Genomic DNA, 144,179 nt, shown 5'->3' on the forward strand with positions numbered 1-144,179 from the left:
CCAGATCATTGCTTAAAGCTAGTGACTAGTATTGGGCTAAGACCAGTTCATTGCAGGACTGTATGAGAAACATGTCTATGAGAGAACAATTATCAGTTCACAATTACTTAAGCTTTGGGTAACCGATAGTTCTTAAGCTATGAAACAAGGGCCTACGTTGATTTTTTAAGAGTGCTAACTTTTATCAGACTGTCTTGTATGAATGTCTGTTATGTCAGCACAATTACTTTTTATCATCTAAAAGGGTTAATCCTCTGTGCTTTAGTCCTTGTTTCCAAGGGATGGGAGACTAAATTATTTCACCTGGGAGGAGAAGCTTGCTTTTGCTAGCTATTATGAGCTCGTTCTAGTCAGACTTAAAAGCACTGATGTTGGATATATCTTTAGTTAAGTGAAAACTACATATTGGAAATTCTGCTTTTCTAAAAATACTGTCTTACACATTTTTCACTCCTCATCCCACCTCTCCTCAGTTACAGGTTTTATGTTGCTCTAAAGGCATACGTTGAGGGTTTGTCTGTACTGCAGCATTTAGTGAAGATGCTACTTACAGTGCTTGGAGAGCTTCTCCCATTGGCATAGGTCCACCAAAGTGGCAGTAGCTACCTTCGGATCACTGTCTACAGCTGAGGGGGTTTGATCAGTATAACTGTTGCTCAGGCATGTGGACTTACTACACCACTCAGTCACATATTTATACTGCCTTAAGTTTTTAATGTAGACCACAGCTTAATCATCTGCACTTAGCTCAAATTGGCATCTCTTCTTGGGTGCTTTGCCTCCAGCAGTCAAAGACCTGATGGGAATGAGTCAGAGGCAGCATTTATATTTGCAGTGTTGGTATGCCATGGCCAACAGCAGGGCTTGGCTCATTGGTGTTCTACTAAACTTCTGCCCTTACCAGTCAAAGCATTACAATGGGGAGTGCCACTACTGACCCAATTTAAGCTTCAGGCATAAGAAGTGTGCCCAACAATACCTTCTAATGCTGTGCTTCTAAAAGTAAGAATTTTATTGGTTTTAGGGTAGTTGTTAACAATAAACACATTGTAGTTCACCTGTTGAATATCCTTTATATTTCTACTCTTAACAACAAACAAAACACACAACTAAAATAAACCCTCAGTTTTGTTTAAAAAAAAAAGTTTATTTAGCAGACTTTAGGGATTATATCATTAAGTGTATACAGCATTAATATAGTATATACATTACAGCGTGTACAGCATTCCAGGCTTGATGCAGTGTTTATCTGATAACATACAGAAGTAGGGGGAAAACACAGTATTAGAGTGAGCTTCTTGCATACCAGTGGCAGCATGTTTGTTTTTTTGAGCTTAAAGTGTGCTTGCCACTGCCCCATGATTACAGATGGAATTATGGAGGCAAGTACATGGTGCCTTGCAGCCTATCTTTATCAGTAGACTGTGGAGGTTGCAGCTCACTGTGATTCAGCTGTTTACTAGAAAGCAGTTCACCTCCAAGCTTTTTCCTCCTAAATTTAAAAAAAAAAATTCTTCATCTTTAGCTCTTATTTGCCTCAGTAGTGCTCTTCCTTCCCCCTACCCAGTTTTGGTGAATATTTTAACATACACAGTTCACTCTTAGCTATAGAGTAAAATGATATAGCATGGAATTTAATGGCAAGGATTCCACAAAGTGCAGCCACCATGTGGCTAAGCTGTTTCCATTTAAAACTGTGTTTGTCAAAGGCCATGTCTAAGGTCTGTGTGTGTTTATTTTGAGAATGCAAACGCCTAACTCCCCCTGCCGCTATGTAGGGATTTTACCTATGGCACTGCTGAATAACTGCAGCACATAGCAACTTGGGCAGAGACCAGGGGTTTTAGGGGAGGTATTTTTATAGCAGAACAGGTCACTTGTGAATCCTTCATCAATACTACTAAGGCATGTGGCAAGGGCCAACAAACACACAAGGGCTCTTTCAGGTATCACATAGTGGTGGGGGAGCGGTCTGTGTCTGCAAAGTCTTTTACACACATGCATGCACATGTTAGGAAGGTGGGCATAAGAAACAGGCACTATAGCACAGGAAAGGGGGGGGCACCTTGGGGAGGCAGGGGCCATATGAGGAAAGATGGGTGCTTTAAAAGAGTACATTTGTTACATTACCTTCCGTAATTGTTTTTGAAAAGTCTCAAAAGTTCCCATAGAAGCTCTGCTTTTCTTAGTGCAACTCACCCACTGAGCTAAAAAATATTTACAGGGTTTTACTCTATGGCTTCTTAATAGTTTTATACAAAGCATCAGAAAGTGACAAAGCAAAATTCTTCATAAATTGTTCTCTGATGATAAAGTCTGGCACTTTATTGAGTTGGCCAATACAGATCTGCCACTTTGTATTTCTTATGATCATGCTTTTGTATGTATCAGGACAGATCAGAAAAAGTTGGCAATTTCACTTCAGGGCTTGGTCTCTGCAGCAATGACAACCTTAACTCCCACTGAGCCCAGCCAAGTACATGAGTTTCCATGAGCCCCAGCTGTAAAAACAAACTCAGCCCCATGCAGTTGCCAGTAAGAGGAGGTGCTTTTTTTTTTTTTTGGTAGTTTCAGATTACATTCTCTTGTTTTCACTTTGTTTTATGGAAGTGCAGTTCTTTGGTAACTACTAAGGAAATGAGCAAGCAGCAAAAAATAACAACAAAAAAACTGCAGGGAAGTACGTCCAACCACTGGAATAAAAGGCAATCCAGATTGGAGGAACAGATCCTTTCCTGCTGACAAATTTTATCATCGAGAATTCAAACGAGGAGCAACCTGAGGAGAAAGTGGAATGGAAACAAAGATACTGTAAACATTTTTAACAATTAGCCCATGAAGCTACCAAAGTCTGGACTGGAGTAGTAAAAGCAGCAGAGAGTCCTGTGGCACCTTATAGACTAACAGACGTATTGGAGCATGAGCTTTCGTGGGTGAATACCCAGTTCGTCGGATGCACCCACAAAAGCTCATGCTCCAATACGTTTGTTAGTCTATAAGGTGCCACAGGACTCTTTGCTGCTTTTACAGATCCAGACTAACATGGCTACCCCTCTGAGACTGGAGTAGTGTTACCCCATATGGGATGCAGAATAAATAAGAACTTGTCCTGATCTAACAAACTCAGACAGATTCTGTAAATCAGAAAGCAAACGCACCAATTTGCCCATGCAGGAAGTCAGGGTTTCTTAAATCTCATCCAGACTCCCAGAAGTTTACCCCAGCAGTCTGGAACTTCACTGGAGGAAGATATGCTTTGTTAAGCAGAGTCCACATAAAGTTGTTCTAATGGGCAAACACTAGTGGACAGTCCCATAGGGTTGAAAATCACAAAATATTTTGGGATATAATCATAATGTAGGCATAAGAGCAAATGGGGGCCTTGATGGGGCTATGGAAGATGTCCATAGCCCAGAAAAGGGATGCTGGTTAGAGTGTCCTGGCCAAATTCCAACAATTTTACTATGTAAAGTCTTCTGTTTTATGTGAATAAGTAACTCCCCTCTCACTTGCCCTCCTCAAACCCCAATCTGTAGGGCTGCTAGCTCAGATGGTTCCACCTTAGGGGTGGGGTGGAAAGTTATTTCCCTTCTGGGACTGACCTCTTGACCAGTCTGAAACTGGGATGGAGACTTTGGACCTTTTCCCTTTTAGATTCAGTGTGTTTGGACTTACCTCTGGCCTGCTGTGACATGATAGCACAGGGGAACAAATCTGGAGGAGTATGACAAGTGGTCCTGTTCAAGCAGCAATATGGCTATTTCAGTCCCAGAGGGGAACTGAGATTGGGGTAAAGGATTGTTTCTTACTTCTGCTCTAAAATCAACAGTGTCTAAGGTGGGTTTGGAACAGATAAGGTGGGAATACTGAACTGCACCACTATAGGCAGAGAAGCAGCCTAGCCAAGTCTGAACAATGTCTGGTAATTGCAGGGAAAGAGGTGTGCAGCCCTCCAACAGCTCAGAATGGGAGAGAGGTTGGAATGCAAATGCTTCCTGTATTGTGTAGGGAACTATAAAGACAATCATAATTTAAAACCCACTTTTCTAAACACGTTTAGATTAATTACTTTCCTTAAGCTGTGCAAACTCTTACACCCGAAGACACTTACCACAGCAAGGTGGCCATTTTTGGCTTTGGCTATGAGCAGTTCAGATCCTGAAGTAAAGTCAATTATTCCTTCTTTGCCTTGCCCAATTGTAAATTTTATGCTGAAAGAAACAAAGGAAGAGTCCTCACATGGTATCTTAGCTAAGTCCCAACTTGCTCATGAACAGTATAATTGTGCCTAATGCTACAGTACAATGCAAATACTTCACAAAAAACAGTTACCTGCCTCTCATAACTATTGATGTGTTGCTCATGTCCATTCCATGTCAGGTGTATATGCTCATCACATGCACTGGTGCCTGAAGTTTTCCCCCAGTGGTATCTGGAGTCGCGCATGTATGCGCTGGTATAAGACACCGCTGTGCCCCTCCCCTCAGTTCCTTGTTGCCAGAACTCCGACAGAGGGGAAGGAGAATACTCATGTCCATTCCATGACCCAACACATCTCAAAGAAAAATCAGGTACCTACCTTTCGTAACTGTTGTTCTTCGAGATGTGTTGCTTATGTCCATTGCAAGTAGGTGTGCGTGCACACAATCGGCAGAAAGCTTTTCCCTAGCAGTACTCGTCGGGTTGGCTGTGGAGCACCCAGGAGTGTATATAGGGCCCTGCCGACCCGCCGCCTCTTCAGTTCCTTCTTGCCGGATTACGCCGACAGAGGGGAAGCAGGTGGGTCTTGGAATGGACATGAGCAACACATCTTGAAGAACACCAGTTACAAAAGGCAGGTAACTGTTTTTTCTTCTTAGAGTGATTGCTCATGTCAATTCCAAGTAGGTGACTCCCAAGCAGTCCCCAGGAGGAGGGGGAGCACTGCTCTACCAAACGCAGCATCATCTCTAGCCTGCTGTCTGATGGCGTACTGCGACTAAAAGATGTCCTGACTGGGGACCTGCACTAGGAAGCAGGGCAGGAGTAACAGGAGGCACCCATCTCAATCCTCCTTCGGCCAGGGCCAGGGCTCAGCTAAGCAGCCTTTGAGCTCAAAGCCAAACTTTTGAAGGTGCGCCCGAGGATGGAGCAACCAGTTCAATACCAGGATCCTGCTCCTCCCTTTGTGAACCGTCTATCCCATTTCTACCATGCCTGGGCTCAAATAACCTCAGACCACTGGGTCCTGAGCACGGTAGAATTGGGATATTCTCTCCAATTCTGTTCCCTCCTTCCCTCCCACCCACCCTCCCCGTGTACAGGCCGAACCGGGACCATATAGATAGACTGGTCACGCTCTCTCCTCAGGTTCTCGAGTCCCTCCAGTGGTGGCTCGATCCACAAGCAGGCAGTGATCTAGGACAAAATTCTCTGAGATGACACCGGGAAACCCTTCATCCTGTCAGCCACCGCAATGAAAAGTTGAGTAGACCTGCAGAAGGACTTGGTTCATTCAAAGTAGGCCAGGGCACATCTGATGTTCAGAGTATGCAAACGCCTCTCCTCGTTGGAATTTTGTGGCTTTGGGAAGAACACTGGCAGGAAGATACCCTGACTGACATGGAACTGCGATACCCCCTTTGGCATGAAGGCTGGGTTGGGACACAGTTGGACTTTGTCCTTGTAGAACACCGTAGAAGGGGGTTCTGAGGTCATGGCCTTAATTTTGGAGATTCGTCTCGCCGAAGTGATGGCTACGTGGAAGGCGACCCTCCACGAAAGATGTAAGAGAGCAGGAGGCAAGGGGCTTGAAGAGAGGACCAGTGAGCTTGGTGAGGACCAGGCTGAGATCCCATTAGGGAACCCGATCACGGACCTGCAGAAAGAGTCTTTCAAGGCATTTAAAGAATCTGATTATCCTTGCATGTAAGAAGACTGATCTATCTTGGATGTGAGAGTGGAAAGCCGATATGGCTGCCAGGTATACCTTGCCTGATGAGTGCCAGACCTTGGTGCTTTAAATGGAGCAGGTATTCCAGAATGAATTGTAAAGAAGACTGAGCTGGAGAAAAGTTCCATTCAGATGCCCAGCAGGTGAACTGTTTCTACATATCCAGGTAAGTCACTCTGGTGGAGGGTTTTCTGTTTTGTAAAAGAAGCTGCTGGGCCTGCATGGAGCAGGCCTGTTCCTCGAGGCTTAGCCATGCAGCATCCATGCTGTCAGGTGCAGGGAGGCAAGGTTCGGGTTTAGTAATTGCCTGTGGTCCCACAAGAGCAGATCTGGGTGGTTGGCAAACGTCCAAGGGGCTACCACCGCTAAATCCATGAGCATGCCGAACCAATGCTGGCGAGACCATGCCAGGGCTATCATAATGACTCGTACTTTGTCTGTCGTGATCCTCAGGAGGACCTTGCTGGTAAGTGGGATTGGTGGGAAGGTATATATCAGGTCGCCTGCCCATGACAGAAGAAAGGCATTGGATAGTGAACCGCTGTCAAGATCTGGCAGGGAGCTAAACTGGTGGCATTTTCTGTTTTGCCTGGTAGTAAATAGGTCCATTTGAGGAGTTCCCCACCTCTGGAAGATGGTCCTGATGACCTCTGGGTGGAGGGACCACTTATGGTGAGAGAAGAAGGACCTGTTGAAGCAATCTGCTGTTCAGCTGCTGATCATGTGTGTTCCGGACCCCAGGGATGTGCAAGGCTTCCAGATGGATAGCGTGTTGGATACAGAAGTCTCACAGGCTAAGGGCTTCTGGGCAGAGGGCCAATGACCGCGCTCCCCCATGCTTGTTGACGTAGAACATTGAAGCTGTGTTGTCTGTCAATGCTTGCATTACCTTGCCCGAGCGCTAGGGAAGGAATATTTCACAAGCTAGACAGATGGCCCTGAGCTCTCTAACATTTATATTTAACAATAGCTCCTGTTGGGACCATAAGCCTCGAGTCCTGAGGGACCAAGATGGGCTCCCCACCCCAAGTCCGAGGCATCTGACACCAGGGACATCATAGGCCATGGGGTTACAAACGGAACTCCTCTGGTTACATTGTGCGGGTTCGATCACCATGCAATGGAGGTAAGTATTTTTTAGGGGGAAAAAAAGATTAGAAAAAATTTGCGGTGGAATTGTGAGGACCTTGTCCAAGTGATGCCTGACTGGGGAGTAGATGGATGTCAGCCACATCTGCAGTGGTCTGAGATGCAGTCTTGAATGCTGAATCACATAGGTGCATGCTGCCATGTGGCTTAGCAGGCTGAGGCATACCTGGGCTGTGGTGAGTGGATGGGTCGTGACTCGGGCAATCAGATCCGACATTGCTCAGAACCTGGCTTCCAGTAAGAAGGCTCTGGTGTGAGTAGAGTTGAGGACTTCTATAAACTCTATCCTTTTCACCCGCACCAATGTTGATTTTTGTTCATTTATCAACAGGCCCAGCACTTGGCAGGTAGCTTGGACTACGGACCTGTGCTCTTGAGTGACCCTTGATGAGCCAATTGTCAAGGTACGGGTAAATTTGAACACCGTGACGTCTGAGGTAGGCTGTGACCACTGCCATACATTTCGTAAACGCTCTTGGGGCTGTTGCTAGGTTGAATGGGAGCACTGCAAACTTGTAGTGCAGGGGTTCTCAAACTGGGGGTCGGGACCTCTCAGGGGGTCGCGAGGTTATTACATGGGGGGGGGAATCGCGAGTTGTCAACCTCCACCCCAAACCCTGCTTTGCCTCCAGCATTTATAATGGTGTTAAATATATAAAAAAGTGTTTTTAATTCATGGGGGGGGTCGCACTCAGAGACTTGTTATGTCAAAGGGGTCACCAGTACAAAAGTTTGAGAGCCACTGTGGTAGTGAGTCTGCCCGACTACGAATCGTAGGAGCCTTCTGTTCCTATGGAAAATAGAAAAGTTCACATCCTTTAAGTTGAGACGTACACATCTCCAGGATCCAGGGAGAGGATGATGGAGGCCAAAGAGACCATGCAGAACTTCAAGTTCTTGAGATATTTTTTGAGGCCTCGCAGGGCCAAGATTGGTCGTAGACCCCCTTTGGCCTTCGGTATCAGAAAGTAGCAGGAGTAAAACCCTTTCCCTCTCAGTTCTTTTGAAACTTCCTGTACGGCTCCCACCTACAGGAGGGTTTGCACCTCCTGGGCAAGAAATTGCTCGTAAGAAGGGTCCCTGAAGAGGGACGGGGAAGGGTCCCTAAAGAGGGAGGAAGGAGGGATGGAAAAAAATTGGAGGGTGTACCTCACTGCTATGGTGCTGAGCACGCATTGATCCACCGTTATAGTGGCCCAAGCAGGGAGGTAGGGCAAGAGACCGCTTGAAAATAAAAGGGTGCTTGGATCCTGGGTTGTAGACTGGGAGGTCACCCTTGGGTGCACACACAAAATATCTGCTTATTTCCAGGTGTATATTGGGTAGAGCCCGACTGGGTGAATGCGGCCAGTGCTTCTTTCAGTAGGGCTCTGACCTGGTCTGGCCTACAAACTCTGAAGCTGCCGGGTTTAAATCGCTTCCTTGCAGGCACATGAGTATAAAGGCCCAGGAAGCGTAATGTAGCCCTAGAGTCTTTCAGACCATGCAACCTGCTGTCTATCTGTTCAGAAAACAGGTTCAATCCATCAAAAGGGAAATCCTGAATGGACTGCTGGACCTCCGCGGAAAGGCCTGAGGACTGCAGCCACGATGCCCATCTTGTTAAAATGGCCAACACCATTGTTCTGGCTACGGAGTTGGCTGTGTCAGAGGCTTCCTGGAGGGAAGCCCTCACCTCAGTCTTGCCCTCTTCATGTATAGCCAAAAACTCCTGCGGCAATGAGTCCGCAAACTTGGCCATGGATTGCCACACATTGAAATCAAACCTCCTGAGCAGGACTTGGTGATTCGTGACACATAACTGGAGGCTGGCAGTTGAATAAACTTTTCTGCGGAAAAGATCGAACCTCTTTGTGTCCTTATTTTTGGGGGTCGAACTGGTTTGACCCTGCCTATCTTGCTCATTGGCAGCAGACAGAACCAAGGAACTTGGGGAGGGGTGGAAATAAAGATACTCAAAGCTCTTAGCAGGGACATAGTATTTTCTCTCTGCATGCTTTGCAACGGGACAGACCTTGACCAGTTTTACATCCTCGTAGACAGGCAGGGTGTCCCTCGATAGGGCCACTGCAGCCAAGATGTCAAACATGTCAGCTGGTTCTGACACTCCTCTGCTTCCAGTCCAAGTTTAGTGGCCACATGCTTAAGTAGTTCTTGGTGTGTCTTAAAATCAGCCTGTGGCACCACATGTGATTGGCCCGTCACTGCCTCATTGGATGAGGAAGATGAGGAGGCTAGAACCGGGGAAGGGACTGACTCCGCTTTCCTGGCTGGCACAGCCTCATCCAAAGCTGATGGAGGCTCCTGAGTATCCTGAAGCAATCCCTTGTCTGAGTCAGGAGGCGGGCGGGAGACTGTTGCCGACGGTTCTCCTGATGCCCCAGACACTGAGCATTGTACCTGGGAGTCTGCGATGGCGGGGGATCCCCCCTGGGTTCCAGAACTGCCAGGGTGTAGGCCACTCGCTCTGGGGCCATGTGCTTGTTGGCGGCCCCAGGGGAAAACCCGCTGGCATTGCAGAGTGCGCCTGGGTGCTGTGACTTCCTCAGAGCCCAAGGAGGCAGGGTCTTCCCTCGGTGAGCAGGTCGGTGCCGCTGCTGCTTCCGTTTCCCCAACATACAAGATGGTCCAGTGCTTCGCACTTGGGGAGCGGTATCGCAGCCCCATATCAGGGTGCCAAGTGTCTGGCGATGGTGCTCGGGGGAATCGGCAACAGTATTCTGGCAATCGATGCCTCAAGCTTGGGGACTAGTGCCAGGGCTCCGGTGACCAGAGTGGGACCGTGAGGACTGGCATTGTGGCTTCAGGGACTGGTGCCGGGTTTCTGGGGACTGATGGTGTGCCTCGGGAAGCTGGCACTGATTGTCTGGTGATCGTTGCCATGAGTCTGGGGACCAGTGCCGAGAGTCCAGAGATCGGTGCTGAGGACTTGGGTGAGTCTCTGAAAACCGGTAGCACAGCTCCAGAGACTGCTGGCGTGAGTGATGTTGAGCGTCGCGGTGCAGGGGAGCGATGCCATGCCTATGGGGATTGTTGCAGTGCCCCTAGTGCTGGCTTTCCTCTAGAGAGGACTGTCATCCCAAGGTGTTGGCAGCACCAGCACTCTCATCCTTATGTCCTACTCCTTCTTAGTGCATGGCTTGAATCCTTTTCAGATTCTACACTTGTCGTGCACGTTGGTCTCCCCCCGGCACTTCAAGCAGCTCTGGAGGGGATCTCCGATTGGCATGGGCTTCTCGCACCGCTCACACGGTTTGAAGTCCGGGGACATGGGGCATGCCCTGTCCCTAAGCTAAGTTCCTTGCCAAAGCAGGAGGATGTTCCAGCACTGTCACTGGCAGCAAGAAGGAATTGAAAGGGCGGGGAGGGGGGCAAGGGCGACTGGCGTTGTTCCTTATACTGGTGCACACGCGCACAACTCCAGAGGGCGCTGGAGCTGGCCCTATGGATTCCACTGGGGGGGAAATTTCCAGCACCGGTGCATGTGGCGAGCATACACACTTGCAATGGAATGGACCTGAGCAAGCACTGGAAGAACTGTGCTCCTTATTGTAACTGATTTTACTTAGAAGTATCTAGATAATTACAGGCTTCATGTTACCACAGTGACTCATCACTCTGTCAGTGACAGAAAAGTAATGATATCATAGCTACCATGGTAGTCAGTACAGCTACGGTCGCATCATGCAGCAGTGACAAGTGATCTGCTACTTCTGTGAGAAAGGAATTAGTAACATGCAGTTAGTTAAGGAGGTTCTGAAGTCAGTCATTTGTTTAAATTAACTGGAACACTCTTTTCACTTCCCAACAAGGCTTGAACAGAGTACCCTATTCAGAACAAAAAAGGAACTTCTTTCTTAACTCACCTGCCTTGACTGATGTTGACATTATTGATTTTGTCGGCACTCATGGCAGTTTTGGTTAGTGTCTCAATGACATGATCACTTTGTAGAATAACATCTCCCTGAAAAAAGCCATAAAAGATCTTTGTAATCATTAATTCTCAACAGATTTTATTTCAGTGTATAAGAGCCCAGAATTATCCCCAAGGGCCTGCAGGATAGTCTGTATTTGTATTTGTATGAGCTTCATTTGCTGGAGAAGTCCAGGACATGTATATCATAATATAAATCTCCTGATACGGACTTAAACACTTCTGATGCTGTTAGTAATAAGGCCAAGACATAGAACCAATCCAAACTGCTGCAACATCCATCAGGGAACCCATAGGCGCCGACTCCATGGCAGCCAAGCTCCCCCACCACCACCCCGCTCCTCCCCCGCCCAGCGCTTCCCGCCCCCTTTCCCCCCACCACCTAACAGGTGTTTGGCAGCGCTTAGGACTTTCCGGAAGGGAGGGGGCGGAGTGAGGACGTGACATGCTCAGGGAAGGAGGCAGGGGTAGGAATTTGGGATGGGGGTGGAATTGGGGCAGGGCAAGGGTGGTGCAGGGGTGGGGCCAGGGGTCAAGCACCCACGGGGCAGAGGGGAAGTCGGCACCTATGAGGGAACCCATCTCCCCAGTACAGGACAATGACAAAAAAACAACAACAACAACCAACCCAATTAGAAAGCGGTGACAAATCAAAAGTAAGTTAGATCTAGGTACCACCCTGCATTCCATCTATTTACATCTTCTCTCTAGCTCTTCTGAATATTCCCTCTCTCCTTCTCCCTGAAACTCAGGACCTGCAGCTGTTTCATACAGTTTGGGACATTCAGCACTTATGGATAGTGAGACAGTGAATGACAGAGACGAGGTTCTCCTACCTTCTGTTTGTTATCCTCACAGCTCACATGGAGCACAAACAAACTGTCACTCAAGCTGCTGACTGAGATTCCTGCAAAACAGAAATGCTGTTTGACTCCAATATATTTTGATGCCTAGACAGTCTGAATACTAGTGGTCCTTGTGAAGCCTGAACTGAGTACGAAGGACTCCATCCATTTTCCAAGCATTTTAGAAATTTTCCATGAGTGTGACAAATAAGTTATATGGTGCCCCAATTGGAAGAGAATGAAACAGCCGCTTATTGTTCTGTCCCTATCTCCCAATAATCACTCGGAAACCGAGGCTTGGCCCAAAATGTAAACTTACATTAAATATGAAAATATATTAATGGCATTGCTAAGTTTGAGAATATAAAACAAAAGTCAGGAAATGCTTAAGTTATCCCTGAGAATGAGGACTTCACTGAGGACATATGCCCCTGAGAATGTTACAAGAGAATAGACCTGCCATCCTCTCCTTAAAATTGAGATGGAGATGAAGGGGAGACGGAACCTAGTCTTCCCCCTGAACACACCCTAATGGGCCCACCCGGATAACTTGAAGTATGCAGAAATTCTATTGTACGTAGGTTTTTATACTGTTTTCATCACCATAGTATCTGAGCACCTGTGTGCGGTGTAGCATTTTTGTTTTGAAAGGATTTGGGTGTGTTTGGTTTTTAGTTAGAAGTGTATCAGATTAAAATCTAAAATGCAAACATTTTGCAGCCTGAGATTAGGACATTCAAATTAAAATAACCTAACTTTCACTGAAACATGCTCAGCCCTGCAATGATAGGGGCTTGTGGGACCCAAACCCCTGAATTAGTGTTGCCCTTGAAAACTTTTTTAAAATGTTGGCAACTACGTCTGCAATAGAAGACTCTGTTAGGTCAGGATTGGAGCAATGCAGTGGTGAATTACTGAACTGGGTGAGAAAGGAGGAAAGGGGACTTGCAATAATGCTGCAGCCTGCAGTGTCTGGGACTGTAGGAACTAAGGGGGTGGGGGTGGGAGTAAGTAGGTCTGAAGAGATTTCACAGACAAGGTAAAGCCAAGTAGTGACCACAGTACATCAGCCAAGGGCTGAACTGGGTACAATTATTTCTGAATAAGATTCCTTTGTTAGCATTTTTCTAGCTTATCCTAACCAATAAACTTTTACACAAATGCCAACAATAATCTTTAAATGCCTGAGGCCTGGAAAACTAAACAATGTCCCAAAAAGCTGAGGAACTAACAGTGCTCTGCCTGGTGTTTGGAGACTGTGAAACTCCCTTGTAGCAAGTGTATGTAGTTGATCAATCCCACAAATCACACTTGTACAAAGAATATTTACAATGCGCACTAATAGGGGCTCAATTTTGGGAAATCCCAATTTTAGGATATTAAAGTTAAAAAGCTACTCTATATCTTACACTCTGTCTTCTTATGTACAGATCACTCAACATCTGGAGTCTTCGCCCCCACCTATAATCATTAAGTGAGCAAAAATCATGTGTCCTGCAGTTGCCTTACCTGTCAGATTGGCATAATCAATTCGTTGTTTGATTTTGGCTTCTTCAACTATGAAGATGGCATTCTGAGTGAGAAGTAGCTGCCGCACTCTTGCCTTGTATCCTTTCCGGTCATACTTAACCACAGGAACTGCATACTGAAACAAGTGTTATGATTTCCAAAAGGAACTTCTTGCCCTCCAATGTAGAAAGCACTGACTAGTGGTCAGTTTACGGGAGTCAGAGAGACAATGGGGGGTGGGGTGGTGAGGTAATATCTTGTATTGGACCAACTGTTGGTGAGAGACAGAAATGCTTTTGAGCTCATACAGAGGTCGTCGTCTTCAGGTCTGGAATTTGATATCTTTCATTGTTATATATAATCCCAGGCCTGAAGACGAGCTCTAAACTCAAAAATGTGACTCTCACCAACCGAAGTTGGTCCAATAAAAGATATTACCTCACCCACCTTGCCTCTCTAATATCATGGGACCATCATGGCTATAACAACATTGCATACAGTTTATAGGGGTGGCAGACAAGCATTCTGGCTTATATTTTCAGGACTGCCTATGTGATTTAAACTGGTCCTAACCCATACCTCAATTTCTCCACCAACAAGAAGATAATACCACCCAGTTCACAGTGGTGTTGAAAGGCCAAATTTAACTCATGTCTATAATGCATTTTGGCCTACTCTAGCCCCTTTCACCTAGTGTATCATCTCCACCAGCAGGAAAACACCCTTTTCAATTCCAAATTCTACACCATAATCCAAATTTACACACACCTCAAAACTACAATTTTTGCAGTTGGAACATTAACACCTCAGCACAGAGTTATCATCACAGATACCCCCTAATCTAATGTAGAATTCTTAATACATCACATCAGGAAATCCAGACACTTGGTAAAGAGTTCACTTCTACTGAATCATTGCAGAAGCTTCACAGTAATCACAGGACACAAAGTCTCACCTTGATTGTTTCATTTTCTAAAACCTGAAGGACTTTAGGGTTTATCTCTTCGGTGCCTAAAAGAGAAACCAAAGAGAAGGTCAGGAGTAACACTATGGCAGGAAGAGAAATGACTAGAAAAGAGAGAGAGAAAAAGTACTAGTATTCCCTGTTCAGATTTCTGAGTGCTACTCACCAAGTCGAGTGTTGATGAAGAGTCTGGGAACACTCTGAGGATAATTGTCTTTTTTACCCTTAAACATCTCACTTGCAACCACTTTCTGATCTAACTGCAAGGGGGGGGGGAAAAAAAAAAACAGAAGTTTTCTGGATCTGTGTAACAGAGTAAAATTCTATTTAAATATAGACCAATAGCTATGTCCAGAAGCTCCGTAAAGGAGAGAGTCTTAGATTTTAATGCCAGAAGGGGCCATTATGATCGTGTAGTCTGACCTCCTGCATAATACAGGCCATAGAATTGCAACAAGTACTGCTTGTAGTAAGCCCATAACTTCTGGTGGTGATGCAGCATATCTTTTAAAAAGACATCCAAGCTTGATAGAAAGCCTTCAAGTGAAGGAGAATACTGTATCCCTAAGTAAATTGTTCCAACAGTTAATTAATCTTAATGTTAAAAATATGTGCCTTAGTGAGAAATTATTTGGCTTCAGTTTATAGCCATTGGATCTTTTATGCCTTTGTCTGTTAGATTACAAAAATCCTCTGGTATTGGCAATTTCCCCCCATGCAGGTACAGTACTTATAGATGCTGATCAGGTCACCTCTTAACCTGCTCTTTGTTAAGCTAAACACTTTGAGCTTCATTCTATCATTGCAAGGCACATTTTCCAGACTTGAAGTAATTTATGCTCTTTTTATGAAACCCTTCTATTTTGTCCTCATCCTTTTTGAAGCATGGACACCAGAACTGAGCAGAGTATTCCAGTAATGATCTCATTAATGTTGTATACAGTGATAACAAGAACTCCCTACTTCTGCTCAATATTCCCCTGCTTATATAGCTAAGGATAGCAATTCTTCTCTTATCCACCACACCACACTGTGAGCTCATGTTCAGTTGGTTATGCACCATGACACGCAAGTGTCTTTCAGAGGCACTGCTTTCCTGGACAGTCCCCAGTCATATAAACATGACCCACATTTTTAGTTCTTAGATGTATGACCTTGCAAATGAACAGCTTTTGCCACATAAGGACAAATAGAACATTACAAAGTGTATTATTTGTATAGCGCCCAACGGGTATGTGTACACTGCAATAAAAGATTGGCAGCACGGCCGTGGCTGGCCTGGGTTAGCTGACTTGGGCACGTGGGGCTCAGGCTGCAGAGCTAAAAGTTGCACCATAGCCATTTGGGCTGGGGTTGGCGCCTGGGCTCTGAAACCCTGTGAGTGGGAAGGGGCTCTGAGCTCAGGCCCAGGCCCAGGCCCGAGCCTGACCGGTGACTCTGCAATTTTTAGCCCTGCAGCCTGAAACTTGGAAGCCCAAATCAACTGACCCAGGCTCTGCGACTCAGTAATACATATTTTTAATGGCAGTGTATGTATACCTAAAGTACACTAAATACTCTACAGATGAAAAAGATGAAAGTGTCAGTCCTGAGGGATAGCCATTGCTAACTAGTTGGCAAAAAAGCAGCTTGCCAAGGCCCAAGTGGGAGATCTAGCATAGAACAAGGAACAAAAGAAACAGCCATGCAGAGACTTTTAAATGATGTGGCAATAAGCTAATGCAGGCAACAGCACTGTCAGTAACCTAATTTTCCTGATGCAGCATTTTTGCTGCAAATTATGTAGAGGGCTAACTGTTAAAAACGTTGTAGATAAGCCATGTTGCCCAACTCTCATAGTTCAAAAGCACATCTACAAGTCGAGCCCTACCACATTCACAGTCCATTTTGGTCAATTTCACGGTCATAAATTTAATGATTTCAGCTATTTAAATCTGAAATTTCACAGTGTTGTAATTGTAGGGGTCCTGACCCAAAAAGGAGTTGGGGGGGGTCACAAGGTTATTTGGGGGGGTTGTGGTACTGCTACCCTTATTTCTACATTGCTGTTGGTAGGGGACGCTGCCTTCAGAGCTGGGTAGCTGGAGAGCAGCTGCTGCTGTCCGGGAGCCCAGCTCCGAAGGCAGAGCCACTGCCAGCAGCAGCGCAGAAGGATGGCATGGTATGGTATTGCCACCCTTACTTCTGTGCTGCTGCTGGCAGAGGCGCTGCCTTCAGAGCTGGCACCTGGCCAACAGCCGCAACTTTTTGGCCGCCCAGCTCTGAAGGCAGTGCAAAAGTAAGGGTGGCAATTCTGCGACACCCCCCCCCCCCAAAATAACCTTATGACACCCCACCCCCCGCAACTCCCTTTTGGGTCAGGACCCCCAATTTGAGAAACACTGGTTTCCCCGTTGAAATCTGTATAGTATAGGGTAAAGGCACACGACCAGATTTCACGGTCCGTGACGTGTTTTCCACGGCCATGAATTTGGTAGGGTCCTATCTATAAGTCTCCGGCTGGTCTACACCCAGCCACTAGTTCGGCGGCTGGGGATCGAAGTTCTGGGTTCGACTTATCGCGTCTGGTCTGGACGCGATAAGTCGAACCAGGAAGTGCTCGCCGTCGACTGCGGTACTCCAGCTCAGCGAGAGGAGTACCGCGGAGTCGACGGGGGAGCCTGCCTGCTGCGTGTGGACCGCGTCTGAACCGCGGTAAGTTCGAACTAAGGTATGACGAATTCAGCTACGTTATTAACGTAGCTGAATTTGCGTACCTTAGTTCGACTTGGGGGGTTAGTGTAGACCAAGCCCAAGACAAAGATGCATTTTTTTTTTTTTTTTTTTTTTTTAAATAAAGCAAGCTACTGAGAACAGTATTTTGAAGATCTGGGTAATTGCCTGTGCAAACTGGCACAGCCATATCTACAATAACCAGCCATTCCCTGCACAATTTGTTATTCAGACGTTTTCAGAGATTTGTAGCCGGCATAAGGTATGTAACTAGAGCTATGTAAATATAAAACAACTGTATTTAAATTAAAATATAACAGATATTTAGGAGATATTCTAGCAATGTCTCGCATGTTTAATATATTTCTCATTGTCTGCTTTTGCAGAGCTATTGCATGTAGGAAATGGAATCTCATTGGTGGTTTATTCTTCTCAATGACTCAAATATATCCATATGAATTTACATAGATCTTTTCATGTAATCTGGAGTGCTGTTGGACTGGAATATTGCTCATTCACACAGCTGATTTGCATAGCTTTAGGAGTAATGTGGAAAGGGAAAATGACTAGTCTTGCTATTCTGCATCTCTTGTAGGATTATCACTCCTGGGGGGGGGGGGGTGAGAGAGAGAGAGAGTACAATGCTACCTATCTTACACACAGACACTTAGAAGAGCCATTCCTTTTCTTCTATCCCTACAGCTTCATCCATTTTCTCAAATCCATTCAAAATGCTTCTATCATCTTCCTACCTAATTGTTTTGATTATATTACACCCCACTCATCCTCTGGTCCCTTGTGCTTCCCTCCCCACGATGCTGGGGGACACTTGAGGATATTATGAATACAAATATTGTAAAATTGCAATGAGTTGTTCCAGATATGCCATGTAAAATATCTGCAAAAATGTTATAATTTGCCAGATATTATCATCTCATTTGTGTGTTTATATCACCTTTGTATTATGAGTTATAGATATATCTGTATTCCGAACCTGTGCTATGCTTCTGGGTGACACCTCCAGACAGTTTGGCATCTGCAGCACTGCCTAGCCTGCTTGATGGCCCATTAAGGACCATTAGCTATACAACTGACCCATTGAGAGAAGGCAGATACACATTATGACTCAGACGGACATGCCTATGGACAGAATTCGAATGTTTTGAAGCCATGTGCTGGGCAGCTTGTGTTTGAAACAAAGGAAGCACAGGCCGCATGGCAAAAGACTATAAAAGGTAGCTGCATCTTCTCCATTTTGTCTTCAATCCTGCTTACCTCACCTCTGGAGGAACTTTGCTACAAACTGACGCTCTGAACAAAGGACTGAATGACCCATCCAAGCTGTGGTTGTGATCCAGAGGGACTTTCAAGCCAGCAAACTCACCAATACTGCTAGGAACTTGATATATGGACTTTGAAGTCTTTATATTTATGTAACTGCTTTACCATTTCTCTTCTTGTTCTTTCCCTTTTCTTTATAATAAACCTTTAGTTTTGGACACTAAAGGACTGGCTGGCAGCGTGGTATTTTGGGTAAGATCCAAACCTATACTGACCTGGTAATGTGGCTGACCCTTTGGGGTCAGAAGAACGTTTTTGTATATGTGAGCAGAGTTTAAAATAACTTCTCACTGTACTGGACCTAGGTGCTGATTGGGAGACAGAACTGGAATGCAATAAAGGGGACTGTGTGATTTCTTTTTTGCTTCTTGATAACCAGTGTGGGGGATCAGAAGCATAGTTTGTGACTGGTTGGGGAGTTTAACTTCAGTGTTACCCACCAGTCTTGGGAGTATCTGCTCTCGCTTTGTAGCCTCCCCTGGCACCCCCGTTCACAGCCCCACACAGTTCCCTGAATGAGGAAAAAATGGAGTCCATTTTCACTGACAGTGCCCTCAGTGCAGATGAAACCAGGATTCCATGGCTGGCAGATGGGATAGGGGATGAACTTCTCTTCCCATAGTCTGCTTTGTCTGTTGGAGTCAGAATCTTCCTGGTAAGGGTTGGTTCCATCAGTAAGGGAAACTGCAGGTCTGGGAGGACCAAAATATCCTCTGGTGAGATATGTGTCTCTACCCTTCTTGAAGGACATGGAGTCTTGTCTCCCCGTATTTCTGGAACTGGTGTGGGAAGGGTTTTAGTGATCACTGGTTCCTTATGGGACTGAGGTGGTACCGATGATGCACTGGGCTTCCACCAAATAGTCGTTAACCAATACCAACAGTTCCAGTGCTTCGGATCCCCGTGTTTACTTGTGGTTGGTACCTGACCTGGTGCCATTGTTAATGCTGAGGCTGGTATCTAAACAGTCTTGGTTTTGAGCAACAGAGGGTCCTGTGGCACCTTTAAGACTAACAGGAGTATTGGGAGCATAAGCTTTCGTGGGTAAGAACCTCATTTCTTCAGATGCAAGAAGTGAGGTTCTTACCCACGAAAGCTTATGCTCCCAATACTCCTGTTAGTCTTAAAGGTGTCACAGGACCCTCTGTTGCTTTTTACAGATTCAGACTAACACGGCTACCCCTCTGAGTCTTGGTTTTATGAGCCTTCTGGCCAGGGCCATGATGTGTGCTCCTGGATGTCTGGCAGGGTCTCTCATTGCACACTCCATTATATGTTTCTTAAACCAGAGTTCCCACACTTGCCGAGTTTGGCTGGATAAGGAGTGGCAAATACTGCGCTTTGCAGAGATGTGGCATTCTCCTAGGCAGTAAAGACACTGCTGGTGCTTGTCATTGACCAAAGAGGAGTGAGGGCAGAAGAGACAGATTTTAAAGCCTTGTAACCTGGGCATAATCCAGATTCCATACTGAGGAGACAGGGGAGGCTCCCTGGGGTGCGGAAGGTATTAACTATCTACATTAAGTAAGCTAACACAAACACATTTTTAACACTATTTACAGACTGAAACCAAGGATCAGCTCTGGACACAAGGGTTCTGACTCAGATCCTGTGATGGTAAGAAGGAACTGGAGAGGCAGTTGGGTTGCATAACTCCTTGTTCCCTTGATGCAGAGCATGAAGAAAGCAATGGTGATGGTGTTGAGCAATGGATACTGATGGCAAGAATCCTATCTCAGATTTGTAGAGCACATGTATATCCCACAGTGGAATACACACAGGGACCAGCACTTGAAATGAAACTAAATGTTTGTGTAGACAAGTCCAAAGTCAGGAAATGCAAATGCTAAGGTGCTAACAGCAGTGGTAATTCAGTTATATTGCACATATTTAATATTTTATTAATATTTTCTATGCTTTATTTATTTGGGTTATATATGGCTGTTTTTTACCCTAGGACTCCCTTCCCTAATTGACCTGATTTACCATACCTCAAACTGCTCCTCAAAACAAACTTCTTCCATGAAAGCATAAACTTCCCAATGAAAGACTATATCAAAATACACACGCACCAGGGCAACCTTCATTCTGACATTTCCTAAATTTTGAGTGCTTCACTTTGCAACCGTAATGTTCTTTTAATGTAGTTTTTGGGAATTGATTTCCTAATTGTTTTTAAAAGCAAACTGAAAACCCCACCAGAAATTACAGCACATGGAACTGTATTAACCTCCAGCTTGATCAGCAGCAGGATTTGGGACCTTTAGATCCATAGCACATAACTCTACCACTTGAGCTGATAGACTAACTAGTAGCAGTAGTAGGCTGTTATCCTCCAGGTGGACTAGCCACTAAAAGATGATGAGACAGTTGTGAAACTGACTGTCAGTGGGCATCTGATGACAGCTTCTTCCTCCCAAGATGCCCTCTTTCCCTGCTGCTTCTAGCTACCCTCTTGGGACTCCTGCCCTCTCCTCCATCTGGTCTTATCTGCCTCCCCCTCCTCCGCACCCCATTCAACCATACTTAGGCACCTAAAACCCAGATTGGGCTCCAAAATACCAGGTGTAGGCACCTAAATCCCAGTTTTAGCTCCAATGCAAACCACAAAACTACCACCAAACCGTGTAGGTGCCTAAACTCACTCAGCACCTAAGTTTTCAGAGTAAAAGTTCCCTAGGTACCTATGTTTCTGCCTCTGGGATGCTCACTGCTGCCTCCCTCTAAGTGCCCAGACACCTAAGCCCCAGAGTGATTCAGAAACTGGGGGAAGATAAGCGTTTGGCTGCCTAAGTCACTTGTGAGGCCCGATCTGGTAGGTGTGCTCAGAGGCTGCCTACCAGATTGGGTCCCATTCAAAATCTGGCTGCCGGGGAAGGAGGTGATAGCGGAAGAGGCTGCAGCAGCACCTACCGGATAACATCTAGCCCAGTGGTTAGTAAATAGTCATTGGGACAAAGAAAGGGAGAATAGCTCTGTAGTCCAGTGGCTAGGGCACGCACTAGGGGTATGGGGGTAGGATCCCCAGGATCCCGTTCTGCTGCTCCAATCACTTGTTCATCATTTATTAACAGTGGAACAGCTTCAACAGAAGAGGTTGAAGGAGCCTCACATCAGAATATCCCATAGTTCTGTGGTTAGAGCACCCTCCTGAGAGCCTGGAGACCCTCGTTCAAATCCTTTCTTCCCCTCTGGCAGGAAGGGGGGACTTGAGCCTGGGTCTCCCATATCTCAAGCAAATCCGCTAGCCATTGGGCTAAAAGTTATAATGTGGGCACCACCACTCCTCCTGACTTCACCCTTTTGTGTGGAGCACGGCAGGTGCCTAACTCATTCCCACAAGACACTTTAGGTGCCTAAGCCACCTGACTCCAGGCAGCTTGTGGATCACTGATCACTAAGCAGAAATAGGTCCCTAACTCTGTGAGTGGGGCAAGGCTTAGGACTCCTCGCCCCCGCTCCCCAGTTTGTATTGCCCATTGGCTAGTTTATGTGGCTCCCTACCTAGTGTGGTAGATCGCATTCTAAGGTACCCATCTCTCCCCATTCATTATATAGGGAGCCTAGATTTCTAACTTGGCTTTGTGGATCACAGTGCTGTTCCTGTGATTTTTCTGGGCATCTAAGTGCCTATGTGGATCCCACCTCTTGTTCTTAGCAATATTGAGAGATCTGGTAAGTAATGTAAATGTCCTGTACCTGCTGTTTCCATTCTGGGCTGATTCTCTTGCAGTAGCTCCACACCATGTTATGCATACACAGCTGTCTCAAGAGCTGAGATACCTGAAGAAATAAGATGGTAAGTGAAGATGGCTTTAAGTTGAACAAAGGCAAAACAATTCTAACAGAATAGAAGGAGAGAACAGAGAAGAGATATGAATGCAGAAAATGCAAGGCTGAATTTGAACAATTCATCTTCAACACTGTATGTTATTGCAGAAATATTTTTAAAATTAAATAGCAACAAGTAATCTATTGCCCTGTGCTGAGACAGTTTGTCCTGCATTGTGCTCCAACCAGACTGTTTGGGCTTGGGGTTGGGAATTTTCCTCTTCACATCCTCCAGCCTATTTTGGAGGTACCTATGAGCCAAACAAGTCACACACAAGAATCTTAAGGGGCCAAGAAGATCCACTCCCAGGAACAAATTTTTGGAAAATGTCATAAAAATGGGGCCTTTAGATAAGATTTTTTTTGCAGCTCAGTGAACTTTCAGGTGGAGAAAACATGTATCCAGGGCACTGACTCTTCAAAACATAAAATAATATACTGGACAGGAAAACAAAGTTTATTTACTTTCTTTATGGGTAATCAAATACCATTCCACTGCTTTTCAGCCAAGTTTAACCATTCAGGCAAAAGCCATTTAACTCAGAACAAAATGGGTAAAATTGTCAAAAATGCCTACAGAAGTCCCTGAGGTGCTTTTGAAAATTTTATTCTGAGCTAAATGATATCTGTCCAACACTTAAAATACTAAGTCACTTAGGCATTTCTGAAAATCATACCCAATGTGTTAAAGTGAGTTCTACTTTGAAAAGTTGTTTTTAACAATGTCATAATTGGATTCCATTTTTAGTGTCACTTACTGACCTCAGTAATAATTATATGTAAAATAAATTAAATAATCAACAGTCATTTCATTTTTGTAATTTCACAAAGATGCTCAGTATACATGTTAACTTATGTTTTGGTTATTTTTTCTGCCAGTTCTGCTAATTCAGTTTAGAATGAGAGTCAAACATAGTTCTTTCTTTCTCACACAACACCGCTACTAATGAAGGTTCTACAGGTTTCACTGTTCTCAGTGACATGTGTGTGACCCAGGGCCTTCAATAACTGAAACTACAGTGCAGGACTCTGTCTACACAAAGTAGTCAACTCCTCCTCTTTTTCTTCTGCCTACCTCGCAGAGTGATGGAGGGGGAGTTGGCCATGATTTGTCCAAAACATTCTTTGGTAAATTGCGTTTGAGGTTCATCAAGAAGGAGTAGCGAATGTAATCTAGGAAGTATTCATTCTCTGAGCAGCGAGGGTAGTTCCGGTAAATAAAACCTTTAATAAACCTGAATGGGCAGAAGAAGGGAGATCAGTAACCATTATGGATGGGTTTGATACAGATGATTAGACTAAAGAATCTAAGTGTCTTCCACTCTAATCATCTATGGTTCTACAACAAACCTGTTTAACACCAAGACTTCCTATGCCCCCATTACTGAAGGCAATTGACTATAAACAAGAAACTTAGCATCTGCGGGGGAAAAAAACAAATTAATTGGAAACTGTCAGACAAACAGAAGACACACCTTGCAAAGGAATGGGAACTGGGCAGCGATCTGCGAAGAACTGAGAACATGTGCTCTATAAGCAACTCCCAGGGCAAATAAGGTTGAGAGCGGATAGTCCATAGGGATAGAGGATTCAACATATATAAAAAATGCAGGGGTAATGTTTCAGTTCCCCTGTTGCACTTGAGCCCAGTTTTAGAGGTTTGATTTAGAGATCTGTAATCAGTGCCGTCATATAGGAAAAGCAGTGCTTGTTTTCAGACACCATACTCAAATTTCACATCATAGTCTCAAGTGTATGACAATAACTACAGATTCACCAACTTCTCCATTCCACTGAGGAACCAGAATCTTTGTGTTATTGAAAACAGGCAAATTCCCACATTTATTGAGCTTTGTTCAACAAATGTGTTTTTTAAAAAAGTCACAGAAACGACACTGAAAAGACAGTTTATCCCCATCTGTTCATTGTTAGAAACTAGGTTTTGAGAATCTCCCCCTACATTACAATCTATGTGACAATTTTTTTTTTTTTTTTTTTTTAAACACACCGTCTAATTGTCTCCACTGCCCACTTTTTCTTGGTGGCTTTTCGGCGCCCCTGGGTTCCACGCCACCATGACTGGATAGTTATTGCTGAAGACAATAAAAACAAAAGGTATTACATTGGACAGAACTCCTTAATTCAATATAATCCAAAATATTCCCCTCTACTCTATGCTTTCTGACTTTTTATTCTTGCATCTCAAACTCAGATCAACTTCTGTTCCCCTTTCCACCCACCCCCTTGCTAGAAACAGAATACGGGCTTTGAACTATACAGGTAATTAGCCATAAGCTTATTCAGCTTCCCATGCCCTCACATACCTGAATGTTTCATGTGCAGGAATTTCTGTCGCCAATAGAAGCCTCTCCATGTGGCCTGGATTTTTGTGGCTGAAATTGAAAAAGAAAAGAGCTATCAATTAGAAATAGTGGCCAAGGTTGGGATTCTGACAGAGTATAGGTCAATTCAAAAAACAAGGCACACTGATAGTTGTCTGCTAAACCAGCTGGTTAAATGTGTATGACTTACCCAGACTCTGCTTCCGTATCTCCAAAGCATCTTCTGTTGCAAACAAAGTCTTGGGAAAACGAATAAAAATCTTTGTTCTGGAAATGGAAATGTACGATTATGTATAAGAGGCCAGAGGGACCTACTTCCTGCCTCACCATCCCCTTGGGGCTTCTGCTCTCTCCCCCACCCTCTAGACACAGGGGCCATATTTAAACACAGACTCCCTATGACTCACAACCCCAAATTAGGGAAGAAAGAAATAACTGACCGGCCCATCTTATACTCTTCCTGTTTGTAGCCTAGATGTTTCACAAGCACAGCCACTCCATCATGGGGCCTCCCTTCCCACGTGGGCCACGTTTCTGAACAGAGTGATTTGTACCTGGAAATAGACAAGTGAGAGACTTTATAATGAGAAGTAAAGTGGAGCACTTCTGCAGGGTACAAAGGGGGAGTCACAGTGCCTCTCCCTCAGACAGAGATTCATTCTGGTAACCAAGGCCTTTTAGTTAAACAGACTACATGTTGTTTGCTGTATAGAAACTTCCTGTTCTGAACACATCAGTGCAGAGATGGTGAGGGAGAACAGATTTGAGACAATTACTGTAAATCCTACCTCTGCAGGAATATTTCATATTTCCGGCGATAAGCAAAACCAGCTCTGCGCACTCTCAGGTTCTCCATCAGTCCTAAGTACTTCACTTGATGTCGGATTAGAACTTCATCAAACCGACCTAGAAATCACATAAATGGTGGGAAATTATCACATTACAGCTGTCCTTCAATCTGGAAAAGGAACTGTTCTGGAATCAGCTCTTCATAATCACTCTGCTAACTAACCAACTAGATAATAACTAACTTTGCCATCAGGAACTCAGCCAAGGTATCAACTAAGTGAACATTCCATTTGCCACGTGAAAGTCAGCCTTCCTCACTCATACAGTACTAAGAAGCTCTCCTTCATATATAACAGTCAAATCCAAGGCTGGCAAGCTCAATACCAGTTGTGTAGTTTCAGTCTTAAGAACTCCAGGGACCAGGAGGAGTCTTGAAGGCTGGTTATGTAGGATTGCCAGGTCTCCGGTTTTCAACCGGAATGCCTGGTCAAAAATGGGCCCTGGTGGCTCAGGACCAAGCCGTTAAAAGTCTGGTCGGTGGTGCAGCGGGTCTAAGGCAGGCTCCTTGCGGCTCCCAGAAGCAGCGGCATGTCCCGCCTCCGGCCCCTAGGCGTAGGGGCACCCAGGGGGCTCCACACGCTGCCCCCACCCCAAACACCGGTTCCGCAGCTCCAATTGGCCGGGAACTGCGGCCAATGGGAGCTGCAGGAGCGGCGCCTGCTGATGGGGCAGCACGCGGAGCCACCTGGCCACACCTCCACGTAGTAGCCGGAGGGGAGACATGCTGCTGCTTCTGGGAGCTGCCTGAGGTAAGTGCCTCCCAAAGCCTGCAATCCCTCCCATGCCTCAACCCTCTGCCCCAGCCCTGACCCCCCTCCTGCCCTCCGAACCCTTTGGTCCCAGCCCGGAGCACCCTTCTACACCCCAAACCCCTCATTCCCAGCCCCACCCCAGAGCCCTCACCCCCCCCCACCCCATCCCCTTGCCCCAGTGCCCTGATCCCCCTCCTGCACTCGGAACCCCTCAGCCCCAGCCTGGAGCCCCTTCCTGCACCCCAAATCCCTCATCGCCAGCCCCACACTCCCAGCTGGAGCCCTCACCCACCCCCCTCCCCACACCACAATGCCCTGCCCCAGCCCGGAGCCCCCTCCTGCACCCTGAACCCCTCATTTCTGGCCCCACCCTGGAACCTACACCTCAGAGCCCATACCCCCTCCTACACCCCAACCCCCTGCCTCAGCCCGGAGCCCCCTCCCATACTCTGAACCCTTCGGCCCCACCCCTCAGCACCCTCCCACACCCTGACTCCCTGAATCAGCCCAGTGAAAATGAGCGAGTGAGTGAGGGTGGGGAGAGTAAGCGACGGGGGGGGGGGAGGGATGGAGTGAGTGGTGGCGGGGCCTCATTGGAGGGGAGGAGCCTCATTGGAGGGGACTGGCAGGGGTCAGGGCAAGGGTGTTCGGTTTTGTGCGAGTAGAAAGTTGGTTATGTTGAGCCTTACTATGGGTTGTTCAGTAAAATTGTTGAAAGAAAGCACAAATCAGATTCAAAGAAATATAAACAGAGTTTGTTGGAGCTAAAAGAGCTGCTAAATAAGTGGTTTCAAGGCTTCTGGTGAGATTATAGATTTGTTACAGCAACACACCCAAACCTTTCTATGGGGACAAACATATTCACATATGAACCATTTGGAAATGTGACAATGGACAAGGCTTCGATTTCTTTGGACTTTTCTCAGGAGCACTGGGCAACTTACACAGCTCAGCATGACAGCAATCCTTTTAGTCTGACAAAGACTGGAGTAACATCATAATCACCACCACCACCACATTATCCAGCCAGGGGGGACTGATTTAAATCACCAATTTTAATCATTTAAACCAGCAAGCAGGTAACCATGATTTAAATCTTTGATTTTAATAATGTTTTGTATTTGTACTGTTTAGTTATTGATTCTCATTAGTTATAATAATATAAAATATAAATAAATAAAATGGAGATATACCTATCTCATAGAACTGGAAGGGACCCCAAAAGGTCATTGAGTCCAGCTCCCTGCCTTCACTAGCAGGACCAAGTACTGATTTTGCCCCAGATCCCTAAGTGGCCCCCTCAAGGATTGAACTCACAACCCTGGGTTTAGCAGGCCAATGCTCAAACCACTGAGCTATCCCTCCCCCCATTTTTTTATTTTCTATTTTTTTTAAGCAAAAACAAATTTTGCATTTTAATGGTAACCATTACAAAATGTTATTTTCAACTAACATTAATTTTGGTGCTTTTTTTTTGTGCTAGTCACGAGGATACAATATATCTATACACATTATTTAATCAGTTACATAGCTTAACTTTCATTTATTTACATTCTTAATTTTTACATTTTTTAAATTATGTTAGGAAATACATCATTTACAATTTTCTATTTATTAAATGATTAACGTTTTACCTGTGATTTGTGTCAAGATCAGTTTGGGTGGCAATTCAAATTCAATGGAAAAATGCACAAAAACCAGCATTTTAATTTTTTTAACAAAATAAAATTACCTTTGGATATATACAAAAAAAATTTTTTTGTATTTTTTGTATTTTTTTTAAGCAAAAACAAGTTTTGCATTTAAAATTAGGTGATTTATTAAACAAAGGAAGTATTATTTGTAGTGAGTGAAATGAACTGATTGTTTTTGGTCACCACGTTCTTCAAGATGTTAGAACTAGATGATCTCATTCTCTTCCACCTAGTTTTATTCATAGATTGGAAGAGGAAAACATGCTTTCCTGCTTTTTCTATTCCCAATTGGTTTCTTAATTTTTAATCAACTAGTCATTGAACTGAACTAGCTGAATAAACTGAATGAAGAAAATATTTTCTCTTCACCTTCAGAAGAGGCTACTGCTGTCCAAAGCTGCTTTAGCACTTCAACAAACTCTGGTTCCAGGGGCTTAGCCAGTGACTTCCTGTAGTTCAGTGGTTGAACCCTCTTTAAAACTTGGTAGCAATCATGTATTGCTTAATACTATTTTTTGTATTTAATTTAAATTATTTTAATTTATCAAATTATGCTTTGATATAGGTTGTCAGTTTTAAATTTTATTTTAAATAGATTTAATTAGTTTTAACAAATAAACCTGTATGATTTAAATAAAAAATAATCAATTTTTATCCACTCTATCACCAGCACTGGCATCCCCACCATCACCACCCCCACACATGGAGTTTTGGGGATTTATCATCACATCATTGGGCCTTCTATTTCCTAGATATTCTGACAAGACCACACAAGAAGGGGAAACTGGATAACATCACCATTTCTCTAGCTATAGCCTGAATAATTGTTGCAAAGAGTCACATCTCAGAACTTTGCTGTGACCAGTTCAATGAGCTAACAGCAATTCTTGCCTGCCAACAGTGCCTAATTGGGCCACGTGCCTATGATCTTCCTGTAACTGAACTGCAAGCACTAAGAATAGAAGTTGCATTTTCCTATCTGTTGCTATTCTTTTCTCTCTTCCCCTTTGTGTTTTTGACATGTTTGTCTTAAAAAGAAACAGCATCAATGACAAAATATCAGAGATACCACCTGAGATGGATTCTTTCCTCAACAAGGATCCCTGATGCCATTTAAGAGACGTTTAAGCAAGAAGCAACAGAGGGTCCTGCGGCACCTTTAAGACTAACAGAAGTATTGGGAGCATAAGCTTTCGTGGGTAAGAACCTCACTTCTTCAGATGCAAGTTTAAGCAAGAGTTTCCCTTAAAAGATGCTATGACAATGGGAGAGGGGAAAGAGGGAGAATAAGAAAGCTTGTTAAAATGAATAATTTAATTATGTTTCAATTTTTCAACTCTGACAAGTTTTAATGGTTTTCCCCTTGGCCATTATTTCTAATTGATAGCTCTTTTCTTTTCCAATTTCAGCCACAAAAATCCAGGCCACATGGAGAGCCTTCTATTGGTGACAGAAATTTTATTGAGAATTTCTTGCTTGGCAATGGAACACCAAGCAAAATAAAATCCCTGGCAATAAAACCCAAACTCAAATTACTATTAATATGATGAAAATAAACAGGCAGCAACAAACAGTAAAGCTTCAAAAACAGATTCATAGATTTTTACGGCTAGAAGGGGGACCGTTAGATCATCTTGTCTGACCTCCTGTATAACACAGGCCATAAAGCAACCTAATAACTATTTAGGATTCTTATGAGACAGGAACTAGGTAAAGAATCAGAATGGAGAGCTCGGAACGTTGATGATGGTCATTCTACATCCTGATAGCACTTCTCCAGTGACTGGGTCATGGCTACGATGAGGGCAAGAAAATAATTGATCATGAATACAGAATAGACACAAGCTTCTCTCTTTCACCAACAAAAGTTGGTCCAGTAAAATATATTATCTCACCCATCTTGACGCTCTACAAATCAATTATTTTATCTTAGTGGAATTTGGACAGCATGTTTACCTGATCTGTGCTCCCAAGTTATAACTCTTGGTGTGAATTTCCTACACATTCCTAAAGACTGGAAATTTCCTGAAGCAGCAGACAAGAGAGAGAGTGTCATTAAAACCTTACCAGCTTGTTTAGCATCATTAGGTTTAATGCAGCGAATGTATGATGGCTCCTTGGACATCAGAATTTCCATTAGTTTGGACAGACTGTTCTTAAACTGAGTTGCTGCCTAGAAGAAAGAAGAAAGACTCAGATATGAAGTGATTGATTATGACTAGTTTTTGTGACACTGCACCACACGCATAAGGCTAAGAACAAGCTTTTCAGTATCAAAGCTTTAAACATCATGGAAGACCTATTTTACACCACAATGTTAGAGAGAAGGGGACATTATCTTCAGTAATTGGAAATGACTATGCTTCAGTCCAACTCTTGTGTTCTTACCGTTTCAGGTCTCTTTTTATCCGTCAACTCAGTCCTCTCAAAACAATGATTTATGATGGGATTCTCCGAGTTGCACATGGTCTAGAAAGAAACAGCAGAGGACAAATGCATGAAAAATTTTAAAGGCAGACTGCACAAAGTACTAGAATGTGTATTTTTGGGAGTTGGCAGGGGAACAGATGAGACCCAGTTTGTCTTTTCTATCTCTGATTTCTATGATAAATACCAAAGATAAAGCAAACTCTGAGACCTCAGGTTTTTTTGCATAGTGTAGCCATGTAGACAATGCATCCTGAAGACTGAAAGGTCCAAGACAGAGATGATACCTTCACAGCCCTCTCCATTCTCAACTTGATCCTTTACAATGCTCCACAAAACAGGCAGTTCTCGATCGACACTCACCTCCTTCAGGTTCCGAAATAGAAGGTCATTATTTTTATCCAGAAAACCTAGAGAAAAACAAACAACTCAATCTGCTGTGGCTGTTTCATGGGAAGTCCTCCTCAATAAGGCAGGACCTTGAGCTGGAAAAGTAATTTGATTAATCAAATTACATATTTAGATATTGTATGAATGTATTAATCTGAACGGCAGGAGATAGGAGGAGAAAAAGGAAGTGTAACTGTCTGAAGTGGGAGAAAATGGGGACGGGAAGTGACCCTGGTGTCAGGCAATGGTGTAGTTATTGTGTAACATTTACCTGTGACACTGTAGGTGACCTCGCCAGCATAGTGCAAGAGACGGAACTCTTCTCGCCCTAGAGACTTCCGAGTCTTCTGGTCAGCCAGCTTATGTCTGGGGAGAAAGCAAAAAGGCTTAATGAGGAGAAGATACTAGCCTCAAATAGGATTCATTTACAAGTACTACTGATGCTAAGTACAGAACCATCACAGCTCTTGGCAGAGGGATGGGACCAGAGGAAAACAGGTAATCTGACACTGTGTTTCTCTCTAGGAACAGCAATACTAAGGTAAACGGGAGCCACAGACCAGCAACTATCACTCCAGTCCCAGAAAAATATTTGGACTTGTTCCAAAGGGATAAGTGATTAACTTTTTAGAAGAAAGCGGGTCAACTCTGTGTGCATGTGAAATCGCACTGGAGACAGCAGGCCAGAGACCTGAAGGTTTCTGGCAACAGAGATTAAGTTATCAGGGAACCCACTCTGGGAGGTTGTCACAAGGATGATGCCATTCAGACCTTGAATTGAGAATATGAAAAGGTTCAGGGATGACTGAAAAGACCTGGCTTATTGATGTTGCAGTTTTTAAAATTACCATTCTAAAAATTTTAAGCACGGGTTAGACAAACACTTGTCATGAATGCAGGGGACTGGACTAGATGACCTCTCAAGGTCCCTTCCACTCCTATGATTCTATGAAATGGAGATAAAGCAACCTGAAGGGCAAAATTAGGGACTGAAAACCCACAAAATTTGTGTGGAGGCCGTAGAGATACTTTATTAGAGTCAAAGAAGGGGCAATAATCCCAGAATGTCAACTAGAAAGCAGAAAGCCATGGTGAATGGTGCTATATATAAAAAAACCTAAGAAAGATTACAATAGCAGCAGCACTGTTTAAATCTCACTAAAAATCATACATTTCCAGTCCATGCTCTACTTATTCCTAATTTGGACTCTTGCAAGAGTTTTCTGGCTGATCTTCCTGAATTGTTTCTCTGGTTTGCAAACTATTTAACATTCAGCAGTTTGTCTGGATATTTATGCTCTCCTGACTCCTGTGTTAAGACTTTATTTAGTGATTGCATTGGCTATTTTTGAAATAGAGGATTAAGTTAAAAACTTCTTTAAAGTTCTTCAGATTTCTTGTTATCTGAGGAACCTAACAATTACCTTTAGTGTCTGATTTCTCTTGTACCTACTCTGTTTTTGTAGGCCTCTCTCCTGTATGAAATGTGTACTGATGATTGTCTTAGTTCTTTCTACATTTCTGTGTTATAAGTAATTTTATTTCTTGTATTTGTTTACTGTATTTATGCTGCTTGTTTTTATTGTTGTGTTATAAAGGGAAAGAACAAGTTGAAGACTATTTAGATAAGTTAGATCTATTCAAGTTGGCAGGGCCTGATGAAGTATGTAGGGTACTTAAGGAACTACCTGAATCAATCTCAGAACAGTTAGTGATTATCATCGAGAACTCATGAAGGATGGGTGAGGTCCCAGAGAAGTTCAGAAGTGCCTATCTTCAAAACAGAGAACAAAGAGGAACAGGGAATTATAGCCCAGTCAGCCTAACTTCAATTCCTGGAAAGATACTGGAACACATTATTAAACAATCAATTTATAAGCACTTAGAGGATAATAGGGTGATAAGTAATAGCCAACGTGGATTTCTCAAGGAGAAATCATGCTAATCAATCTAATTTTCTTCTTTGACAGGATTTCTGGCCTAGTGCATAGAGGAGAAGTTGTAGTTGTGACATATTTTGATTTTAGCAAGGCTTCTGACAGCTGCACATGACATTCTCATAAGCAAACTAGGGAAATAGGTTTAGATGAAATTACTATAAGGTGGTTGCACAACTGGTTGAAATACTGTTTTCAAAGAGTAGTTATCAATAGCTCTTTGTCAAACTCAGAGGATGTATGTAGTGAGGTCCCACAGGAGTCTGTCCTTGGTATGGAACTATTCAACATTTTCAATAATGATTCATTAATGATTTGGATATACAGTATGCTTATAAAATTTCTGGATGACCCCAAACTGGGAGTGGTTAGCTCTTTGGAGGACAGGATTAGAATTAAAAACTAATACAAAATGGGGAATAACTGGGCAGGTAGTGGTACTGATGAAAACAATGAAAAGGTTACTCACCTGGTGCAGCAACTGTGGTTCTTTGAGATGTGTGTCCCTATGGGTGATCCACTTCAGGTGTACATGTGCCTCTTGAGCCTTTGATTAGAGATTTTCCATTAGCAGTGTCCATTCGGCCTGCGCATGCGCTCTATATAATCTTATGCCATGCTGCAACAGTATATAGTGCTGCACGGGCGAAATGCCCTCAGTTCCTTCTCTATCTGAATGTCCAACAAAAACAGTCTAAAGCAGAGGGGATAGTGAAGCACCCGTCGGGGGACACATCTCAAAGAGCCACAGTTACTACACAAGGTGAGTAACCTTTTCTTCTTCTTGAGTAGCATCCCTATGGGTGCTCCACTTCAGGTGATTCCTGAACAGTATACTCACAAGGAGGGAGCTTCGGAATCAAGTCCAAGACTGAAGACAGTACAGCGGAATCAAGTGCTGCATCAGATCTGACAGCATGGACCAAGGCATAGTGTTTAGAAAGTACCCACTGAAGTCATATAGCAGCTCTGGATATCTCACACACTGGAATGTTTTTGAGTAACGCTGAAGAAGTTGCTTGTGATCTGGTAAAGAGTGCTATAATCCTCTGGGGAGGCAAACCACTGGCAGCACCACAGCAAGAAATAATACACTCAGAGATCCATCTCAACAGTCTCTGTGAAGAGATCATGGACCCCTTTGATCTATCTACAATGGAGACAGAATCTAGGTGATATCCAAAACTGTTTGGTCTTGTCCAGCTAAAAGGCCAGTGCCCATCGTACATCAACATATGAAGGGAAGTCTCCCACTGAGATTTATGTGGTTCAGGAAAAAATACCGGTAGATGAATAGACTAAGATGTAAATTTGACAGCAACCTAGATGAGAACTTTGGGTGCCGTCATAGGGAGACCTTGTCCTTGAAAAATATTGTGAGCGGGAGGTCTGCGATCAAGACTCCAATCCTGTGGGCTGGTGTGATACCTACTAGAAAGGATGTCTTAATAGAAAAGTGAGGCAAGGAGCAAGCTGCCACAGGTTCAAACGGAGGTCTGATAAGGTATCTAAGTACCAGATTGAGATCCCATGTCAGAGTAGGATCCTTAACCTGGGAATAAAGATTCCCCAGACCCTTAATAAACCTCAAGAACAGAGGGGGAGCAAAAATAGAAAACCCCTCTAGTGGGGAATGAAATGCTGGTATTGTAGTGAGATTAACAGAGATAATTGATAAAACCAAATTTTTAAATCCAAGATGGCTGAGAACAAAGAAGATTCAAGCACAAGGTAGTGATGGCGACACTAGTGGTTGAACATTTTCCATATCTGAAGGTAAGTAATATGAGTTGACTCCCTTCTACAGTTTAGTAATACTCGTTGTACTGCTGTTGAGCAGGTGGATTCTAATCCCATGAGCCATCTAGGAGCCATGCTTGGAGACAGAGGACCTCTAGGTTGGGGTGAAGAACGACTCACAACCTGGGAGAGAAGATGAAGAATGGTCAGAAGCTTGAGCACCAGTTGGACATAGAGGTGAAGCAGGTAAGGCTAACAACCTTGCCTTGGCCAGGTCAGTATTACATGGATAACCTTGGCCATGTCCTTGCCTGATCTTGTTCATCACTCTTAGAATTAGTGGTGTCGGAAGGAATGCATAGAACAGGCCCTTTGTCCAAGGAAGCAGAAAGGCGTCTTCCAAAGAGAGGTGACCAAGGTCTCGTCTTGTGCAGAATTAGGGGCACTTCCTGTTGCTGAATGTAGTGAATAGTTTCCGTGGAAGTCCCACATCTGGAATATCCCATGAAGGATTTGAGAGTCCAACTCCCATTCATAGTATGGTGAGAAGCACCTCCTGAGCACATTGGCTGTGACCTTCTGGACTACAGGAAGGTAAATGGCTGAGATCTAAATCTGATGGCCTACACGTGAGTTCCATAACTTTATAGCTTCAGCACACAGGGAAGCGGTCTTGCTCCTCTCTGTTTGATGATACAGAACATGGAAGCCGCATTGTCCATAATGATTCTGACTGATTTGATCTTGATGAGGGGTAGGAACTGAAAGCAGTCATTTCTGACTGCCCTGAGTTATAACAAGTTGATATGGAGGCTGGTTTCCTGAGGTGACCATACTGCCGAATTGTGAGTGTGCTGAGGTGTGCTCCTAACCCTAACAGTAATGTGCCCATTGTCGTAGTTAGAGCTGGGCAGAAGAAAGGGACGCCCATGCAGACATTAAATTGATCTTTCCACCAATACAAGGAGTTCCCGGTCAGTTGGGAAGTTTTCCCTAAGATTTAATCTAAATATGCTATGCTGTAGTTTGAACCCATTGCTTCTTGTCCTGCCCCGTGTAGCTCGAGAGAACAATTTTTCTCCATCCTTTTTTATGGCAGCCTTTCAAGTATTTGAAGACTGCTATCATGTCTCCCTCCTCCCCTCTTTTCCAAACTAAACATATGGCTTGTATTCAATCCCTTTGATCATCTTTATTGCTTGCCTCAGGATGTAGAGAAACTGGAAAGGATCCATTCTATACAGTGTGACAAAGTTCCTCCTCTATCTTGGTGGGTCCTGCGCTTATTGGTGGATTTTCTTGCCTCAGAGATTCACCATGTGGGTTGGGGAACAGCCCAGAGACCTTCCCCTCTGGAAGAACCCACAGTCCAGGTCAATTGGGAGGTTTGGGGGGAACCCGGGCCCGCCCTCTACTCCGGGTTCCAGCCCAGGGCCCTGTGGACTGCAGCTGTCTATAGTGCCTCCTGTAAGAGCTGCATGACAGCTACAACTCCCTGGGCTACTTCCCCATGGCCTCCTCCAAACACCTTCCTTATTCTCACCACAGGACCTTCCTCCCGGTGTCTGATAACGCTTGTGCTCCTCAGTCCTCCAGCAGCACACCCTCTCATTCTCAGCTCCTTGCGCCTCGTGCTCCCAGCTCCTCACACTCGCACCACAAACTGAAGTGAGCTCCTTTTTTAAAACCCAGGTGCCCTGATTAGCCTGCCTTAATTGATTCTAGCAGCTTCTTCTTAATTGGCTCCAGGTGTCCTAATTAGCCTGCCTGCCTTAATTGGGTCTAGCAGGTTCCTGATTACTCTAGTGCAGCCCCTGCTCTGGTCACTCAGGGAACAGAAAACTACTCATCCAGTGACCAGTATATTTGCCCTGTACCAGACTCCTGTACCCCACTGGTCTGGGTCTGTCACAACAGTGATGACCAAACTAGACACAGTACTCCAGCTGAGGGCTAACCAGCACTGAGTAGAGCGATACTATCACCTCCAGTGACTTGCATTTGCTTTTTTGTAACAGCATCACATTGTTGACTCATGTTGAGCTTGTGATCCACCACAACTCCCAGATCCTTCTTAGTAGTGCTGCTGCCGCCAAGCCAGTTATCCCCCATTCTGTATTTGTGCATTTGGTTTTTCCTTCCCTAAGTGTAGCACCTTACATTTGTCTTTGTTGAATTTCATTTTATCATCTGTAGCCCAGTTCTCCAAATTTATCAAGGTCCCTTTGATTTTTAGTTCTATCCTCCAAAGTGTTTGCAATCCTTTCACCCCCAAGCTTTTTGTCATCTGTCAATTTGATCAGTAGCATAATGATTCCTGCATCCAGGTCATTAATAAAGATGTTAAACAACACTGGACCCAGAACAGATCCCTGTGGAACCCCATTTGAGACGTCCTTCTAATCTGACATCATTAATAGTTATTCTTTGTGGTTGTTTAACCACTTATGTATCCACTTAATGGTAGTTCTACTGAAAAAACGGTTATTCACCTTCTCGTAACTGTTTTTCTTCGAGATGTATTGTTCATGTCCATTCCAATCAGGTGTTTACGTGCTGCGTGCACGACAGCCAGAAGATTTTTCCCCTAGCAGTATCTGTAGGATTGGCCTGGGCACCCAATATAGGGCCCTGCCGACATGACCCCCACTAAGTTCCTTCTTGCCAGCTACTCCAACAGAGGGGTAAGAGGGAGGGTATTGGAATGGACATGAATACCACATTTCAAAGAACAACAGTTACGAGAAGGTGAGTAACCATTTTTTCTTCTTCGAGTGCTTGTTCATGTCAATTCCAATCAGGTGACTCCCAAGCCTAAGTTCAGGAGGCGGGGTCGGAGCTGTACACTGATTGGAGCACCACTCTACCAAAGGCCACGTCATCTCGGGCCTGCTGGATGATTGCACAGTGTGCAATGAAAGTGTGTATGGAGGATCAGGTCACTGCTCTGCAAATGTCCTGATTAGGAATCTGCGCCAGGAACGCCATTGAAGAGGCCTGAGCCCTGGTGGAGTGTGCAGTGATCGGAGGAGTTTTTGGGAGAGGGCCCCGGTAGCCCTGCTGCTCATGCTGGCTAGCAGCATCCACTACCAGAGAGAGTCCAGCTGGGGGCGGGTGTACAAATGTTCATACCACGTGAGGGAACAAAGTATCTCCGCTTGTATCTCTTGGCGGTTGGCAACAGCGAGGACGGGGTCTGCCACGGTGTCTTTGTGGCATTAATTGTTTTGATCAGCAGCAGCGCGATTTGGGATGGCCCAGGAGGGAAGAGATTATCGACCATTGGATTGGCTTCCTCCACCACCTCCTCTATTTTGATATTTAGGTTCTGGGCCACCTGTCTCAGGAGCTGCTGAAGGACCCTAGTGTCCTCTAAGACCAGAGTGGTTGAGGTACCCGCCGACCTTAGGATGAGAAGGTATTCAGTACTGGGATCTGTTCACTGCCCTCGGCCCCACCTGGGGTCCTGTGGGGCAAGGGGCGCCGGCACTGCGGTTGGCGTCGAGGTCGGTGTTGCTGCCAGTGCCGAGATCGATGCTGGGTTCGGTGTCACGGTTGGTGCTGTGGTTGGCGCCTCACTCGGAGCCGGAATTGGTGCTGGTATCAGTGCCGCAAACGACTCTGGGATGGGGGCCACAGCTGACGCTGGGATCGGAGTCGCAGTCGACGCCGGGATCAGAGCCATGGTTGATGGCGGAATCGGTGCTGTGGTCAAGGTCGCGATCGGTGCTGGGAACGGTGCTGAGGACATTCAGCACCGGCAGCCAGTGCTGTTGTCGGTGTGCCCGAGACTGAGGCCACTGACGGCAATCTGGAACCCTGGCTTTGATGATAGGCCCAAGGTGTCCAGAGGGCCACTGAGGAGCCTGCCACTGGCCCTGCCAGGGCGCCAGGTAGGGATGTCAATCATGGCGGGAGCAGGATCTTCTGCTCCTATTAGAACATGAGGACTTCACCTCCAAGGTCTCCGATTGTGATGACCAGGGGAGGAGTGGAGCCTCAGTGCTGGGGATCGGTGCCAGCTGGGGACTGGAACAGCTCCCCTACAGAGACCCCAGTGCCAGCGGTCAATGCAACGGGGATGGCCTTATGGCAGACATCATCCCTGGCTTGCCTACAGAATGTACTGGGCCTGGGATTGGTGCCGGCGACCTCCCCCTCCTAGGATGTGAGGGCAGTGCCCTGAGTGCCAACAGGTCTGCTGCTGAATCGAACGTTTCCAGTGTGGAGGGCAGCTGTATGTCCTTGCGTTGGCGGCCTGGTGAGTGGCGCGGGTCCGGACTCGACTGCACCCCTCCTGGGGCAGGAGTCAACGGGAGCTGATTGAGCGCCCGATGGGGGTTTGCTGGTTAAATGGTCCTTAGACCTAGCTGGGGAGCGCCCTCTGCCTTTTTCTTCTGATGAGGCACTGGGGAGTGAGAGCGGTGCCTCACCAATGCCTGCCCGTGGGCGGAGCCGGGGGGTGCCGAGGGTCTCTGAGTCCTTCCTCGGCACCGATTCTCTCGTTGACGGTGCCAGCGCGCTGCACACCGAGAATGCAGCGCTCGAGGCTGGGTCAGGTGCGGCGTGCTCGGACTGGAGCCGAAGAGCTGCCTCCATAAGTAGGACTTGGAGGTGCTGCTCTCTGTCCTTAAGGGTCCTGGGGCGAAAACCCTTATAGATTTTGCAGCAGTCTCTGAGATGCCCCGCGCCCAGACACTTAAGGCATGACAAGTGCGGATTACTTCTTGGCATAAATCTGCCACAGTCCGATCACAGTTTAAAGCCCGGGGACTGAGGCATACCCCGGTGCCAGAGAAAAGCGTCGGGGAGAAAGAACCCCCCCAAAGGAAACTTGTAAGAAAACCTACACTAACTATAAAACTACTATGCTGCTAAATCTAACTATGTACATGAGGACAGAGATACTGCAAAGCACGCGCTTGTCGAAGCAAGAGCAGTAGGGAGTTCCAGCTAGCCGTCACAAGAAGGAACTGAGTGGGGGTCGGATCAGCAGGGCCCTATATTGGGCGCCATGAAGGTGTGACTCCAGGGGGCACCCAGGCCGACCCTCTGGATACTGCTAGGGGAAAAATCTTCCGGCTGACATGCACACAGCGCGCGTGCACCTGATTGGAATTCACATGAACAAGCACTCAAAGAAGAACCTGTATTTCTCCAGTTTACTTATAAGAATGTCATGTAGGACTGTGTCAAAAGCCTTGCTGAAGTTCACTTGTACTATGTCCACCGCATTCCCTCTATCCACCAAACCAATTACCTTGGCAAAGAATGAAATCAAGCTTGCTTGGCATGATTTGTTCTTAGCAAATTTATGCTGTCTGCTAGTGATCACCCCTTCATCCTCCATATATTTGCAAATTGAATGTTTTATATATTGCTCTAGTTAGCTTCCCAGGTATTGAGGGGAGGCTGACTGGTCTATAGTTCCCTGGCTCCTCCTTTCCCCCCTTTTTAAAGATGGGCACTACATTAGCTTTCTTCAGCCCTCCAGGACTTCTACTGTCATCCATGAGATTGTAAATATTATTGCCAGTGGCTCTGAGATTTCTTCAGCTAATTCCTTCAGCACCCTGGGATAAATAGCATCAGGCCTTGATGACTTGAATTCATTCAATTTAGACAGAAGATCTCTGATGTGTTTTTTTTACTTATCCTGATCTGTGTCCCTTCCCTTTTATTGTCTCTGATAACTTCGTTAGTCATCCGGTCACGTTATTTTTTGTGTGTGAAGACTGAAGCAAAGTAGGCACTGAGCAACTCAGCCTTATCATCTTTGGTTACCAGCTCACCTTCTCCATTAAGCAGCAGACCCACACCATCCCTGATCTTTCTTTTTTGTCTGATATTTGTAGAAGCCCTTCTTGTTATCTCTAACATTTCTTGCCAGTTGCAACTCATTCCTTGCCTTGGTTTTCCTGATTTTGTTCCCACACACTCATGCTCTTCTCATGTCCACTTCCTTAGTGACATTCCCCTCCTTCCATTTCCTATATGTATCCATTTGGGTTTTTAGATATCTAAAAGCTCTTATCTTTTCTCTGCATAGGAATTACTTGATGCTGAACTTCTAGAATTACATCTTTTAGGAACTGTCAACCCCCTTCAATTCCTTTTCTTCCTAATTGGTCTCTCTCTGGAGTCATGCCTACTATTTCTCAGAGTTGGTTGAAGTCTGCCTTTTTGAAGTCCAGTGTCCTTGTTTTGTTGTTCACATGTCCTCCTTTCCTTAGGATCTTGAATCCTATCAGATTATGGTCACTTCCTCCCAAGTTCCCAACCACCTTCGTGTTTGCAACTAATTCATCCCTGTTGGTCAAAACCAGATCCAAAATGGATGACCTCCTAGTTGTTTCCTCAACTTTCTGATATCCCCTACACATACTAAGAACTTACAGGATATATCCTGTAAGTATGGCCTACATTCTTTCTTCCCAGTTTTACACATTTACCCATATTAAAACACATATTGTTTGCTTGCACCCAGTTTACCAAGTGATCTAGATCATTCTGAATCAGTGACCTGCCCTCTTCTTTATTTACCACTCCCCCAATTTTTGTGTCATCTGCAAACTCAGTGATGATTTTATGTTTTCTTCCAAATAATTGATAAAGATATGAAATAATATTGGGCCAAGATTCGATCCCTGCAGGACACCACTAGAAACAGACATGCTTCATTACAATTCCCTGTTGACAGTTACATTTTGAGACTTATCAGCTAACCAGTTTTTAATTTATTTAATGTGTCCCATGATAATTTAATATCATTCTATTTTTTAATCAAAATGTCACACTGCACCAACTCAAAAGCTGTACAGAAGTCTAAGTATATTACATCAACACTATTACTTTTATCAATCAAACTTGTAATCTCATCAAGAACAGATATCAAGGTAGTTTGACAAGATCTATTTTCCATTAATCCATGTTGATTTGCATTAATTCATTACCTCTCTTTAGTTCATTATTAATTGAGCCCCTTGTCAATCACTCCATTATCTTGCCTGGGAGCGATGTCAGACCAACAGGACTATAATTACCCGGGTCACCCAGTTGATCCTTTTTAAAAATTGGACCAACATTAGCTATCTTCCAGTATTCTGGAACTTAACCAGACATACAGAAAACCAATATTAATCGTCCAGTGAACTCCTACGCTACCTCTTTTAAAACTCTTGATGCAAGTCATCTGGACCATCTGATTTTAAAACATCTGACTTTAATAGCTTCTGTTTAACATCCTCCCGAAATACTAGTGGAATGGAAAGATTTTTATCATCACCGTGTGACGAGATCGCATCAGTTGTTTTTTGCCCCAAATACAGAAAAGAAATATTTATTGAACATTTCTGCCTTTTCTGCATTATTGATAGTTCTACTACTTCCATCTAGTAAAGGACCAATATCATTGTCAGAATTTAAAAACACCTTCTTATTGTTCTTTATTATGCTGGCATGTGTTCTCCTTGTGTCCCTTGGCTTCCCTTATCAATAGTCTACAATTCTTAATTTCTGATTTATAGTCATTACTATCAACTGTGTGCGCATGCGCTTGTGTGTGCGCATTTACAGCTACCCTCACTTCCCCTCTAATCCAGGTTCTATTTTTAACCAGAATAGCCTTCTTCCTTGATCATGGGATTGTGGTTTTTGGGCATCTAGAAAGGTGTTCTTAAATTATTCTCAATTATCATTCATATTTTCCTGATTAAATTCTTCCTCCTAGTTGATTTGGTCCATAACTGTTTTCAGCTTTGTGAAATAGTCTAGATAATACTTAGTCCTGCCTCAGTGCAGGGGACTGGACTAGGTGACCTACTGAGTTGCCTTTCAGTCCTACATTTCTATTATTCTATTATCACCTTTGGCTGTATTAGTCTTCCAACAGATATCAAGGAAACTAAAATCCCCCATTAATACTAGCTCATGTGTGTTAGCTAATCTTGTTACCTATTTGAAGAATATCAGAGGGGTAGCCGTGTTAGTCTGTATCCACAAAAACAACGAGGAGTCCGGTGGCACCTTAAAGACTAACAGATTTATTTGGGCATAAGCTTCCATGGGTAAAAAACCCACTTCTTCAGATGCATGGAGTGAAAATTACAGATGCCGGCATAAATATACTGGTACAAGAAGAGAAGAGAATGTGCCAGTAAATTTATGCCTGCATTTGTCATTTTCACTCCATGCATCTGAAGAAGTGGTTTTTTTACCCACGAAAGCTTATGCCCAAAAAAATCTGTTAGTCTTTAAGGTGCCACCGGACTCCTCGTTATTTGAAGAATGTCTCATCCACTTCCTCTTCTTGATTTGGTGGTCTACAACAGACTTCCACCATAACATCACTACTATTCTTTTCTCTTTTTAGCCTCATTTTTGTTAGTTATACCCACTTATTCTGTTGTCTTAACTGAGGTTATGTCTACACTACCATGGTAAACTGACCTACACTACGCAACTCCAGCTACATGAATAACGTACCTGGAGTCGACATACCTTAGGTCAAGTTACCACAGGGTCTACACCGCAGGGGGTCAACGGCAGAAACTCTCCCGTTGACTTACCTTACTCTTCTTGTCGGGGGTAGAGCACAGGGGTCGACTGGAGAGCGATCTGCTGTTGATTTGGTGGGTCTTCACTAGACCCGCTAAATCGACCGCTGGTGGATCAATCTCAGAGAGTCAATCCCAGCTGTAGTGTAGACCTAGCCTTAGAATCTAAGCTCTTTGGGACAGCAAGTATCTTTTGCTTTTATGCACTTCCCAGCACAATGGGGCCCCACTATGACTGGGACCTCTGGGTGCTACTGTAATACAAATACAGTAATAGGTACAGCAGAGACTGGGTATATTTAAAACTCATTAGCTTTATTCTGTATTTTGTCCCTCCTCATAAAGACAAAACTAGCAACAGCTACTTGAACACTCACGTGAGAAAATGAGGATGATTCTTCACCGTTTCCTCCAGCTTCTCCAAAAATGTCATGTCTGTGGCATCCCCAGGTCTCAGACACTCCTCATCCTGTAAAGCGGGGAATCAACAAACACAGCAATACAACAAAATGCACATGTTCAACATTTCCTTCTACACATGTCAGCATGCAAGCCACATCCACCCTCATCTCACTAAAATGGTGCCCTCAATTTGGTTTCTCTAGCAGGTTTTTGTCTTGTACTAGAGAGGCTGCCTAATTCACTCACATAATAAAGAACTGCTGTGTTGGGTAAGAATGGTGTCCCTAGCCTCTGTTCGTCAGAGGATGGAGATGGATGGCAGGAGAGAGATCACTTGATCATTGCCTGTTAGGTTCACTCCCTCTGGGGCACCTGGCATTGGCCACTGTCGGTAGACAGATACTGGGCTAGATGGACCTTTGGTCTGACCCAGTACGGCCTTTCTTATGTTCTTATGTTCTTATGAGAATTTTTTTCTTCTTGGAGACTAGTTAGACTTTTAGATTCTTTCCGGCCAGCAGATGAAGACAAGTACACTTTGACTTTTGGTGAGAGGTCGTCTCCCTGTATACAAAGAACTTGCCTGCTCCCACAGTTCAGTTGAGTTTTCAAGAGCAGCACAATTAAAATGTGACCATAAAATGAAATCAGATCAAGCCCTGTAACTCTAATCTATGTACAGAATTGATTCTAAAAAAGAAAGGAATTTAGACTGGGTTAGGAGGTCTCAAAGAAAGAAACTGATCAGGTTTGCCCTTCAATTTTCTGTGCTAGTTAAGCAAGAATATATGACATTATTATTTAGAGCTAGTATTACAGCAGTGCCCGTAACTGTAACAAGTGCCCCATTTTGCTGAGTGTTGTAAAAATACACAAAAAGACATGCTTCCTGCTTCATTTGCTGACAACCTAAGAATACAAGTGACCTCCAAAGGGAGAAGAGGAAAACAATTAAATATATACAGTTTCTATACACATTTACATTTTGGGTGGTTTTATACATAAATAACGCAAGATCTACTTATCCTCAACTGCCACCTAACTTACCCATCACTAGTTGGCTGGTTACTTTGCATTCAGAACAGCAATACAGGAGGGGGTTAGCATCAAACAACAGCCTGCAAGATGCTCCTACTGAGCCCTGCTTAACTGGCATGACTACGCTATTTATAGTGTTTAGAGAATATATCTGCAGCAAAGCCTGGATAGTTGCTTCACAAGTTTGCAGTACAAGATGATGCCACTGAACTAGTAGAGCACACTAAGGCAGCTCAGAAGTTCTCTAGGATTGAAAATACTGGGTACAAGGATGCTACCTGAAGCAAGCTTGTTGTCTTGTTTGTTTCCTTTTTGGGGATGGAAAATACAGACCCAGTAAACACACATTTGCCCTGGGGTCTTCTAAAAAAATGGAGGGTCTTGTCCATTTTAGAATTAAGAAGTTCACCACCCTCAAAGGAAAGGTCCCCAATTGTTATTTGTTCCTCCCTGGGGATTCCCTAGGACTGGAGCCAGGGAGACCACCTCATTGTCACCAATATAGCCATAGTACCAACTGTGGTGTCAGACACATCCAGTGAAGCCTATAGGGAAGTGTGGGCTATCAAATGCCCCTCAGTCATGATGGCTCTCAGCTCCTCTCAATGGTCCTGTGGTAGCTTGTCCAGAAACCAAGACAGCTTATCCCAGCTCCAATGGAGAGGAGAGCATGATAATTAGCCACACACACATCTGGTGCCTGACTAATGAGTAAACCTTGCACGAGATAAGGTCTAGTTTCTTTGCGTCCGGCTCTAGGAGGTATTTGTTATTTTTGACCTTTCCTTGACAGCAGCTACTACAGGCAAATGTGGTACTGGGAGGGAATAAAAGTATTCAAATCCCTTGGAAGGGATATGGTACCTTCTTTCTGCTCACTTGGATGTGACCAGTATCAAGGCTGGTGTATGCCATAGGTCATCTGAGGGCTCCAATGGTCTTTCATTAATTGGCATGGGGAGCCTGTTGGGCAAGGAAGGGTGCAGATATCCAGGAGCTCGTGGGACTTCTGCTGCATTACTTCTAGTGGTATATCCACTATCTGTGCCATGTGTTTAATGAGCTCTTGGAATAATTTAAGACCATCCACTGAGGAAGACATAGAGGGGCTTACTGCCTCATCGGGGGAGGATGAGATCACAGCAGGAACAAGTTGTTCTTCCCCTTGTGGTTGTTGTTCCTCATCATTCTCCTCCTCCTCCTTTCTTTCCAGGATCTGAGGCTTCACTAGTTTGCCTGGCTGGGATGGTCCATATTGTGTCTTTGAAGAGGGGGGGGGGGGTCTAACCCTGCAAGGAGCAGATGATGCAGGCTTACACGAATACGGCTGTACACCCCAGTGTGTCCAGTAAGGACAGTGTTGATAGGGATAGAAGTACTGAGGTAGGAGACACGCAGGAGGGTACCAAGATAAATGTTTCCTATGAGTCCAGGTCTTCTCCTACTTTCCTTTGTAGAATCCTCCCTCGAGTGCCTTCCTGGTTCCCAGTATGGTACCCCAGGGGGAAGGCGAGTGGGTGGGAGATGTGTCTAGATGGGGATGAGGAGAAAGAGTACACTTCCTTCAAGCGAGGGACCATTCTATCCAGAGTGCCCTGCATATAAAGGGAGAAGTTGGTACTGGAGATACCTCCCTGACTTGCTGTACCAACAGTGCAGTAGTTGGTGGCTTAGATATCACCATCCTCAGCCTCTCTAGGAGACACAGCTGTAGTGTCAGGCCCAAAGTAACTGGTACTCTGTATGCTTTGGGTACCAAGACAGCAAGTATTGCTAAGTACTGAAGAACACGGTTCTGAGGTGACCAGTTCCCAAGGTTCTTGGTACTGAGAGAAAAAACAGTCTGCAGATATGGTGGGTGCAACTGGGGCTCTCTTAGTAATCTGTACTGGGGCACTTCAAGGGACCTTTTCAGACTTTTGGCCCTTAGGAGGTTGAGTCTGAGATGAGTCAGAAGTCTGATGATGCTTGTGTCTTGACTTGCCAGGCATCTGAGAAGGAGACCTTGGCTCATCCCTTCTCCCATCGTTCCTGCCCGTCAGAAGACTGATGCCAGAATGAAGATGGATGACTGGGGTCTCTCAATAGGTCTGACCCAAGAGCTCAGGATGGAATCTCAGCTCACCAGGCTACTAATGGAGAAGAACTGATCAGAGGACCATAGACAGTTTTTTAGCTATGTCTCAGTGTCTGAGAAGGCGTTTTGAACTCTTGAGGAGGAACAACTTCAGGTGGGCTTCTTTAGCATTCTGATTGTGCTTAGAGAAAGATCAACAGATGGAATATTGCTTGGGGATATGTCCCTCTCCTAGCAGAGCAGGCACTGGGAATGCCTGTTGTTATGCGGCACTGAAACTTAATGATGATTTAGCTTCTGCCATATTGCTAGCACCTTTTTTGGGGGGGAGGAGGGTGGGGGAGATGGGGGGGAATGGTATATGTCTACCTACACTGAAACTTATCTAAGAAAAATTATATATAAAATATTAGCCAACAGGCAATAACTATATGAACTAACTAACAACTAAAGTTGCTAACTAACACCAGCACAGTGCACAGGGAAGTGGACACTGCAGAGGTTCTGTCTCATTGCCACAAGCGGTAAAAAGGAACTGAGGAATAGTTGGGCCTGCTCTGCCCTTTATGCCTTTGGACTGGGGGGACAGTCCAGGACATCTAGGGTGCAGATACTGCCCGAGTGGATACTACTGACCAAATGCCACCAGCAGAAGGTTGATTTTCTTTTTTGGTGGTTCGGGTTCTGTAGTTTCCGCATTGGAGTATTGCTCTTTTAAGACTTCTGAAAGCATGCTCCACACCTCATCCCTCTCAGATTTTGGACGGCTCTTCAGATTCTTACACCTTGGGTCGAGTGTTGTAGCTATTTTTAGAAATCTCACATCACTACAATTTTCTCCCAAGGAGTTCAGTCCCAAATTTAATTAATGCATAATTTTTTTAACGAGTATCATCAGCATGAAAACATGTCCTCTGGAATGGTGGCCGAAGCATGAAGAGACATACGAATGTTTAGCATATCTGGCATGTAAATAACCTGCAACGCTGACTACAAAAGTGTCATGCAAATGCCTGTTCTTGCTTTCAGGTGACATTGTAAATAAGAAGCAGGCAGCAGTATCTCCTGTAAATGTAAACAAACTTGTTTGTCTTAGCGACTGGCTGAACAAGAAGTAGGACTGAGTGGACTTGTAGGCTCTAAAGTTTTACATTGTATTCAAAAACAAAACAGTATATAAAAAAAAAATCTACATTTGTAAGTTACACTTCCATGATAAAGAGATTGCACTACTGTACTTGTATGAGGTGAATTGAAAAATACCATTTCTTTTATCATTTTTACAGTGCAAATATTTGTAATACAAAAATATAAAGTGAGCACTGTACACTTTGTATTCTGTGTTGCAATAGAAATCAATATATTTGAAAATGTAGAAAAACATCCAAAAAAGAGTTCTCTTGACTATAGGCACTCTGCTCAGAATCCCCCTTCCCCCCAACAAACAGACTCTCTGCAGGATACTCTTAGACAGCCAGTTTAAAGGTGTGGGGGGGATGGGGAAGCGGAGCTTTGGTGCATTCAGACATTTGTTTTCTGTTGATGTTTTTTCCTTGGAAGGTTCTTGCTTCTTCTATACTCTCAGATGTGGTTAATGAGAAATTTGTGCATATGCATTGTATGGCATTATAGATATACAGGTCTCAGTATTACCCCAATCAAAATGTAAGTTAAAACAGTTTTGCTTAAAAAGCAGCTTCTATCTTATTAGAAAGATGGCTAGAAATGCCAGCAAATGCAAAAACATGCATGGAAGACGGTTAGCCTCTGGGTCTACCACACATGGTTCATACTTAACACTGGGCTCTACTCCCTTCTCTACCTCCCTCCGCAATCCTCACACTCCCCACTCCCACCAACAACCTGTACACCAGCCTCCACTTCCTTTTCACCTACGACTAGTCACTTCCCATTATGCTCCTAAATAGCTTCAATTAAAATATATATATAAATAAATACAGGTTTGTCAACTCACCAAAATAGAAATTATGCCTTTGAATTTCTCTTCCACCAGATCACAAATGATTTTGTTATTGAAATACTGGACAGGTTCCCACTGCCATTCACAAAAAGACACACACAATTAAAGATTGATTAAAGATCTTGATTCTGCACTGGAAGGAAATAGTCTGAGTGATCAGTGTATATCAGAGGATAGAAAATATTTAAAACAGTCTTCCTGAGGCCCACATGTCAAGTATGAAAGATATATTTCTTTCATAAATATATATTTATTTTTCTGATATCTGGGTTTTTTGTTTGTTTGTTTTGCCAGAGAGAGGGTGAACATCTTTGTCCTAGCACAGTCAAAAGGAAAGGGGAAACTTATGCAACCAAGCTCTCTATTCTGAAATATGGCTGGAGTGGACAGCGTCCCTCTCTAGGAGAAGTCTAACTCAAATACACTACGCAGTTGCAACTAGACATATAAAAGCTTATATTATGGAACTAAACTAATACAGAGCTGGGGTTCTTGCTCCTGCTGTGCATACACCACACAAAAAGACTGACTCTTCCTGAAATGAAATATTTCTCTTTGTTCCAGGTCATCACTGAGTCACGTCATCACAGTTTCTCATCTTTCATTCAGATTTGTGAAAGGTAGTCTCCCTAACTCAAAGAGCAGCCAATCTCTGTGGTTGCTGCTCTGAAAAAGGTCTCCAGATTCTGAATGCAGGATTCAAGAGAAAGAACCTCTTCAGAAACTGGGAACCAGGCCATTCACAAAATATATTTAGTTGGTGGTAGCAACAAAAAGGTGAGGGAGGAGCAGAGAAATTTCTAAAGGGCTGTCTTACAGCATCCTTATTCTCCTATCTATCTGGGTTCTTCTATAGCACCCATCAATGAAGCATCTGAGTGCCTTTTAGCCAGCACCAGGCACCCGCACAGAATCTCCAGACAGTAAGTAAGCAGAGAATCCACCACAGACACTTCTGCTATTTCTTAATTATATGACTGCATGGATCCCAACAGTAGCACATAAAGGATCAAACACAACTCAATCACCATTCTGCCCTTCCTACAAGTCTTGCTTGGAAGTATGAAGGGCAGGAGTTTGGGTTTTTCTGAAGCAAGGCTCCAGCAAGAAGAAAACAGAATAATTTTCCAAAAATAAATTGGTAGGATCTACATTTTCTGGCAGCAAAATGCCAAAGGGCCACAATGTCATGTGACATTCTTGACAGGACAAGAATTTATGGACTAATTCTGATGTTTGATAGCCTCAAAGTTACAAATATCATAGCTGTGAGCAAAACTGCAGGACTTTCAGTGCCAAACACACAGCTTCTAACCCAGCAAGCTAGAAGACAACTTTCCTTAGCTGAGAGCAGTATTAAGATTTTTATGCATTGTATAGACAAAGGACTACAGAACAAGATAATCACTAATGCTGGAACAGGTCTAGTTCTAATCTGAATGGGTTTTGTTTGAATAAATGCTATCACCTGTGAGCAGGTGATTGCATGTGCAAAAACAGAGCCCAGTTTGAAGCCCCTTTTGTATGAACCAGTTCTGGTGGATCACACACAGACAAATTAGGTAAAAATAAATATTTACTTCCAAATTCTTGGTTGACATACTGCAAGTTATTATCAGCTCCCTTTAATTAGCTGGCCTCTCCGAATAGGAGATGCTACAGAGGAAACAATACAAAATGAGGTCTTGGCTCTTACCGCTATGCCTTCTGACTCATACTCCTCTTGTTCTGATTTTAGTGTGAGTTCTATGAAAAGCTGCTGCAGTTTTTCATTACAATAATTAATACAAAACTGCTCAAAGCTGTAAACAATCAGAAAGAATTAGTCACTCCCACACTGTATTTCAATAAAACAAAGTCTGCACCATTTTGGTCAGGCACCATGCATAATCTGGGTACAAATCAAGAGAGATACAAGCAAGAGATCTAGAGACTCATATGAGCTCTACAGAGATGAACCAATGAATAGTCAGATTTGCCCCAGAAGAGAGAAAGAGCCATCAGAGGTAAGCAAGGAGGAATATGCGTACAGCAGATATAAATAAGGGCCTATCTACACTAAAAATCCAACAATGGATATCTGCCATAGTTAGGTTACAGGCTCCAATGTAATTCCATATTGTGATCTGCATGGGTGCTTTTTAAAGACACCATAATAGAGGCCCAACTTCAATGTATACCCCTGTCAAGGCTGTATCCCCACTTTGACCTTTAGGGTACAAGTGTGGGGGCCTGCATGAGGACTTCTAAGCTTAACTACCAGCTTAGTTCTGGTCCGCTACCACCATTCCCTACCCTGGGAAGCTTTTAGAAACCTCTCACCAATTCCCTGGTGAATACAGATCCAAACTCCTTGGATCTTAAAACAAGGAGAAATTGACCCTTCCCCCCTCCTTCCTTTCACCAACTCCTGGTGGATACAGATCCAAACCCCCTTGGATCTTAAAACAAGGAGAAATTGACCCTTCCCCCCTCCTTCCTTTCACCAACTCCTGGTGAATACAGATCCAAACCCCCTTGGATCTTAAAACAAGGAGAAATTGACCCTTCCCCCCTCCTTCCTTTCACCAACTCCTGGTGAATACAGATCCAAACCCCCTTGGATCTTAAAACAAGGAGAAATCAATCAGGTTCTTAAAAAGAAGGCTTTTAATTAAAGAAAAAGGTAAAAATCATCTCTGTAAAATCAGTATGGAAAATAACTTTACAGGGTAATCAAACTTAAAGAGCTCAGAGGACCCCCCTCTGTCTTAGGTTCAAAGTACAGCAAACAAAGATAAACACTCTGGTAAAAGGTACATTTACAAGTTGAGAAAACAAAGTAAAACTAAGACGCCTTGCCTGGCTTTTTTACTTACAAGTTTGAAATATGAGAGACTTGTTTAGAAAGATGGGGAGAACCTGGATTGATGTCTGGTCCCTCTCAGTCCCAAGAGCGAACAACCCCTTAAAACAAAGAGCACACACACAAGCCTTTCCCCCCCCCAAGATTTGAAAGTATCTTGTCCCCTTATTGGTCCTTTGGGTCAGGTGTCAGCCAGGTTACCCGAGCTTCTTAACCCTTTACAGGTAAAAGGATTTTGGAGTCTCTGGCCAGGAGGGATTTTAGTACTGTACACAGGAGAGCTGTTACCCTTCCCTTTATAGTTATGACAACCCCAAATTAAGAAACACAGTAAAAGAACTAAAAAAGAGCCACTGTGGCTTAACAACCATGTAAAAGAAGCAGTGAGAGATAAAAAGACTTCCTTTAAAAAGTGGAAGTCAAATCCTAGTGAGGCAAATAGAAAGGAGCATAAACGCTGCCAAATTAAGTGCAAGAATGTAATAAGAAAAGCCAAAGAGGAGTTTGAAGAACGGCTAGCCAAAAACTCCAAAGGTAATAACAAAATGTTTTTTAAGTACATCAGAAGCAGGAAGCCTGCTAAACAACCAGTGGGGCCCCTTGATGATCGAGATACAAAAGGAGCGCTTAAAGACGATAAAGTCATTGCGGAGAAACTAAATGGATTCTTTGCTTCAGTCTTCACGGCTGAGGATGTTAGGGAGATTCCCAAACCTGAGCTGGCTTTTGTAGGTGACAAATCTGAGGAACTGTCACGGATTGAAGTGTCACGAGAGGAGGTTTTGGAATTAATTGATAAACTTAACATTAACAAGTCACCGGGACCAGATGGCATTCACCCAAGAGTTCTGAAAGAACTCAAATGTGAAGTTGCGGAACTGTTAACTAAGGTTTGTAACCTGTCCTTTAAATCAGCTTCTGTACCCAATGACTGGAAGTTAGCTAATGTAACGCCAATATTTAAAAAGGGCTCTAGAGGTGATCCCGGCAATTACAGACCGGTAAGTCTAACGTCTGTACCGGGCAAATTAGTCGAAACAATAGTTAAGAATAAAATTGTCCGACACATAGAAAAACAAACTGTTGAGCAATAGTCAACATGGTTTCTGTAAAGGGAAATCGTGTCTTACTAATCTATTAGAATTCTTTGAAGGGGTCAACAAACATGTGGACAAGGGGGATCCAGTGGACATAGTGCACTTAGATTTCCAGAAAGCCTTTGACAAGGTCCCTCACCAAAGGCTCTTATGTAAATTAAGCTGCCATGGGATAAAAGGGAAGGTCCTTTCATGGATTGAGAACTGGTTAAAAGACAGGGAACAAAGGGTGGGAATCAATGGTAAATTCTCAGAATGGAGAGGGGTAACTAGTGGTGTTCCCCAAAGGTCAGTCCTAGGACCAATCCTATTAAACTTATTCATAAATGATCTGGAGAAAGGGGTAAAAAGTGAGGTGGCAAAGTTTGCAGATGATACTAAACTGCTCAAGATAGTTAAGACCAAAGCAGACTGTGACGAACTTCAAAAAGATCTCACAAAACTAAGTGTTTGGGCAACAAAATGGCAAATGAAATTTAATGTGGATAAATGTAAAGTAATGCACATTGGAAAAAATAACCCCAACTATGCATACAATATGATGGGGGCTAATTTAGCTACAACGAATCAGGAAAAAGATCTTGGAGTCATCGTGGATAGTTCTCTGAAGACGTCCACGCAGTGTGCAGAAGCGGTCAAAAAAGCAAACAGGATGTTAGGAATCATTAAAAAGGGGATAGAGAATAAGACTGAGAATATATTATTGCCCTTATATAAATCGATGGTACGCTCTCATCTCGAATACTGCGTACAGATGTGGTCTCCTCATCTCAAAAAAGATATACTGGCACTAGAAAAGGTTCAGAAAAGGGCAACTAAAATGATTAAGGGTTTGGAACGGGTCCCATATGAGGAGAGATTAAAGAGGCTAGGACTCTTCAGCTTGGAAAAGAGGAGACTAAGAGGGGATATGATAGAGGTATATAAAATCATGAGTGATGTGGAGAAAGTGGATAAGGAAAAGTTATATACTTATTCCCATAATACAAGAACTAGGGGTCATCAAATGAAATTAATAGGCAGCAGGTTTAAAACAAATAAAAGGAAGTTCTTCTTCACGCAGCGCACAGTCAACTTGTGGAACTCCTTACCTGAGGAGGTTGTGAAGGCTAGGACTATAACAGAGTTTAAAAGAGAACTGGATAAATTCATGGTGGTTAAGTCCACTAATGGCTATTAGCCAGGACGGGTAAGGAATGGTGTCCCTAGCCTCTGTCTGTCAGAGGGTGGAGATGGATGGCAGGAGAGAGATCACTTGATCATTACCTGTTAGGTTCACTCCCTCTGGGGCACCTGGCATTGGCCACTGTCGGTAGACAGGATACTGGGCTAGATGGACCTTTGGTCTGACCCGGTACGGCCTTTATGTTCTTATGTTATCTCTCATTCACACTACAACAAAAATGTGTTAGAAGGAGGACCCCATACCCATACCCATGCCACACAACTGCATGTAGGTGCGATTACAGCTGTCGTGTAGATAGGCTCCAAGATGGGCAAAAATCAGTTTCGCATCCTTGAAACATTAAGATGATAAATAGTAATGAATGCTGAGTCTAGCAGGGTCCCAACTAGGCACAGATGTCCCTATCTAGAAATGTTAAGACTAGGCCTCTCGCTCAGAAGGTGTTTGCCTACTACTATCAGGTAGTTTGTTGATTTCCTGAAGTTGAGACCTAATCTCATGTTACATAAACCTCTCCTATTAAAAAAGTGCCAGGCATGGTGAAGCCTATTATTCTAATGTTGAGGGAAGGAAACAAAACAACAGGATTAAATCACAGGAAACAAGGTTATTCAAAGCTCAAAGACATTGAGGTGAAACAAACCTATTGTGCTGGAAAACCTCAAATCCATAAATGTCAAGCAGCCCTAGAACTGTTGCACTCCTCCAGCCTGGGCATTCTGCCTCCTGTAACAAAGACACAGAATACTCTGTCACATTTGGTGTAGCTTTTATCATTAGGTTCAAAAGCAGTTGTGAACCTCCACTGCTATCTTCCCATATAATTCTACTGTCTGGTCCTCACTCCTCTCAGTGAGAGAGGAATGCAGTCAGAAAATCATTGTTCAGTATTGAGCTGAACCCCTTCCCTGCTTCCTAATTCAACGGTTTGAACTCACTCTTCCCACCCACTTAGTAGCACAGTCGTATAATATGATCACGGGAGTGCAAGTGAGAGATAAATTTACCTTGTAGGCAAGAGACTTGTTAATCTTATTCACTAGCCAGGAGAAGGTGCGCCCATATACTGCCTTGGCTAGAGCATCCCGTGCATAGGCTGCCTGCTCCAGATTCAGAGGACTGACCAACTGTATGTGGAAGGAGAAGAGACAAATTCAAAAAATCAGTCCACTGAGCGATGCAAATCTTCGGAACACAATACTAATAACTAGTTGCGCACACATCACAATCTCCCAGAGGTACTGATTACTAGTTAGTCACAAGTAGGTTACATGAGACCAAGAAATACAGAGACAGTTTCCTCTCAGACCTGTGAGAAATCTGTAACCAGAAGGTGAACTGTTTAACCTGATAACAAAGCAGACCATATTAGTTGGCTTCAGTTCTGGATGTCTCCCAGTTTGCCAGCTCATGTTCTCACCTCTTCCCCTTTTGCTATGATCGTCTTGTGGATCAGTGCTTCCCGGAGCACAGAGCCCTCAACCCCCAGGAGCTGCAAATCACCAAAAGGAAAACTCAATTAGAGAAAGTATTAATTTCACATCTGTTTTAGAGACATTAGAAACTTTAGGCCCCATAGCTAATCAAGTCCTGCTCTTCACTGATTAACACATCCTGTCTACTGCTGAGATTCACAGTGATTCACTCCTCATTCTAGTAGGCACATGCACTCAACAGTAAGATAGGGTGACTGGACATTACTGGTTTACCAGGACCATTCCAGCAGAGTGCACAGAAAAAAATCTGTTACCCACGCTTCGTAACTGTTCTTTGAGATGTGTTGCTCATGTCCATTCCATTCTAGGTGTGTGCGCACCCACGTGCACAGTCAGAGACTTTTGCCTTAGCAGTATCCATAGGGTCAGCTGTGACACCCACTAGAGTGCCATGCTCATACATAGGTATATCAGGCGCCGTCAGCCCTACGCCCTCTCAGTTCCTTGAACAATCTTGCCCTGCAATTGGGACCGAAAACCTTGGCAGGCCAGGCAAATCGCCCTGAGCTCCTTGGCTTTTATGTGAAGGGAGAAGTCAACCCCTGACAAACGGCCTTGAGTACTGAGATTCCCCCGGTGGGCTCCCCATCCGAGGTCCAAAGCATCGGTCACCAGAATCAGCAACACGGACGGGCCCGCAAAGGGAACTCCCTGCAAGACCAACACAGGGTCCAGCCACCATGCCAGAGATGCCCAAATGTGGTTCAGCACTTTGACTACCAAGTTTAGGTTGTGTCTGTTGGGGATGTACTCCGATGCCAACCACGCCTGCAACAGCCAGAGATGGAGTTGGGCACATCGGACCACGTAGGTGCAGGCCGCCATATGACCTAACAGCCGTAGACAGGTAAGGGCGGTAGTAAGGGATGATCCCTTACACAGGATATTACCACCGACATGGCTTGGAAGCGGGACTCCGGGAGGAATGCCCTTGCCCTTGTGGAGTGCAGAACTGCCTCGATGAACTCTATCCATTACACTAGTACGAGGGTTGACTTTTGCGTGTTGACTAACAGGCCCAGGTCACGGTATGTGGCTCGCACCAGATCGAGGCTGCTCTGCACTTGATCCTGCCATCTGCCCATGATGAGCCAGTCATCGAGATACGGGTATACCTGAACCCCCCAGTGTCTCAGGTAAGTGGCTACTGGGGCCATACACTTTGTAAAGACCCGTGGGGTCGAGGAGAGGCCAAAGGGGAGCGCCATAAATTGGAAATGGCACTGGTCCACCATAAAGCTTAGGAACCATCTGTGTTCCAGGAAGATCGAGACATGGAAATAAGCATCTTTCAAATCGAGAGTGACATACCAGTCGCCCGGATCTAGGGAGGGTATAATGGAGGCCACAGACACCATGTGAAACTTCAACTTTTAGAGGAATTTGTTGAGCCGTAGCAGGTCCAGAATGGGACATAGACCCCCTTTTGCCTTTGGTATCAGGAAATAATGGGAGTAGAACCCCTTTCCCCTTCATTTCCTGAGGGACCTCCTCCACTGCCCCCGGTTGCAGTAGGTTGTTTACCTCCTGAACAAGGAGTTGCTCGTGAGAAGGTTCTCTGAAGAGGGATAGGGAAGGGGTGGGAGGGAGGGAGGGGAGGCTGTAAACTGGAGGGTGTAGCCCGATAACACTATGTCCAACACCCAACGGTCTGAGGTGACCCTCGACCAAGCCAAACGGAAGGGGCAGAGGCAGTTTAGGAAAAGGGAAGGGCAGAGCCAATGAGTTGACTGGTGTGTTGCTACCGAGCACACCCTCAAAACAAGCGCTTTTGACCCCCCGCGGTGTTTCACCGGGCCAAGTTGCACAGGAGAGCGGGAGGAGGAAGGTCAGCGGCAGGTAAACCCTGTATCTTTCCTTCTTGCAGGCCCCTGCCAAGACAGCCACTGCCTTGGCAGCAGAGGAGGCTGGAACGGCGGCCTGGAGGCCTGAGGCGTATGCATCCCCAGTGAGTGGAGGGTAGCCTGAGTGTCTTTCAGGCCATGCAACCTCATGTCCATCTGGTCAGAGAATAGTCCGACACCGTCAAATGGGTGGTCCTGAATTGAAGCCTGCATCTCCTGGGACAGGCTGGCAGTCTGGAGCAAGGAGCTGCGCCTCATGACCACCACCGAGGCCACCACCCGAGCAGCTGAGTTGGTCGCATCCCAGGCCATCTAGAGGGAGCACCGGGCTGCCACAGTGTCTTCCCTACACCAGAGACCCGAACTCTTAGGCTGCCTCCTGGGACATGGAGTCCTTGAATTTTGAGGAGGGAGTTCCACAAGTTAAAATTGTAACACTCCAAGAGGGCCTGGTGGTTTGCCACCTGAAACTAGAGGCTGGCTGTGGAATAAATTTTGCGACCAAACAAGTCCAGTTTCTTTGCCTCTTTATTCTTGAGGGTAGAACTGGCCGGCCCCTGCTTATCCTTTTCATAGGCTGCCGACATGACCAATGACCCCCCAGGCAGGTGAGTGTACAGATATCCAAACCCCTTTGTGGGACAAAATATTTTTTCTCTGCCCTCTTGGAACTGGGTGGAAGGGAGGATGGGGTTTGCCAGAGGGTCTTGGCAATGTTCAGGACCCCCTCGTATACCGGAAATGCCACACGAGCAGGGGTGGACGTGGAAAGCACGTTAAACAATGTGTCCTCTTGCTCCACCATTTCCTCCACCTTGAGGCCCAAGTTTTCAGCCACCCTGCGGAGCAGCACCTGATGCTCCCTGAAGTAATCAGGTGGACTAGCCCAGGAGAGTCCCGCCACTGCCTTGTGTGGGGAGGAAGAGGACTACCAAGGGAAGTCCCGGGGTGTCATCACCCACCGGGGAGAGAGGTCTTGGGGTAGGCACTGGTTCTTCGCCCGCAGCGCCCCCCGGTGCATCCTGCACCGATCCCAGTGTTGTTGGTGCCACTGGTGCAGATCTGGGCTTGTCCAATGCGGCGATCAAGGAGCTTCTAGCGGCTTGCTCCAGCTGGCCAGGGAGCATCACCCACCGTGGACACCCTCGTTCCACCGGCATTGGCGTAATTGGTACCCCACAGGCGTTCCAATAAGGCCATTGCGTCAGCCACTGGCCTTGCTGCCAGGCTGGCATTGCCGCAGCTGATGCACCCTCCAGAGCCCAATTGCACTGCTATCTAGGCGAGGGGCTGAACTGCTTCTCTGAGCCAGAGAAGTCCTCGGTCTCTGGTGACCAGGTCGTTGAAGCCTGGGTATGGGGTCTAATTGTCTCTGCGGGGGACCGGTGCCGGGAGTAGGGAGAGCGGCGCCATGCTGTGGAGCGTCCCCAGGGTCTTGGTGACTATGACTGATGGCGTGATGACGACCGGTGCAGACTGTGGGATGATAGTCTGTCCCTGGGTGAACTCCAGCGTGAAGGTGGAGACTGGAAGTGCAGTTCAGACAACTCTTATCGGCGAGCCGGAGACCTGGGTCGACGCGGAGACCAAGGATGTGGCGAAATAGGGCTCTCCCTTGGTTCCGGAGACTGGTGGTGCTCGCTTGACTTGTGCAAGGCCTTTCCAGCGGGCTTGCCCTCGTGGGGAGCCTTAGTCAGATCCAACTCCAAATACGGGGCCAGTTGCAGCAGGAGTGCTTTATGCTCTTCTGGTGCCAGGAGCTGAGCGGGTGTTGACTGCACTGTCAGTCTGGGTCTCCTCCCCCTCCCCAGAGTTGGTAGTGGGTCCCTTTGGGGGGAGGAATTCTCCGGGGCTGAGCCCTCTTGCAGGTCCAGATTTGGCAGGCGGCCCAAGCCGGGTCCTTTGCCCAACAGTCCCTGATTAGGTTTGCTCAGTGCCATCTTCTTAACCTTCTTCTTCGACACTGGCGATGGGGGCAGGTACTGGGAGGAGCCTGGTGCCGGAGGTGCACTACACTCCGAAGCCAAAGTGCTGGGTGCTGCGTTGGGCTGTGCCGGCTCACAATCTGGATGAAGGGCGGTCTCCATCAGAAGGGCCCTTAATAGAATGTTGCGCTCTGTGTGTCCTGGGACGAAAGTTCTTACAGATGCGACACCTTTCTTTTATGTGGCATTCCCCCAGGCACTTTAAACAGCTACTGTGTGGGTTGCTAACAGGCGTAGGCCTGTTGCAGTCAGAACAGGGCTTAAAACCTGGAGACGGGGGCATGCCCCACCCGGGGCAAAGTCCCGTGCCCCCTCCATCCCCCCCCAACTGACTAACACTTATCAGGTACTTACTAACTAACTAACAACAAACGGAACTATTTACAGTTGGAATAGGAGGTTGAGAGAGAGAAGAAAAACTGCTGACCACTTGCGAAGCAAGTGAAAGAAGTGCTCCGACCGACCACTACGGGCGGTAAGAAGGAACTGAGAGGGAGTAGGGCTGGCAGCACCTGATATACCGACGCATGGGCGCAGCATTCCAGAGGGCACCACAGCCGACCCTACGGATACCGCTAAGGCAAAAGTCTCCGACAATTGTGCACGTGGGCACGCACACCTACAATGGAATCGACGTGAACAAGCACTCAAAGAAGAACTAATGTCACCATCCTTTTCTCTCGGTCCAGATAGTCAAAACACACACCCAGACTTCATTATCTCACTATAACCACCTCCTCTCTAGCTGTGAGATCATCTTCCTCACCTATTGCTATGGCCACATCACTCCCACACTCCGAATCTTTTCACTAGTTTCCCATCTTCACCATCAATACCTTCCACAACTTGCTCCTCCCTTCTTCTCCTCCTCTCATCTGTTACTGCATCACCCCTTAGTCTTTCTGCCTCCTCTGCTCTAGCAATGATATCAGCCTTATCTGCCTGTTTGTCAGTTTTTCACACAAACACCTCTGTGCCCTCTTCCTGGCCATCCCTTGCACATGGATCATCCTCTCTGACCTGATCAGTAAGGCCACTATCCTCTCCTCCAAATCCCTCCTCAAGACCCTCTCTGCTGAGATGCCTACAAGAAATAGTCTAATCAATGTGGACCAAGGAGCAAATGGGGAAAGTTGACAACTTATAAATGTTTTAATGCAAATACATATCAATATTGTTTGTCATTGACTGTATCCCTTTTTTCCCCACTCTCCACATGTCAGTTATCTTAAATTGTAAGCTCTTTGGGGAAGGAGGGTATTTGTATTGCACCCAGCACAGACACAACAATCCTAATCAGATCATCAGGACACTACACCAGCAGGGGCAGGCATGGGGAAGGGGGGGGAAGGGTAGAGTAAGAGAAAGCTGAGGGGGTGTTACAATACAGGGAGAAAGACTTATCACAGCAGCTAGGAGGTTGGGAGCAGGGTTAAGACTTATCACAGCAGCTAGGAGGTTGGGAGCAGGGTTAAGTAGCTCAAACACCCACCCACACTGCAAACAGGTGTCTCTGGGGCTGAAAGGGGGAAGAGAAAGAGAGAATGCTTCTCTCTCTCCCGGCAGCCAAAAGAGGGTTTCTGGAGAGAAGGTAGGCTCCAAATTTAATGAGAAGTCTACTATAGCCTAAGGTTGACATGAAAAATGAAGCCCTTGAGTGGGATCTAGGAACAGGATACTGTCAGGAACCCCAGAACTTGGGAGTGTATATTAGGTTCTCAACTGAGCAATGCTCCAAGACAGTAGAATATCTGTTTATGGCTATCAGGATTCTGGTAAAACTCCAAGGTCCTGCATATGGATGCATAGATAGGCATGGGGTGGGCAGCAGAAAAACAGTGGATAAGCTAGAAAAGAAAAGCAAGATATTTAGGCCAGGTCTACACTACAAAGTTTTGGCAGCATAGTTATGCTGGCAAATCCCCCCATGCAGACACAGTTTATACTGGCAAAAAGAGTCCTTATTTATATAGCTTATGTCATTCGGAGAGATATACCAGCAAAACAAATCCTTTTGCTGGTATATACTGAGCCCCCACTAAAAGGCATTACCAGTATAACTATACCAGCAACGGCTCTGTACTGTAGACTAGCCATTATAAAGGGGAGAAGAAGAGTCAGAAAATAAAGGGAGGAGGTAGAGAGCACAATAGGGGAGGGGAGAGGAGAGAAGGAAATATCTAACATAAGCAAGAAATATAGTGCAAGTAGGGCTGGTCAAATGGTACTTGAGGAATGTTCATGTAATGAATGGGAAAGCAGTCATGAAACCATTTATTCAGCAAGAACTATTTTGCTGTACTGCAGCAGCTCACAATAGGTCAAATACTACTCAGCAAATAATGTTAATCAACAAACAAGATAAAATATGATGAATAATATATTCAGAGAATATTTCTTTTGCATTTACTAACAAAATATATGACTATTAAGGATAATACACAAACATTACATAATTATGTTATTTCTATAATGGCAGAGAGGCATAGGCTTGGAGAAAGCGCATGCAAGGTATTTTTCACACAGGCTAATAGGAATTGGGTAAAATTTTAAACCTCCGACCTTAATTATTTCATACAGAAAAGTGACTTTCAATTGATTGCATCCCTTTAATAGTGTCAAGATCTAATAACTATTAAATCTTACCCTGGAGTAATACAACAGCAACAGAACCAAGTACATTAGTATATGGGAATGTCTCCAAGGGATTATACTCACCCTGGCCAGATATTTAATCTGGTTCTCTGTGGTCACCTGAGCATTGCCCTGTTCATCGGCAGCAAACTGCACATTCCCCAGGTGCAACACACTAGCTACAATGCTCAGCAAATCCTAGTACAAGAGAAAGAAGAAATAATGGTCAAGAAGATGGGAATCGATATGGATTAAAGCTTAGTTGGGATGGGGGGGGGGAGAGGGCAGTTTCTTTATATGTCCATCAGTAGGAGACATTTTTACATTTAGCTTTCTGAAGGGCACTCATTCAAAGGCTGCCTCCTGGCAGAAAGAACTAACTGAAGCAGGACAGTCCTCTAAGGGGAGATGACTCAGATGTACTTCAAGGCATTTCTTACCTCTACCTCATTGTCGTTGAAGTTAATGACTGACAGGGCCCTTCGCACAACCTTCCAGTCGTTTTTATCACTGATGGAACTGACCCTTGCACACTGACCCTAAAAACACAGATTTTGAGATATAGTAATCCTTACAGCCTGACGCATTGTACATACAGCCCCATAGTTCTATCATGTGTTAATTGTTACAGAAGGGGCCATCTCACCAGTATCTTTATAACTCTGTCAAGTGAGGGAAAGATACTGAGAAGTAAAACTAAGAATCACATCTATCCTATAATACAGGATAGTTAGTTTAATAATGATGATCATTACTTTCACCCAGAAAGTTTCTCTCTCTCCTTATAGATCAACACTCTGATCTCTCCTTCAACACCAACGAAGTCTATCAGGTAAGGAGAGTTTTTCCCTTTACTGAACATGCAAACCAAGAAATTAGCAAACTGCAAGACCCTGTTCACACCTTCACTAGATAATGGTACTGTTGGGGGTTCTTCTCAAGGCCCAGACGCCGCAGTAGGTCATCTTCCCCTCCCTCTAACAGCTGGTAGAAGATGTGAAAGTTCCTCTCTCCATGATTCTGATGGACAACCCGAGATTTCTCCAGTAGGTAGTTCAGGATGTGACCCCCCACAGGTGCCCCCTAAACCAAAGAAGATAAGCTGAAACATCCTGCTTCTTTGATGGCAGAATATCAAAGACAAAGAGAGTTTGGAATAATGGGTCACAAAAAGTAGAAGTAATCTTTGTCATGTAATAGCATAAACTATCTCAAACTAACAAATACTGAGTGAGAGTTTGAGCTCTTAGACTTCCACAGAGTAGATCAAACACAAAGTATTAGAGAATAAAACTCATAAAACCATTACACAGATCAATATTACAGCTCACCTTGAATGCTGTGTTCACTTCTGGTCACCCCATCACAAAAAACTTATACATGTCTCTTGACATGGATTCCATCCTTTCCTCTAATAATTTTGTTGCTCTTCTCTGGACCTTTTCCATTTCTGCTATATTAGAGACAAGGATGGAGTCCATGTGTGATGTTGTGTAGTCTATATGGTTTTATAAAAATATGATAATAAGTGAATATAATGTAACTGGGATATGCTTCATGCAAAAGGTCTCTTGTAAGGTATCATTACAAAGCTTATAATCTACTGAGTGTGATCACCCTATTTGTATAAATGTACCACTCCTGTATCTAAAACTAGAAATATAAAATATAACTCTGAGGGCCTATTGTAATTATGCAAAGTGTGGGCCATTAATGGTGGTTTGGAATCTTGATGACTCCAATTAACCAGGACCATTGTCTGCAGATGGCTGTGTTTTACCTGTGAGTCTTCCTGTATGTGTGTGTGCTGGAAGTGGGTAATGAAGTCTTGCAGTGACATGTGATCATGTCACCTGAACTGGAATCCATCTTTAACCTGATGCTTTTCCAGTGAGGGCGGGGTGGAAACCCAGAGGGACAAAGGGTTCCCGCCTTATGCAAAAGATATATAAAGGGGTGGAACAGAACAAAGGGGAGAGAGGAGCCATCATGAAGAATCCCCTAGCTACCACCTGAGCTGGAACAAGAGCTGTACCAGGGGAAAGAATTGTGCCCAGGCCTGGAAGGTGTCCAGTCTGAGGAAAAAACTTACTGAAGCATCTCTGAGGGTGAGATTATCTGTATTCAGTTTGATTAGACATAGATTTGCACATTTTATTTTATTTTGCTTGGTGACTTACTTTGTTCTGACTGTTACTACTTGGAACCACTTAAATCCTACTTTCTGTATTTCACTTTTTATTTATTAACTCACAGTATATATTAATACCTGGGGGAGCAAACAACTGTGCATCTCTCTCTATCAGTGTTATAGAGGGCGAACAATTTATGAGTTTACCCTTCATAAGCTTGATACAGGGTAAAACGGATTTATTTGGGTTTAGACCCCATTGGGAGTTGGGCATCTGAGTGCTAAAGACAGGCACACTTCTGTGAGCTGTTTTCAGGTAAACCTGCAGCTTTGGGGCAAGTAATTCAGACCCTGGGTCTGTGTTGGAGCAGAAGGGAGTGTCTGGCTCAGCAAGACAGGGTGCTGGAGTCCTGAGCTGGCAGGGAAACAGGGATAGAAGTAGTCTTGGCACATCAGGTGGCAGCTCCCAAGGGGGGTTCTGTGATCTAACCCTTCACACCATGGTCCAGAGATATTTAAAAGCTTAGGATGATTTCTGTCTATCTAGGTTTTACACTATGTTAATTCTCATGGCATTGTGGTATTTAGTTTAGAAAGGAAACAAACAAACTACACAAGATAAAGCTATATACATTAATTCTACACAGAAAACTAAGGTTGCCTCTACAATCTTAATTCTGTCCCTTTGTGCATAGTCATAGTCTTTAATTTCAGGATCACATGCTTCCCCTCTCCCCCCCTCCCCCGCAGGACCCCAGCATCCTCCATATTTTTTTTATATATCTGTATATATAAAAATGGAGGTGATTTAGTTAATGCGTGTTCTAACATGGGCTAAAATGGAGCAGAGATTCTTATTTTTCTCTAAAAGTAGGTGGCCAACTGATGTAAGATTTTTCACTGGATTAATTTTTATGCCATTTGAACTTTCTATGTAGTTTTGATTTGGTTTCTCTTAATATATATTTGTAGTAGGAAAACTTTGAATCTGGGCCCTGGCTGAAATCTTGCCTGGGCTGTCCTACTTTTCACTATTAACATATTTCCTACAAAACACTGATTAGCTATCCATAGCTTGGTAGAGAGGTGGCCCTGAAGAGAAAGTATGTAATGGGAAGGTTTTCTAAAATGTTTCGTTTAGGGTCCTTTTTAGCTCTTATTTGCATTATAACTGAAAGTTTGTGAGCTGTGCCCACAAGTATGATAAGTTGTTGATGGGACACACATAAAACCGATAGATAGCACACCAAACCTTCCACATAACGAGCTACACTTTTCTGTCAGAGTTTACCCTACAACAGAGAATGGTTCATGCACAGCTGCTGGTGCATAAAATGTTCTCCTGCCACACTTCTACCTTGTCTCTCTAATATCCCAGGATCACCACAACTACAATAACACTGCAAACACACTTCTACCTCCACAGGTCTTCCTCTCTCTCCTCTCCGCCAATAATACCCACCCCCAATTAAACTTTAAAAAACTCCGTGGCATTAATACATACACAAAAATTTGCTGGACGCTATGAGGGTTGCTGCACATACCACATACTTCAAACAAACCCATAAAGGCAAGGGAAGGAGAAGTTCACCCCCTAACAGTAAATACCCTCTACTACTCCACTCACAAGCACTTACCTTACCACTGCCACTACAACCATACACTGCAACCTTAACTCTTCCCCCTAGGGATACAAGCCTTTCATCACCTCCTTTAATAACCATTGTGCACACAATGCTTTATTAAACTACCCTCTCCTCAGCACAACCAACTACTGCACTACACATCCACAATCACTAGGGTTGGGAAAAATTAGCTGGTAAAATATTTGTGAACCAGGATGAAAACAGGGCAGTGTAATGGTCGTGGTGCATCGTCTGTGGTGCACAGTAGTTGTGGTAGTGGTAAGGTGAGTGCTGGTAGGTGGAAGAGCAGAGTCTCTGTACCTTTTGGTTTGACTTTTCACTTTCTTAACTTTTGTGTTTGTGTCAGGCATGCTGTGCCTGTAGCAATTCTAGCTGCTTCACAATGAAGTGTGTGTATCTATATATAGAGAGAGATACACAATTATAAATCTGAACTCTAGAAAATTCTTTGTACCCAAACTTTTCTGAAACAGTAGACTCCATTCACAAGAGGCTAGGATTTTTACTATACCTGAACTGTTGAGGCAGATCTCAATATCTATGTGCTTGGGCATCCAAGCAAGGCTACAATGAGGTATATAAAACAGATTTTCACCTTGTAATCAAACTGCACATCCATGTATTTCCCAAATCGGCTGGAGTTATCATTCCGAAGGGTTTTTGCATTTCCAAATGCCTAAATTAAAAAGATACCAGATAAAAAAGTAAACAAGCTTCAAAAACAAGGAAACCACAAAATAGGGCATTTTAAAATATTTTTCACAAACCTGCCAGTGGCTTATTTACTGGCTTACAGACACAGGTTTGTCTACCCCTGAGTGACATATGTTTTGCCAGCATAAGTGGTAGCGTGCACAGCGCTATGTCGGCGGGAGAGCTTCTCCCACCAACATGGCTATTGCTGCTCTTTGGGGGTGGTTTAATTATGTTGACAGGAGCGCTCTCTCCCATCGGCATAGAGCGGCTACATGAGAGATCTTACAGTGGTACAGCTACCGCACTGTAAGCTCTCTAGGGTAGATATAGCTTAAGAAGAAAGTAAGCAGCTACCTGAGTTCTGATTGTTTGAGCTGTACGCATACTGCAAATGTAAGGTTATTACCTTGCATGGGCCTGTTAAACCACTCCTCTCCTCCTTGTTAGGAAAATGTGCCACCCGAAGAGGTCTTGTTAAAGCTTCTTCCCTCATCACCAGTATGACGTCATAGGAACTCATTAGCCTGCACATAATAGTCACAGACCTCCCAGTCTTGCCCAAGCCTGCCAAACGTCTCCCTCCCACAGGCCCACACCCAGAACATTGTTTTGAAAGGATGGTGGAAACAGTAAAGGGAACTGTAAGGATTGTACAGAATTGGACACTAGAGGTCACTATAACACCAGAAAAATACAGCACCAAATACATATCTGTGGTAAATCAGGGGACTGAGTTGCCTACACAATGCCAAGTTTCATATCCTGGACTTCAAATTACCTCTAAGACCGGATTGGACTGTAGGAGGCGATCTTTCACTGTTTCAACTTGGTCACTGGCTGGACATGTCACTGCATAGTACTGCAGGATTTTCTTGGTGGCTTCAGTTTTTCCAGCTCCGCTCTCCCCAGATATCAGGATACACTGATCCTTCCTCTCAATGCGAAGGGAACGGTATGAGTTGTCAGCAATAGCATAACTAAGGAACAATGATAACTGGAAATTAAGTCTGCTTTCACAAACATGAAAGGCAGAGATTCCTCATTTAGGCTTTTAGAGTATCCATACTGTCACAATCACAACCAGCCCAATATTCTAACAGTGCAAAATCCTAGAAAAGAGGTTCTTCGAGAATAGTGTTTATATGGATTGAGAAACTCTGATCCAAAGCTTCTATTATTACTGCTCACACCAGTTTTCTGGAGTACCTTAATACACCAAGTCTTGTTTAAATCAAGCTGGATTATAGAATTTCAAACACATTCCTTGCAAAGAAAGGAGCATTAGCGAGCAACAATTTCTTCTTTTGCTACTTAAGATTTTGCTTCGTAAAAATGTAATTTATTATAGTTTATCAAATTCCTCTCCCTTCTCTATCCAAATTCCACTTCTGGGGCATTTCCCAAATCAAAACAGTTGAATAAATGTAAACTGTATTTTAGTTTTAGAGTTTGCCTCTGGACTGCATATTCTTATGTATGGGATTTATAACCCCCTTAAGTGCAAGGGAAAGGCCAACAGTACTGCATACCTTATATTTTGTGATGCATCTCATTTATTTAGGGATGACTGCTGTCCACATTATTATTCACAGTCTCTGTGAATCCATGGACACACTATAATAGGTAAAACAACTTCAGTTTCAAGTCTCCTTTTTTAAGTCTTTTGTTCCCCCCACTTGCATGGTGACTCATCCTTACTTTGGATGGGGAAATTCTAGCTAGGATGTCTCTGTGTTTTCCCATTAACTCTGATAGCCCATAATTTGTCTTTTCCTGGGTAGTACAATGGTAGGTGCTTGGAACTAGTCTTGTCTGGTTGGGGATGCAGTCCCTCCCTGCTTAGCTGACCACTGCCCTACTGTGAGGTAGAGGTAAAGCTTTACAAACCCAGTTCTCTATATACATTAGGGTTACCATACGTCCGGATTTCCCCGGACATGTCCGGCTTTTTGGTACTCAAATCCCCATCTGGGGGGGAATTGCCAAAAAGCCAAACATGTCCAGGGAAATAGGGAGGCAGCATAAGCCAGGGTCCACCCGGCCCCAGCACGATCCGCAGGGTCCGCAGCGCAGCCCAGCCTCCCAGCTACATTGTAGCGAGCTCGGGCGGGGGAAGGGGGTGGCGCAGCCGCAGAAGGCGGCGAAGGGGCTGCTGCTGCCCCCGGAGGCCGGGCGGACCGCGCGCCCCAGCCGAGCCCGCAGGACCACGGGGAGGCCGGGCCCAGCCAGCTTCTCGGGCTTCCCTCGCGGGCGGGGACTCCCCGGCCACTGGGGGACCCTTCCTGCGGGGCGGGGAGTGCGGCGTGTGCCGGGGCTGCAGGGACCCGCGCTGCCCCGGTCGCCGCTGAGTGTCTGAAGCCCCCGCCGGGCAGAGGCTGCTGGGTGAGCAGGGCAGGTGTGTGGGGGGGGGGAGGTGCAGAGGCTGCAGGGCGAGGAGGAGCAGGGCAGGCAGGGGCATAGAGGCTGCAGGGGTAGGGGGGCGCAGGGGCAGGGCAGACGGGGGGCACAGAGGCTGCAGGGGCGGGGGGGTGCAGGGGCTGCAGGGCTAGTGGGGAGCAGGGGCAAGAGGCTGCAGGGGCGGGGGGGTGCAGGGGCTGCAGGGCGAGTGGGGAGCAGGGGGCACAGAGGCTGCAGGGCGAGGAGGAGCAGGGCAGGCAGGGGCAGGGGCAGGGCAGGCAGGGGGGTGCAGAGGCTGCAGGGCAAGGAGGAGCAGGGCAGGCAGGGGCAGGGGCAGGGCAGGCGGGGGGCGCAGAGGCTGCAGGGGGTGCAGGGGCTGCAGGGCGAGTGGGGAGCAGGGGGCACAGAGGCTGCAGGGGCGGGGGGGTGCAGGGGCTGCAGGGCGAGGAGGAGCAGCGCAGGCAGGGGCATAGAGGCTGCAGGGGCAGGGGGGCGCAGGGGCAGGGCAGATGGGGGGAGCAGAGGCTGCAGGGGTGGGGGGGTGCAGGGGCTGCAGGGGCGGGGGGGAAGCAGGGGACACAGAGGCTGCAGGGGCAGGGGGGCGCAGGGGCTGCAGGGCGAGTGGGGAGCAGGGGACACAGAGGCTGCAGGGGCAGGGGGGCGCAGGGGCTGCAGGGCGAGGAGGAGCAGCGCAGGCAGGGGCATAGAGGCTGCAGGGGCAGGGGGGTGCAGGGGCAGGGCAGACGGGGGGCGCAGAGGCTGCAGGGGCGGGGGAGTGCAGGGGCTGCAGGGCAAGTGGGGAGCAGGGAAGCACTTAGCAACCCCCAACCAAGATCAGAGCGGGAGGGAGGAGGGGGAATGCGGGGTGCTCAGAGGAGGGGGCAGAGTTGGGGAAGGGACTTTGGGGAAGGGGTTGGAATGGGGGCGGAGAAGGGGTGGGGTTGGGGGCGGGGCCAGGGGTGGGGCCGGGGAAGGGGCGGAGTTGGGGCGGGGCCAGGGCCCCGTGGAGTGTCCTCTTTTTTAAATGTTTTAATATGGTAACCCTAATATACATAAATACATAAATTAATAAACACAGTTTGTATACCTATCTCATAATGATTAAGTTCAGAACATTACAATCTTTCATAGAAGACCTTACCCAACTTTTTTATACACAATAACATTGTACACAACCAGCTGATTAAATTGTTTACTCTTGGGAGATCAGACCCCCCATTCTCTCTTTGGGGTGCCTGGACCCTGATTGTCACAGAGACATGCAGCATTTCAAGTCCACTGAGATAAACCTTTTTTCTTTTCAATGACTAGGTACTACAGACTCCACAGATAATCTGACTCTCAAGTGTTCCCACTAGCTTTAAAGTATTTTGATATTTGGATAGCAAGGTAGAATTGTTTTCATTTTATAGAGCCCATTTTAAAAAAAGCCTCGGAAAAATGGTCTGAATTGCTGCTAACAGTAATCGATGAAACAGCACAGTCCAATGCTTAAAATGAGTCTGTTTCCCACAACATTTAAAAATATTCAAATTATTTTCTGTGCAACAATAATACCCCTAAGGGAGTTAGTCTGGAAATACCATCTCCTATATCAGAATAGTGTTGGCAGTCCCTGCACTTAGGATTTACTGAGCTGTACAGTTACAATTTCTCATCAACTGGAATGAGGGTGAGAACTTTTTTTATTCTTGGACTGTTTGAAAGAGTAATACTTTGCAGGGCACATCTTCCCTTGTACAATGTATAACTGAATAGAAGCAGAACTGGGTAATGCTCCAATAGTTAAAGGATTTGTTTAGTGCTCACAGAATCCTCAGTGTTGTACACTGCAAACAAATAAACAGCCCCGTTCCAAAAATGTGACATTCTAATTAACATATGTATAGACAGGATTCTGGATTTTTCCAAGCAACCATGTTTCTAGCACCACCTCATCATGCTTGTAACATACTCCCATCTCACTTGCACTGTTGAGTCACCTGCCAACAACAGGAAACAGCCCAAATAGTTCTCCCTGTCCCTTCAAAGGTCTTTGGAAGAAAGTCTTCAAGAGGTATCTCAGGATTGGGCCCCGGCTCAGCGAGCACTTTGGTCAGCTAGGCTCACTCAGCTGTGTCCTCTCTCTCTCTTTTCGTCTGACAGAAAAATTCAGTTACGTTCAAAAATAAAAGATTTTTGAAGCTTGAAAGTTATTTTAAATAGGAAATTGTGAATGTTCAACAGGCCATGTAAATAAATACATTCCTTGTTCCAACGGGCTCATGGTATCTTAGCAACAAGGGAAATACCAGATTAATATTGGTCAAGCAGTGACAGAGGAGGTAGGAAAAAACCCATCACACACACACACACACACACACTTTCCCCCAGTTTAGTCATAAGCTGAATAAGCTGCTTAGCAGCAAGGGAAACTTAGAACCAGATCATCTAGACACTGAATAACCCTGGAACAATGGTATCTAAATGGTATCTATTTTTCAGGTATCTAAAAGGGTGTCATAAGGAGGAGGGAGAAAACTTGTTCACCTTAGCCTCTAAGGATAGAACAAGAAGCAATGGGCTTAAACTGCAGCAAGGGAGGTCTAGGTTGGACATTAGGAAAAAGTTCCTAACTGTCAGGGTGGTTAAACACTGGAATAAATTGCCTAGGGAGGTTGTGGAATCTCCATCTCTGGAGATATTTAAGAGTAGGTTAGATAAATGTCTATCAGGGATGGTCTAGACAGTATTTGGTCCTGCCATGCGGGCAGGGGACTGGACTCGATGACCTCTCGAGGTCCCTTCCAGTCCTAGAATCTATGAATGAGGTCTGTGGTCCTGCCTAGGCTTGATCAGCAGCTCAGATTCCTCTGAGTCTCAAATCATTTGGCCAGGAAGGAACTAACTCCCTTTCCAAATAACTCTCTCAAAGGCAACTCGCTCTCTTTGGAAAGAGAAGCAGGAATAAAACAGCCAGACACCACCCTTTCTAAAGGTCTCTTTTGCCTCCACTCCAGTACTCTGTTTGAAAGATGGAAGGGGAAAAAAGTCTTGCTTTCTGTATACCAGTATTAAACAAGCCAGGTGGGAATAGCACAAACTGTATTGTTTACCCACAGGCCACTCACAGGTGAGGAGAGACTTCATAGAAACTGACGCCACGGTATCGCTCCATGTGTTGTTTGCTGTAGATTTCCAGATCCTTGTATGGATTTACTGATACCAGAACTGAGCCAATGTAAGTCTGAAAAGAGCCGAAAGGAAAAGCATTACATGAAGGCTAGCATCTGTTTCTACAAGAGCCTTCAGAATTACTCTGGAATCCCAGATATTGTTACAAGGCCAGCCTGCAACAAGGGCATTTGGAATGCTGCTAACCGCTTTGAAGAGAGTGACTTGGGAGTCTGAAGAAACAACCTCACAGCTAGTAAAAGTGGGAATACAGAACTTGTACTGGATGTGTCCCTTTTACCGAAAATGCTGCACTTACATCCTTTAGTGACTGCTTCAGTGCTTTTGGACATCACAGCAATGCAACTTCAGTACAGGGTTATTTTTGACCATTCATTCCAATATTTGGGATCAGAGCTAAGCCTGGGTTTGTTAAGACCACAACAGAATAGCTTTATAAAGTCGGAAGAATATAGTACGTGCTGGATTTTCAGTGGTGCCGGGCACTCAGAATTCCAGCTGAAGTTAACTGGAGCTGCAGATGCTCAGCAACCTGAAAATCAGGCCCTATATATGCCAACATGTCACTACACAGAATAGGTCTGAGAAACAGGATCATGGGCTATAAAAGGGGAGCTGGTGGACACCACCACATCCAGATCCCACACCTGCAGAACAAAATCACTATGTCCGGTTTTCAGAGCAAATATCCAAATTCTAGTCAAAGATCAGCACTCTGGCTGCTCTCTGCTACTCACATAGATCAGATTCTCCTTGAATCGTTTACGTAGGTTTTCAATAAAGGCTGCTTCGCTAGTAAAGTTCTCTAGCAGGACGAAATCCTGAACCCCCACACGGTCACGGGCTGTCAGAGCACTCTCCATTGTCAACCGGATACCGTCACTCCCTGCCGCCTGCAACCAAAACCAGTGAAATCAAAAGGCTGAGACTTTCACGACACACAGACCACTTTGCCCACAAAGCACAGACACAGGACCAGCATACAAACAAGAGAAAATAAAGCAAACCCCATTAATAAAGCAACCCCATTCACTTCACACTAGCAATGGCCAGTTTTCCAGAAGACAAGGCAGCTTTGGGAGAAAAAGTTATTGCTAAAATTCCAATCAGTAATAAAGCAGGATCAAACATCACAAGAACAGTGATTAATACTTTGTTCACTCTTGAAAATATTTATACTGGTTGATACACCACTTCCAGGAACTAGTAAACAGTGCTGAGATTAAGTATTCTTGTCAAAACGAATAATTTATCTTCCTAGAATAATTTTAGGCATAAAAGAATTAAACTGAATCCAGACTTCCCCAAGGGTCTTTCAGTAAGACTGAGTCTGAACTGCTTTCCTATTTCCATACCCTGTGGTAAAGGACCTGCCTTGAGGTAAACAGCCTTTCATGGAGCAGTAAATGCACAAAGTGCTAACAAGTTGGCAGCTCTAGTCCAGGCACCTTTTCCTGATTTCTGTCAACAGCACAACTGAAATTATAACAAAGATCTATAAACAATAATTAATATGAGAAAAGGGATTTCTTCTGCCTCTTTTCACATCATTAAGCTAGTAAGACAACTCCACTCCTTCAAACTCACTTACATACTACTTCTCTCTCCTCAACTGCACTTACCTCTTCTTAGAATCCTAGAATATCAAGGTTGGAAGGGACCCCATCCATACACCCCCGCTCCCTGTCCCCTGACCCCCGCTGCCCCATCCAACCACTCCTCTCATTCCTGACGGCCCCCGCGGGACCCCTGCCCCATCCAACCACCCCTTCTCCCTGTCCCCTGACTGCCCCCTGCCACCCCATCCAACCCCCCCTCCTTCCTGACTGCCCCCCGGGACCCCTGCCCCCATTCAACCCCTATTCCCCTCCCCGACCCCTATCCACACCCCTGCCCACTGACCACCACGCCGAACCCCCCTGCCCTCTATCCAACCCCCTCTCCCTGCTCCGTGCCCCCTTACTGCGCTGCCTGGAGCACCGGTGGCTGGCGGCGCTACAGCCGCGCCACCCAGCTGGAGCCGGGCCACGCCACCGCCGCCACCACGCAGCACAGAGCACCGGGTCAGGCCGGGCTCTGCAGCTGTGCTGCCTCAGGAGCTCGCAGCCCCAACCCCCAGAGCATTGCGCCGGCAGCGGAGCGAGCGAGCTGGGGAGGGGAGAAAGCAGGGGAGGGGCCGGGGGCGAGCCTCCCGGGCCAGGAGCTCAGGGGCCGGGCAGGAGGGTCCCGTGGGCCGGATGTGGCCCGCGGGCCGTAGTTTGCCCACCCCTGCTCTAGAGTAATATCTTGCCATTTTTAAACTGAAGTGTCACTACAGGGAGGTAGTGGGCATCACCTCCACAACTACCTCCCATTGCTTCACTTGCAGCCCCAGCAACAACTGTAGTGTGAGCAAAGCTCTGAGCACCCCTTGATCATTATTGAAGAATATAGAAAAGAAGAGCTGGAAGGGACTGCAAGAGGTCATCTCATCCAGCCCGCAAATACCCATACAGCTACATCTGCAGAGCCCCCTAGTGTAGATGCAGCACATACCAACAGGAGTTTTTCTGCTGACATAGTAATGTTATCTCCCCAATGATATTCACAGTGCCAACAGAGGAACTCTGTAGGCATAGATGCATCCACACTGCGGTTTTTGCCAGCACAGAAGTGTCAGATAAGGGGTGTGGTTTTTTTCAAACTCCTGACTGACAGCTGTGGCACCAAAAACTGTGTGACAGAGAGAAACTAGACAAATTCAAACAGTTAACTCCCTGCTCTCCATGTGTCAGTATATAATGCCTGCATCTGTAACTTTCACTCTATGCATCCGAAGAAGTGAGGTTTTTACCCACAAAAGCTTATGCCCAAATAAATCTGTTAGTCTTTAAGGTGCCACCAGACTCCTTGTTGTTTTTTTACAAAGTTAGTGGCTGGTCTGAAAAAAGTCACACCAGCTGGCTTCCACTCTGCTGATATACCCCAGAATGCATCAGTCACTAGTATCACAACTACCAGGAACTGCCCTGGAGCGGATTCCTAAGGGGGCCCAAGCAAGTCACAGCAGCCCCTTGGTCATTCTCTGCAATAATAATGCAACAAGCCAGGAATGCAGGGCTTTCCTGCTGAGCCAACCTTACCATCAGGTGCTAGAGCCCTGGACAAAGATGCAGAGCTACACTGCCAGATGGGTCCTATTACCTCCATCCCAAGATATAAGAGGGTCCGGAGTACATCTCTGGGACAGGGACTGATGTCCTGCAGGGGAAAACCCTAGCAGCAGCAAAACTCAGCAGAAAGTTTAGGTTAAGGTTTGTGTTATGTTATTTACGTTAACAAAGACAATCCCTCACGAAGAGATAAGTTTGGCCCAAATTCATTATGTGCGGCCTCAGTATGCAGCATCACACATACACTGCGGCCAACTCATGTGATTTTATTGAGTCTTATGATATTGAAGCTCCTGCTCTTTGAGACAAGTGATTCTGAGAGACTTTCAGCTTTCATTAAGAAAAATAAAAGTTTCTATCCTTCATGGCTGTGGAGAAAGACTCAGAAGCCAGAGGGCAAATTTTTTTTTGGGGGGGGGGGGGTTAATTCTTGTGATTTTTAAGTTGATTTCATGATTTTTGGGAGCTTAACTCTTGAGTTTTGAAAAGCTGGGGGTTGGCAATTCTGCAATCAACCTTCGAATCCATTCCTCCTGACCAATCCTCTATTGCAAAATGCCTGAGTCACATAAACCAATTCCTCCACTCACCCCAGCAAAGCACATTTAGCAGCTTCTTTCAAGCTGGTGGGGGGGGGAGGACAAAGGAATCAGCCACAGACTCCAGCTCCTATGAGCAGCTGTCAAAACAGGGACTGCTGCATTGGGGCAGAGGGAGGGGGTAAAATAGGCCCCAGCCAAGGCCACCCCTTCCCCATTATACCTCCACCCACCCATTCAGAGCTATGCAAGAGACACCCCCCCACAACTGTGGGTGCACTAGGACCCAGATAGTGCCTCCCCTACTTTCCTCCCCCTGGCTTGGGGGGGGGGGGGGGGGGGGAAGAGAGCCGAGGGAAGGAAGGGAATTGTTGGGAGAAGCCAGCCAGAGAAGCCAGCCAGTAAGAGCAGCTGCAGAACCAGCCAAAGCAGGGAGGTTCAGAGAAATTTCTGTAGTTTTGATTGGACCTTCTCTGACCTGTGCTGATTAGCTGTTTGCACCAACCCTCCTGCTCCTCTACAGTCTTTTCACCTCAACTTAACTTCACAGGATCTGCCCCCCTTCTTCTCCCCTATCCTGACCCCTCAGTGCCCTTTCAGTGTTCCCTCTTCCTTCACTTTTCTTTCAATTTACCTAATTCGCTTCTTACTAAACCCACCAAAACAAATTGTGGAATTAACACACTGTTTGCTAACATCACATTTTCCATGCTGCTTGTGTGTTCTACCCCCTTTTCCCTCCCTGAGTCCATCTGGTCTATTTCAACTGTAACCTCTTTGGGGAACAGGCAGTGGTCTAGTTGTGCAGTGCCCAGCACAATGGGGCCCATTTTTGGTTGGTCCTCGGACACTACCATAATAAACATGATTATAAAGAAGAAGAAGATAGGTATGTCCTTCATTTCTTTGGTACCTTGGAACTATACCATTTATCAACTGGATACAACATTCCTCAGCTAATGGAGCAAAAATCGGTCCATTTACACACAGTTTTTGCAATGACTTAACCAAACTGGTAGAAAAACTGATCTAGTTAAATCAGTGCAACTCCCTAGTGTGGATGAAGTTATAGTGGTATAGAAGTGTTTAACATGTACAGCTTGTTTTGGTAAATTTACTGAAAGAAACACATGCAATTTTATAACTCATCCTGTAGAAGTAGTTGGAAAACAAATCAGGACCAGCTTCGTTGAACTACAGCTCTCAGAAGTGGTCAATAGCTCTTTCATCAGCCACTCCCTCAGCCCAGGGCATACCATTTCTAACTGAATTTATCCGGTGATTAAGGAAGAAGCAATATGTCCTCCCTAAGAAACAGAACAATTTTCTTTAGCCCTATCCACTGAGACTAACATTTATGACTAAGTATCTTCCAGCTTCCCTCCAACACATTTCTTACTCAGCTCCCCAGGCTCTAGCTCAGCAGAGACAAAGCAGCCATGTTTGATTTTCAAAGACTTTTAAAAACTGAGTTTACAGTTTTAAGAATAATCAGGAATGATTAGATGCCTTATTTCTATGGCAAGGGTGTCAAACCCATCCTCCACAGGCCTGGTCTAGCACCGTAGATGTATTTACATGGCCTGCAGGACAATCAGGTTCTGCAGAACCTAAGTTTTAATTTCAAGTTTTGAGCCCTCCAGGTTGCAAAGATAACCTTCTAAATATAAATTTAGTGTAAACTAAGTGTACAGACAGCCTGAAACACTTTCTGAAGGGAGTGAACTCTTCTGTCCTACCATTAATTTTGACTTGCTACTTCCCAAGTCTAACTATGCTTTAAAAGGGTCACCATTAACTATTTCGCTGTTGACCATTTGCAGCAGATGGGATGCAGAAGGGGATGGGAAGTGAGACTTGCTGGGTGTGAAATTGTGCGTTGCTATAGAAAAGGTAATGCACAGGAAAGAATGGTCGGAAAGAGAGAGAGAGAGAAAGGAGGCTAGGGAAGGAAGAGAAAAAGGTCAGAAATAGCAGTGAACATCAAGGGGAGCACATTGTCCCACTGAGTGATAACAAGTGTGACAATAAGGAACTGAATAAAGAAAACAATTGAAAGGTTGGTTACTTTAATCTATCAGACAAAGGTACAATTACAGCCAATGGCTAGAAGCTGAAGCTACATAAATTCAGACTAGAAATAAGGTGCAAATTTTTAATTGTGAGAGTAATCAATCACCAGACCATCTTACCAAGGGTTGTGGTAGATTTAAATCAAAATGGCACGTTTTCCTGAAAGATAGGCTCTAGCTCAATCACAGCTATGGGACTTGAGGCTGGAATTAATACAGGGAAATCCTATGGCCTGTGTTATACAGAAGGTCACCTAGATGTCCTTTCTGGCCTTAACATCTATGTCCTTCCTCTATGGCATCATCTCACCTACTGACAAAGCAAAACAATGGAATTCAAAGCAAAGACTGATTCTAAACCTGAAGATAGAAAGTCCTGTTCTCTGGCTGCCTGCTTTCTTCTGAAAATCACTGTTTACCCCTTGTAACGTCCTATATATTAGAAAAATAATAATAATCGGGACACCGTGGAAATGGTATGTTAAAGCCACGTGTCAACATCAGGTGAAAAAACAGTCTGTATGGACATGTAGTTCAAGTGCCTTTCTATTGTAATTACAACTTTGGTGCCGAGTGTCCATCACGTGGTTCCCATCCACACTGGCTTCACTAACAGCATCCTTGCAAAATGGTGCAATCAGAAACTTTGTCAAGACTTGCTCTGAAGTGGTGCAATCACAAGTATACTGGATATCACTTGTTCAACAATGGGAGCATTTCTGGGAGTGGCCAGTACATATTTTACAGGCATTGCTAGTTTTTACCACCACCACCACAGGTAGCAACAATTCCCTAGTTCAAAGATCCCAAGCATCTAGAAAGCTCTGCTTCAGCACTTTCACTGCCCAAAGATTATACCTGAGCTGAAGTGACAACTGTTTCCACAAGCCTGGCTCCTGTAAGGATAGATATTGTGTTACAAGTATGGCAGTGACCATGCTAGTGAGATGTCTTACTGGAATGGGAGGGACTATGCTAATCGCGATTCTGGGCCTCTCAGTTTGCCCTGTGTGAACTAGAGGAGGGTTTCCCCAGAAATCCAAGCAGTCTCACTCTGATTTTAGTGCCTGTCCAACTAATAGAGCACTGTGTGCCTTCTTTCTCAAACTTGCCTCCTGAGTGCTTACTAGAGATTATAGGTGTTTGTTACCATCCATTTGTGGAGTTGCAGAGCTAACAGTTGTAGAATGGACTTTCTTGAACTGATGATTGCATATGATCATAGGGGAGCCATTCCCACGTTATTTTAACCCACTCTATGCTTCTAATCTCTTCTCCAGAACAGTCAGTACAACAGTGGCTCAGAGCCAGAAAAGCAAAGTAGTGTGGGACTGAGCCAGTGCAATTAGCAAAGCAGCCTACTTCCACAGGCCTTTTCTTCTCCATAATTACACTTTGGGAGACTCTGGGCTGGTGTCAATTGGTGTAGTTCCATGAAGCCCATAGAGCTATGGCTGCTTTACACCAGCTGCGACTAAATGATTGACTATAAAGGATCAGAATTTGCCTCCTTAGAGCTTAGTTCCTTTGAATACAATATAACTTGAACACACGGTACTGCCTGGCAAGGGCTGATAAAACATCCATTTAGGTTGGCTCACTAAATCCTTACATAGTGTTTTGGGGCGGAAGCATTTTATTTTTAACTAATTTTAAATGTTGAAGTGTGGTAGACTTCCCACAACCCAAATGAAAAACAGGGCCTTCTAAGCGCTGCATGACAAATTCACAGAGCATTTTTTCAGTGACCTTTTTTAAAAGTTAGTTTGAGCTTCCCTCCATTTGACATTTTTCCCTGTGAGGGAAGAGGATGAGATTCTCTTTTAAATTAGTACTGGGTAAATATAGGGATATGATGATCTGGTGAACATCCAGCCAACAACTGCCTGAGGGCAGGGCAGGGGCTGTATAATGCACTAATACCTTTTCTTTTGTACCAAAATTTCCAAACAATCCCATTTTGGAGTTTACTGGAAAGGGTAAATGAGCTAGCAATCATAATGAAGCATTTTCAGTGGCACCCCAGTGCCTTGGCCAACCCTCTCCCCTCTGAGTTTGTGAATCACTTGGGAACCCTCATAATAAATGGTTTTATATAATGTAGAAGAGACTTTAAAATCACCAGTCCCACTCAAAGCTCAACAGGATTTGTGCTCCTAAATCTCTTAGGCACTTCTGAAAATCTCCCCTGTAATATATTATTACCTCACACCCCTGGGCTGTCTTTTGCTTGTAGTTTTTAACTATCTTTAAAAATGTAGTGTGGATTAAAGTAGAGCTTCTCAACCTGCTGGGCACAACTGCCCAAGGAAGTCACAAGGCGAATGGAGGTTAGGGGTATTGCAGGTGGGCAGAAAAATGCTGGTCTTTAAGCTCTCCAGTCCCAGTACACCCTGGCTGCTTCTTTCAGTTGTCTCCTCCACTGCACCAAAAAAAAAATCACTCTTTCTTGCTGTTTGGGTGGGAGTCAGCTTCTGGAACTCCCTTTTCTGTCTCGGGCTTTTATGGCTAGTAGTACTGTAGTGCCAGCTGCCTGACAGCCAGGATCAGGGAGCGTGCGACGACCGGGGGAGGCATCAGCCCCGCCCAGAAGGGCTTCATGCCATCGGAGGGGTGCTACGAGCACAACTTCTTGCTCCAGACCGTCATCCAGACGACCAGGAGAACGCGGAAGCAGTGCGCGATAGCGTGGCTCGACCTGGCCAACGCCTTCGGGTCCATCCCCCACCACCACATCTTCGACACACTACAGGAGTTTGGGATGCCGGAGGCCTTTCTCCACCTGATCCGGGAACTATATGAGGGCTGCAGCACCACCATCCGCTCGGTAGAAGGGGAGACCGCCGAGATACCGATCCACAGCGGCGTGAAGCAGGGTTGCCCCCTCAGCCCGATCGTCTTCAACCTCGCCATGGAGCCGCTCCTGCGGGCGATCTCCGACGGCACCGACGGCTTCGACCTGCACGGCGAGAGGGTGAGCGTCTTGGCCTACGCGGATGACCTGGTCCTGATCGCGGATGACCCCGAGAGGCTCCAGGACATGCTCGACACCATTGGGAGAGCCGCGGACTGGACGGGACTCCGCTTCAAGGCCAAGAAGTGCGCGTCCCTCCATGTTGACGGGAGCAAGAGGGACCCGGTACTGATAACGGAGTTCCTCATCCAGGGCGAGTCCGTCGTTCCCCTGGCGGAGGGGCAGGCGTACCAGCACCTCGGCACGCCGACAGGCTTCCGCGTCCGGCAGACCCCCGAGGACACCATCCGGGAGATCCTGCAGGACGCCACCAAGATCGACACATCCCTGCTGGCGCCGTGGCAGAAGATCAATGCCCTCAACACCTTCCTGATCCCCCGCATCGCCTCCGTCCTGAGAGGATCCGCCGTGGCAAAGGTGCCCCTCAACAAGGCGGACAACACCATCCGGCGGCTGGTCAAGGAATGGCTGTCCCTGCCCCGGAGAGCCAGCAACGAGCTCATCTACATCAAGCACAGGCACGGTGGTGCCGGCGTCCCCCGTATGGGAGACCTATGTGACATCGCGGTCATCACGCACGCCTTCCGCCTCCTGACGTGCCCGGACACCAAGGTGAAGAACGTTGCAACGACCGCCCTGCACGCCGCCACCGAGAAACGAATCGGCAGACCTCCCTCCGACCGAGATGTGGCCACCTTCCTGAGCGGCTCCCTGGACGGCGACTTCGCCCGGGACAGGGGCGATCTCGCCTCACTGTGGTCCCGCGCCCGCAATGCCACACGCCGGCTGGGGAAGCGACTGGGCTGCCGCTGGGAATGGAACGAGGAACGTCAGGAGCTGGGAGTCCTGATACCGCGGATCGGAACGGAGGACAACACCATCGTCGCCCCCGGAGCCAGAGGCGTGCTGGAGAGATCCCTGAAGGCCGCCGTCCACGCGCTCTACGTGGACACCCTGAAGAAAAAACCGGACCAGGGTAAGGCCTTCGAAGTAACCAGCAAGTGGGACTCCAGCAACCACTTCCTCCCCACGGGCAGCTTCACCCGGTTCGCCGACTGGCGGTTCATACACCGCGCCCGGCTGAACTGCGTCCCCCTCAACGGTGCCATCCGCCACGGGAACCGGGACAAGCGCTGCAGGAAGTGCGGGTACGTCGCCGAAACCCTGCCCCACGTCCTATGCAGTTGCAAGCCCCACGCCAGAGCCTGGCAACTGCGACACAACGCCGTCCAGGACCGCCTGGTGAAGGCCATCGACCCGCGCCTGGGGGAAGTCACCGTTAACCGCACCGTCCCCGGCACCGACAGCCCGCTGCGCCCAGACATCGTCGTCACGGACGAGGTCGGTAAAAAGATCATCCTGGTCGACGTAACGATTCCGTTCGAGAACAGGACCCCAGCCTTCCGTGTAGCCCGAGCCCGCAAGCTTGAAAAATACGCCCCCCTGGCTGACGCCCTGCGGTCAAAGGGCTACGAGGTACACACAGACGCTCTGCTTGTCGGGGCCCTGGGTGCCTGGGACCCGTGCAACGAGCGAGTGCTGAAGACCTGTGGAGTGGGCCGTCACTACGCACGGCTCATGAGACGCCTAATGGTCTCAGACACTATCCGTTGGTCCCGGGACATCTACACGGAACACATCACCGGCCACCGCCAATACCAGGAGTGAGCCGATCAGACCTCGCCCACCTGCAAGGGAGAAGGGACTCACTAACCCTCCCCCCTGGGCCTGAGCCCCGAACCCACCCAACCTCACCGGCCGCCGCCAATTCCGAGAGCGAGCCGGGGAGACCTCACCCACCTACAAGGGGGAAGGGACCTTGCCCCCTGAGCCCCAACCCCACCGGCCAGTTCCAATGCCGAGAATGAGCCAGGGAGACTTCACCCACCCGCAAGGGGGAAGGGACCTTTAAACCCCCTCCTACGGGACCTTACCCCCGGAGCCCCGAACCCACCCAACCTCACCGGCCACCGCCAACTCAGTGAGTGAGCCGGGGAGACCTCGCCCACCCGCAAGGGGGAAGGGACCCATACCCCCCCCCCCCCGAGCCCTGGACCAGCCCAACCCCACCGGCCACCGCCGATAACGAGAGTGAGCCGATGGGACCTCGCCCACCCGCAAGGGGGAAGGGACCTATTAACCCCCCCCCCGCCCGCTGGGCCTTTTTCCCTGAACCCCGAACCTACCCAACCTAACTGAATCCCACCATGTGAGGGTCGCCCCATCACCATTACCCAGCCCACCTACTTGTACCCATGACTATTTGTACCCCCTATGTGGATGATTGACCCTCACCACTTACCAACTGTGTCTTGATCTCGCCCACCGCTTACCCCCCCATTGGAGACATCACAGTCTGTATGAATTATGTGTGCTGCCAACCCCGACATAACAACATCCCCCCCATACTCTGTATGTTCCCCCAATGATCGACAACTGACTCTTCAAATCTTTTGTACCGTTTATTTTTAAACATTCTCTAATAAAAATTTAAATCTGAGCACCTCACAATGGCTATGAATTTTATCCTCCCAATGCTTCTGTAAGGTGGGAGAGTGCTATTCCCATTTTTACAGATGAGGAACTGAGGCCAAGGATTGACTAAGTGATTTGTTCTCCTGCCACCTTCCAGCCTAGCCCACATCCCATCTCGTTCCCTGACTGTAGAGTGGAGCAGAGATCAGGAAGAGGATTCTGCAAATTTTCAAATTGCAAATTCTGCTGAAAAATACTACACTACTTGGGTCAGCACCAGGTTTACCATGGCGCGCCGGGCTCACAGTCAGAAGGGGCCCTGGCCAGCCCAATCCCCCGGCCGGCTGAGCTAGCCAGGAAAGCTGCCCCCACCCTGCCTCTTCCCCAAAGCCCCCACCACTGCTCCGCCTCTTCCCACCTCTGCTCCGCCCCAGCCCTGATCCCACTCCGCCCCTTCCCCCCAAACCTCCTCCCCTGAGCTACACGTCCCGGGGACTGCAGCAGGGGTCAGGCTTGCCCTGCACTCAGTGGAGCAACCCAGACCCAGCCCGCTCCGCTGGTGAGTGCGCGGGGGCAGTTCCCCCCGACCCAAAATCCGTGAGTCAGGGGAGCAGAGCGGAGTGGGCTGGGGCCAGGTCACTCCACTTCCCGCCGCCCCGTAAGTGCAGGGTCAGGCCCACCCTGCAATCACTGGGCAGCAGGAAGTGGAGGTGGTTTTCCCCTGCCCCCCAGGCCTGGGGAGGAGATGGAGCGGTGGGGAAGGGGCATGGGATGGGGAAGAGAAGGGGGCGAGGGGGAAAGTGGGGGCTGGGGGAAGAGGCAGTGGGGAAGGAAGGGGGTGGGATGAGGAGGAGATGGAGTAGTAGGGAAGGGGCATGGGATGGGGGAAGCGGGAGCCGAGCATGCGGCATCCCCTTGGCAGAAGCTGGGGCTCCCCTGTTAAGCAGACCCATCGAACCCTCACCCTGACAAGCCTGACCTCCCCTGCATCTGTACCACCCCGATGAGCCCCCCCAGACACCCTCCCCACTGAGCCCCAACCACCTGCACCTGGACCCCCACCCAAATGAACCCCACCTCCCCTGCACCTAGACCCCCCTGTTGAGCCCCAAACACCTTCACCTGGAACCCTGCAGAGTCCCATTGCCCCTGCACCTGGAACCCCCAATGAGCTTCTGTGCATCCAGATCCACCACTGAGCCACCTGCACCCAGATTGCCCCACAGAGAACTCTCCTACCCCCACCTGGATCCCCCCACACTAAGTCCCTCTGCACTGGGATCCTGCTGCCGGGCTGAGCCTGCTCACCCACACCTGGTGCGCCTGGCACATGGGGGCAGGGGCCCAGGGTGTTTCTGGGGCAGGCCTGGCCCTTGCAGTGTGTCAGGGTTGGGTGCAGCCTCATTGCCGAGTCCCTGTCCTGTGGTGGGGTGGGGGGAGGCTGCAGGGTATTCTCCCACCTCCATGTAACCAGTGGCCTGTGCTCCCCACTGCCATGTTGGAGCCTCCACATTTATTTATTGACAAATAAAATTTGCAGAATTTTAAAATACCGTGCACAGAATTTTTAATTTTTTGGTGCAGAATCCCCTCAGGAATATGGGGTGCTGTGCAGCTGTGATGGTGGGACTGTGAGGAAGGGGGTGGGCAGTGGGGAGGTCTATGGATGGGGGGCACTGGGTGAGCAGTGTGGTGTGCAGGGTGTTGTGCAGTTGTGGTGGGAGGCCAGCAGGGGAGATCTCTGGGAGGGGTGGGGACTGGGCAGAGAGATCTGTGGAGGTGGTCTCTGGGCGAGGGGGCACTGGGCATAAGGGTGGGGCACTGGGCATGGGGGCGGTGTGGTGTGGGCCCACCCTCAAGGGGAAGGGGTATGCTGGCAGCACAGGACTGGGCAGGCCAGTGTGCGTCTGGCAGCTGCAGGTTTGTAAACATTGCCCTCCTGCTGGGCTGCGCAGAGCGGGCCCCCCCCGCGCTGTGCCTCATTTCCCCCAGCCCGCCCTTCACTCTGGAGACTGACCATCCCGCCCCCCTGCACCTTGCCCCAGGGGGGCCCACAAATATGTTTGGCGCCAGGCCCACAAAAAATTAATCCAACCCTGACTTGGGTGACAGCTGCATTGTAATTGAGCACCCCAACATGATTATTTATAATGTAGGTAATGCGGCCTAATTGTGCTTGTTGTGTCTTTGTACCAAACTCCTGAATCCAAGGTACTAACATGGCTTCAACACTGCAAAAAGCAAAAGCCAGAGTGTTACTAATTAGATGGTCAGTGGCTGGTATGGGAGAGAGGGCTCACTGACAAGACAACATGTTAATGTCTTACGTAACAATACCCTGCTACTGAACATGTGAGTAGTAGCTGAACTGCCCTGAAGCTAACTGTGCATGAATAATTATTTTTAGGATAATAAATCTCATTCTATATATGTATTGTTTGACATTTAAGCAGAGAGAGAAAAAACTAAATGAATATTCAATTCTGCATTTGAATATCAGGGTCTGGAAGGGACATTTAGAACAATGCTACCCCTAACTCAAAGTGTAAGCCACTTTGAGCAAAGAGAAAAATCAGAATTTTAACAAAATCAGCAGAGAATCACCACTAGCACAGTACAACTGTATAACCTTTAACTCACAGAGACGTGAGTATGTCAGTGGCTGCCTCACTCAAGGATTGTTTATAAAATAATTTTCTCTTTTTGATTGCTTTATAGTAAATATTACAGGAAAGGTAACTCCTGGAGCTGGTGTTCTAGAGGTTATTGCTGCGAGTCTGGGGAACAGTGACTCACACTCAGAATATGGTCTTCTCTCCCTGATGTTGCCCTCCTGATTCACTCACCATTTCTTCAGAATTTACTTCCACACTATGCTATTGTTCTGAAAAATGTTTGAGGGGGAGAGGAATGCCACTCCTTTGACAGACGCCTTTAAGCAGTTTAATTTCAAGGGCCCTTCATATTTTGACTATTAAATAATAGAGGACATAAGCTGGAACCCTTTAGAAATACTAATGACGCAGTAGAGGGAAAAAGAACAGGAGTACTTGTGGCACCTTAGAGACTAACTTGTGGCACCTTAGTCTCTAAGGTGCCACAAGTACTCCTGTTCTTTTTGCGGATACAGACTAACACGGCTGCTACTCTGAAAGTAGAGGGAAAAAGAGCCTTACTGTTGTCCTAGTAAAGTTTGCTGTAACATCTCTCCTGGCAGCTTTTGCTTTTAAAACTGAAGATGTGGAACTCCTGTTATTCCAGCTATCTAAACTTCAGAGTCATTCAATCCCCTAAAATGCCAAGTAGAACAGGAAATGCTGGCAATTAAATCATGCTGTGTGTATTTTAAATATCTATTACATGTTTGTCACAGGGACTTGAAGCAGGGAGAAGAAGGGAGAATCAGAAGGGTAGAGAGAAAGGTATGTCATTGAATAATTCTGCTGGAGTTTGAACGTTGCAATTTATTACTACTCATATAGTACCAGAGATGTACTTGAAACTTCTTGTGTTTGACAACAAGGTTCCTGCCCCACGTAGTTCATAATCTAAAGAAGAGAGAACAAAAAAGCAAGGTAATGCTGATTTTACAAAGGAAGTGGATCATATAATTTGTTCCATGTTTTCTTTGTTGCTTTATTTTCTTTTTTTAAATGTCAGAGAGCAAGTGTAGATAAACCTGGAGCAAAGATTAACAATGGAAAGTAAAGCAGTTTTAAGAAAGAATTTTAAGGATGAGAATGAGGCTGTTTATTGCATAGAGGGGATACTCATATTTCAGTCAGCAAGCTAAACAGAAAATATCTGAGAGAAAAATGAAGTGGGCAAACCAGAAAGAGATCAGGGAAACGTACAGAGTCAACACAGTGGATTTCTATATTTAGGGAGCTGGCATTTTTGCTCTTTATCAGGTGGCACCAGCTGTGTAAATCAGTTAAAAAGATGCTGCTAGTTCCAGTATCCACGATGATTCCAGTCTCCATGAACTAAAACCTAGATGGCTCTACTGTAAGGTCGGGGCATCTCTGGGAACGGTTTTCCAACCAGTCAACAGTGGTTCACAGTCAAGCTAGAAAGGCATAATGAGTGGGATCGGTCCTGGGTCCGGTTCTGTTCAATATCTTTCTAAATGATTTAGATAATGGCAGAGAGTAGACTTATAAAGTTTGCGGACAATACCAAGGTGGGAGGAGTTGCATGTGCTTTGGAGGATAGGTTTAAAATTCAAAATGATCTGGATAAACTGAAGAAATGGTCTGAAGAAAATAGGATGAAATTCAATAAGGACAAATGCAAAATACTCCACTTAGGAAGGAACAATGAGTTGCACACATACGATATAGGAAATGACTGCCTGGGAAGGAGTACGTGGAAAGGGATCTAGGGGTTATTGTGGATCACAAGCTAAATGAGTCAACTGTGTAACTGTTGCAAAAAAAGAAAATGTCATTCTGGGATGCATTAGCAGGAGTGTTGTAAGCAAGACACAAGAATTCTTCCACTCTACTCCATATTGATTAGGCCTCAATTGGAGAGTTGTGTCCAGTTTTGGGCGCCACATTTCAGGAAAGCTGTGGACAAAGTCCAGAGGAGAACAAAACAAAATTATGAAAAGGTCTAGAACACATGACCTATGAGGAAAGATTGAAAAAAAACCTACTTCTATGATTTTATGGTGCTACACAAAGCTCAAGCCATGGGTCTGTGGGTCACATGGCAACTTCACAGAGTTCTTAAGACAAACATGAAAAAGCCAGAACATCCCCTTTCACAGCACTTTTATATGAGCTTTGTAGTAGCTTCCAGGTCAGGCAGAGAGGAAGGAATAAGAGAGGAAGACCCTGCTCTAGTGAAATTTTTACTGAGGATTATACACACTAACTTCATGGCGTCCATTTGCATCCCTTCCTACCCATATCAACTCGCCACCACCAAAGCATCCTGATCTAATGCTCTGCTGTACCTTTTGATTACTGGCCTCTAAGCATTGCTCTAGTCCCCTCTAGACATCAATGCCCTTTCAACCCAAACACTGTTGCATCACACTTCATTATAACTACTGCCCTATGCCCTTTCCCATATCGACATCACTAACCTCCTAGCTGGACACTGCCCCAATTCTCCAGCCCTACACAACGATCTAACACCATTATGCCCTTCAGAGGTAGCAATACATTCCATAATAAAACCAGCATTATAGCACACCTTCCAGTGGATATGAAAGGCTCCTCTACATCTCCTTTCTTGTCATGGAGAACATCAAACAACATCCTGACAAGCATTAGATTAGTCAGTATCAGCTTAGTCACTGCACACTCATTGCTATGAATAGCCTTTTACATCGTATCTCTGGGAATCCCGCCCTGTGTGTCTACTAGTGGGGACATGCCTGCTGTCACTCAAATTGCCCCTCTGCAAGAAGAATCCCCAAACCAAACCTCTAGAGCTCAGTCTTCAGATGCCCAGTTCATACGCATGGGGAGGGATTAGGAAGGCACTACCAGGATTCAGCACACCTTCACTTAAGTGCCCACTTTGGTCTCAGAGGTCCTATCTACACAAGAAAAATCAGTATCCAAATTACAATAAATGCCACCAATACTGCAGATGTATTGATGATAGCAACAAAGTAAGCTCTAGTGTAGATGAGACTCAAGTGGTTTTATCACCATATCACAAAATCTGCTCTGAGCCGTGTTAGAATGATGGTTAGAACACCAAGGGCCTATTTATGCTGTTGCTCCCAACAGTGGGCCTGCACTGGAGCTAAAGCAATAGTGGGAGAATTAAAAGAAAAATAGGAAGATAGGAATTGCCTTTCTAGATCAGACCTGGATCCTATCCAATCCAGTATCCTGCCTCAGACAGTGGCCAGTAACAGATGCCTCAGGGGAAGATGCAAGATGGCTAACATTATGCAGATGATGGATAATCTGCCCCCACATTAGGTCTCCTCCAAATCCCTAATAGTTAGGGATTGGTGTAAAATCAGAACCATGACGTTTTTAATACCATTTTCAACATCTGTTAGCATTAAATGACAACTTTGAATATTCTTATCCATGTAAATGTCCAATCGCTTTTTCAATCTTGCTATGTTCTTGTCTTCAACAACTTCCTGTGGCAATGAGTGCCACAATCTAATTATGTATTGCATGAAAAAGTATTTCCTTAGATCAATTTTGTATTTGCCACCTTTTAATTTAATTGACCGTCGCCTTTTTCTTGTGTTATGAAACAGGGAGAAAAGAAGTTCCCAATAGCCATTAATTATGTTATATATTTTTGTCATGCCTCCTCTTATTGGTCTCCTTTCTAAGGTAACAATCCTAGTCTTTTCAATCTCTCTTCAAATGCGAGTTTTCCAGGACCTTGATCATTTTCACCAAGCTTCTCTGAACCGCCTCTAATTCTGCACTACTGAGAATAGACTGAGTTTGGCTGGCTGCTGCTTCTCCAATACAAATGCTAATTTTAAACATAAGAACAGCCCTACTGGATCAGCCCAGTTGCCCATCTATCTTGCCCAATATCCTGGCTTCTGACCATGGCTAGTACCATATGCTTCTGAGGGAATAAATAGAATAGAGCTATTTTGAGTGATCCATTCCTTGTCATCCAGTCCCAGCTTCTGGCAGTTGGAGGTTTAGTGGCATCCACATAACTCGCCATCTTGGCTAATAGCCAATGATAGACCAACCTATCCTCCATTAACATATCCAATTCTTTTTTGAACTCAGTTATATTTTTGGCCTTCCCAACATCCCATGGCAACGAGCTCCACAGGTTGACTGTGCATTGTGTGAAGTAGTATTTCCCTTTGTTTGTTTTTAAATGGATGCCTATTAATTTTCGTCACATTCCCTCTCTCCTCCATCACCGCTGCCTCCGCCAGCTTCTCCTCCCCCACAGACTGTGCAGGGAGAGTCTGACAGGAGGCAAGCTGCAGAGATTGTCAGTGGGGAATTGTATTAATTGCCCATGCCACAGACTGAATACTGTGCTTGAACTATCCCATCTAGGTACCTAGAGCAGTGATTCTCAACCAGGGGTATGTGTACCCCTGGGGGTACGCAGAGGTCTTCCGGGGGTACATCAACTCAACTAGATCAGTGGTTCTCAAACTTCTGTATTGGTGACCCCTTTCAAACAGCAAGTCTATGAGTGCAACCCCCTATAATAATTAAAAACACATTTTTTTATATTTAACGCTATAAATGCTGGAGGTGAAGCAAGGTTTGGAGTGGAGGCTGACAGCTCACGACCCCCCCAAGTAATAACCTTGCGACTTCCGGAGGGGTCACGACCGCTAGTTTGAGAACCCCTGATCTAGATACTTGCCTAGTTGCACAACAGGCTACATGAAAAGCATTACCAAAGTCAGTACAAACTAAAATTTCATACAAAGACTTGTTTATACTGTTCTATATACCACACACTGAAATGTAAATACAATATTTATATTCCAATTGATTTATTTTATAATTATGTGGTTAAAATAAGAAAGTAAGCAATTTTTCAGTAATAGTGTCCTGTGACACTTTTGTATTTTTATGTCAGATTTTGTAAGCAAATAGATTTTAACTGAGGTGAAACTTGGGGGTATGCAAGACAAATCAGACTTCTGAAAGGGGTACAGTAGTCTGGAAAGGTTGAGAGCCACTGACCTGGAGCATTTTAACATAGTCCTGCAGCGTCCACAAGGGGCAGTTCAAGTGCCACACACAGCCTGTGGCTTTGGTGGTGAATCCAGCAGTGCCCCAACCCATTCAAAACCACTCTGACTTGCCTCCTATCAGAACCTCACTGCACAGTATGCACTTGTGCCATGGGGGTTGTGAAGAATGCACCAGGCGCACCCCTCCCTCCCCATGCTATTTGCTGTGTTCGTAAGACCCGAGTGGTGAGTGACACACACACTTTATATAAATTACATGTGTGTGATTGTAAAATTACTCAATTTATGCCCAAATTAGTAATTTCATAATTACATAAAAAAAAAACAACAATCAGAAGAATTACTGAAAGTTAGTAAGGGTTGGCATCTCTGTGACATCACACAAAAAGAATCCCAGAACATGATGCATATGCCCTTCCCAGAACCCTAGCACATTCCTGTCTCAGTCTTTTCCCACCCTCTGTACCCCCACATACACTCACCTCCTTAAAATATAAGCCCCCAACCTGCCTTGCTTTTCTTCTCCCCATCTCAAGCACTCACACTTAACTTTCCAAGAAGGAGTTTTCCATTTGAAATTGTGAGAGAGAAACACAGGGACTTCCTGCTGAAACTCTGAAGAATTCTCTCCATTCCTCTCAGGCTGGACACACATTAGAAAGACTGCAGAAGAACACAGCAGTTAAACAAATCTTACCGCAGCCCTGAACTTCATTTCTGATCCTTTTCAGCTCACAAGGCACTTTCAGAGAGTCAGTTACGCTGTCTCAAAGCAAGAAATCGGAGGACAACTCTCTTCAATCAGCTGCCTTTTTTAATGACATTTTCGGTACTGTCAGGATCCACTCCTGTCTACCCAACTCCTACTGGAGCCTGCTAAAGAAGGCGTTGTATAAGGAGGAGAGTGAGCAAAACAAAACAAAACACCTCTCCTCCCCTTCTAAACAGAAAGAGAGAGACAGACACACAGATCGCAAGCTGAAGCTCAAGATAAAAGAAGCCTGCTGCCTGTATGTGGAGCACAAGCTGTCTAATGACAGAGAAAAATGGAAAGAAAAGGAATCAAAGAGGCTGGAAACCTTGGGCCAGAGCCTACAACCCAAAACCACAGGAAAAAAGCAAAGGCAGCAGCCATATGTTCTGCTGCGGCAAAATTTGCACAAAAAGGCAGCTACAAACAGGAACATCATCAAGTGGGCTACACTGAATCAAACTCAAACACACTGACCTGCAAGTCCACAGCAAAGTTCCCGTGCCTGAAGCTGTAGCTCCTCTCATGACTACAACAAACCAAAAGAACCACTGCAGGAACTCTGATTGTAGGAAATGGTTGATTTTCTTGTTTGTCCTTGCAACAGTTTAGCACATGTGCCCAGCAACATTCTGTTCCAGAATTGTTGTGAAGCGTCCAGACCTGAAGCTCCTTACAACCAGAGTTGCATCAGCGCATGCTGGCACACCTGCAGCACTTATCCCATAATGTCCAGTATTGCTGCTGGTAGCAGGGATGTAGTGAGGCAGTGGGATACCCCACAGCCCTGCTGAGGGCCGAACCTCCCCTAACACCAATGTGGGCGGAGCCACCGGGTCCGGCGCCCGCCCCTCAGAGGTCACGGCGCCGACCCGGAAGTATAAAAGCCCGCTTGCAGAGCTCAGTGGAGAACAAGCCAGCGGAGAGAGCAGACGTCTGTGGCCGAACTCCCGCTTGGGAGACAGCAGCAGGCAGCGACCGGCCTGCTGACTCACCAGGCCAGCCGAGCCTACCCCTCGCCCGGTACCCTGAGGAGGACTGGCCGAGCCTGCCCCTTTCCAGTTACCCCGAGGAGGAGCCGAGCCTGCCCCTTTCCTGCTATCCCGAGGAGGAGCCAAGCATACCCTTTGCTACCTACCCGGAGGAACCGATGCTGGTGGAGAGCACCGAGGACACTAGTACGGCCCAGGTACCCTACGAGGGGGAGTGTGGAAGTAGCCCGGAGGCAGCCGACCCCAGTCTGGCTGCAGCACTGCCAGAGCCTATGTCAGTGTGTTGCGGCCAGGATCCCCACTGACAGCAGCGAGTTTCCGCCGCTGCTAGGGCCCCGGGCTGGGACGCAGTGGAGTCGGAGGGCCCGCATCCCCCCTGCCACCCACTCCTTGGGTGGCAGACTCCCCCTTTCTCCTGGCCTAGAGAGGCTGGGACCTCTTGCTCCTTGACTCAGCCCCTGCTTAAGGGCCTGGGTTCCTGACTGACTGTTTGATTGCTGCCCCGCCCTGACCTAGGGCCTGGGCTGCTACAAACATTGACTCAGCCCCTGCTTAAGGGCCTGGGCTCCTGACTGATTATTGGATTGCTGCCCCGCCCTGACTTAGGGCCTGGGCTGCTATAAACATTGACTCAGCCCCTGCTTGAGGGCCTGAGCTCCAGACTGCGTGGTTGCTGCCCCGCCCTGATTGAGGGCCCGGGGCTTTTTCTGACCTATTGGCTCAGCCCCTGCTTAGGGGCCTGAGCCCCTTACCGTGTGTTTGCTGTCCCAGACTGCCACTGGACCAGGACTGACGGCGGACCAGAGCGAGGCGGTGGGATACCCCACAGCCCCGCTGAGGGCCGAACCTCGGCAGAGACTATTACAAGGGGCTTTTGGATAATTTCCCAAGACGAGACACTTCATTATAGGATGGAGTTATGAGTCCCCCTACATTGGGGCAGCTGCAAAGCTCTACATTTCCTGGCCGTGCTGGGGAGAAGTCACAAGATGGCAACAATTCAGCACAATCAGAGCTTGAAATTGTCTCAGATATTGCAGCCTTCTGCACTGTGCTGGCATGGGGCATGGATGAAACACACTGCACTCCAGCTATTCTGGGCCCCAGGTAGTCATACAAAGCTGCTGTAATTTAGGGCGGACTTGGAGCTATCGTAAGCTGTGTTGGAGGCCAGGCAGTCTCTTGAAGGGGGATCATTTCCACACTGAGTCAGGAGATTTGATTTCCCTTCTATCTAGGCTTCCGTAACCAAAAGTATTTAAAGGCAATAAAATTTTCCAGCCATACAATTTGATTCACAGCAACAATGCCAGCAACTACAGGAGTTTCTCAAAAGAAGATGAGTACTGGGCGGTATATGTCTCAGAATCCAGATAACTGCAATCTACACAGACCATACGGCCGTGAATTTCCCTTTTATATTGTTTCATGACTATCCCTCTCTTCAAAGAGCTCACAACATGGGGCGCTGCAGCTATCCACTACCTGGGCAAATTATTAAAACTGAAGGAGCACCTGCACATGCCGGGTGCTGTCCACACACAGAGGAAGACAAAGTCCTTGTCCTGAAATCTATAGCATGTCAACCTACTAGACTGACAATACAGCCTTCACTGACTGAGCTGTTGTTCAGAGTCCCAATTAAAGAGATTTGTGCTTCAACTGCCTTGTATGCATCTACACAGAGGGACTTCTACACTGACCCAAATGAGACCTAGTTCAGATTCCCTGGTTTTCTGTAGAAACCACACCCTTCTTTGCATCTTCAGGTCTGGTAAAATGAGGCTATTCCTGGTGCCCTGTGTTGTCTACTCAAACTTTTCTGAGATTAGCAACCAGTACTGGCCAGTTTCCAGGGACTTGGGGAGGCCAACAGGGGTACCCAGTCAAAACCCCTCACTATTCAGTGACTGTAAAGCTTGGGAGGAGAGTGGGCAGGCAGAGCTCAGTGCAGGATAGAGGGGAGACAGTAGTAAAGATAAGTTGGTTCCCTTCCCTGAGTATACTCTTAGGAGTAGAAGTGAAGATATGTTAATTCTTCAGCCATTAGACTGGTAATTCTCATACATCTGAGGATCTTAGGTCATATTCTAGCATTACTGTTCAAACCACATTGTATTTTTCATCTGTGAAGTACTGGCATGTGTGTCTAGGAGCTGCTGAGAGACCATTAAGGTTTATAGCTTGTTAATAGGTGGTGATCAACTGCCCTTACTAGCAGGCTCCTCATGGAGAGGAGCAGAACCTGGAAAAAAAAAAATCTAAAGACTTAAAGTTTCTTACCCAGTGGTTATTCCACCTTAAACTTCCATGTACTCCAAGAATTTCAGCTCCAAAGGTAAAGGAAATTCCCCATTTCAAGTCTTCATGGCTGCTGGCATCACATCAAGTCAACCCACGTAAAGGTTTTCTTCCCCCCGTCTTCTCAGTGAAACTTCCCAGTAGCAATATGTACACCTTTGATTTCCATTATAAGCCCATCTTGTCTTATATGAAATAGGGTTGGACACGGATAATACTTGGATGAGGGACCTCTTAAAACCCAGATAATTGTGGAAGAGGTGTTAGCTATTTGGTGTGGCACTCTGATCATACTGACCCAATCCCGCAGTGAGCAGCTAGTAGACGTTGTACTGTTGCAGGTGCCATCTTTTAGAGGAAACAGAGTACCAAGGCCCTGAACATTTGTGACAAGGATCCTATGGCACTTTTGAAAAGAGTTGGGGCATCAGCCCTGGTGTCCTGGCCAGATTCTAGTTTGAACAATTACACGGTCTCCCTTATTTCCCCCTACAGTTCTAACTGGCTGCAAGTTCTCTTTTCACTTCTTGTCCTCAACTTCTATGGAGTTACGGTGAACTGTTAAACAACTGCTGCATCCCACTAAAAAGCAAGCTGTGTTTCAGCAGTGGATGAAAGTATTCCTATAGATCAGAAAAGCTTTGTGATCATCCTGGCTGAGAGGCACTATTTAAAATATGCCATTCTAAGGGTACGTCTACACTTACCTCCGGGTCCGACGGCAGGCAATCGATGTTCTGGGATCGATTTATCGCGTCTTGTCTAGACGCGATAAATCGATCCCGGAAGTGCTCACCGTCGACGCCGGTACTCCAGCTCGGCGAGAGGAGTACGCGGCATCGATGGGGGAGCCTGCCTGCAGCGTCTGGACCTGCGGTAAGTTCGGACTAAGGTACTTCGAATTCAGCTATGTTAATAACGTAGCTGAATTTGCGTACCTTAGTCCGAAGTGGGGGGGTAGTGTGGACCAGGCCTAAGTCTCATGTTTATTGTACTCTGGCTTCAGAAAGCACTGAAGTACACTATGCTATACTGACATGTTGACACAACCAACATCCTGGCTCCTAAGCAGCCCCCTGCTTGAAAGGGCCTGGTATGTTTACAATTGGAGTACTGTAGTTAACCTCCCTCAATCTGGGAAGTGACTTGGCCTTTAAAATAAGGCTCAAAACTAGAGAGCTAGTGTATTAGGAATTTGTTTTGTGTCTGGTGTGTGTGTGGGAAGGGGCATGGTTACAATAGCCTGGATCCCTGAAAAAAATGTAGAAACACTGATCAGTTCTGCAGCATAGGAGAGACCAAACCATACACAAAAATCTTGCTCAAGCTTTGGACTTTTGGTGCTGTAGCTCAACTCAGGAAAACAATTAAAACCCAGTTGAGTTCAACTTACATTCCAAGAATAAACCATGTTTTTTAACCATGTCAGGTGACCACTGCATTATAACAGCATACTCTGACAAGAGATTTATAGTGTGTCTGGCACCTGAGCCTTTCCGCTTTTCTATGGCCCTTTCAGAAGAGAGTTAATTCCCATTAGCATTTTTCTAAAATCTCTCTAATTCTAGCCTGGATTCCAACCACGGAAGGAAAGAGACAATGCAATACGTGAGGGGAATTACACATCTGCACCACGGGTTATTAAGTTATCGTGCACCTCACACAACAGCTTCCCTCTCTTCAGAAAAATCCCACTTTATGAACAAAATTCTGCCTCAATCTCACCAAGATACTTGTGCTACACCTCAGGACTAGACCATCATTATCACTCTTTATTATAGTCGCATTAGAGGCCACAACCAAAATCAGGATCATATTGTGCTAGGTGCTGTTCATACACATACCAAGGCACAATCTCTGCTTATTGATTCAGAGATTCCAAGGCCAGAAGGGACCACTGTTGTCATCTAGTCCGACTTCCTGGATAGCACAGGCCACAAAACTTCCCAAAAATAATTTCTAGATAATATCTTTTAGAAAAACATCTAATCTCGATTTAAAAATTGTCAGTGATTAGAAAAGCTTACAGTCTAAATAGACAAGACAGACAAAGAGAGAGAACAGTAGTTTAATCACCATTTTACAGATCATCAACTTGAGGGCTAGAAAGATCGATTAACCCTCTCAAGGCCACAAATGGAAGTCTGGCAGAGACAATAACTGAACCCAGTTTTCCACACATCCCAGTGTAGTGTCTTAACCACAAGACCATCCTTCAATCAGCAAGTGTATTGCTTCTGGGTGAGATGTGGATTATAAACTCTGTGGGCAGAGAAGACTTCATTTTTCCTTTATGTTTGGACTGTGCCCAGAACACTGATGGCACTAAAATAATTAACAACCATCACCATACCTTCAGTGCAATTCACCTTCTGGCTTTAAAAGCATTGACAATGGACGGAAGAACAGAAACTAGGTGCTAGCAGGCATATTACTGAATGGAAAAGAGTCCAGTACAGACCATAGACTACAGGTTGATTTGAGACAGTGCAAGATAAGTCAATAAAAGTGAGCTGTGATGTTAAGCCACATTGAATCATGTTCCACATTCTTCAGACTAACATCCTCCCCTTCCTACTGCTCTGCATCTGCCTCTAGTTCACACAAGCAAGCTCTCAAAACATCTCTCCACAGTTGCCAAAGCCCGATCAGGACAGAACAGGCAATATTTTTGAGGCTAGAAGACTGCAAAGGATATGATCAACTCCTACGGGAGGGGAACATAATCCTATCTTTGGGGAAGTTGGAGTTAGGAGGGAATCAGAAAGCCATACAGGTAAAATGCCTTCTGTTTAAAACATACTGACCCTTGAGCAATGTGGCTCAAAGGCAATCCAAGCAGTTTCTTCCTTGCCAGCTAGGCGGAGGTCAATGACAATCTGTGCCTGGTGCTAAGGACAGATGGAGGTTCCATTGCTACTAAAGGCAGAGATGTGAATCAACTTTTCCAAGCCCCTTCACTCAGTAGTGATTCATTGCAGCCTTGGATGAGAGCACTGGGACTGCTCTGCTCACTACTGATAAGCAGTGAATTCCCTGCACGCAAATTCACATTCAAAACAAGGGGACAGGAAACTCTTCCTGTCAGCCCTGCACTGCAAGGCTCAGAAAGCAGAACATGAACTGCCTAGCTGCCCCAGCAACTGCTGGCTCTATTTAAATTAAATAAATAAATGAATCTGAACCCAGCCCCACTAAACTGGCTTTGGCAAAGCATTCATCTTCTCCTAAATTCAGGATTCCAGCTTTTGCTATACAGTTGAATCTGGGAGTCTAAGATAATGCCTTTAGTATATTCTGTACACAATACTTCATTAGCAGAGTGATGGGTTTCATGGTTAAAGTAGTCAAAAAAATAAGGAGATGCCAAGTACAGGACAGTTATAGGTTCATGTACCATTTCTGACATAATACAATTTTTTCAATAGTTTTTTTCTACAAGTTCTGCTGCCTTAAAAAATGCAAATACATGTAAATTCCACAATCTGAAAATATTTGGCTAGATGCTATCGGAACCAACCCATCCAACACAGACTAGGAGGGGTCCAAAAGGAAGGCTCCCTCCAGCATGTCATAGGAATTCTTTAGCTGGAGAAGATAACAGGTCTCTTCATCAACCAAAAACATTCTTAAGGTGCCCTGTGCTGCATACTTTAGGTGATCCAACCTGGTAACAGCGCCTTGACTGAGGCTGTGAAGGACATCTATCTCACCACTTACAAGAACTACTCCTGTCCTCATGTATGGTTGAAACTAGCAAGAACACCTGACCTCCATGATAATTGAAATCACCAATGCCTCCTTCACAGAAGGCAACTGAACACCAGTTGTTGACATTACTGATGTGTGTTTCTAATAGAGCTTTCCACAACCAACCCCTGAGAATCCTATTCTTCCACAAATAAATATGCATACTCCAGGAATCCTAGGCTCAGGGATATACATCTTTAGACCTTTTCCTATTTCTCCTTTGAGGGGATCAACAAGCATGTGGACAAGGGGGATCCAGTGGATATAGTATACTTAGATTTTCAGAAAGCCTTTGACAAGGTCCCTCACCAAAGGCTCTTAAGCAAAGTAAGCTGTCATGGGATAGGAGGGAAGGTTCTCTCATGGATTGGTAACTGGTTAAAACTTAGTAAACAAAGGGTAGGAATAAATGGTCAGTTTTCAGAATGGAGAGAGGTAAATAGTGGTGTCCCCCAGGGGTCTGTACTGGGACCAGTCCTATTCAACATATTCATAAATGAGCTGGAAAAAGGGAAAAAGTGAGGTGGCAAAATTCGCAGATGTTACAAAACTACTCAAGATAGTTAAGTCCCAAGCAGACTGTGCAGAGTTACATAAGGATCTCACAAAACTGGGTGATTGGGCAACCAAATGGCAGATGAAATTCAATGTTGATAAATGCAAAGTAATGCACACTGGAAAACATAATCCCAACTATACATATAAAATAAGGGGATCTAAATTAGCTGTTACCACTCAAGAAAGATCTTGGAGTTATTGTGGATCGTTCTCTCAAAACATCCATTCAACGTGCAGCAGAAGTAAAAAAAGCAAACAGAATGTTGGGAATCATTAAGAAAAGGATAGATAAGACGACAGAAAATATCATATTGCCTCTGTATAAATCCATGGTACGCCCACATCTTGAATACTGTGTGCAGATACGATTGCCCCATCTCAAAAAGGATATACTGGAATTGGAAAACGTTCAGAAAAGGGTAACAAAAATGATTAGGGGTATGGAATGACCGCCACATGAGGAGCGATTAAGAAGACTGGGACTTTTCAACTTGGAAAAAAGACAACTAAGGGGGGATATGATAGAGGTTTATGAAATCATGACTGGTGGGGAGAAAGTAAATAAGGAAGTGTTATTTACTCCTTCTCATAACACAAGAACTAGGGGTCACAAAATGAAATAAATAGATGATAGGTTTTAAACAAACAAAATAAAGGTTTAAAACAAACAAAAGAAAGGTTTTTTTCCACACAACACATAGTCAATCTGTGGAACTCTCTGCCAGAGGATGTTGTGAAGGCCAAGACTATAACAGGGTTAAAAAAAAAGAACTAGACAAGTTCATGGAGGATAGATCCATCAATAGCTATTAGCCAGGATGGGCAGGGATGGTGTCCCTAGCCTCTGTTGCCAGAAGCTGGGAATGGGCAACAGGGGATGGATCACTTGATGATTACCTGTTCTAGTCATTCCCTCTGGGGCACCTGGCATTGGCCCCTGTTGGAAGATAGGATAGTGGGCTACATGGACCTTTGGTCTGACACAGTATGGCCTTTCTTATGTTCCTTACACGCTGTTCAGCATTCAGATACCAAGGGGGGAGGGATAGCTCAGTGGTTTGAGCATTGGCCTGCTAAACCCAGGGTTGTGAGTTCAATCCTTGAGGGGGCCACTTAGGGATTGGGGGCAAAATCAGTACTTGGTCCTGCTAGTGAAGGCAGGGGGCTGGGCTCGGCTCGATGACCTTTCAAGGTCCCTTCCAGCTCTAGGAGATAGGATATCTCCATTAATTATTAATTATTATTATTATTACAATAGGCGCCTTTGAGAAAAAGGCACAGATAAAACAAGACAATTGTTACACTGAGATTTAAATCTGGCTACTGCACATACAGAGCAATTGTGTCCCTATGATACTTAGGTTGGAAAATAGAAGCTGGTTTGACCTAATAAACCTGAAGAACTCTGTACATCCTTGCTTCCTACTGAATCAATAAAACAGGAGTTGCATGACAGGCACTAATCATGTCTATCAAAACAAAAGTTCCACTCCTTTATAAATTGTCTCCATACAATATTACAGGACTAAACAGTACATCTCACGTGTAATCAGTCACTACTAGCATGTGGCTATTCTATCCCATGTACCACCAACTCTTGCTTAAATGTCACCACACTTGTGGTTCAGGGAGTTGCTACCAAACTGCAGCCAAATCAGATGCCTGTTCAAATAACTTCATAGAAATGTCCCAGCAGCACCACTCATTTTGAACCCTGCAGTAATTGCTGCACCAGTCTCAATAATAAAGAGCCTAAAAAATAATTCAGTGTTTTCTTTACCCTACTTTATTGCAATGTTGGGTGGCTCCCCTGCTTAATCTGAGGCATTACTAGAAGAATTATTTCAAAAAATCATTAATACGAACAGTCTGACCCAGTTCAGCTGATGTGCATTCCTCACAAGTGACTTGCTCAACAGTCCCTCCCAGTGGCAGGACCTAATCTTCCTTTTATGGGGAAAAAATGTTTTCACAGGAAAAGTTAAGTGTCCAAGGTCTGTGCATATGTCAGTGCTTTCAGCAGCCAGTTGTTTCTCTAAAAACACATTCTGTCTGCACACACAAAACAGAATCCATTCCCTCCTCATTATGAAGCTGCTCCTCTCTTTCTCCAAATGCTGTTACAATCATCACTCGCTTCCTGCACAGGCTCCGTTCTGACACAGGCAAGGGTGGATCATGCCCATCTTGCCATGTCATCTGTGGCAACAAAGAGGTGAGTCAGTTTTCCAAATCATTAGGAAAAGACTTTGATACCCAGAGAAAGACAATAGTTGGCTGAGAAAAACTGGGCACATTTTACAGGGTGCACACACAATGCTTTAAGTTTCAGCACATGTGACTGAGTGGAAGAAACCTGCAAGAATAGGAGCTCTATATTTCTAGAAATGGTAATAGTTTTAAAGGGACTGGGGCCAGAAACTGAATTACAATGAAACCCCCCTATCCCATGGACATTAGACGTGGAGTGTATGAAAAGTGCTGCTAGCCCTGCATTTCAGATGAAGGAAACAGGATTTCCCTCTGCTACTCCCCCAACAAGATCCCAGGGAAATGTTTCTAATAATAGGAAATGACTATATAAGGCCAGATCAGCACTAAAACTCTTTGCAATCTGAAAAGAAGAACAAACAAAACAGCGGTGAGGGGGGAAGCAATTCTCAGAATGGGGTTCTTCAAACTTCGCTATCCTCCAAAAGAGTAATATAGGGTATTCTGGCAACTCCCCTCACCACAGCCAGGAGAGGGTGGCATAGGAGCAATACTCAACTTGTGGCTATTCTAGATGTCTCAAATTCAATCAGCACTCCTCTCCAGAGCAAGAAGCACTACTCCCACAGCCCAAATGTATGCACAGCAGCACAGGGAAACTAGAATAAACTGACAAGAGCTGCTGTGATCCCTCCCTGCATAATAAGGAAAGAGAAAGAGCACACATGCAAAATGGAATCTCAAAGCCGTAAAATAATCCGTAGATGATGGCCTTACACTGCATTGTGTGTTTGAATTGTGCTGTAACGTTTGCTTTATACATACTGGCAGGACCTCTCCATGATTACTTTTCTCTCTGGGACTCCAAGGAGAGAGTCCTTGTTGGCTCTGAAAGGTACCAATGTCCTGCAGCACCTCCCAATGGGAGGAGCTGGCACTAGAATAGCTGAGAACTTCCCTCACTCAGTGCTTCCACATAATTGAATGATTTGTAGGCTCGTGCTAAGCAGGTTAACAGTTCAGCAATTACATAGTCATCGCCTGTACAAAGAGTTATGTAAATTTCACAAAGATGTCAAAACCAAGTTGTTCTCAGATGCTGTAATTGTAGCTGAAGCACTATACATCTCGCAGACTGTCTGAGATGCAAAACCCACAAGCCCAGTTAAAGAAAGACTGTCCTTTGGCTCATGCAAATGAAAGGGCGTTTCTACAATAAATGCCACAAAGCACTGCTTTGCAGGATGTGATCAAACAGGAATGTTCCACTATAGTTCCTGGCCATGGGTTTTAAGTTCCATACTTGCTCTTGTCTTGGGATAAGGCCATAGACTTTCCATTGTAGCCAAGGCCTGCTGAAATAACACAAGCGGATGTAGTACCTCAGATACCACGATAATAAGCAAAATATAAACACCAAGACAGGATAGGCACACTTCCCTGAGCTGAAGCGATCAGCTGCACCTGAGCATAGTTAGGTTCAGAGCCTTAAAAGAGGATGGGCTACTCTAGTAAGAGAGATAGGTTTGCTGACCAGAAGCCAGAATAGAGTTCTGCAGATAGAAGCGCTGCTTTATGTCATGCTTGTAGTATACAAATTCTCTTCCGGCAGCTGAACAATGTGACCAGGTTTTGCTGGTCTATATTCCTTTGGTTGATCAAGTCAGAATCCCCAGAAAGGATTGTTTTTTGTTTCCGTTTAACCTGGCCCACTGTTGGAATCTTCACCTGCTGCTCAAACCTTAGCCCGATCACAATGCTACACATCTAGGAAAGGGTCTGCTCTTAAAAGTGTCTTATGCCTTTCCACTCATGTAGCATTTCTTGAGTGCTTGCCTTATTATATATTTGTTTCTGGGAAGAGTTTCATATCTGTGTTCTGAATGACACACTTCGTCATGAAACTTGAGCAAAACTCACTCCAACCAGATTTCTGAGGATAATACCCTGGATTTAATTTTTCCCAGCCAATCTAGATGCTTGATTGAACAATACCCACTGTATGATTATTAAGAAACAGTTCAGAAAAGCAACCCATGCTAGTGCTGTTTGCAGTCATTAGCATGTGAAAGCTAATTTATTTAAGAAAAAAAAAAAGTCTTGGGACATTGACAATGAACAGAGAGTGTAGATAAGCAGCTTCTTGTGTATCCAGTGACAGGTTGGTACAAAGTCCCAGCTCTAGTTCTAATCCCTAAAATTGTTGCCTTCCCTACTGATGCTTGGTACCGAATCTCAAGAGACAGTTAATAAGTTGTTTGTTCAGTTCCAGAAAGTCTATTCCTGTAGAAATGATAGATTTGTGCCGTGCCTGTATCAAGAGAGATCATCAACATGAGAACAGCAGATGGGAAAGCAGAGATTAACTTCAACTGCCCCAACCAAATGTCATAGAGGCAAGGCCTTGTGCATCCTGCAATTTCTTGGACACACAATTTGCTGAGGATGCTGTCCCTTGATGCAAAGTTGTGCAGCAGAATCTCAGCTTTTGCTTCTTTTTTTTTTTTAATATTTCTATCCCCTTCTGATTCCGAAGAAAACATGAACTGAGAGTAACTTATATAGCATTGTCTGCCTAAGTCTGCAGCCAGTCTGAAACACTAGATCTAAGTTGTGAGCTGCCTCATTCATTTCAGTGGGTTAAACCTGAAATCTAGAGAGCCGTATTTAAAATGTCAGCACTATTAACTATTTTGTTGTAGATCACTGTGAGACAACCAGCTGCTGGGTTTATTCCAGAATTTCAAGCTGTCGTCCTCACCTTTCCAGGTATCAAAAGACATAAGTGGCCACTACTCAGCTGCTCAGCCTCCAGCTTCTCCCTGACAGCTTCATTAATCCAGTTGTGCATTGTCTATTACAAAATTCTTTGATATAACGAACAAATGGTGGCAGCATAAAACAAACTGAATTTGATATAAAAATAAATAACAGAGGCCGCAGAACTTTTTTCCATTCAATAATTAAAATTGTTGGTTTTCTGTAGAAACCACACCCTTCTTTGCATCTTCAGGTCTGGTAAAATGAGGCTATTCCTGGTGCCCTGTGTTGTCTACTCAAAACTTTTCTGAGATTAGCAACCAGTACTGGCCAGTTTCCAGGGACTTGGGGAGGCCAACAGGGGTTCCCAGTCAAAGCCCCTCACTATTCAGTGACTGTAAAGCTTGGGAGGAGAGTGGGCAGGCAGAGCTCAGTGCAGGATAGAGGGGAGACAGTAGTAAAGATAAGTTGGTTCCCTTCTCTGAGTATACTCTTAGGAGTAGAAGTGAAGATATGTTCACCCGCACTCCAACCCCCACTTTTGTGAGCATTCATGGCCTGCCATATTATTTCCATACCCAGATGTGGCCCTCAGGCCAAAAAATTTGCCCACCCCTGTTGTAGTAGCGCAATGGGGCCTCAATCCTGAAGGCGAATAATTACGTACAAAACCTATGTTTAGATTGCAAATTCAAGCACTTGAGAGTTAAAAAATGCCAGATTTATAGTTGCCTGACACTTGTAATTCTGCCCCATCCTGTGCACTGAGTAAGGCAGAGGTTCTGAGGGAAAAACATAGTATGTGATCGCAAAGACTATCATAATGAATACACACAAGTGGAGAGAGAAACCCCCCCCGTCCCGAATGCTCTGCTCCAGTAGCTCCAGGTGTTCCCAGTACAGTGTCCACTACTGCTGCTGCAGGGACACAAGCCTGGCCTTAGGAGGTATATGGATGTAGTTACTTTGTCAGGATGCAAACATTTTCCCTAAGGCGCAAAAATGAGAGAAGGAAAATGGTTATTTTCAATAGTTTATATCTCAGCAAAAGCTAAATGGAATTTCCTGGGTCAAAGAAAAGCCACTTCCCTAACCTGAGAGCATCCCCAATGCCAAATATCAATTATCTGCTGTGAAGAATGGAGGCGCTAGAGCAGTGGTTCTCAAACTTTTGTACTGGTGACCCCTTTCAAATAGCAAGCCTCTGACTGTGACCCCCCTTATACATTAAAAACACTTTTAAATATATTTAACACCATTGCAAATGTTGGATGCAAAGCGGAGTTTGGGGTGGAGGCTGACAGCTTGCGACCCCCCCCCCCATGTAATGACCTCACGACCCCCTGAGGGGTCCTGACCCCCAGTTTGAGAACCCCTTCGCTAGAGGTTCTCAATGAAAATGTCACAAGAATCCTTTATAGGGAAAAGTGTTATGCAACCTAGGGGTGCTACCAGCTCCCCTATAATTAACTGAGGATTTTGCAATATGATGGTAGCCAAAGCGTAAGACACTTTGAGCCTCATCCTGCCTCACTTAAGTCAATGTTCTGTTCATTCCCTCTGAAGCATCTAGCACTGGCCACTATCAGAAGACAGAATACTGGGCTAGATGGACCCAATATGGCTGTTCTCATGTTCCTGGAGTTTTGCCATTGACTTCAATTAGGCAAGATTAAGCACTGGACTCACCTCACCCCTTTGACCTACTCAGGGAGAAAAGGAAAAAATGAGAAGTCTGAGGGTTTGGTTCAGTTGGAACAAAATTTCCTGTATGGCTGGAGGTAAAAACAAAAATGAATAAATTAAATTAAATTAAATTAAATTAAATTAAAAAAAAAAAAAAAAAAAAAGGAAAATAGAAAGCTCTACTGGTTTATGTTACCTGGATAATTGACGTTCATCACTGTGAATTGTGATAATGCCACTGGGAATTAAAACAAATGGCAAAGAGAAGCCTCATCAATTATGGGGGTGCCACTTGGAGTTACACATGCTGCATGATAAATGAGCCACACAGGTGAAACATGACAGCTGCTCTTCGTAGTGCCAGTCTCCCCTTCAGAAGTCTCAGTTATAGCACTGGCAGCACATTCTCTCACTTCAATGCTTCCAGACTGCACTTTCCCCCCAAATATTAGCAGGGTAAAAGGGAAGTATGTTTTTTCTTGTACACAATGTCATGAGGAGAGGCTATGGGAACTGGGCTTATTTAGTTTGCAGAAGATGGTGGCAGATGACAGAACAAGGAGTAATGGTCTCAAGTTGCAGTGGGGGAGGTCTAGGTTGGATATTAGGAAAAACTATTTCACTAGGAGGGTGGTAAAGCACTGGCAGGTGATGGAATCTCTATCCTTAGAGGTTTTTACGGCCCGGCTTGACAGAGCCCTGACTGGGATGATTTAGTTGGGGTTGGTCCTGCTTTGAGAAGGGGGTTGGACTAGATGACCTCCTGAGGTCTCTTTCAAACCTAATCTTCTATTATTCTATGGTAGTACAGTCTATGGTCAGAACAGAGGACTAAGTTAGGACTACTGGGTTCTCCTCCCTGATCTGCTACTGACTTGTTGTGATATCTTGGGTTAAATCACTTAACCTCTGTGCATCTATCCCTCTCTTAAAATAGGGATAACATTGCTTGTCTACTACAGGGCTATTGTGAGACTTACATATTTGTAAAGTACTTTGTAGATACTTGATACTGGTAGGTTTTCCTATAGTTCTACAGAAGAGTAAATGTATTCATGTAGACATCTTCTGCAATCCTAACATAGTACTGGCAAGGCATTGCGGAGAGGAAGCTCAATACTGGAGATACTGCTTCGGGGGGAGAAAGTCCACAGGTACACTCAGTCAATTTCTGCTTGTTACAGTTTCCTATGTCCGGATGAACTATTTATAGTTTTTCATTAAATTTATGATGGCAGCAAACAGGCTAATGTATTAAAATGTAACAACTGTGTTACACACGTGAAAATATACCTCATCTATTTAATATCAAATATTTATAGTACAGTATCAGTCAGAGGCCTCAAATAGGATCAGGACCCCACTGTGCCGGGTGCTATACAGACACTTATGGAAACATGTTCCCTTCCTCAAATAGCTCACAATCCAAGAGAGAGGAGAAAAAAAAACTACTGTGAAGGGTGGGATGGGAAGAATAAAGTTACCATTAAACATACACAATTTTTAGATAAATAAACAATGTTGTGCAATTCCTCTTGCAATAACTATAAACAAAATACCAGTTATTCCTCACTACCCCTCAGAGCATCATTAATTGGCAAAAATGGGACTGGAGGAGAAGCTAAAAGGCTGAGTACTGTACATAATGGGCTGCCTAAAAGAAGGTGCAGAGATGTTTGTATGACAAACTAACATGATGAAGCTGGCATCATTTGCACAGCAGGGGAGACAGGGGAGGTGTTGCGATAAGAGACAAGAGTGAACACGCAAGGAGGGGCAGAGATGTGAAAGGCCTTGAAGGGAAGGAAAAGAAGCTTGTACTTGATGTCTTGAAATGGGGAGACAGTGGAAGGATTCAAAGGGTGGGTGGCGAGGGGAAGTTCAGAGTCCCTGCGTGACAGGCAAGGAAGAGGATCTCAGCAGCTGCACTTTATATGGATGGGAGAGAGGCAATGTGGGTGTCAGGGAGTTAATCAAGGTGGGAGATGAGGATGCCTAGACAAAAAAAACAAAACAAAACATAGATTGTAAGCATTTTGTGAAGGAAGCAGCAGCAAGATTTGGGCACCACCCAGATGTTGGGGCAAGAGAGTCAGAAGTGACCCTCCCCACCCCCCAACTAGGGGCCTGATTGACAGAAAGAGTAGCAGTAGCACTTATATAGATATCGTGGCCGTGGCTAATGACATTTTTACTACCCTATTATCTAGACAGTTCTGAAAGGGCTACACAAAATGGTGCCTAACATACCAGTGGCTGCTGGCGCCTTATCGACACGAGCTCCTACCAGTAGAACAGCATGGGTGGGAAATTTTAGGGTAAAGATTTGGCACAGATGTAGCCTTAGGGTTACAGACAGAGCCGACAGCCCCCATTTCCAGCTTGTCACAGCAAGCCTTTCTTGAAGTCAGCAGCATGGAATGAAGGGAATCTGGCATCAGCGTCTGTGTGTGCATGGTTCATGCACTCAGGGGTGGAGGGCTGACTTTAATCATACTTTCCACAAAGGGGGAGGAGTGGCAAAGCACAGTAAGCTGATGGGCGTTTTCTGTATGTTCAGAAATTCCTCCTGTTTGACTTTATCCCAGCCGGCTCTGGTTCCCCTCCAATAATATATATTGGAGGGGGAAGGGAAGAAAGAGCACACAGAGATGAAAAGTCAGACAGGGAGTCCTTCACTTTCCCAGGATTCCTTTTATATGTAACAGGCAATCCAAGGAGAGCACAGGTGTCTGTCTAATGGTCTTACAAATTCCACATTCTGGGGAATTATTGGGATAGAAAATGGATCACGAGATCAGCCACATACAAACTCTATCCCTTCTGCACAGTTTAATCCAGAAAACCTACTGACTACTGTACTATCAGTAACCTTCTAAAGCACATAAATAAAACAGTCTCAGTGCCTTCTACATAGGTGTGGGGGCTCCAGAGTCAAACACTTCAGCAAATTGAACTTGGGCTCTGTGTCGAAGTAGCCACTTGGAGGCTTTATTTTAGGAGATAGAATAAACAAAACCTAAATCTTAAACAATACAGTCAAAGTCTAGAAAATAGCTAAATCAGAACTTGCTTTCCAAACGGATGGCCAAGCTCAGTGATCACTAGTTAAGGGGCTCTAAACCATGTGTCCACCCATGCGACTCCGGGCCCTCGAGTTGTCTTACTCCTACTACTAGGGTTGCCAACTGTCTAATCCAGGGGTGGCCAACTTGAGCTTGAGAAGGAGCCAGAATTTACCAATTTACATTGCCAAAGAGCCACAGTAACATGTCAGCAGCCCCTCATCAGTTCCCCCATACCCCAATCCCAGCACCTCCCGCCCACCGGCAGCCCCGCCGATCAGCGCCTCCCCCTCCCTCCCGATCAGCTGTTTCGTGGCGTGTAGGAGGCTCGGGGGGGGGGGGTGGAGGAGCGAGGGCACTGCAGGCTCAGGGGAGGGGGCGGGAAGGAAGGGGTGGAGTGGGGGCAGGACCTGTGGCAGAGCCAGGGGTTGAGCAGTGAGCACCCCCCCCCCCAGCTCACTGGAAAGTTGGCACCTGTAGCTCCAGCCCCGGAGTCGGTGCCTATACAAGAAGCTGCATATTAACCTCTGAAGAGCCGCATGTGGCTCCCGAGCCCCAGGTTGGCCATCCCTGTTCTAATCACACAAACCCAAACACCCTTGCTCCGCCCCGCTCACACCATCCCCATTCCTTCCTCACTCACTCTCCCCACCCTTACTCACTTTCACAGGGGCTGGAGCAGAGGGTTGGGGTGTGGGTGGGGGCTCTGGGCTGAGGCCGAGAGGCTCGGAGTCTGGGAGGGGGCTCCAGGCTGAGCCTAGGGCAAGGGGTTGGGGTGCAGAAGGTGTGGGGTGAAAGCTCTGGCAGGGAGTTTGGGGGATAGAGGGGGCTCAGGGCTGGGGATTGGGGTGTGGGAGGGGGTGCGGGCTCTGGAAGGGAGTTTGGGTGCAGGAGGGGGCTCCGGGCTGGGGTAGGGGATTGGGGTGCAGGCTCCGGCCAGAAGGCGCTTATCTCGGGCAGCTCCCAGTCAGTGGCGCAGTGGGGCTAAGGCAGGCTCCCTGCCTGCCCTGGCCCAGCGCCGCTCCCAGAAGCAGCTGGCACGACCCTGCAGCCCCTGGAGGGAGAGGGCCCAGGAGGCTCCACGTGCTGCTCGTGCCCGCAAGCGCCGCCCCCACTGGCCGCAGTTCCCAGCCAGTGGAAACTGCAGATGTGGCGTTGGGGGCAGGGGCAACATGCAGAGCCACCTTCCCCCCTCCCAGGGGCCACGCCAGCCACTTCTGTAAGCAACGTGGGGCCAGTGCAGGCAGGGAGCCTGCTTTAGCTCCGCTGCGCTGCCAGACTTTCAGCGCCAGCCACACCCTTAGACAAGCCCTTAGAAAATACAATCCATCCAGGAAGTATTTGAATTACTTTCCCATCTGCGCTTCTCATTGGCACTCCAGCTCATCCCTCCTGGTATTTACTACAGCAGAACTGATCTTCTCAAAGTAATGTACAGGTTGTATAAATATTCCTTTCCATTGATATGCCCTAAATAGCAGTGCCCCTCCATCTACACCAAGGAGATATTTTTAGAGACGCTGCTTATCTCAGATGGCAGACAATTAGTATTTCAGGCAAAATTTCACTTGATGACAAAAAGCCAACTTAGCTGAAGCCTCTGGGGGGAAAAAACAGGCACACAAAAGCATCTTCTGAATTCTCATTGCTTTAGCTTGTCCCACATGGTAGCAAGCAGAAAAATCCTCACTGCGGCTCACTCTGAGCTGAAAAAGGTTAAATAGCACTAACTGCCAGGTAAACATGGTTAACAACTGAGATTTGGAAGGAGCCTCTCACATAATCCAGTTGGACATAGAATACCATAAGCATACACTGACACTTGGCAGGTGGTCTGGTTTAATTTAAATGGGATAGATCCATTATCCTCTTTTCTCTGCTCTGTTAATTTCCAAGTAGGGAAGAAAACAGGGAAGGGGCACTGCGCTTCCATTCTGCAGCGCACACACTCTCTGGTAACTGCAATAGGTCTCTCCAATCACATTTTACTATGCTCTCTCCAATTCGTTCTCACTTCCTTCATTACCCTCCTCATATCAGGACACTACTCCCCAAACTCAGGCCTGATCCACACTCAAAACTTAAAAATCAACCTAGCTATGTTGCTCACGGATGTGAAAATTTTTGCCCCTGAGCACCACTGTTAGGTTGATCTAACCCCTGGCGGCAGACATAGCTAGGTCAACAGAAGAATCCTTCAGTTGACCCAGCCGTCTCCTCTCAGAAAGGCAGATTAACTCCATTGATGTAAAAACCTCTTCCATTGATGTAGGAAGCGTCTGCGCTACGGGACTACAGAAATACCTCCCAATTAAACAGCTGGCTTGAAAACATCACCAATCTACACATTAACTTGCACTGCTCAGCTACCCATTCATATTATCATCACAGTAAGCAATGATATGGTCCCTACATCTTTCATCTCAATGATTTTACACTTTCTAGGGACTCCAGGATTCACTTGAACCTGAGAAGAGCCTCAAAAAGGTGCCAAACCTGCCCCTCTCCCATTCTGGATCCATTATTCTAATTTGCTCCTAATCTTATCTACTCCCTGCATAAAAGAGGCATAGGTAGCAGTCTCTCCAACAGACTCCAACGAGAAACTGCAGAACTGGAATTAATTTGCAAACTAGACACCATCAAATTAGGCCTGAATAAAGACTGGGAGTGGATGGGTCACTACAGAAACTAATCTCCCCAGACTAATTTCCTCCTACTGGTACTCACACCTTCTTGTCAACTGTTTGAAATGAGCCACCCTGATTACATTGCCCCCATTACTACTACAAAAGTGATTTTTCCTCCCTTAATATTCTACTGTTGGGAATAGCCCACTTCCACTTTAATTGAATTGTCTCGTTAGCATTGACCCCCCCCCCCCCTTGGTAAGGCAACTCCCATCTTTTCATGTACTGAGTATATATACCTGTCTACTGTATTTTCCACTCCATGCATCTGATTAAGTGGGTTTTAGCCCACAAAAGCTTATGCCCAAATAAATTTGTTAGTCTCCAAGGTGCCACAAGTACTCCTCATTGCTTTTGCTGATACAGACTAACACAGCTACCACTCTGAAACCAGTCTCTCCACTGTTACTACAACAGCAAGCGTATAGATCATCCTGTCAGTGACCTTTAAGAAAATTATTAAGGCAGATGACACCTAAATGATACAGACTGCACCAGTCCTCATCTGTACAGACAAAGATTTCAAGTAACCTAAGGAAACATTTTCCTTAATTGACTTTACAAACCAGAACTATAAACAGCTGAAACTAGAAGGCAAAACCATGCCACAGCTGAGGCCTACAGGTACATTCACATATTCTGATATATCCTTTCATATAGCTGAGCCTTCATTTTCCTCAACTTTGTCACAAGAAGTGTGATTCCATTAAGTTAGGAGGTTGTAGAGATGTAAATGAGCAGAATCTGGCGCTGAAATTATAAATTAATTAATAGTTCTGCTGATTATGTGCAAGCTGTAAAAGAATCCTGCTCACACTCCCACAGCACTGCAGAGCTAACTCAGCTAACAGGAATACTAAGTGACAAGCCCTGTCTTATTACTAAAGCAAGCAAATCTGATTGAATAATATACAAGGAGCAAATCAGTTGAGCATAAGAATAGCCATGCTGGGTCAGACCAATCATCTATCTAGCCCAGAATCCCATTTCAGAGAGTGGCCAGTGTGACACACTTCAGAGGAAATGAAAAGAACAGGGCAATTTTGACTGATCCATCCCCTGTCATCCAGTCCCAGCTTCTAGAAGTCAGAGGTTTAGGGACACCTGGAGCATGGGGTTGCATCCCTCTCCATCTTGGCTAATAGCCACTGATGGACCAATCTATCCTCCAGGAACTTATCTAACTCTTTTTTTAACCCAGTTATACTTTTGGTCTTCACAACATCCCATAGCAACAAGTTCAAGAGGTTGACTGTGCAATGTGTGAAGAAATACTTCCTTTTGTTTTAAACCTGCTGCCTGCTAATTTCATCAGGTGACTCCTAGTTCTTGTGTCATGTAGAGAGGTAAATAACACTTCCCTATTCACTTTCTCCACATCATGATTTTAGAGACCTCTATCACATCCCCCCCCCCCCCGTCATATCTTTTCTAAGCTGAACAGTCCCACTCTCTTTAATTTCTCTTCCTACGGAAGCTGTTCCATCCCCTTAATCATTTTCGTTGCCTTTTTCCAATTCTAATTTTTTTTTTTTTAAGATGGAGTGACCAGAACCATACATAGCATTCCAGATGTGGATGTACCATGGATTTATATAGCAGCACTTTAATATTTTCTGTTTTATTATCTATCCCTTTTCTAATGGAGCTTAACAGTCTGTTAAGCTTTCTTGACAGGTGCTGCATATTGAGCAGATGTTTTCAGAAAACTATCCACAATGCCTCCAAGATCTCTTTTTGGAGCTAGATCAAGCTTTTCCTACACAGGCAATTTTCAGAATAGAATTTGGCTTTAATTAAGATTAGGGGTGATCTGAAATACCATTACACCTGTTTAATCAAAAGCAGATGTTGTTGCTGTTGTCAAGGGCTCTGTGTGGTGCTGTTTCCAGGCCGTATCCATCAGATTACCAGCCTGAACTGAAGTCAGCAAGGTCAGAATTAAAATCCTCAACATCATTCCCATTGGGTTATATTGTCAGGCTCCACCCATTTGTATTTTCTTTTAAAGCAGGAAAAAAATCACAAACAGTTCTAGAAAGAAGTAGAGTCATAATTCATACATAAATAAAAGGGATATGTTGGAAGTTAGGTATTTTACATTCACCCTGACTTGTCTTATTATAAGGCACCTGTAAGTTCTTCTTTGCATTATGAGTACGTGGCAACACCCAACTTAGGCACAGTCTAAAGGATGTTTTGATAGGAAACAGATTATTGGACATAGTACATAAGAAGTAAAAAGTAAAGGAGGGTCGAGTATTGAGGAATTTGTAGCTGTTGAATTTAATGCAACATGTGAAAGCCCTGGGACAAACTGGAGGAATTACACTGTCCCACAGACCCTGTTACATTCTCCCATTGCCATTACAGTTGTTTAGCATGCCTAATTCAGCAAAGCACTTGCTTAACCTTATGCACCTGCTTTAGTCCCACTGGCTTCAATGAGACTTACACATGTGTATTAAATGCTTTGATGAATTGGGGCCATAATACTATATGAATAGCTAACAGGCTGGCTTTCTATCAGCATACATTTTCTTCCACATCGGGTATATCAGATTCATCAACGTCATCTGCACTTTGAGCATGACAATGTTTAAATTCAAGCTCAATTCATATAGTATTACAATTTTTGAACTGTGTCTGCAGATCTCTAATCCCTTAATATGGGAATGAGAGAGTAACATTCTAAAGCCCTTGGGAATACCATAAAGTCTTGCAACATTACAATGTTTGGTTTACTCAAAAAGTCTGCCAGACAGAAAAACACCTAATAAACGTCTCCTCCTTTTGGAAGATGAGACAGATTATAAAGGTGACCTTCCATTACAGATTTCTAAACTTTTTCAGTTGCCCTATTATTCTGAATCTCCTAATTCACAGGGTTTGCATTCACTGGGCAACATTTGTATAGTGCATTGAAAATTATCTGTTGTATACATGCTGATTATTATTACGACCTTGATAAACACAATGGGTGCAAGGGTGAATCACATGTGGTCTCTAAAGAGAAAATAATATTCTTCTAACACAAAATGACAAAGAAACAGTTAAGCAGAAAAAACAATAAACCACTCCCTGTTAACCTTCCCTGCTTCTAGAAAACAAAACAAAAGAGTGGTCTGCATTGCCATCCAAATTCTTAGCGAGAGACATAACTTCTGGCAGGCGGATCCGTAGGCATTTCTTCCCCTCCCAGTACACAGAAGCAGCAATTCTGAACTGTTTGCGAGGTGCTTGGAACAGAAGACAACCTGCTATTGAAGACTGGAGATAGCAGAAAGAACAAGGTTTTTCTGTCTCTAAGGGCTTGTCTACACTGGCAATTAACAGCACTGCAACTTTCTCGCTCAGGGGGGTGAAAAACCCCCCTCTGAGCGCAGCAAGGTGCAGCTTTGTAAAGCGCCAGTGTAGACAAGGCACCAGCACTGGGAGCTATGCCCCTCAGTGAAGTGGATTTTTAGAGCTCTCTCCCAGCGCTGCGACCACACAAGGCATGTTACAGCACGGCCGCGGCAGTGCTTTAGCGTTGCCAGTGTAGATTAGCCATGATTTATAGGATTCTATGGAAAGTCTCTAATAACCTTGAATACCTCTGACTGTACAATAATCTTTTGTTTTTTTACAACTGCATTGTTGGTCACAGCAACAATTGCTACAACTAGAAATTTCAACTGCAGAAATATAGCTTGTAGTGTCCACTGTTTAGTGTTTTAAATATATATCAGTTACTGTTATTTTAAACAGAAAGTTGATCTGTAATTTGTGAAATTGCTTATTTTAGTTATGAAAATTAACAAACACATCTGGCTGTTGAAAGTTACTTCCCTGAGTAAACACTGACTCAGTGCAGAATGTACAATACAAGATTAATTAGTAACCATTTGCAAGTTTAAAAAAACCCAACTCATTGCACTACACAGAGAAATATTTCAAAATGGAAAAGAATTTCCCCCTATTTCTGTGGTTTGCAGCTATTCTATTTCAATGAAATTTAACTTCTTAGGAGGTTAAACAGACCAGGGTCTCACTATTATGCTATAGGAAACTGATTTATCTAAATTTTTAAACTTTGAATGACAATCATACTAGTAAAGGTCAGACACTTGAATTTTCATACTTTACTGTCCTCTACTCCTGTCAGGTGCTCTGGTGTTGAAATGCATCAGTGCGTACACTTCCTTTTTTGACAGAAATGTCCTGATTAAGTTAAAGAGAAGGTGGTCATGAAAACTCCAAAGACAACTGTTAAATTCTTAGTTAATGGAAATAAAGAATACAATTGATTTTTAAAGTCAGGTAAAGCCTTGGGACACTTGCTGCTTTCAAGCTCTGTTACGTTTGTTTAGATAACTCTGCTCTTTTTACCTAAATGGCCAAATACACTTAGGGGCAGATCTTCAGCTGGTGCAAAGTGTGATAGCTCCATAAAAGTGAAACAAAGGCCTTCCTAAACTCTTAACATCTCTCCAGCTGTTCAGCTGTTACAAACATACATTATCATAAAACAACAGATCTATACCCAGTGTTGCCCTTTATAAGGGTGAAGCCTTGGGCTAGATGCAAGAATACTGTTGCTAAACAAAGACACTCAAATACCTTTGGTAAATTGGTGACAGAAAGGTCTCATCCACACTATGGCCGAAATAATCTGATAACCAGTTAGAGGCATGGTCTCTTTAATCAGCTGCAATTTGCAATATTCAGCATGCATCCAAAGAGCAGGTTGTCTGCCATCATAATTGTGTTTGTGTGTTCACTCCTAGCATTCTGTCTGTCTTCCTAGGAAAATCTTTTGCAGTGCCTCGGCAGCAACTGCCCATGCCAAAAACTATGCAGGTTTTTTTTCCAGACAACCTCCACTTTCTGCCTAAGATTAGGGGATTTCTTAGGCAAAACCCATATTTCCTTTGCCACAGAAGTCATAGTGTCTAGGTCTTCCAGTCATCGCAAGCTGCTGCTTTTTCCACCTCCTTGATTTTAGTGCCTAGAAGCCAAGCAGGGCAGAAAGCAGCACCCCAGCTGCATCCCAAGGTGCCATCTGACAAGAAGGCAGAGGCAAGTACTAAAGTTTGTGTTCATACATTGCTGAATTGAACTACAGGGAGGGCAGAAAATGAGCCAGACTGAGCTCTATCTGCTGGTGGGCCAGTGTTGTGAAGTCCAAACTGATAGTGACCAGCCAAGTGCACTTTATGAATGGGTGTGTGAAATGAGCAGCTGTCTCACAGAAGAAAAGCTACCTATGACAGCTGTCCTGGGTGAAAGTGTTCCCAAGCACTCTAGAGACCAGCACTCTCTGGCAGACGATTTTGGTATGGGGAAGACCACAGTGAGCCAGAGTGTATGAACTGTGTAAACTGCAATAGAGCAAGTGTTATTGACCTGAGTGACCAAGGTAACTAATGCCCCCGAAATAATGGAGGGCAGCCTTGGAAGAATACAGAAGCTTTTTTTTTGCCACCAGAACATGATACACGTGACATAATTACAACAAAGACTGCTGGAGTTCTGTCCACCAGTAGCTTCTGTCATAACACAAACTTTGTCAGTGTTTTCATATGAACACCTAACTTTGCTGTCTCAGCATGTCTGTGTCAGTACATTCTGGAAAATCTGGGAAGCTATCCCACACTGCCTCAACAAAGGAAAGAGTGCCCAGAGGACATAGCCAATGCATTCCGGAATGTCCTACAGCAGACAGAGCCAGGAGGATCAATCAATCCAGTTACTGAGGCACAATGAGGGTGGTCCCAACACTCCATAACATAAGAGTGTTATGCTTTGTTACACAAAGACAACCACATACGAACCTACACCACTGGAAAGGGTGAGACACGGTTAGCTGCCATGGTTACTATCACCATACTAACTATGTTTGTGATTGGACACAAATCATGTTTAGAGCCTACCATGTCACTAATTGGTTACAAACAGTTAAAAACCACAGCGTGGACAGGGCTTAAAGAAAAGAAGACTAACCAGATAGGGGGCAATGCAACAAAGCTGGAGAAAGACACTTTGCTTGACTTCAGTCTACATGTCCTGGTTTGTTGTAGAATGCAGATACACTACATTGTGAAGAACGTCCAGTCCCAAATTACTGTACACAAATAGTAATTCTGCATAGCCTCAAACACAGGTTTCCAAACATGAAATTAACATAATTTGAGTAAGGCACAAGGTGGGTGAGGTAATATCTTTAATTGGACCAACTTCTGTTGGTAAGCGAGATAAGTTTACAGAGAGCTGTTCTTTAGATGATTTGAGTGAGTGAAGCCATGTTATAAACTGGTTTCACTGCAACTACATTTCAGCTGTATATAAATATGGTTTTAACTGTGATTGTCTGCCACGTGAAAACGGGATCTCAGAGTGCCAATCTCACTGCTCACACCAGCATGGAAAGTTTCCTCAAGGTAGTAAATTTTGCTGTCATCTACTGAGAGGGGATATTAAAGCAAGTGCCTCTACTTCTTTCTCTTTAGTGACATACTGGAATTTCTATCCCAGATATCAGGCTATCCTAAAGGAGTCATTGGCTGTTCTGAAAAGTGCCAATCATCTTCTCATTCTTCCAAATGGGGAGGCTAGGTGCACTAGGTTTTCAAAATTTTCCATGCTGTGACCACATGTTACAACAGAACAACAAAAAAATTCAGAACCTCCCATCTAGACATAAAAGAGCAGGGATATGGTTGTGACCTCTCTGGACCAGTTCACAATTCCCAGGTTGAGAAACCATGAATGGACTGGAACTCACAAGACTTGGGTTCTATCCCTGGCTCTGCTATGGACCTACTGGGTGACCCAGACTTCACCTTTTTCCCATCTCCACTGTGCACAATAGCGCTTATGCTGTCGTAATTCATGTCACTTGGGCGGTGGAATATTCACACCACTGAGTGACATAAGTTTTGCAGACATAAGTGGTAGTGTAGACATAGCCTTACTCTGCACAGGCAATCACAAAAACATAGGGCTGTACCCAAGTATCTAACACTGAGGGGGGGAAATAGCCAAACACTAGATGTGAGAACAATCCACTCTCTCCAGATTGCTCTGGTGCTGTGCTTACCTCTAGACACACTGCTTGCCCCATCAATCTGAGAACTTTACTGAGTCAGTCCAAAGACACTGAAAACTAAAAGCATTTGTCATCTATCTGTAGTGATGGAGGGAGTTGCCAACCCCCAACCAAAGTTCCTTAACTATAATAGCACAACACTGTCCATACCAGTTCCCAGGTTCATTTTCTTTTTGCAAACTCATAAAAATACAAAGTAACTGCAGTCACATTACTGGAGAGAAGATTCAAATCATTAAAACATGATGCACCCTTTCTGCAGACTAGTCAGATACTTTCCTTAAATTACTGTTATTTACAAATAATCATATCCACTTATATGGGATTACGACTAGGGCCCTAACAAATCATGACCATGAAAAATGTGTCACGGACCATGAAATCTGGTTTCCCCCCATGAAATCTGGTCTTTTGTGCGCTTTTACCCTATACCGGGGTAGTCTATTATTTTTTGTCAAGGTCCACATTTCTTGGCCAAGATATAGTCAAGGTCCAGACTCCAGAGAAAATAATTAAAAAAATAAATAATAATAAGTAAATAAAAAGATTTTGGGGTCCATTCAAAAGCATCAGGTAGTCCGGATTTAGCCCATGGTCCACCTATTGACTACCCCTGCCCTATACGATACAGATTTCACGGGGGAGATCAGTTTCTCTCAAATTGTGGGTCCTGACCCAAAAGGGGGTTGCAGGGGGTCACAAGATTATTTTAGGAGGGTTGCAGTATTGCCACCCTTACTTCTGCCCTGCCTTCAGAGCTGGGCAGCCGGATAGCGGCGGCTGTTAGCCGGGCACCCAGTTCTGAAGGCAGTGCCCTGCCAGCAGCAGCGCAGAAGTAAGGGTGGCAATACCATACCATGCCATCCTTCTGCGCTGCTGCTGGTAGCGGCTCTGCCTTCAGAGCTAGGCTCCCGGACAGCAGCAGCTGCTCTCCAGCTACCCAGCTCTGAAGGCAGCACTGCTGGCAGCAGCAGTGCAGAAGTAAAGGTGGCAGTACTGCAAAAAAAAAAAAACCCAATGCTTTTATGGGTTAGGACCCCTACAATTACAACACAGTGAAATTTCAGATTTAAATAGCTGAAATCATTAAATTTACGATTTTAAAAATCCTATGATCATGTAAATGACCAAACTGGACTGTGAAGTGGACAGCATTGTGCAGCAACTAGGGCACTGAACTGGGAGCCAGGACCATGGATCCTATTCTCAGCTCTGACACTAACCTGTTGTGTAAATCTTGGACAAGGTGTGCCTCAGTTTCCCCCATCTATAAAATAGGGCTAATGATACCAACCTTCCTTTGTACAGCGCTTTGAGATCTGGGTATCCAAATTGCTAAATAAGAGCAAAGTATTATTATTCCAACATAGTTTAAGACCCTTCCAGAAAAGCGCATTTTGTCACCAAGGCACACAATGGGAGCCATATAATTACCTAAAATACACACACAGACTCTCTCTCTCTTTAGGATAATAAGGAATAAAACAAAGCTTTTAAAATTACATGCCATTACCACCTTTGTTACAGCAAATGCAAAATCAGCTTCTTTCTTCTGCACTCAGCCACACCCATCTCTTAATCATCCCTCTAGATGATTTTATTAACCTGCTATCTAAGACTCACACTACCCTCCTGAAGAACAGGGCCTCTTGGGGACTTCACTTTGTTTTAATTAAAACAATTTAGGGTGTTACAATATAAACAGAATAATAATGCAATTTGTAACATTTTGGAGTGAAATTTTTTGCTGATTATCTGAGGAACATACCATGAGGTTTTTTTTTGTTTGTTTGTTTTTTAATTCTACACTGGAATTTTAAAGAATTAACCAAAGCATTCTCAATTTAGGAAATGCTAGACTGGCAATTTTGCCCTTTGCCTTCAGCTCCATACCACTCAGAGAGTTGAAAGGTCTGAGGAACAATATCTTTCATCTACAGAAGTTCACTCTCAGCTTTCATGTCTATTACCCAGGAGCACCTATTTCTAAAGCAGCACAAACCTCAATAAAAGAACACATTATCTTGACACAAAACACTTATTTTGTGAGTAAATGCTGGTATAACTATCAAATGGGACATGAGGCTGGTGACTTCTCGCAGCAGTCTGTGTTAGGCTCTCACACAGTATATTCCCCTCCTCTTCGGGGCGACTGGGGCGGGTGAAGTTACGCCCCCCCAGGGGCTCGCTCGGTGTAAGGGTTACACATACACACAACTCCTCAGTATACCCCGCTTATTCCCTCGCCTTCAAACGCAGGAAGTGAAACTTAGTCGCTAGGTCCCTCCTTTCCATTCAGCTTCCCCAGGACCACTAGCGACGGGCCTGTAAGAAGCGCTGCTCTCGTCACACCCGCCCAGGGCCGGGCGACGGGGGCTCTGCGGGCGGAACGCCCCTCGTCTCACCTGTGGGGTCGGGGTCGGGATCGGGCCCGCCCGCGCGGGAAGCAGGCGCCTGGCCCGTCAGCAGCGGAGGGTCTCGCGGACAGCGTGTCACGGCCAGCTCCCCATCGGAGCCTGCGCCCGCCTCGCTCAGGAGCATGCGGAGAGAGAGCGAGCGGGGAAGCCGCTGCCCACTCCGCCCGCCGCGGCGCTGGGCGGGGACCAAGCAGGGGCCGCCCGGAAATGTGGGCAGCAGCAATTCACGTGGGCGCGGGGCCCTGTGGAGCCAAACCACCTCTCCCCTAGCGCAGCAGCAGCACGGGGGTGCTTCACTTACCCCCCGAGTCTAGCCCAGGCCGGCCTCGCCCCGGGCAGTGCTGATTCTCCGCCCTCCAGCGCTCCGAGGCGCTGCTGGTTTTTTAACCCGCACTGGAATGTTACATGGCAGAAGTCAGGAGTGATAAGGAAATACCTGCCTGAGACCCACCCATCCAGCGCCTCACACCTTCCTACTCTGGCTAGAGCCTGCCAAAAGATGGATCCCCTTCCAGACCCCCTTCCCTCCAACCTGACAGGTTAGCTCTTGCCTCCTTAGCAGCAAATGAAGAGCTTGTTTACACTGGACATGCTAAATAAAAATTGGGCCATAGGGGCTCTTCTAAAAAGTTTACTTCAGTTCATGAAAATAACCTCCACTGACCAATCATCCTCATCCTAAACTGGGCTACATTTTACACATCTTACATTGTAAAAATGATAAACAAATACACCTCTACCTTGATAGAACACTGTCCTCGGGAGCCAAAAAATCTTACCGCATTATAGGTGAAACCGCATTATATTGAACTTGCTTTGATCCACCGGAGTGCGCAGCCCCGCCCCCCCAGAGCACTGCTTTACTGCGTTATATCCGAATTCGTGTTATATCGGGTCGCGTGATATTGAGGTAGCGGTGTAGTATTTTTCAGTTCACCTCATACAAGGGCTATAGTGCAATCACTTTATCCTGTAAGTACAACTTACAAATGTAGTTGTTTTTTTTGGTTACAGAACTGCACTCAAAAACAAAACAATGTAAAACTTTAGAGCCTACAAGTCCACTCAGTCCTACTTCTTGTTCAGCCAAGCGCAAAGACAAACAACATTGTTTACATTTACGGGAGATAATTCTGCCCGCTTATTTACAATGTCACCTGAAAGTGAGAAGCGTTCGCATGGCACTTTTGTAGCCAGCATTGCAAGGTACCTACGTGCCAGATATGCTAAATATTCATATGCCCCTTCATGCTTCAGCCACCATTCCAGAGGACATGCTTCCATGCAGATGAAAAAATAATGCATTAATTAAATTTGTGACTGAACTCCTTGGGGGAGAATTGTATGTGTCCTGCTCTGTGTTTTACTTGCATTCTGCCATATATTTCAAGTTATAGCAGTCTCGGATGATGACCCAGCACATTATTCATTTTAAGAACACTTTCACTGCAGATTTGACAAAACATAAAGAAGGTACCAATGTGAGATTTCTAAAGATAGCTACATCATTGGACCCAAGGTTTAAGAATCTGAAATGCCTTCCAAAATCTGAGAGGGATGAAGTGTGGAGCATGCTTTCAGAAGTCTTAAAAGATCAACACTCCGATGTGGAAATATAGAACCCGAACCACCAGGGCCGGCTTTAGGCCAATTCCACCAATTCCCCCGAATCGGGCCCCGCGCCTAAAAGGGCCCCGTGCCCAGTGGCAGGGCCGCCCAGAGTGGGGGGCAAGTGGCAGAGAATCCCTTCCCTGGCTAGAGGCGCCTTTTTAATTTTTACTCACCCGACGGCGCTCCGGGTCTTTGGCGGCGGGTCCTTCAGTGCCACCGAAGACCCGGAGCAAGTGAAGGACCCGCCGCCAAAGACTAGGAGTGTGGTCCGGTGAGTACAAGCCACAAGTGTTTTTTTTATGTTTTTTTTTTTTAGTCATCCCTGCCGGGGCCCCCGTCAAAACTATTCAAATCGGGCCCCGCACTTCCTAAAGCCGGCCCTGCGAACCACCAAAAAATAAAATCAACCTTCTGCTGGTGGCATCGGACTCAGATGATGAAAATGAACGTGCTTCGGTCTGCACTGCCTTGGACCGTTATCGAGCAGAACCTGTTATCAGCATGGACGCATGTCCTCTGGAATGGTGGTTGAAGCACGAAGGGACATATGAATCTTTAGTGCATCTGGCATATAAATATCTTGCGATGCCGGTTACAACAATGCCATGTGAACACCTGTTCTCACTTTCAAATGATATTGTAAACAAGAAGCAGGCAGCATTATCACCTGCAAATGTAAACAAACTTGTTTGTCTGAGCAATTGGCTGAATAAGGAGGAGGACTGAATGGAGCTGTAGGCACTAAAGTTTTACATTGTTTAATTTTTGAGTGCAGTTATTTTTTTTACATTATTTTACATTTTACATTTGTAAATTCAACTTTCATGATAAAGAGATTGCACAATACATGTATTAGATTAATTGAAAAATACTATTTCTTTTGTTTCTTTTTTACAGTGCAAATATTTGTAATAAAAAATAATATAAAGTGAGCACTGTACACTTTGTATTGTGCTGTAATTGAAATAAATATATTTGAAAATGTAGAAAACAAAAATATTTAAATAAATAGTATTATATTATTAACAGTGCAATTAACCATGCAATTAATCGCGATTACATTTTTTAATCACTTGACAGCCCTAGTTTCCAGTAAATTTATTTTCTGTTCTGCAATGAAGATCATACAGTACAGAGTTTATATATGAGAACAGGGGTGAAAGTAACTTACAGGACTTACCGGTACTGCTGGAGTCCTGAGGGGGGCGTGGCCTCATCCGGAAGAGGCGTGGCCTCAACCAGAAGAGGCGGGGCCTCTCAGGTTTTAAAGGCCCTGGGGCACCGGCTGTGGCTTGGAGCTCCAGGGCCTTTAAATCAACCCAGGGCTCCCAGCTGCAGAGGTGGGTGGGAGCCCCCAGGGCTCAGGGGCAAATTAAAGGGCCTGGGGCTTTGGCCACCGCGGAACTCCGGGCCCTTTAAATCCCAGCCCAGGCCCGGCAGCCACCACCCAGGGCGGGATTTAAAGGGCTCGGGGCTCCCGGCAGCCGCGGGAGCTCCGGGCCTTTTGAATCCCCGCCTGAGCCCGGCTGCTGGGCTGCCGCTGCGGGGAGCCCCGAGCCTTGCTGGGCTGGGGCTGGGATTTAAAGGGCCCGGAGCTCCTGCGGTTGGCGGGAGCCCTGAGCCCTTTAAATCCCAGCCCCAGCCCGGGCGCCGAGCTGCGGGGGGGATTTAAAGGGCTCTGGGCTCCCCACAGCCACGGGAGCTCCGAGCCCTTTAAATCCCAGACCCAGCCCAGGCGCCAAGCTGCGGGGGGGATTTAAAGGGCTCTGGGCTCCCTGCAGTGGCGGGGAGCCCAGAGCCCTTTAAATCCCCACCGCAGAAGACGGTGCAGTCCGGCGTACTGTCTCTTGCCGGTACGCCCGACCGGACCGGCTTACTTTCACCTCTGTATGAGAACCTTGAGAACAGAAGCCTGGATAAAAGGGGAGGTGCTTTTGCTTGGTTTGTTTAAAAGGAGAAAAAGGGTAATTTTTAAAATTTTCTTCTCACAGAACTGCACAAAGAACTACACAAACTGGCTGCCTGTAGATGATGTTGCTGTGCCTGCCATAATCTAGCCTCCATAGCCACCATCAGGCTGTTTTTCATATCAGTCTTGGGCACTTCACTTATTTTGCATACATAAGAGACAAGCAGTGAAGCAGCATCACTGGTCCAGCAGATACCATACAGGACTGGGAGTCAGGAGACTTGGATTCTATTCCCAGATCTGACACTGACCTACAGTGTGATCTCAGATGAGTCACTTCACCTCTCTGTACCTCTGGTTTTCCCTCCATCCCTTTGTATTGTCTATTAGACTGTAAACTCTTTGGGACAGGACCAGTTTCCCATTCTGCATTTACAGAGCATCTAGCACAATGGGGACCGACTGCGAGTTGGGACTGATGACACTACTATAATATAAACAACATGAGCTTATTTATTAGAAAAGCCTCTGTTGGGGAGTGCTCTCATTCTTAAGTGTACAGACAAAATTTCTAAGGAGATGAAAAATATAGTTTTACCTCTTCTCCCCAGTGATTCGTTACCGGGCATGAATCATCAGCAGGATAAACTCATGGTAAGCCCCCTGGATCAAATCAAGCTTTAGTGTAACTTCACTGAAGTCAATGGGAGGAATCATCCCTTTACATTTAGGTGGCCATCAGCTGTTTGGAGCAATAGGGATCTTCACTCACCTCCCCAGTATGTTACATACACACTCAGATGTGAAGTGCACTTAAATCTTAGGGGGGGGGAAGGCAATGATATCTTCAAGTTCCACCCACAAACCAAGCTCCACCTACTTGAGATTCCACATACAAATGTATTTTGAACATTGTAATCTATTGTACATTTTGCTGAGCTCCTCAGGCACAATGCCCCCCTAAGGAGCTTAGATGCCCTGCTGGGCCCTGTTAGGCACTGGGGCTTGAGTCCTTCTTGATTAGGGGAAAAAATAAGCAGTGGCAACTTCCAAGGACCTGAAGAGGTCTGTGTAAGCTTGAAAGTGTCTCTCTTTCACCAACAGAAGTTGTTCCAATAAGAGGTATTACCTCATCAACTTTGAGTCTCTAATAGCCTGGGACCAACATGGCAACAACACATCACTGCAAAGCACCACACACTCATTTTGCTCAAATGAGCTGTCACGCATAGTAGATTGTGCACATCTTCATAGTATATATTATACCTCTTTTCCTCCATGATTTGATCAGCAGTGAAACAGTTAGTATTGGGCATTTAAATTAACACCTAATTGAAATTAATTGTGCAATTTACCCCTTTCAGAGCTTTTGCTTCAGAATCTCTGCCAACTGAGGCAGACATCACTGCACCAGTTACACCAGTGGTTCCCAAACTGTGGGTCACAACCCCATTTCAGCAGAAGGGGTTACAGCAATCCCTAGTGTGTGGAGGATGCCATTTTGCTCTGGACAGTGTGACCTTGCATGTAGAGTGTGTGGGAAGACATGATGCATGGACGACGCCATTTTACAAAATGGCACCCTCCACCCAACACAATCTTGTATGGACCATATGTATGAGGTCACACTGTGCAGAGGACATCATTTTGTTGAGGAAAATAGCATAATTCATGCAGTGAATTGTACGTATGGAGCATGCAAGATCATGATGTGTGGGTGGCGCCATTCTGTAGAGCAAAATGGCATCTTCCATGCTGTCCGAGGTCCCGGCTGTAAATACTTCTTTAAAATGGGTCTGTGCTGGCAAAAAGTTTGGAAACCTGTGAGTTACACTCAGGTCCCATTTTGTAGGTTTTCTTCACAATCATAGCAGATAAAGGCTCAAGGTCAAATCACTGGTACATTCTATATGGTCTAACAAGCTAGTTAAACTGGTTTTATATCTGATTTGCATCACTGGAAAGTGGGAAACAGTGTACATATGAATCTGGCCCTTCTTAAAGTTAAAGTTTAATTTCTGGAGCACGAGATGAACAAACAAATTAGCATCCAGGAGCCGCTGCTCCCAGTCCCCTCCTCCCCCCGTTTTAGCAATTTAACCCATCCCACTCAAAGCCAAAAAGAGAAGCCAGAAATACTGATCTCCAACATTCCACTATCAGGGGGTAGCCGTGTTAGTCTGTATCTACAAAAACAACAAGGAGTCTGGTGGCACCTTAAAGACTAACAGATTTATTTGGTTTCAGAGTAGCAGCCGTGTTAGTCTGTATCCGCAAAAAGAACAGGAGTACTTGTGGCACCTTAGAGACTAACAAATTTATTAGAGCATAAGCTTTCGTGGGCTACAACCCACTTCTTCGGATGCATATAGAGTGAAACATATATTGAGGAGATATATATACACACCCATACAGAGAGCATGAACAGGTGGGAGTTGTCTTACCAACTCTGAGAGGCCAATTAAGTAAGAGAAAAAAAAATTTTGAAGTGATAATCAAGATGGCTCAGTACAGACAGTTTGATAAGAAGCAAGTGTGAAAATACTTACAAGGGGAGATAGATTCAATGTTTGTAATGGCTCAGCCATTCCCAGTCTTTATTTAATCCTGTGTTGATTGTGTCTAGTTTGCATATCAATTCCAGCTCAGCAGTCTCTCGGAGTCTGTTTTTGAAGTTTTTCTGTTTTAAGATAGCCACCCGCAGGTCTGTCATAGAATGGCCAGACAGGTTAAAGTGTTCTCCCACTGGTTTTTGAGTATTATGATTCCTGATGTCAGATTTGTGTCCATTAATTCTTTTGCGTAGAGACTGTCCGGTTTGGCCAATGTACATGGCAGAGAGGCATTGCTGGCACATGATGGCATATATCACATTGGTAGATGTGCAGGTGAACGAGCCCCTGATGGTATGGCTGATGTGATTAGGCCCTATGATGATGTCACTTGAATAGATATGTGGACAGAGTTGGCATCGGGCTTTGTTACAAGGATAGGTTCCTGGGTCAGTGTTTTTGTTCAGTGATGTGTGGTTGCTGGTGAGTATTTGCTTTAGGTTGGGGGGTTGTCTGTAAGCGAGGACAGGTCTGTCTCCCAAGATCTGTGAGAGTAAAGGATCATCTTTCAGGATAGGTTGTAGATCTCTGATGATGCGCTGGAGAGGTTTTAGTTGGGGGCTGAAGGTGACAGCTAGTGGTGTTCTGTTATTTTCTTTGTTGGCCCGGTCTTGTAGGAGGTGACTTCTGGGTACTCGTCTGGCTCTGTCAATCTGTTTTTTCACTTCAGCAGGTGGTTTTAAGAATGCTTGATAGAGATCTTGTAGGTGCTTGTCTCTATCTGAGGGATTGGAGCAAATGCGGTTATATCTTAGAGCTTGGCTGTAGACAATGGATCGTGTGGTGTGTCCTGGATGGAAGCTAGAGGCATGTAGGTAAGTGTAGCGGTCAGTAGGTTTCCGGTATAGGGTGGTATTTATGTGACCATCGCTTATTAGCACAGTAGTGTCCAGGAAATGGACCGCTTGTGTGGATTGATCTAGGCTGAGGTTGATGGTGGGATGGAAATTATTGAAATCATGGTGGAATTCCTCAAGGGCTTCTTTTCCATGGGTCCAGATGATGAAGATGTCATCAATGTAGCGCAAGTAGAGTAGGGGCGTTAGGGGACGAGAGCTAAGGAAGCGTTGTTCTAAGTCAGCCATAAAAATGTTGGCATACTGTGGGGCCATGCGGGTACCCATAGCAGTGCCGCTGACTTGAAGGTATATATTGTCCCCAAATGTGAAATAGTTGTGGGTGAGGACAAAGTCACAGAGTTCAGCCACCAGGTTAGCTGTGACATTATCGGGGATACTGTTCCTGATAGCTTGTAGTCCATCTTTGTGTGGAATATTGGTGTAGAGGGCTTCTACGTCCATAGTGGCCAGGATGGTGTTTTCTGGAAGATCACCGATGGATTGTAGTTTCCTCAGGAAGTCAGTGGTGTCTCGAAGATAGCTAGGAGTGCTGGTAGCGTAGGGTCTGAGGAGAGAGTCCACATAACCAGACAAGCCTGATGTTAGGGTGCCAATGCCTGAGATGATGGGGGCGTCCAGGATTTCCAGGTTTATGGATCTTGGGTAGCAAATAGAATGTCCCTGGTCGGGGTTCTAGGCATGTGTCTGTACAGATTTGTTCCTGTGCTTTGTCAGGGAGTTTTTTTAGCAGATGGTGTAGTTTCTTTAGGTAATCCTCAGTGGGATCAGAGGATAATGGCCTGTAGAATGTGGTGTTAGAGAACTGTCTAGCAGCCTCTTGGTCATATTCCAATTTATTCATGATGACGACAGCACCTCCTTTGTCAGCCTTTTTGATAATGATGTCAGGGTTGTTTCTGAGGCTGTAGATGGCATTGTGTTCAGCATGGCTGAGGTTATGGGGCAAGTGATGTTGCTTTTCCACAATTTCAGCCTTTGCACGTTGACGGAAGCAATCTATGTAGAAATCCAGTCTGTTGTTTCGACCGTCCGGAGGAGTCCACACAGAATCCTTTTTTTTGTAGTGCTGGTAGGGGGGATTCTGTGGGTTAGTATGCTGTTCAGAGGTATGTTGGAAATATTCTTTGAGTCGGAGACGTCGAAAGTAGGATTCTAGGTCACCGCAGAACTGTATCATGTTCGTGGGTCTGGAGGGACAAAAGGAGAGGCCCCGAGATAGGACAGACTCTTCTGCTGGGCTGAGTATAGCTGGAAAGATTAACAATATTGCTGGGTGGGTTAAGGGAACTACTGTTGTGGCTCCTTGTGGCATGTAGCAGTTTAGATAGTTTAGTGTCCTTTTTCCTTTGTAGAGAGGCAAAGTTTGTCTTGTAAATGGCTTGTCTAGTTTTTGTAAAGTCTATCCATGAGGAAGTTTGTGTGGAAGGTTGGTTTCTTATGAGAGTATCCAGTTTTGAGAGCTCATTCTTAATCTTTCCCTGTTTGCTGTATAGGATGCTGATCAGGTGGTTTCGCAGTTTCTTTGAGAGTGTGTGACACAGTCTCTCAGCATAGTCTGTGTGATATGTAGATTGTAATGGATTTTTTACCTTTAGTCTTTTTGGTATGATGTCCATCTGCTTGCATTTGGAAAGGAAGATGATGTCTGTCTGTATCTGTACGAGTTTTTTCATGAAGTTGATGGATTTCCACTCCATCAACTTCATGCAAGTATTTTCACACTTGCTTCTTATCAAACTGTCTGTACTGAGCCATCTTGATTATCACTTCAAAAGTTTTTTTTCTCTTACTTAATTGGCCTCTCAGAGTTGGTAAGACAACTCCCACCTGTTCATGCTCTCTGTATGGGTGTGTATATATATCTCCTCAATATATGTTTCACTCTATATGCATCCGAAGAAGTGGGTTGTAGCCCACGAAAGCTTATGCTCTAATAAATTTGTTAGTCTCTAAGGTGCCACAAGTACTCCTGTTCTTTTTGCAGATTTATTTGGGCATAAGCTTTCGTGGGTAAAAACCTCACTTCTTCGGATGCAACATTCCACTGTTGTCTAGCAATTAATTACGGAACTTACTTGCAAATGAGGCATTGTATCCCCTTCTAGCAGCTGGTGCAGAGAGAGAATAACTGACCTCTACTGTTATCAGCTAACAGGGATTACTCTTAGAACAAGTGGTAGCAGTATGTGCAGAGAATCTGAACAGCCCAGAGGTTCAAACTCTGCTACAGCCCTATGCAAAAGATACGTTTGCAGTTGTATGTGCTGGAATTTGGGATTATGGTTGAGGTTTTGTTGGGGGTTTTTTTTGCTGCTTTTATTTTAGATCTAGATAATTCCAAAAAAACCCACAAACCCACTGAATTTGAATAACATTAACTTGCAAAGTCAAACACTCTAATGCAAGAAAATGTCAGAATTAAGATTGTCAATGCAACCTTAATTCTATCTCCTTGTGTGTATACATTATGATACAATCTGCTTCAATTAGTGCACAACATGGACAGTAAGTGATGTAGGATCATTCACTTGATGAGGGTATCGGATGTGAGACTCCTGTTCAAGGATGTGTAGTGAATTAGGTAGGGGATGAAAAGAGAAAACATAAATTTCAATTTTAAACATAAATGCTCTTGCACATAAATTTCTGGCCTGGGACCCAGAAGAATTGGCTCTATTCCCATGTCTTTATGAAGGCACAGACTTTATGAAAGTAGGCAAGCTGCTTAAACCCAAATTTTAAAAAGTGTCCGCTAACTACGTAAATTCTTCTGTGTGTCCTACTTTAGACACCTATGGCCTGATTTTTAGAAGCACTGAACACTCATCGCTCCAATTTAAGTCAATCAACGGGAACTGTGGGTGCTCAGCATCTCCGAAAAAAAATCAGGATCTAAAAGTTGGGAGCACTCCCACATTAGTACACACTTGAAAATTTGCCTTTAATTTTTCTGTTTCAGTTCCTTCATAGTGGTGTTGTGAAGATTAATTCATTAGTGATTGTGAGGCACACTTACTAGGATGAGTGGCATAGAAAAGCTGGTGAAGAAATTTAAAAAATCTTATTCAGTGCAGGGTTTGGGTGATGTGCAGTAAATACAACATGGGACCACATACTGAATAAGGGTAAAAGAAATTATTGAAGAGCTGCCTCGTTCAGTGAGAACTTCCCATTCTTTGCATTGAATGGGGCTATGGTCCTTTGGAAAAGATCACAGAATCACAGAAGAATCAGAGAAGATGAGAGTTGGAAGAGACCTCAGAAAGTCATCTAGTCCAACCCCCTTGTGACGTTATCTAATTAAAATATGACCATGCAAAGCATTGTTGCTACCACTGTTATATAACAACAAATCTTATAGAAGTGTTATGTATGTCCAGAAAGGGTTAAGCATCCTTCAACCATTAGAGAGATGTTAGAACAGTATGTAAATGGTAATTAAGGCCATTCTATGGTAAATAGGCTAGAACTTTGAAATGCAAACCTATATTGTTAGAAACTAGAGATAATACTAATTGTATAAAGCAACAGAGGGTCCCGTGGCACCTTTAAGACTAACAGAAGTATTGGGAGCATAAGCTTTCGTGGGTAAGAACCTCACTTCTTCAGATGCAAGATTAGATACATACTAATTGTATGTGTGTACTCATATCTTGTTTAATGCTAGCCATGTAAACAGACAGTTCCTGTCTGTCACTATAGCTATTGATTCAGAGATAAAAAGGACATATTAACATTTAGATGAACTGTAAACATAGTAACATCACTGTGTTCCTCTCTTTGAAATGTACAACGAATCACCTGAGAATCATGAAAAATGGGCAAGTACCTTATGTTAATCTGTGTAGATAATTACAGAAGCTCCCCCACTTACGCAAGCGCAAGCATTCCATTCCATTCTTAGAGAACTCCACACTAGCAGCTCCCTACCCCCTCTCCAACATTCCACATAGCATAATGGGCCACATCCTTACTCCACACCGGGGGGGGGGGGGGGGGGGGGGGGGGACGGGGACGGGGACGGGGACGACAGCAAGAAAAACCACAGCTTCACATACACCAGGTATGGTTCTCACAGGTCAGTGTATGTGTAGGCACACAGGACTATATTTATGCACTGAAATGGACAGAAGTGTTTTCTGCCTTTCCAATTTCAAAGTCTCATTCCATGAAGTTATGCTTAAAGTGTGTATTGCATTGCAGAAAAACAATATACAAAAAAATAGGCACTGATTTTGGCACTCAAATTACTATTTTTGGAGAACAAAATTACCTTTATTAGTTCACAACACACACTGCAGAATGCATAGCCATACTCAAAGTACACAGTATATGTAAATGTACAGTGCCACACAATTCCTAGCAGGACCCAAAGCACCAGGTCTAGAGAACAGTCCAGCACAGAACAGTACCATTGCTGACCGCTAAAGTGCTCTATCAAAGCCTCTGTCAACCACAAGATTTCATGTTGAGCTCTTCTAGTGGCTATTGTGTCAAACTCAGCAGAGAGCCACTCCACCTCTGCATTCTATCATGGCAGTAACTTCCCCCCTTTTGCCTCACATATATTATGCAGGACCCAACAGTCAGCTATAACCATGGGGATACTGTTCTTACTGAAATCCAATCTAATGAATAACCACTGCCAACGCCCCTTCAATCTACCAAAAGCATAAGGATTTCTGGGTGACACTAGGGGGATGGTGGCTGCACAGTTTACAGCTCTCTTCCCAACCTTCTAAAATCCATCAGCAGCTGAATCACTTTTTCTCCATCTAATTTTCATCAGATATTATTCTACAACTATTTTCTTTTAGTTTAATACCATTACAGATGCTTCTCAATCTCCAGACTTTCTACAAAATCCTAAAAAGCAGAAGCTATTGGAAAGCCGTCTTGCAGGGAGAGGCTGCCCCTTTGAGACTAGATGAAATTATGGAATGGCTAAAATAAATCTCAAGTGAACAAATTACCTTGAGAAGAATATCTGAAGATATAACAAATCAAAAGTATTACCAGTACACATCAAGTTAATTTGCAAGGCTTGGCATCAAGACTAGATGAAGCTGAGAACAGAATCTCCTCACAGTGCGTACTATGAATATAAACAGGAAAGGACTATTCAACCCTGAAAAAAAAAAAAGGTTAATGATCTTGAGGGAAGATCAAGGAGAAACAATCAGAGAATTGTGGGTCTCCCAAAGGGACTGGAAAAAGGAAGGTCTGTGGAATTTTTATGCACCATGCTGCTAGTGCTTTTGTTTCTGCACCCAGATCAGAACTTAGACATTGAAAGAGCCCATCACTCACTTGCACCAAATCTCCTCACCATAATTATAATATTAACAAAATATAATACTAAGGAACTCATTCTTTAAAAAGCCCATGAACTCAAAAATCTAACATGGAAAGGACATAGGCTGATGATTTTCCTGGTTATACCAAGGATGTGGTGGAAAAGAGGGCTAAATTCAACAAATCAAGAGCGTTAGCCAAAAGGTAAGGTTTGGACTATTTAATTTTCTTCCCTGCTACTTTCAAAAGTTAAAAAGGAAGGCAAGATGCTTAGTTTTATGACAGCAAAGGATGATGAAAGGTATCTGATCTCTCTACAGCAAAAGACTCTACAAAAGAAACTGACATGACGAATTGGAATAACCTTACCAGATCAGTCACTACAGTGCTGGAATTCAGTTCTCAGTCTAGCAACAAACTGTACAAGGCAAACCCACCACTTTCTCCCCTTCCTTCCCCACTTTTAACTTGTTCAGCTTCCCTAGTGTCAGTAGCAGAGGGAGCTAGCTAGTGAGCAAGTGGGTGAGGAGAAACAGCTCATCTCTGATTGACCCTCTTGATCCTCCATCGGACTCAGGGAGCAGCTCTTGCTGATGCTGTTAGCAGGCTGGAGTGTTACACTATTGACACACCTGCCTTGCCTCCATCTACCCTCTCCCTGCCCCCTCATGATTCCAGTGCGGACGGAACACATACACCTTTGAGTTTGAGATCCTAACTCCAAGCAAACCACTTCACCAGACTTGGGAACTCTTTACACCTGTGTATCAACATTTTCAACAGAGAAGTGTGATTTTGTGTTCTGAGGCATTCTCCCTCATTTTTTGCCACCATTTTTTGTTTTTTAAATCTTCCCATTCATCATGGCTTGGCAACTTTCTAATTGCACAAAACTGAACACCCTTGCCCCGCCCCTTCCATCTCCACCCCTTCTCTGAGGCCCTGCCCCCACTACCTCCAGCCCCCTCCCTCCTAGGGTTGGCAACTTTCTAATCGTACAAAACCAAACACCCTAGCTCTTCCCCTTCCCCGAGGCACTGCTCACTGTATTCCCCCTCCCTCAGTAGCTCGCTCTCTCCCACCCTCACTGGGCGGGGGCATGGGAGGGGGTGAGGGCTCTGGGGATGAGGGGTTTGGGATGCAGGAAGGGGCTCCAGGGGTGGGGCCAAGGGATTTGGAATGTGGGAGGGGGTTGCGGGTTGAGGCAGGGGGAGGGGGTGCGGGCTCTAGGGTGGGGCTGGGGATGAGGGGTTTGGGGTGCAGGAGGGGGCAGCGTGCAGAGCTTCCCTGATCGCACCTATGCCTAGGGGCCACAGGGACATACCGGTCACTTCCGGGAGCTGTGCAGAGCCAGGGCAGGCAGGGAGCCTGCCTTAGTGCTGTGTGCCACAGACCGGTGCTGACTGGAGCCGCTGGGGTACCTTTTCGACTAGGCGTTCCGGTCAAAAACCAGACCCTTGGCAACCCAACCTTCATCCCTGATGATTTCAGTTTGTTTCATCCCCATCTGATTTCCTAGATTCTGGGTTTATAGTAAATCTGGAAATATTCAATCCATTTGCCTTAAAATGCACACTTATAAGAGATACCAGATCTAAACAATGTAATCAATATTTAAGTTTAATGATTGATCTTTTAAATTTTCCAACTGTAACAAAAAATCTATCCAAGAATAATTATTATTGCTGGTTATGTTTCATCAAATTACTGAGAATGTGTTAGTATAAGATTGTTAGGGTTTTTTTCAATAATATTAGTTAAGGTGCTTTTCTTTACTTTTTATTTTTGTTAAATGAGTTGAAATAAATGTTATGTTGATTTACCTTGCTGCTGTAAAACTATTGGGCAATGGCGTTCATACTATAATTGAGCGTGGAGAAGGCTCTAGGGGGCAAAGTTTAGGCAGAAATGTTCTGCCAATGAACCCTTATCTGCACATGACCCATTTATGTTAAAGTTATTTAAGCAATTTGTATAACTCTCTTATATATCCACTATAGACTTGTTCTTAAGTTTAGACTCTAGTCTTCCCCCTTTTTTGTTGTCGTTGTGAACAGTGCAGAAACTATGCCCTCCCTTGATATAAGTGTATTTCTTCTTTATAAAATTAGAAGGAATCAGTTATAGTCCAAATGAGTGTTTTGGGGGTTAGGGAAAGTGAGTGGTGAGCCCACCCCCTTGTAAACCTCCTGGACGTAGGTGCTATTTCTGTTTAAAAAAATATGTAACTCTTATCCAAAGTATTTTTTAAGGTCAGTTTTGACCACTTCATTTCTTCTTCTTCTATTCGTTTTCCACATTATACCTATCTTTTACCTTTGCTGGTCTGCCTTAACCTTTCCCCCAGGGGCAGTGAGGAGGAACCTAGATATACCATTCCTAGATCTGGAACAAACAATGACACTATTCAGCCACCTAATAAAGAGATATAGCCACTTCTTATGACTAATATTATAAATTGTGTTTCCTGGAACATCTAAGGGGTGAATCACATGATAAAGAAAAAAAGAATGATCACCCATCTAAAAAACACTGGAAGCAGATATCTTCCTACTGGAAAGTGACCTTAATGACTTGGAGGCAGAGAAATGTAGGGGGGTCTGAATGGGGAAAAGGGCATTTAACAATTTCTCCTCTGCAGCCAAACGTGTAGTAATGTTGTTTCACAAAAGACTCAATTTACAAATTCTAGATATAAATAAAGATGAGGAAGGTAGATTTTTGCTGGTGAAGGCTAAGATCTCTGACTCTGTACACCCTGATTAATATATATGGATCCAATAAAGATGATCCAAGTTTTTTTTTCCAAATTAATTAATATCCCACTAGAATCAATTATCATATCAGGAGATTATAATGAGGTGTTGGACCCCTTTTGAGACAAGTCATGCCAACCCCAGCATACAAAAGCACATGCTAGAAACATTATAAAAGACTCTGTGGAAGAATTAGGGTTACAAATGTATGGCGGTGGCAGAACTCTATAATGAAGGATTTTACTTCCCCCCCACACACACACATATAGATTTCTTCCTGATTTCTATGGATCTGGTGGATTCAGTACTTAATAATGAAATCAGGTCTATCAATCTCTGATAGTACACCAGCGATATGAGAATTTTTCCCTCCTGAGACATACTGCTAACCAATGGAAACAAATTTAGCCAGTGCACTGAACTGTTCCTTGAACTTCCATTTAAGATTTATCCAACAGAAAGTCATATGGAGGATGCATTGTATCCCTCTCCAACTGTTCAAAACAGGTCCAACTAGTCAGACAAATGTTGACACTGTGATTCAGCAGGTGCAAACTTAATGCATATGCTCTGGGAATGCTCTTATACACATATATTTTGGGCAGAACTTAACTGCAAAGTTCATTTTTTCCTATCAAATGCAATTGTATTACAAGCTAAACATGTACTTTCCAATTAACATCCATTAGATTTGAATAAATCTGAAAAAATGTGCTACGCAGAGTCCTGGTTCATGACTGGGGCTCCTAGATACTACAATAATGCAAGTAAATAACAGTCCTGCCCCGAAGAGCTTACAGCTGTAGACGAAAAGTGACATACAAAAGGTTAAAGGATACTGTCAAATGTACCATTTTATATATATACACACACACAGACATTTAAAATTATTTAAAATAAAGGTGCCAACTATCCTGATCTACCCCCAAAGTCATCATTAATCAGCTGATTTATTAAGTACTGTGGCAGAGTGAGTCTTGAGGAAGAAAATGTAGGAGGAAAAGGTTTGGGCTTATGAATCAATTCAGGGAAGGTGTTCCATGCATATGAGTAGCTTGGAAGAGAGCACAGAGAATTTTGTGAGAGCCAGATAGCACTGTGCTGTGTCACACGTCAGAGGCGACATGACTGCATCCCACCCTGTGTCAAAAATAGCATTATGCTCCCCATGTCCTGACCTCACTATACCACATGCTGGAGGCAGCATCAACTACTTGTGCACACCATGCAGGATTAAATCCTTCACTCTAACAGAAGTGGCACCTTGTTGGACCTTCTTTTAAAAGGGTAAATAGACATTCTCTTTTAAAAATTGTAAACAAACCATGGGTTGAAAATTAGTTCAGATCTTGGCAGGTAAATTTTCATCTATTTTGTTATAAAACTATTTATTTTGCCATTTAAAAGTCTTAGTGATTTAGGATCTCTAGTCTAAAGGCTTTCCTTTTCCCTTCTAGCTAAATACATAGCTTTAGTTCAAAAGGATCTGTATTTCTTCCTTAAAAACAGTAGGAATTGTTTATGATGTAGACTAGAGTGAAGATCTGGTTCCAACCCTGAAAGGCAAGTCTTAAACTGCAATTCCATGTGTTCTAAAAAAAAGAGCCTCTTTCTCAATTGTTGGCGCACACAAATTTCCACACTTTAGGGTCAGGTGATGACAATTTCTGTGTGTGGCTCCCTGGTTCTCATCTCGTCCCTTTTTATTCATTCCTAGTTTGCCCTATGGTTCTCCTCCAAGGTTGATTTTAGTTGCGTATCTCCAGGCCATTCACGGAAAGGCCACTTCCATTTTTCATTACTTGCCATTTCTCCCTTCAATATGGAATCTTGTTTTATAGGGATGGGGAATGAAGGGACATAAGACACGGAACTACATAAGAGTAATTGTGTTTGTTGTATTCATCCTACTCCCATTCCCTAATATATTATTTATATTTGTATTATCATAGCACTAGGAGCTCTAGTCATGGTCCAGGACCCCATTTTGCTTGCTAGGCACTTTCTACACACGCATCTCATTCTTGTGATTTCAGTCTTTTTTTTTTTGAATGACTGAGGAGAAAGAGATAGAGCCTTACAACACACTTCCTGTGAGTGGAAATCTTTTTTGCTTTTGTTTCTTTGTAGATGGAGCTATAAATGTGTTGTCACAAATCTTGTTTTGTATGATGAAGAAACAGAACAATGACAAATAAATGGATTAGTATGTTGTTGTTTTTTATTACTTAAGACTAAGGACAGGTTCTTCATAGCACACTAAATCCCTCTTCTCTGACCTCACAATGAGAGCATGTTCCCCATAACATCCACACCTGTATTCCCAAACAATGAGAACAGATTCCCAATCCATAATGAAGGCAGATTCTGACACCCCAAACCACAAAGTCTTCGTGATTCTCTCAATCCCTGTTCTTTAAAACCAATACCAGATTTTCCAGAATGCTTTCAAATGCTGAATACCCTTGTAAGAGTGTATTCTCCAAAAAAACTCTTATACCACAAAAACAGAAATCATATCTTCACCAGCTTTCAGATCATGAGTCTCCTACATATTTCTAAATTGATTATTTCATCTCCAACTAAAAGAATTCAAGGCAAGCAAAATAATGTAGACAAGAAAACCAAGACAACAAAACTGGGTACTTACATGATCAGCTTTGTTTACATGTAGGACCTACCACACCCCATATTTGTGTTTTCTTTTGTGATTCTTTTTAAATGCTTATGTATATTTTGTAATGGTGAAAGTGTTAGACAACCATAAAGAGTAACCACAGAACCAGTACAGTGCTGGTCCAAGTTGATCCATACTGTCTGCCAATAGGCCTCATCCTTATTATGGAAGGACCTCCACCTCTCTTACTGAGAAGCAAGTTCAGTCGCCATGACAACAGAATCTTTTGCAACTGTCAGCAAGAATGACAACCAACCAGCCATCGGATTGTGAGACGGTGTAAAGGCCCTACCTCGTCACTAGCAAGCAATGAGTTAACTCCAGCTCAGCTTCACTTTCTCCATGTACAGGTACTAGAGGAAAGGTAAGGAGGCAGTGCTGACTGCAGGCCAATGAAGAGGCTACAAGAAACTCTATAGACCTATCAACTCTATTCACCATGAAATGATGCAGGCTGCTAGTGAAGCTAAACACTGTGAGAACCATTTTATTTCCACAACCGTTCAGCATAGCCACACTAACAAGTCTGGGTTTTGTAGAAAAGAATAGCATGTCCACTCACAGCACCCCCTTCAACCATTGATGTACAAGACTGCTGAGGCACCTATTCTATAGTTCCTGGCACAAAAGTTTCTCCATAACAGGTGCTGTTCTCAAGTTAGCAAATTATTGTTTTATGCAGTTTTAATGAATATTTTAAACTTTTTTTAAATAGCTGAACTAACCGCTTTTCTTTTTCTCTTACTTAATTGGCCTCTTAGAGTTGGTAAGACAACTCCCACCTTTTCATGCTCTCTGTATGTGTATATATATCTCCTCAATATATGTTCCATTCTATGCATCCAAAGAAGTGGGCTGTAGCCCACGAAAGCTTATGCTCAAATAAATTTGTTAGTCTCTAAGGTGCCACAAGTACTCCTGAGCTTTTCTTTTGTATCCTCTCCCAAGACGTAGGTACCTATCATTCAGGCGAAGGCCTGAGTGAACATTTCTCTTTGGGAGAGACCATCCAGTCCAGCCAACGTCCTCTGCTGCCACACGGATGGTAATGCAACTTGCAGGCCATTTAAAAGGAGGATGGGAAAGACTAATGGTGTCTGCAGCATGACGTTCTGGCAAGCCAGAGGTATAGGATTTCTTATGGGGGTCAGGGAAGTTTTACTTAATGAATGTTTGTGCAATCTGTAAGGCAGTTATGCTCACCAGTTTTCATATGGAAGTTTTAAATTGCTTAGTAAAATGGTAGTGAAAGGAAACTGGAGTAACAGACTATGCTTGCTTCAGCATGAAATTGCTTAGCACAAATCACTTGTGCAATCAGTATTGCAAAGATATTTAATAACTGCAACACCAATCACAGAAATTTAGAGTAAAATCAAGGCCTGGGTAAAATAAAGTTTGATTACTACACGTAGGGAAATGGAAAATTATTTTTACTTATTGCTGCATACAGAGAGGTATTAAGACAGAAAGGATGGTCCAGCGATTAGGGCATTAGCCTGGGATATGGGAGACAGGTTCAGTTCCCTGCTCCACCAAAGGCTTCCTGTGTTACCTTGGCAAGTCATGTAGCCTCTTTGTGCTAGAATTTCATCTCTGTAAAATGGGGATAACAGTATAGAATCATAGAATATCAGGGTTGGAAGAGACCTCAGGAGGTCATCTAGTCCAACCCCCTGTTCAAAGCAGGACCAACCCCAACTAAATCATCCCAGTCAGAGCTTTGTGAAGCTGGGCCTTAAAAAGCTCTAAGGATGGAGATTCCACCACCTCCCCAGGTAACCCATTCCAGTGTTTCACGACCCTCCTAGTGAAATAGTGTTTCCTAATATCCAACCTAGACCTCCCCAACTGCAACTTGAGACCATTGCTTCTTGTTCTGCCATCTGCCACCACTGAGAACAGCCTAGCTCCATCTTCTTTGGTAGCTCCCTACCTCACAGGGTTGCTAAAATCTTTAATGTATTTATTCTCATAAGGCACTCAGATACTATGGTAATGGGAGCCATATAAGCACCTGAAATAGACAGACAGACAGGGACATATGTACATAGCTGTGTTTAGGTATGAAATTATTTGGCTTAAATGACTATAGAAATCATTAAAATCATTCACAATTGTGTCCTGAGTAGCTCTAGCATGTACAAACAAAAAGTAATACAGAAATGTGAAGGAGTGAAATGTCAATTTCTTTTAGAAGCGAGATTTATTCACTTGAAAGAAAAACACCCTATAACTTAGTTGCAGTGTATTCTTAATCAAGCAGAACTGACAACTGCAATTTCCTACTCAGGGCATACCTTGACAGTAAAGGAAAAACAAAAATTTGTTACTTGACCTTCAGAAATCAAGATAAAAATATGCTGTAGGCTTTAACCTTCCTGAACTGCCCATTTTATTTTAGGTTCTTTCTGTCAAATTTACACAGATATTAGAAAACTGAATACTTTGAATACGGTCTAAATACAACACAGATGTTCTGTTCACATGGAAGCCTGAAGAGTGAGAGAGAGAATATATTTTGTAGCTTTTTTAAAAACAATGCACAGTGGTGCTCTCAGGAACATTTAACTCTACTTGTGTGTTGAGCTATAGGTAAAAACCCACCCAACACTGACTCTCCATTAGCAATGCACATATACACAGGATTCTAAACATAATTCAATAAAGTGGTCATGAAGTAACTAGATCGGAAACCCAGTTCTCCAAGATGCTGACAATTTTCATCTTATTTTTCTTGATACATTGTTCTACCTCTATCAGGAGATAGCTGTGTTAGTCTGCATCCAAAAAACCAACAAGGAGTCCGGTGGCACCTTAAAGACTAACAGATTTATTTGGGCATAAGCTTTAGTGGGTAAAAGTGAGGTTTTTTACCCACGAAAGCTTATGCCCAAATAAATCTGTTAGTCTTTAAGGTGCCACCGGTCTCCTTTTTGTTTTTGTGTTCTACCTCTATTTTCCACTCTTTAGTATTTACTAATTTTTTTAATAAATTTCTGACATGAATCCAGCGGCAAGATGAGCAATGAATATCTAAGAGGCTGGACAGTATTCTTTTTAAAACTGGTTTTCTTTCCTTCAGTTATTTTATAAATCCTTTCCCAAATTCTAATGCACCAACTAAGTGCTCCTGGGTCATACCAATTACAAATCATGCTAAGTGTGGTGTACTCATACAACACTATTTTGAACACTTCTGCCATTTCCTTAATTCTCAATCACAGACTCTTCTTTTATACTGCTGCCGAGTTTAAAAATTTCTATTTAAAAGATGGTCACAATCATTCTAATTAGGAGTCTTTGCAGTAGCCTCATTAGCCTTCTCACATTAACTTTTCTCCTGAACTCAGAACAATGGTGACTAGATTGCTCATTTTGAAAATAACTAACTCCAAAGCAAGAAGTGAAAAGAGAACAATAAGAAACACAGGCTTACAGTCTTGCACTCTCCATTCTGACTGACCACACGGATGATTTCTCCTGTGGGAATGTACTCAATTTGCAGTTCCATCTTTCCAGAACTAAGTTAGTAGATCTCTGTCCTTTAGAGGAAGGTGCTGACATCAAGGAACAGCAACAGTATTCTATGAAACAACGGACTGAGTAGGTTCTTTGGTCCAGAAGTCCTACTGTGAGCGGAAGAGCTGAATCCTTGTATTTACACTAAATGTAGGTGTGAGCTCAAACTACAATTAAGTTCAAGCACTAGTTTCCACTAAATTCTGGATTGTTACAGTGAGTCAAGACAGTTCCAGGAATCATTAATTTATGTCCTTGCTTGTTGCTGTTAACTCTAGACGTTCCATTTCAGACCCAGAGGACATAGAAAAGTCAGGTTGCTATGGCTGGAATTTGACAGTTATTGGCATAAAAGTACTGTACAATAGACTTTGTAAGCACTGCCCTGAGATTTTACGCAGGAAAGATTCTCTGTGTTGGACTGTGAGATATTGGATTTAAAGAGATGGTGCAACAGAAAATACCAACTATTCCCACTGTAACTCCAGCAAGTCCTTCAAATTACTATAGAACTAAATTGTTATTAAGTTCTTCATTGTTAACTAGTTCTGACAAAATCAAACATAGCAGTCACCATTATATAAAAAAAAGAAAAAAGTTACCCCAAAGCATTTCTTACTCTAAGTACAAGGTAAAACTGTTGGCAACCACCATATACACGTTTGAGGCATCTATCAGTGTTGCATCTGGCTGTACTTTACTCTCTATTTTAGATAGATAATGTTTAGAAACACTGCAAATGACCCCTCACCTTCAAAGCCTCTAAATAGATATCCTGAACAGACCAAAGAATACCAACCAATAGGCTAAACGCTGGATATTTCAAAACCTGCTGTTGGTAGATGTATCGACTCTCAGTAGCCATATTTGAGCCCAGACTCTTGTTTCCAGAGGAAGGCAATTCCAGATGAGCAGGATTGCTACTGAGAATACTTGAATCCTAAAACATTTATAAAATATATAGCACCTTAAATGTCACCCACAAATGAAAGGATTAACAAGAAAAGAATGGCACAGATGATCATTCCATTGCAGGTCTGAGAACAAATAGTTTGTTGCTTGCATTGATATTTCTTGCCCTTGGAATTATTATTCTATCCTTAGGTATTATGTGACAGGAAAGATTGTTCTAGGCCAAGAGGCATTTCCCTGGTCATGCATTTTTCATTCCACCTTCAAGGTTGTTTCAAAGGATAGAAATCATTGGTTCCTTTTCCAGAGCTATTTCCTGGGATAAAAATCATTGCTTCATCATTTCTCCAGCTGGGAACTGTCCTATTCCCACAACCATAAAGCAGTGTCTAATCTAGCCTTCCTATCTAGGTACTTAAGTATTCATATCTTTGTATGTGAAATCTAATGTGTTTCTCAGATCTTCTTCAAAGGAATAATTTCAATTATATGCATAAAACTTCTGGATCTCAGTAGCAAACAAGAAAGGGTAAACAGAAAAACAGAAGAGGAAAGTGAAAAAGCTAGAAGAAGAGGACAGAGAATAAGTAAATACAAATAGGCAAGAGAAGAGACTCATAAAAAAGGTAAAATGTCAAACAGAGGAGAAAGGGGAGGCCATGCATTAGACCTTAAAGGAGAAGCCAAGGTTGTAGCAAAGCAATTGTTTACTACACTGAAGTCCTCACCACTACTTGTGTGGGATTGACATAGTCAGATGCATGAACTATTGTAGCCATGTCAGTCCCAGGATATTAAAGAGTCAAGGTGGATGAGGTAATATCTTTCATTGGACCAACTTCTGTTGGTGAGAGAAACAAGCTGTTGAGCTTACATAGAGAGTGTAATCAATCACAAATAGTCAGATGAAGACAGTCAATTTCAGGTCAGAGGCATAGCTGGCAATTAAAATTATCTTAAATTTTTATTCTTGTGGAATATGTCTCTTTCTTCCTGAAATTTCCTTGTGGCTTCATATTTTTATTCTTCCGGCATCTCCCTCTGTTTCCTTCCCCTCTTTGCTTCTCTCCCGTTTTTATCTCCATGTCTAAGATTTCCTCTATGACTTCAACGTTTTCCCTCCAGTTGCATATAAGCTAGAGAGAGGAGCCAAGTTTCCCTAAACCAGTTTTCCTGCTTTTTCCTCTGTTTTCTGGTTTGACTATATACATTACCTGACATTTAGTTGTAGTAGACCTTGTGGTAGAAAGAAGGCAGGACTCTGTTACAATCAATGTACATGGGATTTTTTTTTTTTTTTTTAAACTGAGGCTTCTGGACAGACAAAACCTA

General features: G+C 44.9%; 1 protein-coding gene across 1 annotated transcript; it reads right to left on the minus strand.

The window, feature by feature from the left end:
- Nucleotides 1–2,569: 2,569 nt before the first annotated feature.
- MYO1C (myosin IC) lies at nt 2,570–72,419 on the minus strand. The gene is made up of 31 exons (XM_065418103.1): nt 72,270–72,419; nt 71,469–71,584; nt 66,740–66,938; nt 65,861–65,941; nt 62,392–62,571; nt 61,929–62,027; nt 61,573–61,686; nt 54,950–55,021; nt 54,537–54,656; nt 54,173–54,255; nt 50,098–50,203; nt 48,396–48,476; nt 43,281–43,372; nt 30,943–31,037; nt 30,645–30,691; nt 30,243–30,323; nt 29,922–30,027; nt 25,348–25,465; nt 25,000–25,113; nt 24,750–24,826; nt 24,542–24,610; nt 24,226–24,310; nt 23,293–23,452; nt 22,086–22,169; nt 14,500–14,593; nt 14,325–14,380; nt 13,370–13,505; nt 11,852–11,922; nt 10,948–11,045; nt 4,112–4,211; nt 2,570–2,778 (listed from the first exon to the last, which is right to left on the minus strand). The coding sequence occupies exons 1-31, from the start codon at nt 72,393–72,395 to the stop codon at nt 2,752–2,754; spliced, it is 3,087 nt and encodes a 1,028-aa protein (XP_065274175.1). The 5' UTR covers nt 72,396–72,419; the 3' UTR covers nt 2,570–2,751.
- Nucleotides 72,420–144,179: the final 71,760 nt, after the last annotated feature.

Source organism: Emys orbicularis, chromosome 17, assembly GCF_028017835.1.
Source record: "Emys orbicularis isolate rEmyOrb1 chromosome 17, rEmyOrb1.hap1, whole genome shotgun sequence".
Classification (NCBI taxonomy): Eukaryota; Metazoa; Chordata; order Testudines; family Emydidae; genus Emys; species Emys orbicularis.

Bases quoted from the DNA above. Each gene is read 5' to 3' on its own strand.
- MYO1C (XM_065418103.1), bottom strand. From the start codon at position 72,395: ATGGAGAGTGCTCTGACAGCCCGTGACCGTGTGGGGGTTCAGGATTTC. The intron at 65,942-66,739 runs GTAATTTGAAGT...TTTTTAATTTAG, and splicing joins AGTCCAATCCGGTCTTAGAG to GCATTTGGAAATGCAAAAAC. The intron at 25,466-29,921 runs GTAAGGTTTTAA...TGTGATTTCTAG, and splicing joins TAATGATGCTAAACAAGCTG to GTCGGTTTGATGAAGTTCTA.